Source organism: Haliotis asinina, chromosome 7 (genome assembly GCF_037392515.1).
Source record: "Haliotis asinina isolate JCU_RB_2024 chromosome 7, JCU_Hal_asi_v2, whole genome shotgun sequence".
Taxonomy (NCBI): Eukaryota; Metazoa; Mollusca; class Gastropoda; order Lepetellida; family Haliotidae; genus Haliotis; species Haliotis asinina.
The window spans coordinates 32,549,185-32,693,363 of record NC_090286.1 but is presented as its reverse complement, the minus strand read 5'-3'; the positions used below and the strand labels follow the sequence as shown (position 1 = coordinate 32,693,363).

The 144,179-nt window shown below is 39.9% G+C and overlaps 4 protein-coding genes and 1 pseudogene across 4 annotated transcripts; 2 read left to right on the top strand and 3 right to left on the bottom strand.

The window, feature by feature from the left end:
* The first annotated feature begins 74,745 nt into the window (after positions 1-74,745).
* LOC137290933 (NADH dehydrogenase [ubiquinone] 1 alpha subcomplex subunit 7-like) lies at positions 74,746-82,509 on the top strand. Its single transcript, XM_067822144.1, has 4 exons — positions 74,746-74,824; positions 77,311-77,360; positions 80,049-80,195; positions 82,299-82,509. Exons 1-4 carry the CDS (start codon positions 74,765-74,767, stop codon positions 82,378-82,380), a joined length of 339 nt encoding a protein of 112 aa, XP_067678245.1. The 5' UTR covers positions 74,746-74,764; the 3' UTR covers positions 82,381-82,509.
* A 15,613-nt stretch (positions 82,510-98,122) lies between these two features.
* On the top strand, positions 98,123-101,574 carry LOC137291956 (uncharacterized). The gene is made up of 3 exons (XM_067823510.1): positions 98,123-98,396; positions 99,910-100,167; positions 101,021-101,574. The coding sequence occupies exons 1-3, from the start codon at positions 98,123-98,125 to the stop codon at positions 101,254-101,256; spliced, it is 768 nt and encodes a 255-aa protein (XP_067679611.1). The 3' UTR covers positions 101,257-101,574.
* A 1,441-nt stretch (positions 101,575-103,015) lies between these two features.
* Positions 103,016-123,969, bottom strand: LOC137291838 (beta-1,4-galactosyltransferase galt-1-like). Its single transcript, XM_067823381.1, has 2 exons — positions 123,521-123,969; positions 103,016-104,908 (listed from the first exon to the last, which is right to left on the bottom strand). Exons 1-2 carry the CDS (start codon positions 123,940-123,942, stop codon positions 104,020-104,022), a joined length of 1,311 nt encoding a protein of 436 aa, XP_067679482.1. The 5' UTR covers positions 123,943-123,969; the 3' UTR covers positions 103,016-104,019.
* Positions 117,527-118,441, bottom strand: LOC137290415 (beta-1,4-galactosyltransferase galt-1-like; annotated as a pseudogene).
* A 5,107-nt stretch (positions 123,970-129,076) lies between the features above and the next one.
* LOC137291955 (uncharacterized) lies at positions 129,077-138,363 on the bottom strand. Its single transcript, XM_067823509.1, has 4 exons — positions 138,273-138,363; positions 134,803-135,036; positions 133,553-133,810; positions 129,077-129,312 (listed from the first exon to the last, which is right to left on the bottom strand). The coding sequence occupies exons 1-4, from the start codon at positions 138,361-138,363 to the stop codon at positions 129,077-129,079; spliced, it is 819 nt and encodes a 272-aa protein (XP_067679610.1).
* Between the last annotated feature and the right edge of the window lie 5,816 nt (positions 138,364-144,179).

Below are 144,179 nucleotides of genomic sequence, written 5' to 3'. Positions count from 1 at the left end.
CTTTCAGGAACCTTTATGGTGGTCATGTAGAGGATTTTTCCCAAGTTGATGAATCACTGACGAAAAAGGGCGTCCGATTCAATCCCTTGAGCCAGACGTTCCCGAATTACTTCAACGGAACAAGTGACTTGACTTCGCATGTGTTTGTGACGCGTGCCATCGGTGGGGCAGGATTCATGAACACCTGGTATCATCACTATTTCATAGTGATTTCTTAACACATGCACGGTCATCATATATTATGGTGACTGGATTGTCTGGTCCAGATTCGTACCGCAGTAATACTACTGAAACAAAAACATACGCGTGACATATTCACAACTGTACAATCGACTCTCTGCTGTTGGTAGAGATTTCCTGTGTGGGAAAGGTTTTGTCGCATCTGTTTAGTCCTCTTTTTAAAATATCCCTGCAACATCACAGCTGAAGACACAAGAACGAGGAGCCTTAAGTAGGTCACAGCACTTCGCCAGACTTTAGCGCTTCCGGTGACAAACAACGTTTCATACCGTTTCGAATGGTTTTATGTTGACACTAAGGGACCGATAATCCTTGCAGGAATAACAAATTTCCGATCTAATCATTCTCAAATTAGCCAACTATTACGACTGTCAACAGTTGTGACAGCCAAGCATTATTGTAAAGTTGGTTCGATCTAGTAAAGTTATATTTGGCGGTCAGTTTGGAACCAGAACTGGTTCTTGACTATACCCTTGTCACCGAAAATCTGATACCGGAAGTAAGCTGGACTCCGTCACAAGTAGCGTGAGCTACGGGAGCCGGGAAACAGATTCGAACCGGAAGTAGCGCCTCGCGAAACTTACAGGCCCTATAAGCTTCATTCATTGAGTACACTTGTTGAACATATACCTCCCTTGGCAAAAAACAAACAAACCGGACGAGTCTTTTACGAGTTATGTGAATTTCTATAAATGTGGTTTTATTCTGGTTAACCAGGTATTGACCGTTACAATGTATTACAAGTCACATGACCTAGTGACGACCATTGGACTGGTCACATTGAATACAAGCAGATTACAGCACATATAACTGACATGACGATATATATATATATCGTTATATAAGGATTCCATACTCGTTCGAATAGCATGATCTATTGTATACTCGATACGCATATCATGGGGTTCGATATGAACTCTCGTGAGATTTAAGCACAAATAATTTTTTCAAGCCACAAACATTGTATACTGCAACGGAATAAAAACAGTTTCAATTTTAAGTTTCAAATGAAAATGAAAAAGGACCTGCAATAAGGAAGAAATGAATGTGGTATTTTGGCATAATGAATTCTGCGACATATAGTGAGTGAGTACGTTTAGTCTTACGCTGCATTCAGCAATATGATGGCGGTCTGTAAATAATGGAATCCGGACCAGATTACCCAATGATCAACACCATGAACACCGATCTAGGCACCTGGGAACCGATAACATGTCAACTAAGACACCGAGCCTGACGACCCGATTCCGTTAGTCGCCTGTTACGACATGCATGCGTTAGAGAACATAAGGTCTAACCCGGAGCTTCACGGGTACGACGGGTACACTAGTTGATGAGAAACATGCGTCTGTATATACCAATACGGATCGAGTCCCCTGCCTTTGAAGACATAGTCATTAAACCTGCAAAAGAATGATGACATTCTAAGCACTTTAGAGCAGGGCCGGTGGGGTAGCCAGGTGGTAAGAGCGTTCCCTCGTCACGCCCATTGAATCCCATTTCTGATGTCCCCCGCCGTGGCATTGAGAGAATACTGCTAAAAGCGGCGTAAAACTAAACTCACTCAAAATAAAGCAGGTAACGGAGTGTGACCATTCGATCCTTTTATGACAATCAACAGAATGTTTTAATCGCCAGGGCGTATTGACATACTTAATGTTAATCCAACGTATGTGCAACAGCTACCGTCTATCTGATGCAGCCAGGCCAGCGAATTTGCATTTGGCTTCAAATAATGTGAACTTATTCTTTTATTCGCTAGCCAGAACCAAATTATTCAAAATATACCCAGATTCAAGAACAAACAGCTCTGGTGAGATTCTTTGATCCTTCGTGTTGGAGATAACGTATTGTGTTCAGATGTTGCAAAGGTGGCCATATGGGACATGCCTTCGAGGTTTGCTCACGGATAAATGGCATACTTGACCTGGAACGATCATATCAGCTACGTGCTTAGATCTACGTGTGTTCGCCTTGACAATTAACTGATGATCATTGTGAATATGTAGTCTGTCCATGATCCTTATCCCCTTTCATAAACAGACAGCTTGAAATTCAAATAACCTGTTCCGATCCAAATTCAAGTAGAATCAATGTATAGTGTCATGCTTCAATACACGTGTATTTATTATGCATGTCCTTATTATACTTTGCTGCTTATTGTGATCGGTGAAGATCCGGATTAGAACTGATCTACAACAACCCATGGCTTGTCGTAACAGGCGACTAACTGACTTTGTTGACACATGTCATCGGTTCCAAATAGTGTAGACTGATCACTGGATTGTCTGGTTCAGACTCGATTATTTACAGACCGCCGCCATGTAGCTGGAATATTGCTGATTGCCGCGTAAAACTAAACTCACTCACACACTCATCCTGTCAACCACTAGATGGTCTGGTCCAGACTCGACCAACTTCGACAAACCTTATTGGGAGGCAGTATGAACACTGTGGACGAACTGGAAACTGAAGATTGTCGTCGACCAAAACCCGTGAGAAATAACCAGACCTCCCGTTTAAAACGAATAAGAAAGGGGTTTATCAAACATTATCAACTCTCTGAGGGTTGCCTTGTGTCAAGTATTTACAACAAAACACATACACAAAGAATTTGACACAAAACATGAGGGGACAATCATCTAAATGATGAATTAAAATAGTAAAGCGTCATGCGCGTTTCCCGTCCAGTGACTTCTGGAGATTCAACGTCTGAAGCCTAAACGTCGGCATGGAGAAGATTCACACTCGTCGTAGTACCTCTTCAAAGAAAAATTGCACACACCTTCGCAGAAAGTACAATGGCAATAAATGTTCGTAGACCCAATTGTGGAGTGTCCAACAGTAGCCAAATAAAACCGTTCTCTGACTGGGTTCACCTTCAAATCGGTCAGCGAGGAAGCTCAGCTTCATCAATGGATGAAGCACACGTTGTTCGTGCAAAGTGGTTGACACTAAGGCGCAGTTTACTTGTAGGATATTTAATTTGAAAATGACTTTTTGCTGAACGTCCTTTTGGCCACGTTTGATACAAACTGTTCATTTATATCATAATAGCAGAATGTTAGTTTCATTCAACATGGTTTCTGTTCATGGAATATTTCAACTACTTTGGAGGAAACTATCAGAACGAACACCTAAGTAAATTATTATTGATCATTACAATACTGGACAAGAGTTTAGGTATATTATGACAAATTAGTGAAAGGTATGAACATGTGTACAGTCAGATCATGCCCAAACACATCCTATCCTCTCAAAGGCGTTTGGGTAGATTATCGTCTAACGCAGTCATGCAATCTGAAAATATAAGTCTGGTTCCCGGATCGGACTCATTGGGAAATCACTATAATGATATTTTACTCAGAAAGTGTAATAATAAAACATGTTTCTAATATTGATTGCTTCCTGATGTAAAAATGAGGATAGCGGTGGTAATGACAATATATTTCGCAAAGTGTTCTAATACCTACTATGCTACATAACAATATCCGTTCGCACAAATATCAGCACATCTAAGCCATGCTTCTACCAACTCCGCAGCAAGGGGATCAGATTGTTTTAAAACATTGTTCAACTTTCACCAGTGAAAGATTTGCAAACTTGTTCCAGTTGACAATAACACCATTTTGAAGCTTCAAATCAGAAGTAATAAATCACGATCCTAATTCTATGATGCCGGTATGAACTAGACTCATGATTTCCCTAAGCACAGCGTAGTTGATTCTTAAGAATACTGTGAGATCAATACTGGTTTTGAACATATTATATACCTGTAATAATGAAAGGAGACAAGAGGCTTTGCATCCATGTTGTTTCAGTGAAGGATTTGGCAAATGTAGATACATGCTAATAGGCCAGCTATCTAATAAATTTGAAATCAACAACATAAAAATAACATACTGACGTAATTATATTGTCTGTCGGCTTGATGCACTGACATTTATCGAATTCCACAAAGGTATTTTCTGAAGTCATTATGCTGAATACTTGGTGTCATTACACATTTTTATTTTCATTTTCTTGGTGACATCCTGTCTGCATCAAACAGAAGATGATAGGAAAGCTATAAAGCTACTGGATTAAACCGGGTGAGACAGCTAGCTGCTCAGACAGTTGATTGGAAGTTCTGATATTGCAAATAACACACAAAAATCTCGTCTGTTCTTCAGTCTTTAAAACTGGAGGGGAAAATTTCGAACTGTGATAATTTTTTTATCGCTCTGGCTAATTCTGCTCTGATGGTGCGATCGATTCCTCTCCGTTTTTATCAAAGAAATTCTCAGGATCCAAATAACACACTCCTCGATGTAAAAGAAATACTAAAGTAACACTGAGTTATATTGTAATGGCATCCCACCCTGTAATATGCTTGAAGATTTTAGCATACAATTTCGAACGTAAAGGACAATTAACTTCTGTTTCCATAACGATTAAAAAGGTAAAAATGTTTTTACAAAATTAGTCATTGGTGTTATAAAACAAGATTCTTTTCAACTTTTATAGTCCTATGACTCTGTATAACAACATCCTTTTCTACTTTCACCATCCTGAAAGTTTCCAAGGAGCGTAATAGCAAAGATGAGAGGAGTCTGATTTGATCCTGGGTGTGAATCACTACAGAGGAATTTGGTCTCTGGGAATGATTTGATCCTTGGAGGGGATCACTGCACAGGAATCTGATCCTGAGGTGTGATTTGATCCTAGGACGGAATCACTACAGAGTAATATAGTCCAGGCGAGTGATTTGATCATGGGACCGAACCACTACAGATTAATCCGGTCTCAGGGAGTAATTTGGTCCTGGGACGGAATCCCTACAAAGGAATCTGGTTCTAGTGAGTAATTTGATCCTGAGACGGAATCACAACAGAGGAATATGGTTCCAGGTAGTCATCTGATCCTGGGATGGAATCGCTAAAGGTGAATGTAGTTCCAAGGAATTACTTCATCTGGAAACAAAATCCAGGGAGTGCCCTGATCCCCCTATACCGGCGATATTCCGGCCAAGTTCAAGGTAGCCATAACACCATACGTGACCGTTACATCGCCTCCTCTGCTTTCAAAGAACATCATCTGTGAAATTCAAACAACAAAGTATGAATTATTGGTAAAGAAAGAGGTTTTGAGGGACAAAACAAAAACACAAAACAACAGCAACAACAAAAAAGAACAAACAAACAAAAAACAAAACAAAACAACCCCCCCCCCCCAAAAACAACAACAAAAAAAACCCCAAAAAACCCCCCAAAAGCCCCCACCCTTCCTTTAAAGATCGGTGCGAGTTCTGGATAATGAAAAGCAACAGGGAGACATTTGTCAACAGCGATCTAGACACGATGCGGTTTCTTGGTGTCATATTGCCAGAATCTGCACAAAATCCTAATGAAGCACTTACTCAATGTTATAGTTGGCATGACGGAAAAACACCACTTTGTGATGTCCATAAATAACATGCCTAGGTCTCGTGGTACATTTAACCTAAAACATGAATGACAAGGCGTATAAGAGGTACACTGACCTTGCTCAATATTGTCAAATTACGATGACAGAGGGTTTTTAACCAGTACCAGTGACTCCCCAAGACGACAAATAGTTTCCCTGTCTACATTTGTAAGAGCAACCGAAAGACTTGTACACTTCAACAGTTGACCGGGAGGGCCGCCATTTTGACTCGATTGTCTCGTGTTTTATCCGCTAACACAATTATCAACAGCAATTGCGCAAATGAATAAATGCAGTCAGAAAGAAGGTCAAGAAAAAGTTATACTAAGCGATAGAATCAATATTTGTGAGCTATTTACACGTTTTTATTGTCCGATCCATGAATATTCACGGAGTTTGGTTGAGTGCGTCTGTGGCAAGCACGAAATCACGCTGGTGGAAGATAGGGGTTGGTATAATTTGGTTACAGTGTCTCCCTCCATAAATGTTGCAGTTCTGCGAATATTGCTTAACTCTCGGGTGTTCAGCCACCTCCAGAACCAGGTGTTGATTCCACTTTTGGGCAGACGTGGGAATCACGGCCATCCTCGCAGACGATTCCAGCATGAAATTGGATCCTTGCGTATGAAACGAATTTCCCCACTCATTGCTGTTGTTAAATTGCTTTCGAGTGTGTAATATTTTATCAATTTTGTGTATTACCAAAGTTGTTTCATTCGCGACGTGAATCCCGACAGACTGATAAATGCCTGAAACATGTAAAATATGTGAAGAATCTCTTGCAATGAACCAAAAACACATAAGGAGGATATTTAATTTGTTATAATGTTTCATCAGTCAAATTTGAGTCATTCCACAAAAAGAATATGAACAGTTAAGTGACATCAGTTGACATTTCTCCGGAATATGATGTACGATCAACGTCATATGAAATGAGTAGGGTAGGAGGGGTAGCCTAGTGGTTAAGGCGTTCACTCGTCACGCCAATGACCCTGTTTCAAATCCCTACATAGATACAATGTGTGACGTCGATTTCTGGCGCCTCCGCCGTCATATTGCTAGAATATTGCTAAAAGCGGCGTAAAAATAAACTCTGAAATCATTAAATTACGATAGAAATCAGTACGATTCCGAATCCCAGCCCGTCTCTGTTGCGTTTCTGTGTTCAGCGCCATACCAGTGGTAAATGTCTGCATTACTTCGGGATTCTCTCCCATATCAAGCTAACACTGATTTAAGACTAACATTCAAAGAAACGTTAACGCCAACGTATTCACTCATCCGTTTTAATCCCATTCTTGTAAATGAGTGAGTGGACAGTGTCTTCTGCATCATTGAGATACGAAATGATTTGGATATCATCGAATCGACTAGACTTTGTGCCTCCATAGTATACAAAACACCCAAACGCTGCCTCGTTGGTATAATGGATGAAGCTTTTGTCCTGGGGCGGTAGGTCGGTGGTACGAACCCAAAAGAGTTCAAAGGTGGTACTTGTGTTTTCTCTGGCTTGCACTTAAGGCAGATGTCATAACGTTAGTACGATATGTCTATACCGGACACTTATGGTGACCTTCGCCTGAGTATATCATTTCACTTATACAGGCATGGTGAAAACTGATGCAGGCACGCACGCACACGTGCAAGCCTGTCGTAACGAACATTTAGAAACCGTGAAGGGACCTTGAACATAGATTATATACTACACGCCTACACCTCGGGCTACGTAAATACATTGGGAAAATACTATAGAGCCTAGTATAGAATTGATTGATATGTTCAATGCTAAATGAAATACCTTTAAATACAAAATATATTTCTCTTCAGTAGAAACCTAACGCGGGGTTGCCACGATGAAATATATAAACAAGACAGACAGAAGTAAATGTCGACACCAGTTTCAAGGATCTAAACAACGGTTTCAGGCAGGGATCCATTTCCATTCTCTATTTCGACAACTATTGGAAACTAGGCATGAACACATCAAATAATCTTGTTCAGATCAGGATTCCACATACTGAGTGGCCCCTTGACGGACATGCGGTGATTCCATCTGCCCATATAGGGCATGATATGCTGATATAGACATGACTACCAGTCAGAAGAGCTCTAGCCTGTACTTCCCAAGGGGCCGATGTTGCTGGTCTTTTGGTCTGATAACATCTGATGCTACCAATGAGTCGATCTTAATGCTCGCTTCAGTAGAGGTGGCCATATAGAAGGGCGCGCAGGTCATCGCTGTGGTCAGAGTGGTCAGGTGGTGGTGTTTTCAATTATTCATCAAGCAATAAATCCTTTTTACGTGTCTTCGCGAACACCATCCCTTTTTATGTTGTTTCATAAGAATACGTATATGACATGCTCGGAATCGGACAATCGGACAATCGGACAATCGGACAATAACTGCTTATGGTGGCTTTGTACGTTCTATGTCTTAAATGAGATGTAAATTGTATTTTTAGATATGTAAAGATATGGTGCTTAAACGATGACAGAAAGGCGTAACTGAATCAAACATTCCTTACTTGTCACTTATGTGTTGCAGTTGGGTTATCTCTCTACCTGTCCTTTATCGACTGTATGGCGTTGTGAATACTATGCTGTTTTGTAACTGTGTGCAATGTAGATTGATAAACGACCTTTGGCTTGGAGTATTTAACAATGACATTACTTTGTATACTTTTGAATGTGTGTCGTGATTAATGTAGTATCTATAACGAATCTACGTATGATGTTTGTGTTCTTTGAAAGCTGACTGATAGCTATAAATGTACATACATATTGCTGTTGAATTATCATGTAAGATCATCCTGTAAGTGTTGTACTACATCAAACTCCTTGTTTATTTACTCAGGCGTTGTGTTATGTTGTGTTGTGTGTGGGTTGGTATAGTCATACCCCTTGCCAAGCGAGCCAATTCCCCAAACTCGCGATTTGATATATCCATATCCTCTTCTTTATTACAAATATACACGGGGAAAAAATATTAGGTACACTTCCACTGAGCGAGATTCATTCTTTATAATATTTCATATGGTTACGTTTGTCGCATACATAGCCACTACGACACGAGTTAGATAACATTAATCTTACAATGAGCTGTTTCGTGGCATATTTAACGAGCGGAAACGTAAGCTACGTTCAGAAACGGGTTGTAAGATATGACAGGCCCGTAATCTCTTTCCTGCATAAACTCGCAGCGTTTTTGCATAGAATCGACATGTATTTTTTCTGTTCTCAAGTTTTCAAGAACACAGTGGCGTATGAATATATAACAGAACTGTCATTTGCGACGCCACCTGTTTACTACTCATACAAGTGTGACCTTCCACACAAACATTTCTTGCCTTTAGGCTATCAAGGCAAGGATGATGATAAAAACAGTCAAGGCCTACCAACATATTATAACACTCGACAACTGTGACATTTTCTCGCAGTGGGTTCGATCGAAGCAGGACTAACTTGTCAATAAAAGACAAGAAAAGTAGTCCATCATAATCTGGCCTTAGGTACTCGCATGGAGTAGCCAGTCAGGAACGTGGAATTCTATCTCACCATATGTTTGATACGTTTTATGTAACATATCTCATATTAACCATACTTTGGATCACTAGGCTAGACCAAATATTTGGTTCTGAACTGTCTGAGCTTAGCTCTCTCAAAGACACCGTTTGTTGTATATTTTTATTCCAATAAATATTTTGGCACAGCTATTAATGACTTACAGACGCGTATACGTAATTTACAGAAACGACCTGAAGCTCTGTATCAATCTGTCTGCTTATTGATGAAGTAATGCGATTGACATTGCTTGAATAAATTCTTTGGATTAGTGAGATCAAAACGGAAATATGACCATGAAGTTTAACCGAAGCTTATCGATGATCTGATAGCGTTCGATAACGGTCAAATAACCTGTGCCCTTTCAACGAATTCCGTGTAAGAAACAGACATGAAAGAGATCAGTGAAATTGCCGATCTGACTCCTATTTAGATTTGTACTTAGAGGTTCAGTGAGGAAAAACTCGTATGACAAGACGGAGGACTTCAACTTTACATTTGTCAGCTGTTGTTTCATGTCGGCGATATCCCAGCAGCCCCAGCCCTTGGTGTCTACTTTTCAAACCTTGTGAGATACAGTCGAACATGCTTTTTCAGACGATTTGTCAAAAAAAACCCTCTTGTTCAAAGGTGGTTTGATCAACTTTAAAACATCCATCGGAAAGTATCATAGTAGACATGTGAAGGACACTTCAGAATGTGGTGCCTCTGTGATCAAAATTATGTTCGGTACAAATTCTCCATTTTGCACGTGCCCTTCCGGGTTCGTGGATGTCACTTTTGCGCGCACCTTGTCACGAACATCTGACATAACCTCTATTTGAATTTTATTCGTAGACACAGGCTGACAGGTCCACTGTACCCAAGGTTATACTGGCAACGTGCAAGTTGCTAGCATCCCAACATGGAGGCAGGTAAATCGCTTGGCGATTACTTCCTTCGAATTAGCAGTAGTCCACGTGTATACGTGTATACGAGCATTTTCAAAATGATGGTAACTCAACCGACATCCAGACCTTGAGTTACCGACATCCGATTTTAAAAACGCTTATTCTTCAACACATAGAAATTAATAAGCAAATTCAGTGCTTTCGATGTATTTGCATCATCAAGGTTTATTAGTGTGTTCAGTAATTTTGATTGTATACAGGCGGAAGAATGCTAATTCGAGGGAAGTAACCGCCAAGCGATCTACCTGCCGCCATGTTTGGATGCAGGTAACGCATGTTGACAGCATCACCTTAGGTACAGTGAGGGTTAAGATTTTGTATGGCATAACACATTTTGAGGTATTCATTCTCGAAATAATTACGGATGCTTCATACTTGGCCAGGCAGGCTTACACTGATGTTTGTATCGAGCAGTGTGTCACATATGATTTTTGACATCCATAATCAAGATACAATGAAATAAAGACCTTGCATCATCATTTTACCAAATATGATGATGATGCGTATCATAATGGTGATGATCCGCGAGCCTTAGACGAATAATGATCATATCAGAAGCACAAGGTGTACTATAATACTGGAACTCTAAACAAATGACTGCAAATTGGCTCAATAATAGCTGCCAGGGTATTTTTAGGGAGACATAATGCCTGCTCCCATTACCTCGTTATTCTTACAGAGACAACGCTTTCATTTATTACCATCACAAACACTGGTGTTAATGTGTAATTTGTTCAAACATCTCTTGAAACATCCATTAAGCCAACGGAATCAGAATCCACGTCGGGGTGCGTATGACATCTCCTGAAAGTGGATGAAGTATTACTTGGAACGTCAACTATATGAATGAATTTCACCTGAAGAAATACTTTTGTTCTGGCGTCTTATGACGTACGTGCTTTTGTGTGAAATTGATATGATAAATACTTATGTGTTTTATTTTGTTATTCGCTTTTCAATATAGAGAATGCTCACATCCAAATGCTTCATCTTAACGATAGATATATAACAATGCACATTTTGATCCTTGACAGTAATCATTATCCGTGAACGACGTGGACGCGTTATGACACATTCTAATTTAATAAGATAAAACATTTCTTCATATATAGATGCGAGAAGACATGAGGGCGAGACAGAATAAATTACAATGATAGAGAGAGGATGAACAAAGTGTGTTTAGTTCCTGTTTTAAATTATGAAACTACATACAATAATCAATAATACGTGAGGTATTAATGTTGCTCACTGTCACAGACATTGTTATATTATAAGTCAGCAACGATATAGATCTAGTAAGGCGTTCTGAGCAAACGCATTGAAACTAGTGAGTGTGAGAATGAGCATTACTATGCGCCGGTGTGGGGCACAATAAACAAAATATAAAAAAATAAAAACAAACAGAGGAAGTAATCGCTCTCAACTACCGGCCCATTGTTACCCATGAAACCCTAGGTTCAATTACAAAAACAGTATTTATAAATCACCTGCATCAGCACCTCGCGTCCATACTGATTGTTAAGTTACCAACAATATAGGGCCGGTGGGCTAGTCTGGTGGTTAAAGCATTGGCTCGGCACGATGAAGGTCTGGGTTCGATTCCCCACATGGGTACAAAGTGTGAAGCCTATTTCTATAGTCCCGCAGTGATATTGCTGGAATACTGCTCAAACCAACCTAAAACCCAAGTCACTCACTCAACAATATGGGGCATTAGCGTTCTATCCTCACCCGAATCCTCACAGGGGAGATGCCAAACAAATATTTATCTTGGAACGTAGACAGTAACCGGAACTGCTCGCTGATGCTCATATTCCATGCTGAATGCTTTAGACAAGCTGTCTGTGTCATCCGATTCTTAATCCTAGAATAGGACAGCAATGCATTGATAATCGCTACATTTTTAGCAACAACCGAAACTCCATATCCCATTCTGAACTACGTAACATTAAACTTAACACATGAACTCTATGCAGAATTACGCCGTGAGAATAAACATTAAAACTACCAATAGGGACAGAAAACCCCATGTTTCACCAATTCGGGACACTAACTCCCTTGACAAATGCTTTATGGGAATCTTGGGTTGAAAAACTGGTAATCAATAAAACCCATAGTGAAAATTAACTACATTACGAATGAACAAAATCTAATTTAACATTTGATGTTGAGTTATTACAGATATACATATATTTTTTTCCAAAAAAGAGCCTAAAAGTAAGGATTGCTCTACCGTTAAGGCCAATTTGACACTGGGACAAATTGGTTTGTTAGACGTTTAAAACAGAGGTAAAGAGCTTCTCACTTATAATCTGGATCTGTTGATTCTCAACGACTCCTTTGCCAATCTATCTCTCCAGTGTGCTTTAAAGAGTCTAACGAGATTCATCCCTCAGTTCCTTAAGCCCGTGCCCAAGGCTGTATCTATCATTGTAATCTGCTAGTTGGTCGGATGAAGCAGGCAAATGTACATCTGATAAGTTAGAATTGACCTTAAAGGGATAAAGATTGAGAACAAGGAAGTAAAGTCGGTTAGCAGTTGCTACCTCGTGGCATTATATCGTACTTCACGTAGAATCAGTGGCAGAATTCCACTTGGGAAGGTAACTATATATAGCTGTTCATAATATTTTTGTTATGCATCACATAATTCTGCCAACCATTGGGGTTTGGGAGTGATTTGAAACACTCAAGTCCCTGCACAACGGAAACCTTGAATTATCACAACAGTCACATTTGTTGCAATTAAAGTTAGGATAATTATTTTCTTACGTCGTCGTAGTTCTTGATGAATATACTGTCAAAGTTGTTTCGAATAACTTATGTTTTATAAGATGAATATTAAATTCAAAATTTAAATATTTTGAATTTTAATTGTATTTCAATTTAACAACAATACTATTCTACTTCTAAATTTGCATTCAAATGATACAAAGAATGAGAGTTTTAACAGTATTGGCAATAGGACAAGTAGAAGTGGTAATAACAGTAGTAGCAACAGTAGGTAGGCTAAGGAGACTGTACAATCCTAAACGAGGTAATCCACCTAATACGTTTGAGCAATTCACCACATTATATCATTAGTTCAAAGTTTCTGGCAAAACGTTCAAAACACTCTTAGAATGAAGAAGTTTCCCATTCCAAATGCTTCTGTCCTCTCTGATCTTACACTCAAGACTTACGTTCGGAGCTTATTCTTTGGACTTACTCTGTGCTTGCAGTCTTGGCGTACGCTCTTAGCTTACAGTCTGGACTTACACTCTTTGCTTACAACCTGCACTTGCTTACAGTCTGGAGTTGCGCTCTGGCTTGCAGTCTTGACTTAACTTCTGAGCTTACTCTTTATACTTACCCTGGGCTTGCACTCAAAGCTTACGCTGTTAGCTTACAGTCTGGACTTACGGTATTAGTATTATTACTCTCGGGACACACACTCGGGACTTATGTTCTGGACTTACAACCTGGGTTTACGTTCTTAGTTTACACTCTTGGTATACGCTCTAGACATTACACAACTGTCTGTTCCAAACATGTTTTATGTCAATGAACAGACGGATCCTTCAGCTTATATAGATAGCACAACAAAGCATGTAGTGCCATGTAATATAAACTGGGGTTAATGTTTTAACGTCCAACAAACATTTACTAGTGAGAATGTGGTTTAACATTATATGCTTGTCGGACAAACGTATTCTGACATTTGTTCATGTTTCTCCCAGATAGATTAGAAATATGTAAAATGTATCTAACTTTCTAATAAATACTGATTAGAAACAGCTACCTGAATGAAAGCCATTCGTTAAATGAAAACGTATCGAAAGTAAATTATTGAAGGTCACGATGACGTATGGTGGTTGGTAGAATTCATGGCGTGTTGATAGAGGATTTAAAGATGACAAATGGTCCTTATTTCTAATACCACTGGGTTTAACAACGAGAGGAGGGATCGTCCAGTCATAAATCCTCGTGGGTAATATCGTGTATCACGAATCACGCTACCGTCTAGCAGCCCCAACAATTTCTAACTTGCACTGTGTTCGAAGTGATAGTTCCAGCAGTTACTGATCCCGGAGCGGAGTGATAAAAATCCACCAGTCGCTTTGCTGGTGAATAATTCATAGGGGTGGTATCCTCCTATCTCATTATTTCAACCTTGGGGGATACAAAGCAGTAAGTTATGGGTATCTCGCCGCTGTTTACAACGCATATTCAAGCATTAATCACGAATACCATTGGTACTGAAAACTGGCGGGCCAGATTTTCACTACGAGGGCCGAAGAGACAGTTAAACGACCAGCCACTCCTACAACCAGCACCGTGAAGTTCTTATGTGAAATATTCCAGAAAAGCACTGGGGAGGTTTTTGTTACCGACTTTAGTCGATGGGGAGGTTTTATTCACAAGTAATTACTATTCAGCAAATGGATTGGTGTGTAGGAGTAAAGTCAGTTGGTAAAGGACTAGAACTTGATGATGAAGTGAGTAATGACCCAAAGATACAATCTATTGCATCCATGCCCTACCTATGTAGTGTTAAGATGCATAGAAGTTCATTACACCAAAAGGGGGGGTGTTATGCCAGAACTGAAACACCTAATTTAACGACATCGAAGACTTGTAGATGTAAAGGTTGTATCCATCTCCAAGCGGATGTTGGAGAAGATTGGTATTCTCGTTTGTTCTCGTCCTCGAGAGATTTCCTGACCTTGCAACACTCTCAGAAGGTGAGGTCGTGAACCCATTACTTTACTAATCATTGCTATTCAGTTTTCTCAGCTTTCGACAATTAGCTTTCAAGGGTGTCCGTGTTTTACTGACTATCGAAATGATTGGGACAAAATAGATGAACACAGAGGCAGAGGAATGCCAGGGACGCTTGTCTTCTAGGCCGCCATATTTCCAACACCCACCTAACCCACTCCACCAACTGCCTTGCCCTTTATCACCTCGTACACAGACCCAGGCTGTTTTATTTCATGTTTGAAATATTACATCGCATATTCATAATCAATGTAATAAATTGGTTTTCTCATGCATATAAGCAAGCCTAATACAACGGGACTTCTGAAGCATTAACTTATCATGTGTGAAAGTTGGAAACATATTAAAGTGAAATAACTCCTGGTGTTTCCAGCAACACACGGTATCTCTTCAATAAAAAAAGTTACATCGCTTTTTCACCATTGACAGTACATGAAATATTACGAAAACACAATGTTTTCGGCCATGGGAACCGAGTAGATTTACACAAAGTCCATGGACTACGAGTTATCCTACTTTCCTTTTGTAGGAGCCTGAGGAGGTTAGACGTCTGATATTGTGTGCTGGCGATTACATGGCTGACTCTGAGGGTGTGGGTCAGAATCCCGGATGGGACCCAACACAACAAGGTCACTGGAATCTGTACTTACAGAGAAAGTGCCATACCAAATAAAACATGTGTTGCGTTAACAATACAATATTTTCCGCTTATAATCGAGACCTGTAATAACCAGGCATTGACCTTTTATATTTACAGTCAAATACACCCAACTGGGTGTTCACTTGGGGATTTGATAATCCACAGACACCACAAAACCGTGAATATCTGTAAATATGGTTTGGGCAGTGTCTGCCATATTTACTGCAAAGCGGATCTCAGTACTGGAGTGTTAAATACTTCCCGTCCACACCAGACATCATGTGAGATTAATGCTGTTTGCCTGACAACATGTTCCAGTTGTAATACATGAGTGTGTTATCACGACTCAAGCCGATCGCAATCTCCTCCGCGTCTATAGGGATATAGTTCTTAGGTAGCCATTATCTTTGCTTCCCAGGGATTTTCTCATTAATGATTAAAATGCTAATAGTAGCTCTTTTGTTGCAGGACATCATTAACAGAGATCCGTCACGTGACTGAGACTCAACGGTGACCTTTTATGACAGAGTCTGCATGGGAAGGTCGTCAAATCACTGCTTAAATGATCATGGCATATGGCCAAATTGTCATTGAAACGTACGGGCGGGCACTTTATTCGTGTTGTGTGCCATTCTGTGGAGTGGCTCATTTTGTACTGCAGGAATCCACGAGGCGCTCATGTGAACTGTCATGGTATGTCTATGCAGTATTGTGACATTGAGTGACTGGGATCTCGTATCACTGGCTTTGTCCCAATGATTGGCTCGTTTGGTTGTCATTCTTTGAATGGCGTGTGTTGACATATGCTTTCGTGTCGCTGCCATTTGTTGTGAACTGATGATATGTTTTGTTACACGATGACATTGGATTATCCTGACGGGGTAGGACTTACCAAGATAGACTGTCAAGAACTTTCCTCCATTTTGTTTCTGTATATGGTGTTCGTATTAAAATGTCTCGTTAGCTAAATCTTTTACAAAGGCAGAAACAGCATTACCTCTGTAGACATAAGTGACATTCTTATTCCAGCTCGCGTAATAAAAGTAGCAGTACCTGAACCAAACCGTCGTATTGAAACCATGTGTCAATTCTCTCCCTATCTTGTAATCAGTGCATTAGATTTTTTCCACGTATTATTCCCAAAGTCATGTGTTCACATATTACCAGTCCTACGTCAGCTATTCAGCCGCTTCTGTCTCTCCGTCCAGTTTGACTGACAGACAGATTCCTTTTTTAATTTGATATGACATTTTCTGCTTGTAAATAATAATGTAATGAATATGTTTATATATATAAACAAATATATTTGTTTCGCCTGTTTTATTCTAATATCACCACCACCAACAACAACAACAACTCATCTTGGACTTTGTAATGTAATTATAGTGCATAGTTTCAGACCTGATCTCGTCACTATATGGCTGGAATATTGCCGATGTAAAACCCAACTTAACTCAACTCAACTCGACTGACAAATGTACCATCCATTTGGACTGATAGAATGTACCATCCATTTGGACTGATGGAGTGTGACACTCATTTGGACTGACGGAGTGTGACAGCCATTTGAACTGATGGAGTGTGACACTCATTTGGACTGACGGAGTGTGACATCCATTTGAACTGATGGAGTGTGACACTCATTTGGACTGACGGAGTGTGACAGCCATTTGAACTGATGGAGTGTGACACTCATTTGGACTGACGGAGTGTGACAGCCATTTGAACTGATGGAGTGTGACACTCATTTGGACTGACGGAGTGTGACAGCCATTTGAACTGATGGAGTGTGACACTCATTTGGACTGACGGAGTGTGACAGCCATTTGAACTGATGGAGTGTGACACTCATTTGGACTGACGGAGTGTGACAGCCATTTGAACTGATGGAGTGTGACACTCATTTGGACTGATGGAGTGTGACAGCCATTTGAACTGATAAAATATGACAACCAGTTGGGCTGGTAGAATGTGACATCTGACTGGACTGATAGCATGTGACATCTGGTTGGTCTGATAGATTTTGACATCCAGCTGGACTGACACAATTTAACATTCAGTTTTATGAAATGATGAAATGCCCCAACCATATCTGCCTCTTAAAGTCTGCTGATTAAGATATGGTAGTTGATGCTTAAAGCGTTGGTTTGGTAGTCTGCGACCTGATAAGTTGGTTCTATACCTCACTTTCTTCACGTGGAGAAAAAACACTTTCATACACTCCGACTCCGTGTGCTTTAACTATTGTTAACCTAATACTACTGGCCTAATATTGTTGACCTAATTCCCTTACTCACTTTCCCAGTTATGAAAGGCACCTCGGCTTATCATATATCTAAAATGCACACATATCGATTCTATTCATATCCGTAATAAGAGGAAAGTCCATATTAGTGTCATCTTTCAGACTAATGGTGCTATCATAAGCACTGGTAGCTGAATATGTGCTTTTACCACTTCCACATCCGAGACCCTGACATTGTTTGGAGTGTGTACCACAACTAAATCCACGACTAAATTGAAAGGTGTGTATGGCCACAGTAAGATGGAGCTTTGGTTTGTAATCGGTACAGGGTTACCAAAATGCTCCGGAATATGGGATCTAGATATCCTGTATGTCGATGCGTCTCCTTGTGGGTTATACCTGACCATGAACCAGAGAAATATATACGATATTATCTTACCAGGAATGATACAATGAGAAAATAATGTATACTGAACAGCATTACTGGAATATTGCCGATGTGAAACCCTAACTCAACTCAACTCGACGGACAGAGTGTACCATTACTACAAACTAAAGCATACTGGACGTCTTGAATGTTGAATTTCAGGCCCGTGAACAAGAGACTTTCCTACCTCAGAACTGACTTTACCTTTTTAGTCAACTCAATGCCATGTTGAAATCAATTCCTACTAATATACTGAACAGCAAAAGAAACGCGGGCTTCGAAAGAATGAAATCTCATAAAACTAAACGATCATGTTTATGTCTATTTAACAACTTAATAAAAGAAAATCAACTACAAAAAGTTTCGTTTCTTTTGCTGTTCAGTATATATACGTTATCGGGTGTCAGCTATTTGATGTTTTAATGACAGGCTGATCTTGTGTCTGATTTCGTTGCCATGGTTTCTGGTACTGGTAATTCCCTCTTCACTGTCAGTAGAATCCTCGATATAGGGCGCCAATAGTGTACTCGTACAGCTGGTGTTGCGAATTAGTAAAATCAACATACTTCATAGCTGTGCGCGTTCAGATCTTGACTTTAATCAGTAACGTTGCATGAGGAAGGTGAAGATGGGAAAATATTACGACTGTAACGATGCATCGAGCAATCGATGGGTTGCAGTAGTAATGCAATAGTCGGTCGCAATAGACAATCGCTGTTGCAGTAGTTGCTTCATCCACGATAGTCACCCCGAGAAAATATGTAATATACATAGTGTGTGCCGTATATTTGCATATCGATATATCAACCTCTTTCGGATGTTGGTTGCACCTGCCTAGAATGTCATGTATGGTTTTGGTGTATTGCCGACACAACAGCAAAGTTGAGGAACAACGTCACGAATGCAGTCCGTCTGCGTGAGTGTTATGACGACCAATCAGCAATATTCAGCGTATAAACGCGATCATTATGACGTTATCATGTTAGTTGCAACACCCCAGCTATAGAGATACAAACCCTGGCTTCTCTATCCAGCTATGGTGCTGAGGACATCTTTTGACATTGGCGTCAGTGTTGGCGTTGACGTCGAGGTGGCATGAAAGTTGGCGTGACTGGTGAATAGTAAAGGATATTTTTGGACTAGCATATACTGTTAAGCACTGATTTTATCCGTAATTACCCACGGGCTTGCGAAAGTAAACAAATTGCAAATGATTGCGTTGCATTTTATTTGCAGAGAGGGCATTTTTCACGTTTAGGTTTCAATAACCTGTCAGCCACAGGTACAAATGGACTACTGTTTTGTAGCTGACAATAAAATGAGAAGGGCATGTGTTGATATTTTTCTCTGAACGACGCACTTATGTTATCTTGTCAACAGTATGATTAGTTCAGCGGTCAGTGAAGTTGATGACGTATATACTGAACAGCAAAACAAACGCAACTCTGGCTTTTCTCAAAATAGAAGACATAAACATGAACATTCATATGAGACATTTCTTTCGAAGCTTGTGTTTCTTTTGCTGTTCAGTATATTAGTAGAAATTGATTTCAACATGGCATTAAGTTGATTAAAGAAGTAAAGTCAGTTTTGAAATACGAAAGTCTCTTGTTCACGGGCCTGAAGTTCAACATTGAGGAAAAAATTGATTTTGACAGAAATGTTTGAGTAACAATTTGTGATTTATACACATATTGATTCGGCCACTTCCTGGGGAACATGTAACAGTGTACAGCTGAGATCGAATGATAATTTTACTGTGATCTGTATCGTTCCCTAAGGGCAAACTCTTTGTGAAGACCAAGTACGCCAGGAAGGTCAACCAGAGGTCCATGCATTTGTCAAGATTAAATGCTATCTCAAGGTTTTCTATGGGGCGAGAACATGAAGAGATATATCAGCGGAAACAATACAATGTGTGCTCAAGAGGTACCCTCATGATCTCTGAGATCTGAAAAAAAATGACATTGAGGTTGAAGTATAACAAGTATAACACGATATGCCGATCAGTGCAATTATTAAAAATACAGATAAACATTTCCTGCGGCGAGCCAACACAGGAAAACGAGCCATCAAAATTTACCCCTACCATCTGGGAACGTAGTGCGGTTCCTGGAACCAAATTCTATTTATAGAAAAGACAGTTTCAATATGTGAAAATATTTTTAAACCAAATATCCTCAAGATGTTTGCCTCAACGGCGAGCAATATTAGTTCAAAAGCATCCCCACAATAACATGTGACCTCATCAAATTCTCTCAAGATAATTAAAAAAACTTAGAGGTTCAACTCAAGCTCCCATTTAGCAAATGAGCGACTACCTCCCTAGGGCCTACACTATTATAAATGACGATCGCAATGCTGGCGTGGTAGTGCTAGTTGTCATGGCAACCTTTGTCTCCCGCGGTGTTACCTGTCAGAGTGCCAAATTACTATTGTTGTTTCGTTTGTCGTGAGCTTGGACATCGGAAAGTCAGCACAGTGCATGCAATAGACAGTTTCAAGTTTGAGATCCTTTTGCTGCGTTTACTTACAACTGTCTTTCAGTTGTTTGGAAATCACTGAATTCACAAGCTGTGCTAAGGCCATTTTGTAGAACAGGGAGAACGCTGCAATTGTCATCATCAATTGTTTCATATACTGTGCACAATGAAATATTAGCTTGGCAGGTGCCATCTGTTATGAGAAAGTGATTTGCAATTGAATTTTGTCGTGTCGTTATAAATAAATTCACGCGTTGAGATGCTTAAAGTGTTATTGGACATGCGCACAGTTGGAATTCTGTCGGATTAACGATATAAATGTCCATTTAAACAGTCGAATATATAGAATGTCGGAATCACAACGTAATAATACATGGTTTCTTTTTTGTAAATCTCTACAGAAACTGTCTTTAATTTTTAGCATTTGCGGTATGAAAATATGATATTAATACCACATATGCTACCATGAAGTTTGATATTCCACCTTTCTCAACATACAACAGCCATAGGGTGAGCTGGTGCTGGACTTAATGAAGAAGGCAATTACCACTTATTACCCCTACGCCCTACAAGATCAATTAAGCGCAAATTTGGTGCCACAGATTTACACCTACGAACATTTCAGTACAGTGTTAGTGAGTACAGAGCCATTACCACAGTCCGATCCACAATTGCCTGGACCAATACTAGCGCTGGTGTCGCCCAACCTGAACTACTGCCAGTACAATACGTTTACCTCTCCTGGTACCCCTGCTTGTACCTATTACAATTTTCAGAACAGCCACTGCTGGTACCACTGCTGTTAATATCAGTGCCACAAATCTAACCACTGCTATCTGCAGTGAATCAGCTAGAATATCAGCGCTAGTAGCTGCAGCGATTCCAGAATCCGTACCACTTCGTTTGCCACCATCACCCCTGTGGAATACCATTGCTATTGTTGCTATAGTGTCCAAACCACCGTTCAGTTAACGTTGGTGCTGAATCTGAAGCCAACTGACAACCGCTCGGACTCGCAGCTTTTGTTTTCTTCTGGTACTTATGTCCTTGTTGTTGGAATTTACTCATTTTGTGACTCAAATATTAGGCCATTCTGATCAAAACCCACAACTTATGTATGGCTCTGGGTCCTTATGGTCAACTTTTCATGATTAAGGGCGAACACTGGTCCAAACCAGCACCCGAGTGCCCGAGTGCCCGAGTGCCAGTGTCCACATCAGGAAACACTGGAACAGGACAAAGGAATAGCGTTCATGAAATGAATATGTAAGTTCAGCCTCAGAGAATAACTGATTATTATCTAGATTTTAACTCAGATTCAGAGGCAAAGTAGCATGGAAACGTTCTACTAAAATCAGTGACACCGGGTGTTTCAAAAAGAATAAAAATGTCTTGGCTAGCCGATATCTTATTTTTATGTGTCCAACACACAGACGTTAAACTAATTTGTAACTATTTGTGACATTACGCTGACTTATAAGCACAATAACAGTGTTAGTTTTGGAGCTCCTCCCTCCTCTCTCTCTCCTTCTCTTCCTTTCCCTCTCACTCTCTCTCGCTCTCTCTCTCTCTCTCTTTCTCGCTCTCTTCCTTTCTCTGTTTCTGTTCCTCCCCCCCTACTCTCTCTCCCTCCGTTCCTCTCTCACACCAGCCAGTCTCGGTAACTCTGTACCTTGGAGGATAAGAGGGTAACCGTTTTTCGTAATCCGTAACTGGGTTGCTTAACAATGACATCCAAAAGGGTGTATATTTCTCTTCAAAACCTAAAGCATAATTATATTTTAGAATCCCCCTTCCCCTTCCTCTTCAGAATATCAAATGCCACCTCTAAGTGGCACCGATGCCAATTTTTATGATTTTATTGATACGCGACAAAGATGACACCTCAGGAAAGGCAACCAGAACTCATGCGTACGCAGCGGTCACATGACAGAGTGTTAGATTCTGGGGCAATAGTTTTTTCTAGACTTCCTGTATCGGTTCTTTTTCTTTCTATGCATATGTCTGTCTGAAAGTTCAGGCTTCCCTTGTATAACACCCTCAGCGATATGACCTTTTTATGCTAATTTCTCCAAAGGGATACATAAATGAAGAGCAAACTTTCCATGCCCTCCGAACGGAAACAATTATTCCGGATGCAGTTCGTACATTCCGGTGTGGCGCTTTTCTATTCTTATTTCATCATCTGTTAAAAGTGGAAATGCTACATTTCACATTGGGATGATTAGTAAATGAATAATGTCGGGAGTTTAGTTCAGTCAAAAGGCACGCAAATCGCTTATGTGCTCGCACATGTAAACACACACACGCACGCACGCACGCACGCATACAAACAGACACACACACACACCATTTGGTCAGCGTTTAAATTACAACTTCTTTGAGAGGTGATGATGAAGGAAAACCAGATTCTAAGGATAATCAGCTTTTTAGTGCGGTGAGATGTTAAATGTCCATAGAACTTGGTGTTCCTTCGCGTACACAGTAATGAAGACATATTCGAGGTGAAAACAGGGATTCGTTGAAGAGTTGCGTCCATTAGCTTCCGAAGATCCGATGATCGTTGTTCAAATTCAAGATTCGCCTGGTTATAAACCCATGTTTACACCATACGGATACCCATAGGTTTCTCAATGTAACAAACTTCGACATTATGACAACAATACAGTTATAAAGGCGGTATGTCTAAAACAATGGTAATATCGTCATGTTGTGTTCAAGGTATACAAAAGCGACAAAACACTTTACAAGAAATCTATGCTAAAAGTATAGTGAGTGAGTATAATGCAAAGTAACTTGAAAGAGAGCGAAATGCAAATGTTCAGGGGCCTCTGTAAATCGTCCGAAAGGCATTTCCAAACTGTATGCATCATTGTCAAACACTGTTTCCACTTTCCTAATTTGATTTACTATACCATATGTGTCCATTTTTGTATCAGGGTAAGACTTTACTTGCCCCTGCCTTGTGTTTATGACGGATATCCCCAATGCAGCAAGATTTTCTCGAAAATCTGACATAATCACAATTTGATTTCCTAAAGCCCATGCTTACAAACCGCCCGGAATCGTACGATGCGTTATTGCCACAGCGAACACCTGTAAATATGCATCCTGAGTTTCATTTCAGAAAAGACACTTGTCTTAGCATGTGTCTCTGATGGGTTCCATGGTGGTGGAGGATGTGGCGAAAACATGGCATCGTCACAAGGTGATAGTGTTTTTACCAAAAAAAACCACATGCTTATGAATTGCTCAGAATCTGCTTTTAGCTGCGCAAACGTATGGCTGGAATATGATATGCCACTTCTGTTTGAAAACAAGTAAAGAGGATACTTTTGCAATACTTTAACTTGATGTTAAGTATACAAAGACTTAGCGGCCTGATATTTTGGGCTATGCAAATTGCCTCGAATTAGGGCCATGTCCACGGCAGATGCCCGGATGTCAATTGCTGCGTGGCTTGATAGCAGTCAGGTGTTTCATCGTCGTTGCTACAGTTTATCGCGAGAAACGTCGCTTTTTACGACTCGCGGGATGGAAATGCCGTTCGCAGCTTAAAGTGACATTGTCGGAAATGGGACGTAGGGGTATTCAGCTATTAACACTCATTAAGGCTCACACCTCGGTGTGTGGGGCTCAGGTTTAGTGCTATTACTTTAACGCGCTCGGTATATGGTAGCGTGTCGGGGTCTTAAAACGCGTCACGGAAAAACGTCACTACAATGATTTACTTATTGACCAGAATGGAAAAGGCGACCCGTTGGTGACACCATAATGAAACCCTCGTTAACTGCCACGCACGTTCAGTCATAGTGGAGGTATGATGACATCCTCGACAACTAAAATCAGCATTCGAAATTAACGTGGACCGGAAGCCCTAAGTCGACTGAAAACCACACGAACTCACAGCTTTTGTTTTCTGCATTTCCTTATGACCGACAGCTTTTTCATTCCCAATATCTAAGAGCAATGTTTTAAAATATAGGTCCAAAACATTCTGATCTGGACCTGCGGCTTTTAATGGTTCGGGTTCCTTAGGGCAAGTCCGCTTTTCAGGGTTAGGACAAACACTGATTAGCACAACAGACGCTGAGAGTGTACATATCCTGTGTTTACTCAAGCTAAGCTAGATTCAGTTCTCAGTTCTTCATTGTCTGTGAGTGAGTGAGTTTAGTTTTACGCCGTTTTAGCCATATTTCACCAATACCTGGACACCAGGAATTGGCTTCATACACTGTAACCATGTGGAGAATTGAACCCCGGTCTTCTTAGTGACGAGCGAACGCTTAACGACTAGACTAACCCACTGCTTTCGTTGCCTGCTCGTCTTGTGACAGGGTATGTTTCTATAACACGTTATCGCCTGAGATGATGCATATGACAGTACCAAAAGCACGTACCTAGGGGAATGAAATGAAATTTAAAGACTTAAGTGAAATTAAAGCATATATGAGGGGTTAGACACGCACACTAATAAATCTCATACAGTGTTAAACGAGTGTGTTAGGTTCACATTGACGGAAGCGAGCTGACACATGTTCCCCTTGTGAGATATCTTCGACACCATCAGACAAGCGAACGTTTTACTCTGAACTCCACCATATCTGAAATAATATGTTTTTAAAGGAACTGTTATCGCCATTTCAGGCTATGCTTCGCGTGCTGACGTTACACAAACGTGTCAAAACGTTATATGTTTCAGGAAATCTCTCTCGAAAGACTGTATCATAGACACGTGTTTGTGGATAACATTCAAACACTGATGGCACCAGGTGTTTTTCGAAAAGGTGAGCAAATCGTGTCCACCACTGCCACATACACACACTAAAGCAAGTCAGTCAGATGGTCACCTGAAAACTGGAAAATACAATCGAGCAGCGATTGACATCCGAGCATCTGCCGTGGCCATGAAACAAAGTCGAGATAATTAGCATAGCCCGAAACGCCAGGTCGCTAAACGCGACCACTACAAATGTGGCGGTAGAAAGTCAGAAGTCTTCAAAAGTCATAAGCAATCTCCGCAGAATGCAGAATCGATAAGATTCCGACTGAATCACAATCACGTGTTCATTTGTCACCATAGAACAGTGATGACACCAGGCCTTCACAAAACCTTGAACGTATCCGGATCACAGGTGACACAGGTCACAAACACATGCAAAGGCAAGTCAGTCGTCCCTTGAAATAACGGAGGTATCTGGGCACAATGTATCCCCCGCCTTGATATTGCTGGAATGTTGCTAAAAGCAGTGTACAACTCACTCATCACCAAGGGCTCATATTGGTCATTTAAAATATAATATGCATTTCGTTAAAGATTCATCTCAAAAGGTTGAGCTTTAAGTGGTCAAAAATATTGAATAAACATCTCTGCACTCCATATCCATTAAACCGACCGAGTGATTATGGTTTTTTATTCCAGCAATATTCCAGCAATATCACGGAGGGTGACACCAGAAATGGGCTTCAATCGGAATGTGAATCGAACCCGGATCTTCGGTGCGACGAGCGAACGCTCTAACCACTAGGCTACCCCCACCGCCCCTCATCAAACCGAAGGACATAATACATAGAAATATGCAAGAGTGTCACATGATAAATTAATCCACACGTTGCCATGCACAATATGCAATCATGCATGGGAATTAACACATTCACGTGTTTGACACAGCAAATTACATTATACAATTTAGCCAAATCCAGTGTACAATTTGGACTCGGTAAGACGATGAGCTTGACAATACAAAATACTTCCTTTCACACGTTCAGCAGCCCTCGAGGACCATGCAACCTTTCGAATCATTTTTTCACAAAGAATAGGTTTCATCAGTCCATTGTCCTCGTCCTGAATACGATCGGCAAATGAATATAACCCAGCATTACTTAGCTCGGAATGGATTTTCTGTAATGGAGTGCCAGTCTCCATTTATAAATAGGTGTCTGGCTACAGGAGTGTTCATGACCTATATATAACTATTGTATTATATTAGAAAGTTAGCTTGTGCATGAAGACGGTTAATTATAAACGCTCAATATGAACGTATGTACCTAAAATATCTTATTTAGAACGCATGCAAATGGTGGATGTTCTTTTATGTTCTGGTTGAGACTTGGTTATGCAAAACACATATTCGAGATTTGTCCGCTTCTTCTCCCTAGAGAAGACATTACCGTGCAATTCCGCGTTTAAAGAAGCGTATATTAGAGCTGTGTGTGTTGCAGTTTAGTGTATTGTATGTTGCATTCTGACTATATCCCTGTATCTGAGGCAATAAAACGATCTAGGTAAACCTACTAATTATTTCCGGAGAGTGAGCGAGAATTTGAACTTGTTTCCAGAGCATCGTCTCAAGATACTAGTACATACACGATGGAGGTGTCGGTATGCTTGATATTCTGATTTCGCGGTGTATATTTAAGTGGGTTTACACATGTGCGTACTGACCAGTTAATGTGAATCGGTTAACGCCGAATGATTGGTTTTACGTTACACAAGAACTTAGCGCCACACATTGTACTCATGTGGGAAAATCGGACTCGGCCCTTCGGCGTGACGAGCGAACACTTTAACCACTAGCCTACCCCAAAGCCCTGGTTAACGCCGAAGCCTGAAGGATAAAAGAACACACCATCTATTTGATAACGATTTGCGATGCAGAGATTTGAACCCCCGAACTTCGCTACGAAGGAAAACATTGTCCGTTAGACCACTTGGCGATCAGATTGACAAAAACTGTAAAATGATCTTAATATACAAAGGTCATCTATCCTTACAGCTACGGAAGAAGCAGTTAACTTTAAGCATATATAAACTGAAACATTGTTCATCTGCACAGGTTAGTGCAGAATTGTTCAATTTAGTATTGAGAATGTAATAACAGGATTGATTTTCAAGGCGAAACGAAAACCACAGACGTCAAAGAACAGACAAGACAATCTGGATTATTAACTTGTGGCCCTGATGTAGTCTCTGTATTGCTTAACATGTGAAGGATAGAGGAATCCATCTACTTGCATTACACAAGCGACTAGCAATAGACAGACACCGGTGGTTCATCAACAGACAGACGTCTATGGTAACGGCATGGAAACAGATGCTTGGGTTGTTGGAAGTAAATGTGAAATGTCTGTATGTGAGACACAAATGAGCAGTTAGTTGACTCTGAAGGCAGGTTTGTTTGTTCGTTTATTGAAAGCCGCACTAAACTTTGTTTCAGTTTGTTTGCTCTAGAGTCTGGACCAGATCGTCCAGTGATTGATGTAATGACCACTACTTCCTGAGTATGGGTACAACTGAATTATCACAGGACTTTGCCCCTAAGTGTGTCACCAGGGGTTTTTGAACTGATTTGTATCACTGATTTTCTGTGGGCATTTCAAAATATCATCAGTGATCAGTTCACAACATTATCAGTGGTCAGTTCATATTATTGTCAGTGGTAAGTTCAAAAGACTACCCGAAGACAGTTCATAAGATTATCAGTCATCATTTAAAATGAAAATGCGTAAAACAATCAGTGATCAGTGCAGAAGTAAATCAGGTCATATTATTTTTAGGGATAGTTGAAACTGGGTATACTTTTGTACTGACGTTCTATGTTATATGACCTCCAAAATCTTCTACAGCTATATAAGTCACCTTCAGTTTGACCACAAAGTACACCGTTATCACAAATGACTTTACAGCTACCAGGATATGGCATTGATCGTGCCATAGAGATGACATTTTGTCATGCCATAGAGATGACATTTTGTCATGCCATAGAGATGACATTTTGTCATGATATATGTAACGACTGAAGCTTCAACGTTTTCAAAAGGTTTGTGTATCTACATAAGGTCCACAAGCTGGTGATTGGTCAAGGTATCTACTATTCAGTGGTCATCAAATTTTTTTCATAGTCGTTCCATTGTGGCCATTGACTAGGGACCAAGACGCTAGCGTGTTAGGGTATATGTGTTGCTGGTTCGAACCTTCTTTCAAAACGACCCTTGAAGAAACGGCTTAGAATTGATCTTCAGTAACCCATGCTTGTAGTATGAGGCGACTAACGGGTCAGACTGGTGTGGTTAACACACGTCATCGCATCCCAAATGCGTAGATCGATACTCATACCATTGATCATAGGATTGTTTGATTCAGACTCGATCATTTACAGATCGCCGAGGTACAGCTGGATTATTGCCAAGTGCGAGGTAAAACTAAATTCAGTCACTCAGTCACTCGCTTACTCACTCAGTGGAGCAGTGGGTTAACCTAATGGGTAAAGTGTCATCTGGGACCATCTAGATTCTATTTGCCGCATGGATACAATGTATCAAACCTACTTCTGGAGTCCCCCCGTTGTGATATCCCTAAAACACTCACACTCATACATCTTACAGTATTTGACTTGTTGGAATAAAATCCTCAAGGTTCTGCGCAAGATGTGGAAACTCACAACGATTTTCCAATTTGTTATGGTTTCGATCAAAACCCCACATTTGGTTTCCTTCCCTCTCGTTAGGAATATATTTAGTTTTACATACCATACACTTTGCTCCACAACTAATAATTAAGGTTTAGCAAAGCAGCGCTTAAATCCCATTCAGTAGCTGATATGTCTCCTGCGAGCATTCTGAGGCTCTTTACTTCGAGAATTGACAAGACACAGATTCCAATGTATGCAATAATTAAAGACATCACTCTCTTGTCTTTGACCCTCTCGGTTACCGGAAGGATGATTTCTACTGTTATCTTAAATTGTTTTCGGACACAGACCAAGAAAACTTCACAAAAACGAAAGACTAACATACGGTATACACATTTGTGACCGTATTTGCTGTTTAAAAGCTGCTTTAATTTTTTTGGATGTTTAAATCATGGGTTTCAGAAGACATTCCATGAACTTGCATGTTGTGTTTGGAAAAGAACTGAAACGACAAGTGTGAGTAAATATACCTTAAAAACAATCTTTCAAAATTGAAAAAGGATTATCTACCAAAGCTGAGGGTTAGGAACGGTCCATGAATCTGCGCTGCATGTCATCGTGTTCCGATGATGTTTATCTGCCATCATTATATCAGTCACTGGATTGCAGGTGCAGAATCGATCAATTACAGACGGGTGTCATTTGAGGAGAAATATTGCTAGCGCTGTATGGCGTTAACCAACCAACAAACGGACTCTCAGCCTGGTTCCTTGGGGTTTTGCGCCTGAGCTAACGCTCCGACGCGCAGCAGAGCCCGGGAACCAGGCCGACGTACTCTCCTGATCCGAAGGTCAAGGTCACTGTTTAGAACGATGGTTTATGCCATTGTGAAATAAAATATTACGGAAAATCATTTATTTAGTTTGGTTACTTATACTGTGTCTCGCCAGTCAGTGTCAGGATCACGACACAACATTTCCATAAACAATACCATTATTACGGCTTACATACCATTAAATCATTATACAAATTCCATGACCGCTTCGTGTCCAGTGACAGTACCTAGACTCGACCTCTGTGTGTTTCAAAAGGACAGATAGCCCGCATTCAAATAGAAGTGAGTATTTTGTAGTTATCCCCCATGAACCTATCATGTAGGTAATCCTATTTCAGCCTCCTGTCTAGCCGTGTATCGAGGTGAGGCGTTGCAGACCATCACTCTGTTCAGGATCAAGGCTGAAAAAATCCAAATAAGGAATAAGAGGTCATTCCAAAAATAGATCCTGATTAGAACTAGGGTTGTGAACTCTGTTGTACAACCGGCAAAGACGGAGAATGGCAGTGGCTAGAGCAATATTGGACATTTCTGTTTAGTATTAGTTTTGATGAAAGGGAGCGCTTTGTTATTTCAAACGTCTACGTAATGATTTGTGAGCTTTAATCATGGATGTAAGTAAATCCTATGTTTTGTGCTTGTACGCGAGTGAAACATCGACCAGTCATTATGATATGATGTTGTTTTACGTTAGAGTGAGTGGAAGAGTATGGTTTAACGAAGCTTTTAGCAATATTCCAGCAATATCATGGTGGGGAACACAAGAAATTGACTTGACATACTGTACCGACGTGGGGAATCGAACCCTGGACGTAGATGCAGGAGTCTAAGCCACCTCAATCTGTGGTTGTATCAGATGTTATACCATGAGCCATATCAGTCAGAGACAACTCTTAAATCACGAGCGCGGCAAGTTGGTTCTCTGCTATTGTTTGTACGAGGAGATTTAATAGTCGCATTCAGGATTACTGCGGTTATGAAGGGACGTGCTGATGTGTGTGCACGCATGCGTGCGTGAGTGTATGTGAGTGTGCGTCTGGTTTATACGTCTAACCCACTATGGATACCAAGACGAGTTTAACAAACTTACCCCTCTCAGACACAGTAGATATTGTCCATGTACAACGCGTCAGTGACTATCCGGTAATAAATCGCCAGCCAGGGAAACAACAAGTACAAACTTCATGTATAACGGGATCGGGGATCAAACCTGCGGCATTACGGTCATTGGTGCGCGAGTTTAGTTTCACACCGCTTTTTGCAATGTTCCAGCAATAACACGGCGGAGGACACCAGAAATGGCCTCCGCACATCATACCTATGTGGTGAATCGAACCGGGGTCTTCAGTGCGATGAGCGATCGCGTTAACCACTAGGCTACACCACCGCCCATATCCCAGTCAGTCTCACTGAGGAAGAAGACGGTGGAAATGATGTGATGACTAGAATGTTAAAACTGTCAACTGTCAAGGAGAAAATATAATACACAATGAATTAATAATTCATGGTAATTACATTTCAGTTTTATCAATGTCCTAGAATTTATTAAAACTTGAGATACAGATGTTTCTGGATAAATGCAAAAAGTGTTTAACTGAGATGTTGAAGTGCCTTCAATATGAACAAAGAAGTCACTCAGCTCCAAGGAATTCATTGCAAACTATCAAAAGATAAATACGTGTTGCCTACTCCCATTAACAAATTCAGGTGTTTAAGGAATTACAATTTGTTAAACGGTCTAGCATACTCTCCCTGCTCACGCAAGGCATTACAACACGATAAATAATACATTGGCGGTTTTCACAGCATTTCATCCATTAAGTCATTCTGATGCGGGAAATATCGACACGAGCTCTGCCAAGGGAGCAACTTAGTAGGGGGTTCGCAAGCATTTCACACCGTATCAAAACTGCTGTTCATCAGCTGTCATTTAAAAACCAATCGATTGCATTTATTTCTTTCATGTTGTGCAAGTTCAACGAAGATATGACTAGTGCATTGCACAAGGGACGTGTTGGGTACTCCTTGGTCATTGAGATGCAAGTACTCTCATCATCAGAATTAACTGATTGGACTTCAATACGTGTTAAACGGGTTATAAATATTACCGGAATGTACTTTGGAATTTCAAAGGGACAAACCGTGTTTTAGATGTACGTGTGAGAATATTTTTTCGTGTCTTTCGAGGAATTACTTTTTTTAGAAATGTACATGATCTCCCTCCCAACAGCTCAAACAGATTAATACTTGGGATATAATCGGCTAAGACACACTACTGTTGAATGTAAATCCTTTAATCACATTACCCTGTGTCTTGAATAAGGTAAGATTGATTAGCAGAGGACTTGAAAGAAATTCTGGATCTTTGTTGATGGTATGTTCGGTATGCTGCCATATGGTATGGTTGCAATTCGTAAAACATGTCTTTTTCGTAATGCATTTTAATGCCCGGAGGAATCAAGTTTCTCAAGGGTCACTCTGCTATAAGACTCGGAAAGGGTGCAAGGTCAGATATGCCCATTGGACATATTTGACACTGTGTGGAAATGCAAGCTTAACAAACTGACAGATCAAATGTTCTTCTTTGACAGTCATTTCCGGAAGTTGGTGATTGAGATAAGGACAAACTTTATTGGTGAACTACTTCTTTATTTAGGCGATGTTTCGATTAAGATCTTACATTCATCCCCTCTTGGCAACGATACAAGAATCTGCATCTCAACGTCGCATCACCTGAATAAGGAAGTTGTTCGTCCATAAAGTTTGTCCTTACCTTAAATCATATGGCCATACAATATCGTGCACCTTTAAGATACCAGAATCAAAACTGAAGTCTCTTGTTCTTTGTGATGAAATAATTTTATTACAGAAAATTCATTTTGGAATTATACTATTACTCTAGCACAAAGACATCAGAATCGGAGCCTCCCGTTCTTGGTGCTCCAATAACGACATTGGAAACGATTCATTCTAGAATCTTACTATGCACCTTCAACTTGAAGACATCAAAATGGCACTTTGCTTTGCCCATAGTGCTCATAAAACAATGCATGCCAAACATTTCCTATTTATGTGATATTTCCAACAAGTGATGTTTCAGTCAACAACTCCAATGAGAATGAAACTATCTAGATATAAGTGATGCTAGCGGGTTGCAATAAAGTCCCAGGCTCTTGAGCATATCGGACGAGAACCCTTCACATTGACCAACGGCATTACAGGTTAAGCAGTCTACACATCATTACTCTACACGTTATTACAATAAGGATTTTGGGTGCGCTTCAACATGTATGCGTGAGATGTCTCCACGGAGGCAGTTGATATAGCATAAGTAAAATGTATTGCGTATACGTCAACACATATCGAAGACAGTTGTGTAACCAAACATCCCACGTGCTCTGCCCTTGATTACCTGATTAACGTGAGAATGATACGCTCACGGAATGAGCATACTAGAAAGGAATATACACAAATCTGATGCTCTCATTTCTCATAATCCCATTGGTATAATCCCCAAGCTGGAAGTATTTAGATGACGTAATTAGGGAGGTGTTATAACCCACTGCCAGAATTGGGACACACGGAACTCACACTGCCAGAACTGGGACATACGGAAATCACACTGTCAGAAATGGGACTAATTGGTCTGTGTGAAATTGAGATTATGTTAATTATAATCCTGTGTGAAAATGTAATAAGGTTAGTTAAGCCTTAATTTATCCACTGCTACCTGCCTGATCAACTGCTACTTGGCAGGTTAATCCTAATAGGATTTTGCTCGTCTAATGATTAAGATCACAGTGTGTTTGTCTTTGGGAACTTTTTTAAAGTTTGGACATGACAGGGTGTATATGGTTATGAACACATAAACCGTTTTGTAGAACACGATGTTTCGGAGTATATTGTTACTCACTCATCATTCACCTGATAAAGGAGTTACGACTATTCCCCGAAAAGAGTTCTCCGTCTTCTTCCTCAAAATATAGAAGCTGACATCCATAAATTCACGCCTTTATTTCTATCACTCCTAAAACCCGTTCAAAGGCTCAACCATCAAACTGTTCCTGTATGTTTATGCTAATACGGCGCTTCGTCTTCCTTTTTTCGACGCCTTGGAGAGCTATGCAAGGGGCTTTAAACGTGAAGGAAACGTACATCCCATATCAAATACTCCAATGCATTTGATTATGTGAGGCTGGAGACAACTGTTGCAGCACGGGCAGGAGCAAGGGAGCACCTTGTTATTAACATTGTAAACGGTTACAGCAAAAACATTAGGTTTGGAAGCGAGGAGTTAATTGCTGCCAAGTGTCTTGAAATATTGAGCTGAAGTTGGCTGTGAAAGACTGTGTAAAGAACACAGGAAAAAGAGGGAGTGAAATAGTAAATATTCCTGCTGTTCACATTCGCCGATGCTCTATTTGAAAAGCAATTATACTTTTTGTATCGTTAATTTTCCCGGCAACGCTTAAAACTCAACCATTAAACTTTTTGTTTCTTTCTCAGGTGTCAACTCGCTGCGTTCCTGCAATGACCTTGCGCAGCATCCTTCAGCCTGCAAAGAAGCAGCCTCTGAATACATTGGACAAAAGCGAAAAAAACCTCCATATTCTATTTGCCTTAAGATACCTTAAACATCAGAGTTTCATTGGGATAGTTACAGTTACATACACGCAGAGGGCACTACTGAATGACACCTTCATCTATGTATGGACCATTTACTTACGTAAATTTGAATTACTTACGTAAATTTGATTTACAAATGCTACATTTCTACAGACAGCCGTATTAAAACTCAGAACAGTTAAGACTGGTGAAAAGATTAACAAACGTGTTTTTATAATGCTTCATTTATTGCTTGAAGGGATATTTACATTAAATATCATTGAATAGAGTGTACATATATATTATTTTTCTTGTCTAGATGTGATGGGGAGAATCTAAAAGATCGTTAGAAGCATTGGTGACAGTTAACCTTTGTGATGTGCATCATGATTTGTAAAGTAGCCAAACCTTTGAAATCATGTACAATCAAGCCCAATAAAGTTTGTGATGTTGCTGGAATGTCCATCTCATAAACGTGTTGCATTAAGTTGCATTTAGATGATGTCAAACTGTGGAGCCTGACATAATAATACATGCATCTAACAGACAAGTGTCCTTATCTTACCTCACATGAATGTCGCTTTCTGATTGGCTAAGCGCTATTCTGATATTTTCAGTGTACCCCGCTTACAGGCTGGGCGATGTATTATTTTCAATGTACACCGCGGGGTATTTCGAACTCTTCTGGTGCTTCATGGTAGTACTTTTTTAATCTCGAATAACACTGAATCACGCATCAAGCACGGAAATTACCGATGATTTGCGATTGAAAATCGATGGAAGCGATGGAAGCCATTCAACAGAAGTGCTTCAAACAGTTCAAAATTAAAATTCAGGTGTTCGGTAAGATAAATGCGTTGTTCACTGTTCCCTCGGGGTCCATGCACTCATGTACCAGTGAACGATCAGTGAACAACTTATAATATAGTGTCATATGAACTGACAACGTCTCATAATCTAAACTGTTTATACGAAAACTTATTTGCGTTTCCTGTGCATAAAAAATAAACATGTCATAAACACCCGTAACCTGCTACAGTTGCCCAGGTAGGAATCAACATCCATTTTTGAGAAACCGTTTCTGTCCTCAAGACAAGAAAGTTGATCAGACCATATAGAAATGTATACAAACCACCAGAAACACCAAAAATATCATACTTGAAAAATAGAGTCAGAAATTAGAACTGTACTGCACCATAACTACATTGAATGGACTCGCCTTGAGATCATTAGGTGCTGCCTGTAACAGCGCATATACACTGCATGGTTGTCAAAGCCGATCCTTTCACAAAAGCAGACAAAAAATGTAACTAATTGGAGGGTCCAAATCAGTATCTGTCAAGTGTTGTGCGAGTGTGTGCGCCAACGAGTCGAGAACCATGGCTGTTAATTGACGAATTACGGCGAAACCTAATTAGTTGTAGAGATTGTCGACCGTTTGCATGAAACAGACACCAAAATGGACTAACGAAATAAGAATCACCAGCCAGACATGAAGAATGACTATGGTCTGCCTCGACCTTGGCGGTTGGGTTCCTCTTGCACATTTCATGGATTTAGTTTTGTGCCTGGAGATTTGCAAAATGCATATTTTTCGAAACACGCTTTGACAGATGTTTCGGAATATCACAGTCGAAATGGATGGAAAGTGGTTTGGTAACAGAATGATTATGTACACGTTTTTACACATCTTTTGAGAAAAGTGGCTATTCAAATATTTCGAAAGGTGATTAATAATCGTGAAATGGATTATACGTGTCTTTCAATAAATGAAATATATCTGGAATTCAAATTGGATTGGCTGCAAAAGCGGATATAATCAGGGTGACCCATTTCTCAATTGACGTCATAATATGGAATATTTTTTTTACAAAGATGTATTTGTAGTATAATCCACTTACATCAATTCGTTATCTTGAGAGAAATGGGGGTTTGGGCTGGAGATGCTTTCCATCTGTTTCAAAATCCAAAGAGGGAACACTGTGTTCCTGTTCACGTGATGAAATAACAATTATAGCCGAGAATGGTTTGACTGAATGAACACAACAGCCGCTTACACCGGTGCGTAATACATGGTCGTCATATGAAACTCTTTCTTTGAGACAAACAAGGAGCAGATTTAATGGTCATGATTCATGCAAATTCGCAGTCTCGGAAAGTTTGAGGTTGTATCACAAAACTGTTTAGGAATCACTATCTACAAATAATGATTGATTGAGTTTGGTTTTAAGCCACACTCGGCAATATTCCAGCTATATGGAGGCGGTCTGTAAATAATCGAGTCTGGACCAGACAATACAGTGATCAACAGCATGAGCATCGATCTGCACAACTGGGAACCGATGACATGTCGACCAAGTCAGCGAGCCTGACCACCCAATCCCGTTAGTCGCCTCTTACGACAAGAATAGTCGCCTTTCATGGCAAGCATGGGTTGCTGAAGACAAAAAATGATACTAGATATACGCGAAAAGATGTGCGGAACCTGCTCCAATGTTTACACCCCTCACAAACACATGAAACGGCAAGCCAACTGTTTACATGGAAAGTATGATACAACTCCAAATAGGAAATTGTATCGGACACTGTATTTGAGTCAGAGTTGTAAAACTGTCCCTCATAATTCTATCATAAGAGTCTTTACAGAGACTTTGCTTGCTGCAAGTCAGGTCATTTAAACGTCACGTTGCCTCTCTAATAACTCAAATTATATGATACCTGTCCATCAGGCAAGCAACTAACAAAGTCCCCAGTTTCCAAAATAACTGAGATGATGTTTCGGATCACACAGCGGAACTCTTCGGGAACATAGTCCCCTTTACATTTCAAGGCAAATGTCCAATGAAAACAGTGTCACTGTCTTTTAAGGGCGCTATACATTCAACATATCATACTTCTATTGATGAACTTTTTATACGTTTCCTTTAAACTGTGTGAACTTCGCAATATTTGCATGAAGCTTTGTTCTTTTTATTAGCTTTAGAATTTGACATTAGTTACAAAGAAAGTAAATTCCCCCAGAATGATATTGTCCTTTTTACATCTTATAGGTAATTTGTGTGTAAACTCTTCCTAATATCTGTGTCCATACAATGTCGTTTAGAATGTGTAAACCCAAATATTAAACAAGGCACATCTTCCTTGTAGAGTTATATCTGCATGGGCTTGTCCATTCAGAAACTGACAAGTAAAACTGGTTACAGACATTAACAAAAGGAAACATAACTCAAAGAATTCATCACACGTAAAGGGAGGTTTGATTATATAAGCCACATCCGGGTCATCATCCAGACTTAAGTATGACATCCGATGACGCGTGTAGAAAATGTATATACTACTTCGTGGCCTTCCATAAGTAAATTGACTGTCTGGTATTGTAAAAAATCGGCAATTTGCGTGATTTCGGAAAAAACGACATCATATACGACGATGTCTTCAAGGGGAATACGTCTGGAAAATACTAGGGAGTGTGTGGTAGCATCACCGGGCTACGGCTTGTAGAACCCCTCGTCAACCGTCGTACAGGATTCCGTCGTTTAGTTGTACAGTTATGACAAACACAATTTTCTATGCAAACTGTGTGAGTGGCTGTGGCTACAGTTGTGACAGGATAAACTGTTTCAGCGAACAACCGGTGCCAACACTTAGTGGAATATGTTAGTGTTACCTACATACCTCCCATTTGAATCTGTCTCGGCAAAACCGTAAGACCGACTAATATTTTACCTGGACGTTTTACATTTCCGTGATTGATTGTGCGTGTACTTCGTTCGAATGGGCCTGTTTTAATGAATTATACCATTGCGTGTGATTCTCCGTTAACAATACAATTTTGATATATTCTATTTAGTTATGGAAAATACTGTAGTTTCAAATGTTACTCGTGTGTATCATGATTGTTTAGGAATGTGTCTTCCGTGAGGAATAGCTAATTTCTGATCTTTAAATAATGAGCTTGCCTGTTCAGACCAATACTTTTGACTCGCCGTGATATTGCTGGGATATTGTAGGGATATTGCTAATTATTGCTGAAATATTGTGGGTTAATACGCAAAATCATTTATGACTAGAATATGTTGATGGCTCTCCAAAGACAAAACTGAATGATTTAACGAGGTAATTTAATGAAAACAAAATCATTATGTGGAAACATAACTCGTCAACACCAAAGAACATCAAATCCTGAATACCCACCGAAGCAGATGTCACGAGGCGTTAAAGAAAAAATAGCGATGAAAATCATAGAAACGGATTGCTGAAAGTTTGTGATGTCACCTTGTTCGTGCAATGAATAAAATATGTGTTGTCCTACCAGTGGTACTTGCCAGAAATATACTCTAATCAGACAAAGAGTAATACAAGTTCTATGTCCCCGATAGGATCAGTTGTCGAATCAAATCTTAAAGGTACAAATAACAATGGCATTTGATATTTGTATTTTGTAGAGCTCCGTCTGCCTTTAATATAATTTAGACTTTTTCTAACCGCCCATATCTTAATCAGTTACCGTAAAATAATATTAAATGTGATACTGTGCTTAAAAGTTTAAGTTTATGTCACTGGAAAATTGTTTAAAACGAAATACGAAAATACCGTCATCAGTGTTGAATTATGTCAACACGTTCATTTACATGGCTTAAACAGTGGAATGTTTTCCTAGGAACAGTTTTCGTACTACATGTATTTTCATTTGACAAGATAAATACTTGTCTGTTGTTTAACTTTTCAACAAAATTCCAGCTGTATGGCGACGGTATGTAAACAATCGGGTCTGGACCAGACAACCCAGTGATCAACAGTATGATCATCTGGGATACGGTGACATTTTCAACCAAGTCAGCGAGTCTGACCACCCGACCACCCTGAGTCGCCTCTTGCGACAAGCATGGGTTACTGAAGACAAATTCTAACCAGGATCATCACAAATAAACGTTGTATTTAATCTTCAGTTTTCATACATCATTCGTAAACCTTCAACGACATTTGCAAACACATGCAAAAACCCTCGTTACGCTAATGAAATACCAGAAGCATCTCAGCATATTCTTATAACAATCGTTAAACGTGGAAAGAAACATCATCCTCTTGTTCGTATTTCTGAAACATATATGTGAAACATCGATAATATACAGAATGCAATAGAAAGGTAAATACCACCTCATAATGGAGTTATGTGATAAATATTAATAATGTTATTGTTACATTAAGTGTATCGAATACCCTTAGATATCAGTCCCAAAATTGATCTCCGCGATTTGCCATCGAAGGTATCAACTACAAAAGGACAGACTATTAAGGACATCAGAAAGCACTAGCCAGTCCAAACGATTGATATTCATCACAAAGTGCGCTTGTCATACTTCTAATATGTCACTTGCAGGAACAAATCCACGACAAACGGAGTGAAGTAAACACCAGAAAGCATGGCGTTGAAGGATGATGGCTTGTCGTCGTTACATCAACCGCCCTAACCCAGTAGACAGCATCAGCCAAGGTTATAACAATCAACCATCACAGTTTCAATCTGAAATATCACATTTTCAAACGGCAATGGTCGTTTGATGTTGAGACCATGCAACGTTTATTCCGATTGCGTCCTGTAGTGTCTAAAAGGAAATTCCCTATTGGAAATTAGCCCACAATTCTGAAGAGCAATTTTCCTCTATAATTCAGCTTCGTGCTATTAGCTCGCCATTAGTAAGATGACATTAACGCTATTCCTTGCGATGAAACATCCCTGAGAATTCAACATAAACGTAGAAGTAACTTGAATCTGTATGAAATCTTAGCAAAAATAGATGCCGTTAGTTTTTAATGTAGTGTATCCGATGTGGAATTTATTTGGCGCCTTTCGGTGCCAAGGGAGTCTACTGGCGTGTATTTCTTTTCAATATTTTCTTCAAGGGGCCTAAAGTTCTCGTTAACGAGTGATTATAGATTTGCTGGTGTCACTATGAAACCATGCATAGCATTATTGCATCTCGGTGAAAAAAACGATATGATGTACACAGGTATAATGAAAGCACCTAAGCATATACTTTTTATAAACTAGTGAGTGATTTTTAATTTGACGTGACATTGAACAGTATTTTCGCTATGTTACACAACGTGTCAGACAGTTCGTAGCCTGATCTGATAATGTCATTCCTATTGTAAAACACATTCTAATAATTCCTTCATGCATATTCTTAGAACTCAAGATAAACGAAATTCATAGTTTCAGTTTGGTCGAGGTAGACCCCTCATTCCTTGCTGATCTCATACTTTCAATTAAGCAGTGTCTTGTACGGAAGAGTCAGCTGTGTCCTTTCGACTTCATCATAAGCTTGAGTTATGACTAGCATATAGTATCGCGGTGGCTGGGTGGGTTAGACGGCTGACATTATATGCTGGTGATTAGGTGCCTGACTCTGAGGGTGCGGGTTCGAATCCCGGATGGTACTGAACCCAACAAAAGTACTACAATCTGTACTTTACTAAGAAAGTGTAATTCCAAATATAACATAAGTTACTATCATTTAGTAATGATAAGAAAATGTAAAAACGCTACAAAAGCCTTTTTACGTCAATTCCAGATCCTATTTTTAAACATTGTATTGTATCACCTCTATTGTTCCTGAACTTGCCATAGTTTATGTGTAAACTAGTAATATGCTTAATCTGCATAAAACATACAGGGCATATACATAATCACTGAAATCTTTTTATGTAATTCCTGGAATGAAATTTTACCATAATTTTACCAAGTTCTTTTCCCACACTCAGTAACATATTTAACGGACAGGGATTAGTTGAAATACAGTCTTTCGAATGAAAACGTTACTTGTCACTGCATGTATTTGTGACAGTTGCCCACGTTGAGCAGGATAATGTTCACCTTGTCACAAACATGTAGCATGACTTCTCACTGACAATGATTCTCAGACCAACGCCAATGATACAGCACTCTGCTTAAAGCAGATATTTGTAGGGCTATAAAAATATTTGCTTGTATTATGATGATTAAATTAGGGTGGTCCCTTATATTTCTTAATGTGATTATTTTCTTATTCTCATCACACATATTCTCTTAAATCAAATGCTTCTGCTCTACATTTCAGCCTCACACAGTTTTGGGGATCTGGGTATTTTTAAGGTTTTAAGATTGGTGTAACACTCGACCACCAGACCCTTCTATGCCATCACAATCTCCATGGTTCCTAAGCCGCTGGTTTGGCTTTTGTTGATGGTTACTCTAAGTCTCATCTCACAATCAGTAATGGCAATTGTACTCGTATGTCCTCAGCATGCTTGCATGTCATAAGAGTAAGCGGGTGAGTCAGTCTGGTTTTACGCAGCTTTTAGCAATATTTTAGCAATATGTTAGCAATATATATCACGGCGGGGGACACCAGAGTTAGGTTCTGTTGCGTGTGACTGGACACCGACAGTGAGGATCGTTGCCTATCTTATCAATCACTGGTTTGTCTGGTCCAGACTTAACCACACGCCGCCATTATATCGCCGGAATATTTCTGCATTCAACTGCATTGCTCAGACACACCCGACAACCAAGGTTACTGTTCATTTTAAAACAGGTAATACTGTACCTGACATGGAAATATGTTTTTCATTACACATGGTCATTTTTAGCGTAATCTGTAATTAAGTTTAACTTTTTATGTCTTTCGTTGACTGAAATAGGAACTAAATATACTACATATAATCACTCATAGGGTTGAAGGATTATACATATTTCTTGGGACACCAAATTCTTTGTACCATAAATCACAGTATTCCTTACTGAAATAACAAACGTTGCACATATGTATATATGTACTTGTGGCTGCTCTCATTACTTACAACCGTGGTTGTGTACTTTAGTTTACGGTCGCAGCGTAATGACACAGACTCACATATAAATTCTGTGAGCAGTATGCCATACATCTCCATGCTTGCTAGACGACGATGATAGCCTGCTAACAATGAACAACAATCAGGTCTGGTAAACGTGCGTGCTTCACAACCATTTGTTCAGTGCACCCAGAACCGCGCTGACTCGCTCAATGCTAAAGTGTAACAGCTAGCTGTTTATACGACACAAGATCTAAAACCACTCTGATGATTTGCCATTAGTTCCAAGACTCATTTACATGGGAAACAATACGTAATAAGCAATTTCAATGACGATTCACAGAAAGGGACGTTTAATATTGAAGTGTATCCGAGATTTGATGGGCAACACTGGCGTTCTATGGCCAGCCTCTGTAATTTATTGTCTCCGACATGGAATATCTCCTACCCTGTTATCATTCATGCTCCCGATCACAGACATCCAGGATGGTTCGCATGGGCATCTGGCATTAAGGAACAGCCTCAGATTGTCCAAACACTTGCTGTGCTGTTATATGTTCTTCTCTCCATGGTTGTTAAGTATTTGAAAGGTCATTGAAGATGGTTCTGAATTCACACAAAAAACTTTGATCAATCTTGAATAGTAACAATGGTACTTATGCATACAGAAAAACACGTATTTATATTTGCTGTCCGAATCAAAGAATAAGTTAGTTAAGATTACAATCAGCCAACGGTCCATTTCGCTTTCGCAATCATAGAATGTCCCTTGTCAAATACATTTGAATTTCCATATTTACATAGAAATTCCACAAAAGGTTCCGGTAAATATCTTTGGTCTTTTGTCCTTTCTCTTAGACAGTAGAAGCCGTTAAAGACTCTGGTATGTGTCAGCAGTATTGGTTGGTGTGCATGAGTGCATGAGTGCATGAGCGCATAAGCGCAGGAGTGCATGAGTTGATTTGACGCCGAAGTCAAAGTAGATGTGTAATGTGAGTGCAGATGGTACTTATACAGTGCCTGAGTTGACTGGACATTGACATCAAAATAGATGTTTAATGTTAGTGCAATACTCATATAGTGGTTGTGCTGACTGGTCATTGACATCAAAATAGATGTTTAATGTTAGTGCAATACTCATATAGTGGTTGTGCTGACTGGTCATTGACATCAAAATAGATGTTTAATGTTAGTGCAATACTCATATAGTGGTTGTGCTGACTGGTCATTGACATCAAAATAGATGTTTAATGTTAGTGTAATACTCATATAGTGGTTGTGCTGACTGGTCATTGACATCAAAATAGATGTTTAATGTTAGTGTAATACTCATATAGTGGTTGTGCTGACTGGTCATTGACATCAAAATAGATGTTTAATGTTAGTGTAATACTCATATAGTGGTTGTGCTGACTGGTCATTGACATCAAAATAGATGTTTAATGTTAGTGTAATACTCATATAGTGGTTGTGCTGACTGGTCATTGACATCAAAATAGATGTTTAATGTTAGTGTAATACTCATATAGTGGTTGTGCTGACTGGTCATTGACATCAAAATAGATGTTTAATGTTAGTGTAATACTCATATAGTGGTTGTGCTGACTGGTCATTGACATCAAAATAGATGTTTAATGTTAGTCCATATTGTACTCATATAATGCTTGAGTTGATTGGACTCGGACGTCAAAGTAGGTGTGTAAAGTAAAAGGTGTTAATATGGTACTCGTGTAGTAGATAAGTTCATGTCTTTCGTTAACATTACTCACTGTATCCATGCATGGAATCGAACCCAGGGCCCCGTTTCACAAAACTCTCGTAAGCCTAAGGTCTCGTAACTTTTCTCGTAGCATTTGTACCTGGCATACAGTAACATAGGAGGTGCAAAGTCTACGAGACAAGTTACGAGACCTTAGACTTACGAGAGTTTTGTGAAACGGGGCCCTGGCCTTTTGTGTGATGGTCGAAAGCTTTAGTCGATGGGTTACCTCACACTACTCCATCTCGCCGACAGACATACCTATATATATTAATGATTCACTTGGAAATGGCAAATTCTGTACATATGTTGACAGTCGAAGAACATTTTTTCAAAAGGGGGTATTTGTATGACAATCACATTCTAACGCCCATCTGCAATCTAAAAAGACCAAAGTCTTAAAGACGAAACAGAATCTATAATACTTTCATAATTATTTACATAAAACGATTGACTGAAGGACACATCGCTAGTCAATCAGTGTGACATAATCTTCTTGGGTTAATTTGTAAAGATCTCTATTCATTTGACACTTTGATCAGAAATGATACCAACCAACTTTTCCATCTCTCAGATACCATGTCTCCTGGAACCATCAAGAGGACGCCTCATGTTGAACTCTTCACAATTCTACACTACAACCTTTGTCATTAATTGATGATTATGTTACAGTTATTTCGATGTTTGTTAAAATGCTATCAACGGTCGAAAGAAAAGGCGTTGGTGTGGGATATTTGAGTCCACTTGAAAAGAAGAGATTTCAACTTTGATTTGGAAGGTAATTGCCCGATTTCATTTCTACACAAAGGAGTACGACATTTCGGAAATTGTAATGGTACGGGGGGAGAGCCGAGACTTGAAGACTCAAACAGAAAGGGTAGGCTGTTGAATGTAAGGGATATGGATGAAGGGAAGCGTTTGAAATGCCAGTGTATCCTGTATTGTCATATGATATAATGCATATATGTAACTCAAACAAAGAGTGCCTGTGTCATTTATATGATCTGATTTGATAATTACTGAAAGAATGCAGTGAGAGACTAGGGTTGGGGATTGCCAAATATGTTGGCGTATTGCAATCTGTTTTATATATTGTGAAACTGTAACATGTTGTTTTAGGTAATGAAATTTCATTTCTTTTAAAACAATGCCAATGGCCACTGTAAGAAGTCAGATGTGGTTGTAAAAGAGATCACGTGAAAATGTTTCCAAATTGAGGACTTCGCTTTAACGTTTTCAACTCGATAATAGGCGTTCGTCTGCAGCGGCGTCCGCCACTTTGGTTTGTTTATCTCTACAACAAGTGCCGGTACTAATTCTATTTGTCACGCAAATGCATATACGCAGTATATGACCAATGAACATTCTCTAATCTCTTAATGTATAATAATATAAATCCAATACAAATGGTATTAGTGTTTAGCATTGTAGTATCATGAAAAAAGTACGGATCATGGTCAGGGAATTTGAAGATCGTATCGGCTGAACCGTTACGCGAGCAATGTACGCAATATATCGCATTGTTAAGTTCGAATCGTAATGTACCGGTTAAACGGTATTACTAGTATCGCCCACCCCTTTAACCACTGCATGAATTTATAACGGATTAATGATGACACGATATATTGAAGAAAATCAACTGATTTGAACGTGAAACACCTGGTTACTACGATAGGTTTACACTACTGAAACAAAGCACAGTGATAAGAACCTATGGTCGCTTACTAAAACTTCATCTCAACAGTCATATATTCGTGATCCATTGTCTGTAACCCTATCCATGCAGGTTTGTTGATTTCGTCAGTAGGCAACTTCGTCGTTTACGTATTATATGATCCATTAACCCTATCTTAAGGTTTCTTAATCTTGCAACATCACGGTAACAATAAGGTTCAAGGTCTCACTGAATCCGGCATGTTTTTTAACTGCTGACAAGTTTATGTTTTCACGTTTCTGAAATGTGATCATTTACAAATAAACGTTTTTAGCACCTATGTCACGTATGCTCCACTGGTTTCACTTCTATAACAGACACTGACTTTATTCCATCTTCCTGTTTTACCGAGCGGGCGGAGAAAGGGTTTCAACCGAAGAAAACTATTAAAGATGCATGGATGTGGATTTAATTTGTGTTTTGTTTTCCATTTTGACTTTTGGTTTGACTATGTGGCATTGTTGACTATAAGTATAAATGTTTTTATCATTTCGTTGAATTTAAAGCCTTCTGTCTTCGTACAATAACGTCGCTGCTATTGCTGATTTGTCTGCCTTTTTTCAGGTACACTTATGTATGTTTGTTGTTTAAAATGGTCTTTTTTCAGGTACACTTATGTTTATATGTTTGTTGTTTAAAATGGTCTTTTTTCAGGTACACTTATGTATGTTTGTTGTTTAAAATGGTCTTTTTTCAGGTACACTTATGTTTATATGTTTGTTGTTTAAAATGGTCTTTTTTCAGGTACACTTATGTATGTTTGTTGTTTAAAATGGTCTTTTTTCAGGTACACTTATGTATGTTTGTTGTTTAAAATGGTCTTTTTTCAGGTATACTTATGTATGTTTGTTGTTTAAAATGGTCTTTTTTCAGGTACACTTATGTTTATATGTTTGTTGTTTAAAATGGTCTTTTTTTCAGGTACACTTATGTATGTTTGTTGTTTAAAATGGTCTTTTTTCAGGTACACTTATGTTTATATGTTTGTTGTTTAAAATGGTCTTTTTTCAGGTACACTTATGTATGTTTGTTGTTTAAAATGGTCTTTTTTCAGGTACACTTATGTATGTTTGTTGTTTAAAATGGTCTTTTTTCAGGTACACTTATGTTTATATGTTTGTTGTTTAAAATGGTCTTTTTTCAGGTACACTTATGTATGTTTGTTGTTTAAAATGGTCTTTTTTCAGGTACACTTATGCATGTTTGTTGTTTAAAATGGTCTTTTTTCAGGTACACTTATGTATGTTTGTTGTTTAAAATGGTCTTTTTTCAGGTACACTTATGTATGTTTGTTGTTTAAAATGGTCTTTTTTCAGGTACACTTATGTTTATATGTTTGTTGTTTAAAATGGTCTTTTTTCAGGTACACTTATGTATGTTTGTTGTTTAAAATGGTCTTTTTTCAGGTACACTTATGCATGTTTGTTGTTTAAAATGGTCTTTTTTCAGGTACACTTATGTATGTTTGTTGTTTAAAATGGTCTTTTTTCAGGTACACTTATGTATGTTTGTTGTTTAAAATGGTCTTTTTTCAGGTACACTTATGTATGTTTGTTGTTTAAAATGGTCTTTTTTCAGGTACACTTATGTATGTTTGTTGTTTAAAATGGTATTTAACAACACTCAAGTTGTCTAAATATGTAACTGTGTCTGGACCAGATAATCCGGGGATTGACATTATAACCTTCACGTACATATGAACCAAGTTAGCGAGTACAGTGGAAGCTGTCAAAATCGGCATCTGTCCAATATGGCAAGTTGTCAGCACCGGCATGAAATCACAGTTCCATCCTCGGCTTGTACATTTGTCACCAGCTATACAATCCGGCACATTGTCTAAACTGGATTATCTATTCAGTCCAAATCAGTGCCGGTTTAGACAGCTTCCACTGTATATGTACTCTATCCCGACAGTCGTCTCTTAAGACGAACACTGGTTGCAGAAGATTTTCTCTGATCCGTTCATTTATGCACCTACCTCTGCACTAATCTCTCCGCAGTAAAGTGCCTTTTCTATGTTTCCTATCTCCCCACCACTCTGACTGTAGGTAGACCGAACTTTCCCACTTCCACGTATTACCAGGTAGCCTATATAGAGAGGGGAGTGGAAACTCCTCGAAAAACCGCTGAACGTATGTCTCGCTTTGTCACGTGACCAGTGGAGACAATATGGCGGCAGCTTAGTATTAAAGATTGAGCTCGGTTCATTTTCAACAGCTGATTACATTCGCTGAGTGTTGTGACAACTCGGATCCTACACGTAGAACATAAGTCACCTGTTCTGTTACTTCAGTTCTAGTCACATATTTGTAATTAGTGTCAGTATAAGAAAATATGTTTGTAGTAAAGTTTCAAGTCGGCATCTTGTAACTCTCTGGCTTCAATTATCGGTACACAGCGAAGATAGACTGAGTTTCGTCAATAAAAGCTTCTTTCACACATTCCTTTATGTTTTAGCAGGAAATTATACCTTTAGTTGAAAGGTATCTGCAAGCAATAGTGATAGTTTTGTGACTTAAAAACATGTTGGGGTTTAATTGGGGGATGTGAAAAATGTGGCAGATCGCCGATCTGATCTGATGCGCCATTGAAATACTACACGCCGTTGTTTGAAGTGTGTCTAGATATTGCTCAACACCGTCTTTCACATACACCTTTAATTTTTATGAGGGGAATTTACCATCAGGCGAAAGGTGTTTGCTGGTAATAGTGATAGTTTCAAAATTTAAAATAAATTGTTAGGACGTACTTGAGGTGTGTGAAATATGTGCCATCTCGCCGACCTGATCCGATCCGCCATTGAAATATTGCACGGCGTTGTTTGAGTGCTTTTGTTTCAGCTTCAAAAACTTCATTCACATACACCTTTAATTTCCATTAGGGGAACATACCATCTAGTGAAAGGTGTTTGGAAGTAATAGTGCTAATCTTATAATTTAAAAAAAATCGGTAGGGTGTTTTTGAGGTGTTGAAAAATGTGCCACCTCGCGGATCTGTTCTGATCCGCCATTGAAATAGTACAACTTTGAGTGTTTCTAGTTATTGCTCCAAAACCTCTTTCACATGCACCTTAAATATTTATGAGGGGAATATACAATGACCCGAAAGGTGTTTGCAGGTAATATTTATAATTTGATAATCTAAACATATTGTTAGGATTTATTTGAGGTGTGTGAAATCTCGCTGATCTGTTCTGATCCGCCACTGAAATACTACACAGCATTTTTTGAGTGTTTCTAGTTATTGCTCAAAAAACTTCTTTCACACACACCTTTAATTTCTGTTAGGGAAAAAAGTTCCATCTGGTGAGAGGTGTTTGGAAGTAATAGTGATGATTTTATGAATTAAAAAAATAATTGGTAGGGTGTATACATTCACAAGTATTTCATGTGTGTGAAAAATATGACATATCGTTGATCTGATCTGATCACTCATTACTACAAGCCAATGTTTGAATGTGTTTAGTCGTCCTAAAATTCATTTCTTTCAAATACACCTCTAAGTATTGAGGGGAATATTCTATCTGGTGAAAGTGTGAGGTATGACATATCTGATCTGCTCTAATCTGCCATGGATGCCTTTGATGCTTGAATGTTTTAGTTCTGAAACTATTGTTGATATTTGACAAAACTGCAAAGGACTTTTTAACGCTTTGTGATGGTTTTAAACTTTCTGTTTTTTTAGGGGGGAGTGACTGTGTCAGTTGACATTCTGTCAGTATCCATGCAATTGCGCACATGCAGGAATACATCTGGTCATCTTCATTAACTGCCCTCTTTAAAAAAATAATTTCGACTTTGCCACGACCGTCCATTTGTCCATTATAGACTGAGTGTCTGTAAGAATGAGAGTGACTGAATCTACAACTCATTAACATGTGCTTAACTTTCCAAACTGTATTCCTGAAGGAAAAAGAAATAAAAATGTGTTCCTCCCTCGTCACATTTTTTCTATCAAAAATTAAAAATCAAAGTCTTACTCGTCACTTTTGAAAAGAATGTGCCTGAGAAACATATTTTTATGCAGCCTAAGCATTCCACACAAACAGAAAACCACTGAAACATAATGAGACATTTTAATTGTGTAACAGGTCATTTCAAATACATATAATAACATAATAACCTTTAGTTTGTCATTTGGCCATCAGGGCTTGCTGCCACTTGCAGTCTTTAAAGTCTGCATACCCATTTTGTTGGAATCAAAACAATAAAAACAAAATAGTCTTCATTGTAGAGAGTTTCACAGTCCCTACAAAATCCATTAGTGAAGTGTATGGAGCACAGAGAAGTTTACAATTAGTTATAGACTGCTGACATTCCTATGCGGCACTGAATATATAATACTATGAAGTGAAACTGGAAGTTATCCTAACATGAGGGATCAAGGATAATTCCTGAACATTAATACAAATTATGGGCACGATGCTAGTTGAAAAGAAATGAGATCTAATTGACAGAAGACCACATGGGCCTGCAGATAACTGAAACTGTTGGCCTGATACATTAACAACCGACGCTGGGCCTCTGGGCTGGCGATCGTTTCGAACGCTGTATCAAAATTGTCACATAAACAGAGAGTGTTTGAACAAGGCAATGTGTAAACACATTCTCAAGTCCTCTCATTAATCCACACATGCATCATTCGGCGACAGGAAGTGTAACCAGCTTGTTGTGACAACATTCAGGGGAGCCTACTCCAATTTACCGAGTATTACTCCGGGAGATGCCGATAGTTTCCGACAGTAAACTGGTTGAAATACTGTTAAGCGCAGCCGATTTGCGCTGAGAACAAACCAAGTCGACGTGTGCAGTGGAGCATGACGAGGCACACGTTAATTAGTACAAATGGTAAGGAAAGCTAGCGAGTGACCAATCCCTGTTATAGAGTATCCCTGGTATTACGTACATACAATATAGACACAAATCCGATAACATAGTTGTTGTTTTTTCCTATTTCCGACTGTACTTCAATGCACAGTGGCAATGACGTCAAACGACGCATTTTCATGCCTGCATTAATTAATGGCATGTGCTTACAGCAATCGGAACATTCTTTAAAGTATTATCTACCGAACAGAAACTGGTGTGCCATTATCCTTGATACGACAGACCTTTCCACTGTCGAGGTTTGCAACTAATGGGAGAACGCCGCTGAGCACGAATGGTCATAGAAGGCATGTTAAACTTTGCATGAAACTTCTGGAAACATGCTTTTGTTGTTGAATGCGACGTTTATGTGATATATAACACCTAGCATGTTTTATATGAGACAGATGAATGCTACTTGTCTGCTTTGCTGTAATCAAAATCTATTTTCTGTATTTACTGATACTGGAAACAGAAGAAACTCGAGTCAACGTCAGACCGTTTAATGGATCGGTATTTCTGCTGTGACAACATACCTTATTTGTCATTGACGTTTGGAGTTAGTGAGAGGATAAGTTTTGTTTACCGCCGCCTTGGATAATGTTTCACTTGTGGTCTGTTTAATGTGGGAGGAAAACCCGAAGTGAATCATATTTTACATCTACCACTTTTGTGAGAACTGCGAGTGTGATCAGGAAGAACCGGGACATGAACCACGATCTTGGGCTTCTGGTACGCCCAAGGGACACAACTCTGCACAACGAATTGCAGCTGGTTGATTCAGAGATAATGGAATTACTGAAATAATTTGCGAGAAAAATACATGTTTTTGTTGCCTGACGCACAGCAGACTAGTCACACGATGTCGGGTTATACGACAGGCACTTCCGTTATGGGTTGGTCGCAGTTGCTGTAACACACCCCTCCGGTACTACCAGGCTATAACACACTCCACACGTTAGTCATGTTCCCTTGAAATATAGGCCATATATGGTGTTTTTGTCGATACCCTGCAAAAAGAACCCATCCTTTAAGTTACCAGACAGACTGTTTATCTGTGTAATCATTTCCCACCTTACGGGAAGCAGCTGCTACTTAGACAGTTTGCATAAAAAACGTAAGTATTTGTTTATTGTCTGGCTCCGCAGTGCAGTAGTACTTGCTCCAATGGTTTAAAACTATGAGCCAAATTGTTTCCGAGATAAAGCACACGTCATAAACTCAGAATAGGAGCTGCACATTCAAACACCGTTTTGTCGATTTTGGAAAGACCTGTGAAATTGCTTCGAGTTATCAGAAATTCGACACAAGCGAAAATGATGAATTATGAATTAATGTGCTGAGACCTAGTTTCTACCTCCAGACAATATTCGACACACCGCTATTTCACTATAAATGTTGCAGCTATATATATCGCGTTCTGTACACAGAAACTATCCCGCAAATGTCATCCGTACATGTACTTTAATAGGCAACATGGAACAAGCGGTTTTCTGTGCGTTGAACAATTTGACTCGGAAGTGCGATGCAAGACCGACAAGATGCAGACATACGAGTTGCTCCAATGCATCCTACTTCCTCCGAGATCTCCTAGGGTCACTAATTGAATTGTCTCTCACCATTGTACCAGCGTGACAGCAGACAAGGTATTCGTCTTGTGTGTGCGTGACGCTAGTCATTTACATGTGTGCCCAGTAATAGCCTTGTTAAAAAACTTTGTTATATTCAACAAGGTTGCGCTATGTTAATACCGCATGTGACAACGTCAGCTGAACTAGAATATGACCAGAAGTTGCCCCTTTTTTCTTGTCAGTAACAGTGACATTGTTGCATTGTTTAGCTAAAGCAGCATAGCTTTATCTCCCAACGCAGAGATACCAGTGTTCTTTCTGACAGATAGTGTAGACTTCGTGACTTATTGAAATGCATGCATGTAGAATGTAACTTCTTCATAAAGTGGTATTTGTTCGTATTAGGATTCAGTAGGCTTAAAAAGATACATGATAGATTTACTCGTTGTTTTCATGAACAGGCCGGCTTTTGTAGAAAGGCTGAATAACAGAGAAAAGACGGTGCGTTTGACTGTTTGGGGCATACTGAAGTTCTGAGTTAAAGGAATCTTGTTAGAACAAGTGAGTTTTTTAGAGTTAAAGATAATTTAGGAAACATGTACCACTCGGGTAAACAGATGCAACAAGATTAACAAAAGGAAATACCTGACTACTGACAGAAATTTAGGTTCTTGCATTCTTAATGAGTTTGGCGGGTTTTGTTTTCGTTAGAAGTACACGGCGTAATTTAATGCAAGGAATTAGGGTCTGATTCATTCGTTTCCTGAAAGTTAGTTGTCCTCACAGATCACTTTTATGTGAAATTGTAGATATGACATTCAGGCAGTTCCTGGGCATTCCCATGGTTAATAATTCTTTTCCGCTTGTTGTTTATCTGCAAATACAGTCACAATTTCTGGCGAAAAGATGTTCAATTCAAGATTCAGGAATGTCAGTAATCTGGTATCGTTTAATTGTTAAATACCCAATTCTCTTCCAATGGTTTATGGACAAGATACGTTAACTCTTTTGCGAATACTGGAATCATCTCTACTCCATTGTGGTTCATGAATAAATGCTTAAGATATTGTCAGCACTGCACGACTGGCACTGCTTTTAGCAAAAATATTTTATGATAACGAAAATGATTTTGTCTCTTTCATTGAAATAATGAAAAGAAAAGAAAGGAAGGAAAAAGAAAACGGCAACACGAACTCTTACTAATGGAGATTCACACAAAAGTAAACGTCTTTCTTTGTTCAATCCTCTTTGTAATCGAGTTTACACAATTTTCCTAAATACAAAAACACATTATAGCCACGCATTCAGAAAGGTCGACTGGTGGACCATATACGACGCTGTGAACTCCACACGAATCTTTTACTCTGCGCCGTGGACATACCTGTGAAAGTGTTTACCAAAGTCGTGGCTGTCACTTGGTGCTTTTGAATATTCTGTCTGTAGACAGAAGAGGCCAACAGCGAATGATAGGGTCGTCAGAGAAGAAGATACCTTTTAATGCATTCACAGTAAGGATAATACCTGTATACCATCCTAAAGTACATAACCATCATTTAGTAGCTTTAGTCCGGTCATTAGAAAATGGAAAGGAAGAAAATCATTTACGTTGGCTGTGCAACTCTCCTTCAGATGGAGACTAAATTTATGGATGTCAGGCTTTTTTTAAACATGTTCATACATCGTTGTGATGAACGTACGTTTGTCTCGAAAAAATGCTTCATCCTCCATTTAACCAGTATTTTGTGGTTGTGTCCACTCTATTCCTCGTTTTGTCATCGTATCGCCATTGTGTCTACCTCTGATAACTCGAAGTATTTACGTCGAATTAACCTTCAACACAACGATTTTTGACTGTACTTGAATAACATGTAGTCGCTCGGATGAATATATGATCTGACTGGTGTACATTTAATTGCATTGATCATTCATATGAACCTACCGACAGTTCATAATGAAATATGTCTGTAAGAAAGGGAGCGGGGTGGTAGCCTAGTGGTAAAAGCGTTCGCTCATCGCGTCGAAGACCCCGGTTGGATTCCACACATGCGTACATTGTGACATTTCCGGTGTGCCCCGCGGTGATATTGTTGGAATATTGCTAAAAGGGACGTAAAACTCAAGAGAGGAAAATACAGGAAATGGTTCTTTGTTCGTGGCATTCAGTCATCTTGTTATATATTAGTATGTATCAGTATGTATATGCTTATTTTATAGTGAGAGCGGTGGGGTAGTCTAGTGGTTAAAGCGTTCGCACGTCACGCTAAAGATCCGGGTTCAACTCCGCTGATAGATACCCTGTCAAACCCATTTCTGGTGTCTCCCCGCTGGGATATTGCAGGGATATTACTCAAAACGATGTTAAATTGAAAGCAGATTTAATTGCAGTTGTTCAGACACTACTTGGGTTATTTACTAACTAAATATGTGCTTTCGTAGTCCAACGCAAATGATTACTGTCAACTAAATAAAAGTGTCTCATGATCACACGAAATACTAAAACTGACCAAAAATGCCCATGGACTCCAAAGAGCGGAGACAGGTCCACCATTTAAAAGAATCAAGACGGGTATGATGGCATATAGTCATCAATATCATGTCCCAGATCTTTCATCTCCATTCAAGGAGGATCTTACCACAAGCTTGAGGATCTGGAAACACGTTCACCATGGCATCTCAGAAACAGAATCTGGTTATCCGATGGTACGATGAACATCTTTGCATGATGGTGACGTGTTGGGCATACGTTTTGCTGTGTTTCGGCGACTGCTTTCTGCCTAGACACGTTTCCGTAAGGTTGCTAAATCCGGTACTCAAGTGACTGGTTTCTTTAGCCCACCGGTTTACATTAGGAATATCATTGTTCATATTTTCGTCAATTACACCCAAAAACTCTCGATTGAACAAAACGGGAAACGACTTGATAGCTCATCTTCACTTGCAGACGAAACATCAAAATCAATAAATATGTAATCATCGACAAGGGTGATAAATCTCTTAACGCAATGTTCGTTAAAGGGGTGAAGCGTTTATAGTAACAACATAGCTGTAAAAGCAATTTCAGATTAAAGGAACTTTTTTTAACTATGGATCGTATCCACAGAAGGCACGTTGTTTGGTTCAAGCTATTTTCCGATCTCATAAAGTGACCTTGAACATGACCTCATTGTTGTAATGGTCGTCTGACAGGCAGACACTATATTACGGACATGCGTTATTAATTTCGCGAACTGTGCGGGCCGAATATAATTTCATCTTCGCGATCATTTGCTCTCTAATCCATAAATCACATCCCTCTGAGGGACAATCAAAATTTCACAGATGAGTGTTTGTGAGGATTTATTTCCGCGATGTGATGATATCATGTGACCTGGGTGTGAGAACATCGCGGCGCTGATCATAATGTATTGTCACAATTTCTGATTTTGAATACGAACTTTTTCTGCCATGGCATTAGTAAAATCATTATAACCAGCGTGAAGCCAGGTGGTGGTTTGTTTTGAACGAGAATTGTCAAGACAAAATCCAAAAGGCTGAAATGGAAAAACGTCACTGCATCCCTTTAATCAATGATGAGGTGACACCTGGTGTTCACATTAGAGGTAGACATATCTCTGTACCCGGTTCAGAGATTGAAAAGAAGATGTGTTAACCGTATTTACAGGCCATAGCGCAGGAGAGCATTTTAAATAGGCGGGTGGGTTAGTTTAATTTTACGCCGCTCTGAGCACTATTCCAGCAATATGGCGGCGGTCTGTGAGTGACAGTCTTGGCCAGACACTTTAAACAGCATGAGCATCAATCAACGAAATTGGGATACGATGACATGTACCAACCAGAACAGTGGGCCTGACCACCCGGTCCCTTTCCTCCAATGAAGAGCATGGGTTACTGAAGATCAGATCTAATCCGGATCTTCACGGTTTCTTACATGAGGTTGAAAAACTAGGTGTGATATTTCTACACCGAATGAACGCCATAACATGTATGTAATGACTTGTCTTTAGCCATGTGTTTCTATGGGGTTACGGGTTAGTTTAAAGTGAACAATTATCTTGCCTTTTCGTGTGTTTAGGGCGGGGGCATCGCTGGACAGGATACATTTACTTCATTGAAAAGGGCTAAAAAGTTTATATTAACTCGGAATTTGATTTTGTGAACCGATGAGCTTCTTGTAAAGAAAGCCTGTCTGTCCGTGATACTTTTACTAACCACTGAAATCTAAATAATAGACTTTTACATTTTGTCTTCAGTCAACAGGATGTTTATTGATTATGTGTGTTTTCATGTTTCATGTGGAGCTAAACGCTACAACGGAATATATCCCACATAAATACTGTACCTCTAAAATCATGCGGTAACAATTCCATGTAGCAATTCAATGTTGCAATTAATTTTGTAGGTAATTATACCTTGAGTATTCCAGGATATGTGATATTTATTATGTGTAATATTCAAAGTTGATAGTGATTTTTTTTCAATATAAAACGCGAAACGCTAGGAAACATCCAGTCTACAGAAACAGATACCACAAGAGGAAACAGGCAGATGATACCTGCACAGCATATCGTATGTGAAGACAGTAGAGAGCTACTGGGGATACTAAATACACGTATCCGGCCGGTTAGCAGCTGTTGTCAACGTCCTGGCATTGCTCGCTCCCTCCCTCCCTCCCCCACAGTTGCATGTTTCCAATATATGTGTGGATATTGTTCATACAGAGGAGAGGTGGGGTAGCTCAGTGGTTAAAGCGTTCACTCATCACGTCGTAGACCCGGGTCCGGTCCCAACATAGGTACAATGTATGAAGCCCATTTCTGGTGTCCCCTTTCGTGATATCGCAGGAACACTACTAAATGAGGCATAAACGCCTACTCACTCACTCACTGCTGACTGCGTTGACACAGATGGATACGCCCACAATGGTAACAAGAAAGCATACATCATACTCACGTGATGACGGTTCATGCATGGAACAAGATGCCGATTCTCATGGACAAATTCTCACCTATGAATTAAAATAGAATTACCTTTTTTAAAAACTGCCACTGTTCTAGGTCAAAACTGCCTCCCTTCAAATCTTTAATAATAAAAGAGAAATAAAATAGCGAAAGTTTTTTTCCCCCATGAAAGTGCTAAGGACATGTCAGATTATCTATGGTATTACGAAACAACTGGAGGTCCTTAAATGTTCGGCATCACATAATATCTCCAAATATTTCTCGACCATAATGTTACCAACCTAACAACTCAAATGAAAAAAAACTTTGCGACAATCATTTACTGAAACATCTTCACATAAACCTCGTTTTAAAGATAGTTTAAAGTACTTCAAGTTCTTTCAACATAATAACTACAAAATTTCAATTCTTCCTTGGCAATCATATGTAAGGTATAAAAGTTACAAATGGATGCTCCAGAACTCGAAGGATAATCAGGGGAAAATTACCTTTTTCTTGGAAACAAATTACTTTTAATCTGTGAAAAGATGAACATATTATTTCATTGTCTTGAAGCGCACTGGCCGTTTTGCGTAAGCAGTTCACGTTCTCGCTGACGCACGAGTATGGAAAATCTAGCCTAATGATATGAACAAAATGTTGTTTATAGCTTATTGAAATGTGACCCTTTGTCTCAATTTCAAAGAAGTCAGCGCAAGAGAGTTTTTCTCCTGGTTGGAAAACACCTGGTTTAAAAATGAAAAAAATATCTCGTAAATATCTAAACTAGGATTTGTGACGTGCATGATCACGTTGTTGAGCTCGGTTTTCTGAAGAAACGAGAAATGAAATATCCCTTTGACATTTACACAGTCGCAACACAACAACTGACCATAGGATCGCTGAAGATGAACAACGATATCTCGGATTTGTGATGCTTCTACATTAAAACAAACATCAGGTGACAAGCCATGAGGCATATACCGGAAACTTTGTTTGTCATTTTGTTTGTGTTTCGAATATTCTTCTCTTAGGCTTGAAAGGGATAAATGTTTCACGGGCTTATCTTCCTCAAACATGAAGAGTGGCAAAGTAACGTTTTGCTGGAAATTTCAGAACTGTGAAGAAAAATGTTCCACTAAAATGAATTAAGCAAACACAGTTTGGTGCACATCAAGACCATCTCTTTTATACAGCGAACGCTTTCGCGTATGGAAATATAGCATATTTCATGTGACGCACAAAATTAACAGCCAGCAGCGCTTAGAGACGAGGTGAGGACAAAGAAATATTTCCTTTTCTTAACCTCACAGACAAATAACCAGACTAAGGCATACATGTACTTACGAATATCAATAATTTCCTTGGAAGCATATTGCACACAAAATCCATTCCATTGTTTAGCATATGCATGCAGAAGAGGGGAAACTGGACTACGAATGCTAATGGTTAAAGAAAATGTGAATGGGAAAATGAAAAAAATCTAACATTAAGTCAGTCATACTTGACAAACAGATATATGAAATAAACAATAAACGTAAACAAATGATTGCTATTCATAATGTAGAAACAAAAAGGAAAGAACGCTTTCAATATTTACATGAAATCTCTGGTGAAGTTCATTTTGTGAGTCCGACATATCACAAGCATTTGTTTATAAGTTAATGGATTAGAAGCGACAGACCCTTTCCACAGTCATAAGAAATCTCTGCTGAAAGCAGGGTCAATTGTACAATTGTGACTACGCCTTGAATATATACTTCTGTCAGCATTATTTACAACTGCACGAGACCCGTGAAGGTCCCGGGGTAGAATAGACCTTCAGCAACCCATGCTTGCCATAAAAGGCGACTATGCTTGTCGTAAGAGGCGACTAACGGGATCGGGTGGTCCGGCTCGCTGACTTGGTTGATACATGTCATCGGTTCCCAATTGCGCAGATCGGTGCTCATGTTGTTGATGACTGGATTGTCTGGTCCAGACTCGATTATTTACAGACCGCTGTCCTATAGCTGGAATATTATTTAGTGCGGCGTAAACTAGACTCACTCACTTACTCACTACAGCTGCACGATATTGTTTGCAAACAAATCGAGTTTGAACAGGACAATCCAGTGACTGCCACCATGCTATACGAAGACAGAGCCACCATCAAACAGTGCTGACACCAGGTGTTCGCGGAAAGGTGCGCGTATCCTGCCCCAACGGCGCCACCCGTCATCAACATATGCAAAGACTTGTCACCTGTTTACCTGAAATGAATGTATGACAGAAGTCAAAGTACTGGATTATATCGGACATCATTTTTGTCACTGATGCAACAAATTTCATAAAACCTTCAAAACTTTACCGAGGTTTGATCCATCCACTTCAGACCAAGAGAGGCGTGATGCTCTCTGAAAGTCTGATAAACAGAGCACGCTCGTCATTACTTCAAAAACTGTGAAATGTAAACACCAATGGATTTAGCTGTTGAAATATTGCTGGTACTGCTGGATATGAAAGGTTGAAATCATCAATTTTGTCATAGAGTCTTTTTTTTATTTTTTTTTTTTTATTTTTTTTTTACTACCGATTGATAAAATGATAGATGATGGAAACATATGGTGAATTATGGTGAAGAGAAATGAATGGAAAATGAGACAATTTATTGCAACTGCATTTTACTGTTTCTCATATGAATAGGCGCTGGCTAATGGTATGCTCGAAAATGGAATATCCCCTACTTTTTAAATGGTATATTATGTTGATGTTACTCTTTCAGAAAGATTCATCAGCATCAACTTAAAGTTTTAAAAAAAAACATATCAAGGAGATGAAATAGGAACCTGGAGATTTTTTAATTATTACAAGGTTTTATATTTGACATAGAAACTTTGAACAGAAATAGGATACCATCGACCTTCTTCAAATGACAAATAAACATCATCCTGTGTCCTTGGGAAAAGGGATTTATACGCCTTCAGAAATATAATCGTTTTTGCGACAAGAAATCTATTTTCGGGTATATGGACAAACAGGGGGTCCATTAAACATGAAAAAACCTGAAAATCTAAATATTTCGTGTAATTGTAGGTTTAGGAACATTCTAGTGAAAAAAAACACAAAGACGATAATCGTCTTGTGTGGCTGTGTTTTAAAATGCAATATGCCAGCGGGGGTGGGTAGGGGAATGGGGGCACAGAAATTGGCTTGGTGGTGGTGGGGGCGGGGAGCACAGAAATGGGCGTGGCATATTGTACCCACATGGATGTTAAGAGTACTGGCCACGGTCCCTTTTCAGCTAAATTTTCATAGAAGTTGTACGTCAGTAGGTTCAGACGGAAGTGTGTTACTTAAGTTATTACGTTTCTTGAATAAGTGAGTGTGCATGGCTTTATGTCGCCCGTAGCCACATACCAGCAGCATCACTTCAGCTGACAAGAGATGTTCTATTAGGTTTTAGATGTTCTAACTAGGTAGGGAGTCTTGCCTTTGTGAGACCTGATGTCTGTGAGCGCTCGTGGTGTGTGTACGTGTGTGCATGCAAGTTTTGGTCCCTGTTTGGCTGTGTATGCTGGCTTATGCGAGTGTTTGAGGGCGCATATGTGTGAGTGCGCTCCCGTGTTGGTGCTTTTGAGAGGGTATGTTCCTGATTGTATAATATCTGTTTATAAGCGTTTGTATGTGTACTTGTGTGATATTCGCATATGTAATATATTTTCAAGTGTTGTCATGGAAACTAAACCTGATCTTACTCCACATACTGCATTCATTTAAAGTGTCTCTATTTTAGTAACTAATAGAATTTAAGAAAAGAAAAATACAAATACAAACAACATATTTCACTTAATAAAACTGTAAAAAAAGAGAAAAATCATATACAACTTATTTCACTTGTTTCCGCGTGAATTCCTTGACGCCACCTCCTCTACCGTAATTACATGCGACCTCGCGTACAGTGTTCCAAATGTGGTTGATCATTAAGCTGTGCTGTGAATTAACGATCGGACTGGGAATCCAGTTTAAACAATGCAACATGGCGGCTGCTGCTCACTGCACCAAGTGAACTGGGTTCTAGGCAACTTCAGTTCATCCTAAGTTAATGAATTTTCGTTTTGTGCCCTTTCATATACCTGTTCGGAATACCCTTTAACATAGAGCCCTCGTATCGTCAGTCGGACAACTGGTATCACGATATATAGTGTATGTTAGAGCCTCAATATATCATATATACTTGGGTAAGTAGTACTTATACAAGACTGCTCTTAGCACACAACTAGCATGCATTAGGTACTGAAATGTTGATATCCTTATTGTTATTATGTATAATTATGATGCAGATTTTAGTATATATTATTTACTAAGATATATTATTATTGCTAATAGAGAAATATCATAACATATATTGTAGTACATATTCCTGAAACAAATATTTCGAGACATTTTAATGGATATTTTTTAATATATTACGTATTGAAATATTTGTGTTTGAAAGTATTATGATATGTATTTTTGTACATATTACACAAGTTGTTGTGTATATATTAAGGTACCCTTTAGGTACATAAGTATTGCTCTACTGCTAAACTGTCATGATATATATTCATTATATATTTGTACTCTGGGCGATAGCCTAGTGGTTAAAGAGTTCGCTTGACACGCCGAAAACTCGGGTTCGACTCCCCACATTGGTACAATGTGTGAAGCTCATTTCTGGTGTTCCCCCGTCGTGATTTTGCTGTAATATTGCTAAAACCACACTCACTCACTCACTCACTCACTCACTCACTCACTCTTCGAAATTCAATGTTACATTACTAAAGTTTCCATCGTATCAGCGCCGAGATAGCGTTGTGGAACAGGGCCTACTTTCACAAAGCTATCTTAGCGTTATGTAGAAACAAACTCGGACATAGACTTGAGCTAGTTATGAAGCTGAGATTGCTTTGTGCACGTGTGTCCTGGATAGGATGAAAGGACACGACTGGAACGATCTTCTTCATGTACAGTACACAGTCAACTTCGTTTGTAACGAATCAGCGTAAAAGGAACTGACGGATGTAGCGAACCGTGACATTTTATCCTGGCGACCTGTATATTGCAATATTGACTAGCAAATATAGACAACTTGTATATTTTGGTCGAAATGCAAACATGGTTACAACGGACGAAAATAAAATTCCCTTGGTGTTTGTTAATGTGCACCCATAAATATGAAAGGCAACCCTGTAAAGCAACTGGTTTTTGTCACCTCTTACTTTTATGAGATTTAATTTTCTTTCGAACCTTGCGTTTCTTTTGTTGTTCAGTATATATGTTTATGTTGTACCGTCACTTCTGACAGCTTGATACGTTTACAATAGGGATGAGCTACAGTATTTCCGTGATTTCACTAAATATGCAGTACCAAACGTTACTAAAACTATAAAATGAATTGAGTCTGTTAGCCACGATAACTGCCAGGAATGAAAATTCATGTAAGCAAAATGTATGTTGTTCAATATCAACCATCCGTTAAAACGCAGCTTTGATAATACGGACTAAGTCTCTGAGGGATAGATCCGGAATTCGGCGGTTTGGCTGAATGCGAATGAATGAGGACCCTGCATGACAGAAAGACGGATTTTCTACAAATGAAATGCAAAGCCATAATCCTTCCTGGTCACTTGGCTTTCCATTCCAGTTTAAAGTCATTCCCGCATCTCAAGGTTCTCAGTTGAGTCTCAGCGGACGAGCGCTTAGCGCGTTGCAGTCAGTTACGAGGCATGTGCGGTCCCCCATCTGGTCCCTGACGCGGGGACCTCTCATAGTATATGCCAAGCGTCTCCGTCGGGGAAGGACTATGCTCGGCCAAAACTTACTTTAATATTCACCCCAGCTTCAAATGTCTGAAACCACTTTGCCCTACCTCTATAAATAATCCCCGAAGACTAAATAATTTCTTCACTCGCCCCAAGAAGCGATTCTATTGTGGTTGTGGGCAGATGAATGGCCATCGGCAGAGGACGATTAGGGCTTTAAAATTTAATCGTGTTTCGTGTTCTATTTAGAATTTTGGGCAAAGGTTATTAGCGAGTCGGGATTGCAGTTACACAATGGGGTTAGCGGAGGAAAGAAGCTGGAGGGTTAAGCTGGGGTTTTAAAACTCAGTTGTGGGGATTTTGTTGGTCGGCTGACGCAGTTTGTAATATGCATTGCGGTCAAATTGGCTGGTGGAAACGCCCCGTTTGTGTTGTAATATACCTTTGTGGTCTTCGTTACTTCGTTTAAAGACTTTGTGGTGGACCTTTGATTTTTATATCAAAGCTATTAGGCTTCGTTTTGTTTTTACATAATATGGCATTTGTAACTGTGTGGTGTATATGAATAACGCATTATTTAGATTTAGCAAGATTTTTATGATAGTTTGAAGTGTTTTGTTGTTTGAGGTGTAGGTGGTTGAGTGAGAGTGTTGGTGGGTGAGTGAGTGAGTGTATTAGGAGGTGAGTGAGTGGGTAGATGGGTGAGTGAGAGAGTGGGTAGGTGGGTCAGTGAGAGAGTGTTGGTGGAGGAGTGGGTGGACTGGTGGGTGAACGAGTGAGTGAGTGTGTTGGCGGGTGAGTGTATAATATACTGGATCACGATTTATTGGAATCTTGGATTCCAACTCAAGATCAGCAGTTCACTGTACAGATATGTAGCAGTAGCAGTAGCAGTAGCAGTAGCAGTAGCAGTAGCAGTAGCAGTACCTCACGTAGACGTTTCCTGTCATCAGGAGGAAGGACGGCTGTGTTCCAGTGGTTGGGAGCTGTGCCAACAGCAAGTTACTGCAGCTGCCTATATCCGTCTCACTTTCATAGATGCAATGCGAGATCTTACTTTTGTTACATAGGTGCGTTCGTGCGTGCATGCGTTACACAGGTGTGTGTGTGTGTCTGTGTATGTGTGTGTGTCTGTGTCTGTGTGTGTTACATAGGCCGTGTTGTTTCGTTCACAGTTTGATTTGTTGTTTGCTGTTACCCTGCTATATGATGGTGGTCGGAAATTACCGAGATAAACCAGTGATCGAGTTTGTTATTAACGTCGGGTATCTCTGACATTTGACGACACACATTGTACGTCAGTTGATGCTGACCATGTCGTCGCTGATGTTCATCTGTACTGGGTAAAAAACAAAGAGAAATCAAAGCTAAAAAAATAAATAAAAAACACGTGTGCCATGAAAACATGGGTCCTCATACACTCGTGAGTGAGTTTAGTATTACGCTGCCTTTAGCAATATTCCAGCAATACCTCGACAGGTGACACCAGAACATATACCCCACCGCCCCTCACTCGATAACACATGTCAGGCAAAGCAGTTTTGTAATGACAAAATGTTTGACGAGTCCACTTTCTCAAGGAGATGGTAGCCATACGACTGTCCTAGGTGTATGTTGAAGCATAGAAATTACGACTGTTTCGGCGCTACAACATATTTGCTCTTATATCGCCATTCCGCATATCCCGCACTTAGGTACAAATATATTCACGTATTCAGCGGCCACAACTCGAAAAGGAAAGCGTGCTGGCTGTTTTAGAGTGAGCGACACGAGTGAGTTTACGCAATATTCCAGAAATATCATGGCTGGGAACACCAGAAACGGGCCTGACACATTGTACCCATGCAGGGAATCGAACGCGGGTCTTCGGCGTGACGAACAAACACTTGAACCACAAGGCTACTTCACAGCCATGTGAGCAACGCTAAGCTATATCAGGCCCGCATTCTCTTCATCATTTAAGAACACGGTGCTATTGGAGGATATACGGTAAGTTGATTCATACTAGACAATCAGATAAGGAGGAGCAAAATGATTGCAGTTAACGCTACGACGCGTTATCAAGAAGGCACGCTCTGTCAGCTGCAAGGGTGAACATGCAATGATTATTTTACTTGAAACCTCAATGAAAATTCCAGGGTCCATTTTAACAAATTATGCTGACACCAAGTGTGCGTCATTAAGTTTGCGACGAAAGCTAACACTGCTCAACGTTACAATGATGGTAATATCTGAGGGAAGTATGACGAGCGCTTATGCAGTGGGACCTCCTTAAGGCAGAGCGTCTGTCCGGAAAGTGAAGAGTTGGCTGGTTCGAACCCGGTCGCGTCATACCAAAAGTTCGCTGGTCACCCCGGAAGACCCGGGTTCGATTCCACATCGCTACAATGTGTGAAGCCCATTTCTGGTGTCCCCCATTTCTGGTGTCCCCCGTCGTGATATTGCTGAAATATTCCTAAGAGCGGTGGATAACAAAACTCACCTATACTGAAAGGCCTTGAAAGCTAATGCGTACTGCTTGGCGCTCGGCATTAATTATAACGGTCTGATCTGTCAATATACTCAGTCCGACTGGTTTGAAGAGTACCTCAATGGACAGGAACACACGCACAGGCGCAAGTACGCACACACCCCTGTTCACAAGCACGTTGCTTTGTCAGTTTAATAGTCCTGAACGCGACGGTATGCCCATTTTGTTTCACGTGGTATTGTGGACGATGCCAATGATTTAGCGGGCGCTTCCTATCATTCAAAAATGACGTTCTCGATTGCACTCAAAACCCGAGGGAAATCCATTGAGATGGACACGCACGAATGCACACACATGCATTTTCTGGTCACACTACAGTTCGACTGGTACAACAAAATAAATATCTGGCGTCACTTCACGATAATCTGGAATGATGTTCCTATCTCTAAGGAACTGGCATTGCAAGCGTCTCGATGTCATCACAGAACATATTTTTCATTTCAGTGTTACTCAGGCTACATGCGGCGAACATCGAAAGTTAACTTAAATTGCATTGCAGATCAGTGGTCAGGGTATCCCAGTGCTATTAACTCGTCTCAGTGAAGGTCCGGGACGTCACATGCCCAGCACTAAGTGTGTTCTATAAATGACTACAAAATGGGGATCGGTTGGCCAGAAAGAGTAAAATGATGGAGAGGGCGTGATAAAATGACTTGAATCGTTGCTCATAATATCAACCGCTAGGTACACCAGAAATGGGCTTCACACATTATACCCACGTGGGGAATCGAACCAATGCCTTCGGCCTAACGGGTCGACGCTTTAACCATATGACTACCCCATCGTACCATGCGGACCCATCAAATCTCCCAATCAATTCGCCTGTACATCCGAAATGAGGGTGGGTATGAGAGGAATTCAGAAGGGGTGTGTGAAATAGGGGTGACAGTCGTATATGCTCCAGGTTTTCAAGCGATGTAACCTTCACGGGACATTCACTAAACATTTCCAAAATAATTCTTCTTACTCTGAAAGTGTGCAGCATGTCTACAGTGTAAGTGTTATGACACAAATTATTAGTTTCTCATTTGCGGCTGAAACTATTCAGCAGATGACAATCAGACGTCGATCACTCGGGACTCAGCGAATCAGTCAAAGGGAGATAACTGTAGATTTATTGACGTGGAGAATTCGAAGTCGGATGGGACTGGGAACACGATTCTGCAACGAACTCCACCTAACAAGACAAGAGATTTTCCGTTGGATCAGTCATACACACAAAGATCACCATATTATTAATGTCGAAAAGTCACTATTCCCAAATCTGGACCACTTACTGTTAACGAGTGTAAGGTTTGGTCTGAATAGACTGATTGAAATCTCCATTGAGGATGTGCTCAAAGCAAAAAGTAAGAACATAAAAATGACAAGTGAAACGAAAACTTTACACATTTCAAAATGGATGTTTTGCATGTCAAGTAAATATCAGGATGACCAGTCACTTCTCAGATGGCATATGCTGATTAAACTGCAATACATCAATCTGTCATTTGATAGGGGATACTTGACATCAAATTAAGAAATGACTGATACATTTACGTGGCCAGGGTTCGTCTAGTGCAACACTTAATCTTCATCAGGTTTCTGACTTTGCTTGTGAGATGTGCCATTTCATGGATTCAATCATCTTGTGACAAATGAATCAACCTTTAATACAAAATTGTAAATTCTTGTTAAGAATGAGGCAAGTCACTATTCACTTGAGAAACTCCATCGTATCCAGCTACTTAACATTGCTGTTTGACTAGCCTCTGCATAGTCTTGCTAGTAATATGTTGCCGTACTCAGCTGTTGGTCTATCTTAGAAACAGACAACGCTGTTTGCCTTGTGGTCGACTGTCCAGAAGTTACAGCCTGATTGTGTAATGTCAGTTGTTCAATCATCGGCCATGTCAGACCAAAAGACTGAACATGTTATTACCCTGGCTGGAGTTCAGCATAAACAATATCAATTTATGGATAGATTGGCCAGGTATATACTGTGTCTGTTCAAACAAGTACAAACAATACACATGCACACGTGTATGCATCATAAGCAGATTGAGGGATGTGGATGCTCTCATGAAAATGGGTAAAAATGAACTGCACACCCATTTTTTCTAAAACGGCTGTATCTGCCCATGTGCATGTATGTAGTACTGTGCAGATACAGGTAAGACTTTTTCTTATCCAGCACATTTTGTCATTAGAGGTACATCGGGCGGGTCATTCTCATTCTTTGGTAAATCAATGTTCATGATGTCAATCACTGAATTGTCTGGTCTCATCTTGATTATATACTGGTGCATACAGAGCTTGAACATTGCTGAGAGCAGCTTAACACAACAAACAAAACATGAATGCCAGTTAGAATGCGAGTCATGTGAGGGAGTTGAGTTTTACTCTGCAATCAGCAAAATGTCATCTATATGGTAGCAGTCTGCAAATAATCAAGTCAAGACGAGACAATCTGATGATCGAACAGCACGTGCTTGGGTCTATGCAATTGTGATAGGATGACGGATGCCAAAAAAGTCATCGTGTCTGACAATCCAATCCCTTTAGAAGCCTCTTACACAAACATGGGTTACTAAAGATCAATTCTAACTGAATTGTCATGGCTACAGATCTCAGAGACCAGCTGTTGGTTGCAGTAGGATGGAACTGTCAAATGTGACTGGAGCAAGACATTCAGTTAAGTAATGATCAATTGCTTGCACACTTAAATGCTATAACATTGCGGACATAAAAGACTGAGATGGATATTACTCTGATTTCCATGTTGTGATATATTGCAATGTGTATAGATGTATGCCAATGATTTTCAGATAAATGATATTAGTCTTAATGTGTAATGTTTCACTGAAGTACTGTTACAAAGTTTTGCAAACCGAATAACAAAGGTAGTAGTATACCATGATTTTTAAGTTCATTGTTGTTTGCCTGACAGAATGCACTTAGATGTGGTATGTAATTATTGTTACTGTACTTCAGTTTTTCATTCAGATTCAGCTCCAGTAGAAACATTTGTTAAACTGGACTATTCCCAAATAGGGAAGTGTGCAGTATTATAAGTAAACAGTAACATATACTAGTACTAACATTGTTATATGGTTACAAAATGAATTTAAAAAATACCCATAACATGATTTAGGTGAACTACTTTAACTGTGACCCTCAACAAGAATGTCATTATATAGTCCTACAAAATTCATCAATTTAAGAAGTCTGCCTTTAAGATAAATTGATGATGTATACCCACTATGGAACAAACAAAAGTAACAAAATAATGCGAATTGTAAAATGGTCACTCAGAGCCAGAGACTCTACAACTCTACAAGTCCAAAACTAACATTGGCCCATTGGAATCGCCTTTCTTCCTCCAAAATGGTCACATATGCAACCATTCATACACACACAACTTACAGCATTTAGTAGAACACAAGGCATTTTAGGCTCCATTTACAAAGATAGTTCCACTTAAAACTGTTCCATGAAACCGACACAAATGTAAGAATATTTGGCACTTTCAGAGCACATTTCATTGAAATGGGAATCAGGGGGGCAGATAATTCAAAGGGAGCCAACTCTGGATGAGCCAATACATTGCAGAATCTAAACCTTACCGGGATACTGGTATCATGAGATACTGTAGCAGTATATACCAGGGCTCCAGATTATTCTTCAAGCAATTGGGTATTTACTCCAATGTCTGTTTATGTATGAGTAATTGCATGTTTAGAGGAGTACCTAGCATTTTGTATACTCCCACTAGTTTAAAGAATTGAGTACTTTTACACAGTTTCTTATCCTTATTGGGTAATTAACATTATTAAATACATAAATACAAATGCTTCTCAAAAGGCCTAAGTTTTTAGAAATTCTTGTATAGCCACATTGGAGGCGTTTTTCAAACACTCACAATGGAAGTCACGTGACAACTACAGTAAACTCTGGATAGTGACAACGGCCATGACAGTATATGTGTATATAATCATCACTTCATATTTGCTAAGGTTGGACGCCACAACAAATAATCATACATAGGCCAATTTAGTTAACTGAGTGAAGAATGCAAGGTATTCTAGAGCTACTGGGTTTTAAGTGATTCTTTTTGTACTCTCGTATATGTAATTGAGTAAATGTGATGTTTATGGAGTAGCAAATATGTGCCTTACCTGGAGCTCAGTCCCAGTTAACCAGTTAATATTGCACAGGTCTATAGAAAAAAATATTCTCTCAAACTTGTTCCTATTTATTGTTTCATGCAATGCAATTAAAAGACAAGGCTGGACAGATAAGCCCTAGTCACAATTCACTTTGAAGTCATACTTTGTTCAAGAAACACTATTTCGAAAAGTGTACCACATAAAGATATCAAGACTATCAAACTGAACCACTGCATTGTTTCAGGTTTACTAAAGAACAATATAAACAATGGAAATCCCCTCAAAATTCTTTATTCATCTATTTTACAGATGACTGTACATGTCTGGTTGTATGATGCCGCTCAGATAAAGACCTGCAATAAAAAAGTTACATATCAGTGTTCCTGATTGGTGTTTCAAAGAAACAGGGCATTGGATCCTCTGAATTTCAGATGTCTGTTTGACCAAATGAAAATTCACAGGACCCACAGAATAAAATTAAACACACATTTCAGATGTAACATTTCTTACAACTTTCATTAAAATTATAAACAAACATAAATAATGCCCCATATAACAACTTCACAACTTTTGACAACAGTCAGTCATTGTGAAACAAAGTCCGATGCTGGGGTCAGCAGGCTGTTAACTTCTATTGGACAGTTGACAACTCTGACGGATTTGTCCGTGGGAAAGGACCTATTCCTGAACACTGAACAAGTTACCTGATGTAAGCAAGTGTCTATTTTTAATGTCATTAGATTCCGGCATTCAATCTACAGGACAAAGGCAAGATCAAAAGAAGTCCATGCTAATCAAACACAGGGCAAGATTTCTAAAGACATTAACAAAAAATTGCCACACTCAAGCACTTGAACATAAATAATCCTGGATTTAAATATCAGATTAAGGAAAAGCTAAACTTAAATCATGACTATTGTGACTATTCTGAATACAACTGTCTTATACAACTCCTATCGTAAGTAATTTGCAAATGTTTGTATGTAAAAGTGGCTAAGAATGCAATATTTACACCCAACAAAACCTTGAATATTGTCAACTACATGTTGACCACTCCAAATGTATTATGTTCATTGCCAATATCATGTCTTTACAAAATACTTCTACCGATTAAAAAATCCAACAAAACAAAACCAAAACAAAACATAAGAAGGAAATGAAAGATCCAATTTGATCCAGCTTTCCCAATGCCCTCCAACTTATGAAAATATCATTTAAGTTCATGATATCATAGGTTTAGAAAACTAGACAATTCCATGTGGCCACTGCAATCAAACTGCAGTAAAACACTGTATAATATCAGAAAGGCTTTAATTTTAATATTATAAAAGTATTTAGGCATTGCATTTCATGCAGTTATTAAATTTGTTTCACATCATTGTTTTCCTGATTGGCAAATTGGGTTTTACACCACTGTTAGAAATATTCTGGTAATATCACAACAGGGAGATGACAGAAATTGGCTTCACACGTTGTACCTATGTGGGGAATCGAATCCAGGGTCTTCAGTGTCATGAGTGAATGCTTTAGCCCAGGTTAGCCCAGCTGGATTGTTTTTACTTAACTTACATTTTGAAGGATGAGGCTATCTTAATCTTCTGGCCTCTCTTTCAGATTCCAGTAGCGTGAGGATATCTCCCTCTCTGACTGGGCCCTTGACATTGCGGATGATTGAACGATTGCTGTCATCCAAAAATTCAACTCTGACCTATAATCAAATTATAAAAAATCTTACCAAAAACAAACATTTTATTTATAAATAATTTATGACAGAGAACCTAACTTAATTTCCAGTCTAAGTAAACTTAGTCTCAGTGTATTTCATTACACTCCACCACTGAGTCTAACAAAACCTAGTAGGAGGTCGCGTCAGGTAACCTTTGAGCAACCAATGACGGTCCAATCAAATGCGAGACGGTGAAATAGATTTAGCCCCTCAGACAACGGCTACTATTTCGGGATCGGAGGGACTTTCAAAATATTCAGGTCACTGACACAGATCTCCCCACAAACAAATCTGCATATAACACAATTATTTGACCTGCAGTATATACGCTTTGGGGTTTCCGCAAGATGACATCCTTGAATATTGCCAAAAACACCATTTTCAGTGACCGCTGTCAGGGTTGTATGTATGCCGTGTGAATCACCTGGAAGCGAGCGTAAGCTAAATAGCATTCGGAATCGTTCGGGTATGAACCTTTTCGAGATAAAAAGATCAAAAGGTATGTGTGAATGTGCACTTTCGCGATTTGGCAAGCTGTGTTCTGATTGGTCAATCTCAAAGGTTACCTGACGCAATCTCCCGAATCCCATAAGGCTTTGTTAGACTCAGTGGTGGAGTGTAACGAAAAGTACTGAGACTAAGTTTACTTAGACTGACTCAATTTCCAACAATGCAGATGAGTCATTACGTTATTCAGGACTGAAACATAACATAGTTCAGCCTAAATAGAGTTAAGTGTAATTCAGTGAGTGAGTGAGTTTAGTTTTACGATGCGCTCAGCAATATTCCTGCTATATGGCGGCGGTTTGTAAATAATCAAGTCTGGACCAGACAATCTAGTGATCAACTGCATGAGCATCAATCTGTGCAACTGGGAACCGATGACATGTGTCAACCACACCTGATCCCGTTAATCGCCTCTTACGACAAGCTTAGTCGCCTTTCATGGCAAGCATGGGATGCTGAAGGCCTACTCTAGCTCACACCTTCATGGGTCTAAGAGTAATTCAGACAGTTCAAACAGGTGAGGATGACTTTGGACAAAAGTAGGGCTGCAAAAAATATAGTATGAGGCAAATATGATATGTATCATGAATACTGAGAAACAAATGTGAATAATTATTCACCAATACAATACTGTAGTTCAGTGATCAATGCACAATATGGAATGCCCATGTTGACAGTGTTAATTTGTAACAGCAACAACCAGTGATCTCATGACTTATCCTTGGCCTGTACTCGTTATCATGGTTGTACTCGACAGTACCAAAATGTGGCCTTGTCAAACTAACATGACTGACGTACACTACTGCAAAGCTAGTACACATTCCATTTTTGCATCTCCCTTTGAAAAGAGACATATGAGTTTAAGTAAGACATCCTCCATTAAACAAATTGTAAATATTTGCTAATATTTGGTTCTGGAGACCACAAATAATGAAGTAAATCCATGAAGGGCTAAGGTTTGATTCACTAAATATGCGAGTGAATCATAACAGCCTTAGTAAAAATCATTTTAGCATTTATTTTATCATGTTATTTGTTTTCTCAAGAACAATGAGGGTAACAAGACATTGATCTATGGGATGACTGACATAAAATGCATCAACTTAAGTGTATCTCCGTACATGAATGTAGAAACTTGAGGAAAATCTCCCTTGGGCTGTTTCTGAGGCTTAACTAAACACCATCCACATGAATCACAATTGTCACATTGTATTAAACACAGAATCATATCATTGTAAAGATCAGATGATGAAGACTGGTATGTTATACTCAAACAGAAAAAGAAAGAAAAACATGAGTCCTTAAAGCAGCAAACACAGGAGAGTTGAATGCGAGTTCACATGTACATCACAGCCTATGAATATGATTTGATAATCACTGATATGTGTATGTACCTGTGTACATTGTCCTTGTGATCCGGTTCGGCCGAGGACTTTCGTCACCTAGAATGATACACACACAGATATAATATACACTGTGATTTCAAGATCAGTAAAGAATCATGTGCTGACCTCAAACAAGTACAGCTTCAAACAAACAGGTGTCCAAAATGCCATCACCCGATGCCCAGGACAAGCCGATGAGCGAATCATTATTCCCTGCAACCCCATTCCCACTAAAACAATGAAAGGAACTGGATAGTCATACATCGTAATGTTTTGTGTATATTTGGTCCAGTGGTAAACACTACTGACCAAGACTGCCTATTTCAGACTCTTAACAAGTAAAAAAAAAACCCTGACTAATAATCCATGCAATTCTAACCATGAAAAAACAAACAAACTTTGACAAATGTGATCAGATACAGAGAATGTGAAGTGCGGACAAAATATCAGAAATGTTTTGAACCATGATCTCATATCTCTGAGCATTACTAAGTTATTTCCTTTACATTTTGAGACACAAACTCACTATTCAATACTATCTCACAATATTAGTTAGATCCCAATATTAGTTAGATCAAGATGTTCACCATAACCTTTCCCTGCACCCTCTCAGATTCTATGAATTCAGAGATGCAAAACCTTTAGTGCTGCAACTAGCAGTATATGTTCTTGTCTATATACCCAATTTTCAGGATTGTTTTTTCATATTTCATAGAATTTCTTGGGTGATCGAAAACCGGACAATTACGCACTCGTCGTTGATTATATTAAACGACAAAGTTACACTTCCAAGTAACAGTATCAAAAGCAAAAATGTACCCCAGCTTGGTTAATGTTTAATATTTCTTACTTCAGTGAACTCGATAACTGTCAAGCAACATTTTGTCATCGTCCTACATTTGGTTTGGAACAATAATACATGAGGTCAATACAGACTAAACATATTTGCAAAGAAATCAAGTTGAGCAATCATTTCATTCTCTCTCTCACTAGTCTCAGATCTTAGTAAACTGCTCTCCGGTCGCCTGGATTCACGTATTAGCTGAGTCAGTTGCCCAAGCGACTTAAAAACGTCATAATGTTACTGCCATTTGAATATTAACCATTTCTGAGCATTCAGACTTAACAACAGATGAAATATTTATCTTACACGAGCGAGCTTAATTGGCATCAACTTGTCCATGTTGCTTTTTCAGCGGAAGAGGGAGCGGAAGGGGTTTACACATGCTATTTCACGGAGGACAAAGCAGTTCCGCAACAACCACGTTCAGTGTTGAATATTCACTAATTAATTTTGTGACATTTTGACATGATACGCATATTCACATTATGTATCTAGTATTGTTATCAATATTCTATCTTTGTATTCCGATATTTTAATTTCATTGGTGCGGAGCTTAAAAATGGCGACCCCCAGAAACGTAACCCCTCTGGTTGCTCGATTGAGGGATTTGTTCCTACAAGTAATGTTATTTTGTTTTAACATAAATGTAGAAATTAGTAATTGACTGGGTTAGGACCGTTCCCCTTTTGTAGGAACATTTCTATTTTTGAGATTATGAGAATATATGTTACCTGTTAATTTTACGTTGACCTTGTCAAGTCCGCGATCTTGTGTGTTAGCGAATAGGTTCAGCTGGCAACAGATATAGATAACATTGTTATGGACCGGCCACAATTCTTATGGAGAAATATGTACAATGTGAATGAACCCCTGTAAGATTTAGGTCCAAAGTAAGTCCCCACCCTTACCCCCATCCCGACGACTTTGCATAACTAGTGCATCTCATGGATTTGAACTGCAACAGGCCATCTCAACAGGCCTCGTTGTATCGCGGTACTTAGCATATCCGTAATCGTCAATAGAATTTGGAACTTATATGGCCTGTTTCATTATGAAATCCGATTACCATGACATTTAATCAGCACATTTGTGTAGAAAATATTATTTTAACTTTGATAGTGTTTCAGCGAGAGCCATTAGACGAAAGAGATGACTCCATCGTATCGCGGTAAACACTAAAACTCGGATTGCAAAAGGAAATAGGGAAAGAAAATGAAATTTCTTTACTCCCCTCAATGTGAAAAAGGTTGAGATATTTTTTGGCTATCCAAATTGCACAAAACTGTGTCTGTAATGAGTGAGTGAGTTTAGTTTTACGCCGCACTCAGCAGTATTCCAGCTATATGGCGGCAGTCTGTAAATAATCGAGTCTGGACCAGACAATCCAGTGATCAACAACATGAGCACCGATCTGCGCACTTGGGAACCGATGACGTGTCAACCAAGTCAGCGAGGCTGACCACCCGATCCCGTTAGTCGCCTCTTACGACAAGCATAGTCACCTTTTATGGCAAGCATGGGTTGCTGAAGGCCTATTCTACCCCGGGACCTTCACGGGTCATGTCTGTAATGAAACATTTTCCCGCGAAATCACCAGGCTTCCAAACATAGAATGCACAAATGTTCAATCAAATTAGTTTCACAGTCATTTAGAGAATTTATTCACAATGTGAACAGAGAAATTCACTGTGACGCCTAAGACACAAGTGATGTCAGTGCAAAATGACAAATGGGTCCAGTGCTGACACTTGTCACACTGAGCCCACTTCACTATGACAAGATAGGGGTGGCAGCAAATGCTTGTCACAAGCTAACAGGATCATACTGTCGTCTTGCCTTAGCAGAAAAATTGAGTTTTCTCTTAGCTTTGCAACAATCCTGAATAAATATGATTTTTAAATTGAAATTATATTTTCAAAAATGATTTCTTTTTAAGAATATTTTAATAAAAAAGAGAAAAGAATATTTCAGAGAATGTAATATCTTAAAATATTTCATTTTCATTGTAATGTTCTATATTATTTCATATATTGTTTGATTTTATACTTTAGGCATGATTTCAACCATATTTCAATGCAAAATATGATGTTAAATCATGAGAGAATATGAATAAGTAATTATGTGTACAGGAGTACAATAAAATTCTTTCTCAATTTCTATTTTGTTTGAGTGTGCAAATTTGCTTTCATTGATCAGGGATCATATTACATTTTCTTTCCTTATTTGTATTACAAATTTTGCCATCCACCGATAGATTAATATAGCTCCTAATGTCACTTCCGTTACCTTATATGGCATCAATAAGATGCAGGCGACCTAGTTCAGATCAAGTGGGAGTTGTAGTAAACGACACGTAAATATTATTGCAATTATTTCATGGATGGGGTTGAAACTGATTCCAAAAGATTCCAGAATTTAATGTTAACAATTCTCCTGGATAATACTTATAAAGATTTGATACATCATGCTTGTTTTCCAAAATGTAAACAAGTGACTGACGTCTGACTGCCGATTTACATATGCAAATGATCTCTAGGAGGCGTGTCTCGATCGGAAAACCTGAAATACTGTTTGCCGCGATACCATGAATGCCGCGATACAACGAGGTCCGAGTATATATGTTACCAGAGACCATATACCGATATATGGTCTCTGATGTTTCATTGAATTGTACATATGATATAAGAAACTGAAATAAGTTACTACAAAATACATCTGGGATGACTGTGTTTGTATGGTTGCTTTACTTAAGATTGCTGCTGCATTTAAACAGAATGGATTGTGTGGTCATCACTTCAGTCATGCTAATGATATGTTACATAATGTATCCTGCCATGATCAGAGATGAGAAACAGTTCTGGTTCCTCTTCATTATCATGTTTATGTACAAAATATTGTTTTGGTTTCTCACGTAGGGTTTCACTCATTGACTTTTTGAGTATATAGTCCATTAATTACGAAACCTAACCTGCCACTGTGCTGCAGTCCTGAGAATAGGTAGCACTTCATTTTAAGAGGGTAGCAAAAATAATGATGTAATGTGAATAGTATAGCTCACGAAGTAGCAGATGATCATGAACTTAATGGACACTGTTTACATTTCAGCGTAAATACAACAACTCACTTCGTTTTGAGGGAGTGAATACTTCAAAAAGGTAAGCTTCAAGGAAATCATTTGTTTTTGTTTTTGTTTTTTTCAGTGAGCTCATGTTGTGGCACATTGTCTATTAACATGATCAAAAGAAAATGTTTACATTTCATTTTGATCCCCAAGATCTGTTTTACATCCCTTAATAGACACAAGATAAAACAAAGCTGATCTCCACCGTGGTTATACTAAATTGGTTACAGATTTAAAACTGGATTTTCAAAATCCCATTGTAGCAATAGTATCAGCAATGTCAATTCTAAGTGTTACTCTGCCAGGAGCATGGGGTTGTATTCCCCACATGGGTGCAGTGTATGAAGCCCATTTCTGGTGTTCAGCTTGTTACTAAACAAAACTCACTCTCTCACTATTACACCATCCTATAGGATAGTTAAGATTTTAAAAAATTATGTTATAATATCTTATGTATTGAGCCATTCCAACAAGTATTGTTCCAATATTTTCATAGTAATAAATATCGGGTATACCTATGGCAGTTTTTGGACACATGTTCTTCATGGCTGTGTTGAATTATGCCTTATTTGATAGCTCAACCTTTCAATCATCACTGATAATACATACATTCTAGTGTAATGAACATGAAATTAAGATGTTCCTTGTATAGACACCTTGTTTCTCATGTTTATCCTTGACATGACATTTTACCCATGTGGTAAGGGAATTGGCCCTGGGTCTACAGCATGACAGGCTTGCTTTAACGACTGTTCCAAGAGAAATAAAGATGAAGTGTGTGAGCAGTAATATCATGTGTATCGTCACATCTTTCCATCAGTGGTTACAAAGATGTTACATTCAGCAATGGTCTAGGTTTGTCTATGTCATAGGCAGGTTTATGATCTTTGACCAGGCATGTGAACGTCTCATCCTCGATAACTCCAGGGTATATGTTCAATGGATCTCCACTATACCCTTGATGCATCTTGGGGTTGGCCCAGTAAATTAATTACCTCCCTTGGGTGGCTTTTTATCCAACTACTTGTCTATGCTGAGAAGTTGAGCGAGGTTCTCTACAAGAGGTAGGAGTTCTTGCATATATTTTCATCCCCCCGGCATGTAATGTGGGGGGATATAGTCGATGCCTCATCCGTCTGTCCGTAATCATTTTGTTTCCGGAGCATAACTCAGAAACCGTTCGTAATTTTTATAAGTTGAAATCTTCAAAAATCTCAACCTGTTGTTCTGCCTTTTGCTATTTACACATTTCTGGCATTTTTATTATCCCCCCAGCATATCATGTGGGGTGATATACATGATGTAGTCAATGCCTCGTCAGGTTGTCCATCCGTCCGTCCATAATCATTTTGTTTTGTCAGAACCTAAAGTGGTGCCTTTTGCTATTTACAGGATTTTGTGATTTATTATTTTCTCTGTTTCCATGGAAATGCTTTGGACTTAGTCTCAAATTGAGGGATGGGCTTCATTTCCAGAGCAGAAGTCAAAAACTGCTTAATATTTGTTAGCAACACTTGGTAGATATGTGTGGCAGACCCCAAAGTGGTGCCTTTTGCTATTTACAGGTTTTGTGATTTATTATTTTCTCGGGTTCCATGGACACGTTTCGGACTTTGTCTCAAAATGGAGGCATGGGCTTCGTTTCCAGAGCAGAACTAAGAAACAGATCAATATTTTTCTGCGAAACTTTGTAGATATATCAGTCAGAACTTAAAGTGATGCCTTTTGCTATTTACAGGTCTTGGTGATGTATCATTTTCTCGATTTTCATGGAAACGTTTCATGCTTAGTCTCAAAATGGAAGGATGGGGTTCGTTCCCAGAGCACAACTCAAAAAACCTTTCAGCAGATATTTGAGGCAGACCACTTCAAGATCCTCCATTTTCAGACGAAGTCCGAATTGCTTCCATGGAAAGCAAGAACATCATAAATCCTTTTTCTATTAACAAATTTTTGCCATTTTTATTTTTTTCCAGTTTCCATGGAAACAATTTGCATTGTGAATTTTTATTTTATCGGTTTTCATGCAAACATTTCGTGCTCAGTCTGAAAATGGAGGGATGGACTTCGTTTCTGGAGCACAGCTCAAAAGCCATTTCATATCTTTCAACAGATCTTGACATATATATGAGACAGATCTTACAGTGGTGCCTTTTGCCGTTTACAGATATATGACATTTATATTTTTCATGATTTCCATGGACATGATTCAAACTTAGTCTAAACATACATCAAGTAACCTTCAGATGATTTGTCGTTTCAACTACTAGTATATGGGGGCCGGGGGGGATATGTCATCTTCTGATGACTCTTGTTTAAATTTTCTGACCTATCAGTTGTCTCTATGATTTCCAAAAAAATCTGAGTCGTACTGCGAACAAACCTTCAAAGCTGCAACCTCTACCTTTGTGGACACTTGCAAGCTTGGTTGTAACGGCGACTAAGCTGATTGGCTACTGTGAGAATGCGGAGCCAGCAAAGTGGGGTAATAAATTTTTATGGTTGATCCGTAGATGCATTCAGGGTATAGTGGAGATTTTTCGGAATGTATACCCAGGAGATATCACAGATGTGAATGTCTCAGACTAGCATGACTTTGTGCCGTGTTGAACCCAATTCCGTCTTTCTCCAGAAATGATTTAAGTGGGTGTTGATGCTATCAGTCACATCTTTATCTTGACCTGACTGGTTCATTACTCATTGGATCCCTCTTGTGTTCCAGGACACAGCCACCTCCAAATCTGCCTGATGGGCCGTCTCATAAGTTGTCATCAAACTACTACTTCACTCGGGATGGTAGGAACGAGATGTTGCCCCCGAAGAAGGTGTATGAGGCCAACCAGCAGCTGCTGACAGAAGGATCCTCAGGGTGACAATTTACTGATCTCTATGACATCAAGCAATGTTTGTTAGCTATTGCTCTCATGACTTACATCAGAATTATATCTAATTCTTTAGGCCACAATTTCAGTTAACACATGCACACTTTTTAAAAAACAGAAACAGTGTTTCCATTGTATATCTGGACTGTTTTGAATCCTTGCCATTAGTTTCATTCAAAATTTCATTTGACTCAGCAGCTATTGGCTGTGCATCAACTCACCATTATTTACGGCAACCACAGTCAGACTTCAAGTGTACATAGTTATTACGTGTTAGGTTATGACACACACAGATTTTCAGACAGATGTGTTCTCACTCCCAGGATATCCTTTTCAACTTGTTCCCAGGGGTTAAAAAATCCCATTGCCCGACACCTGGGACAAGTCAGTTTTCATTTTGGGCAGTCAAATAACAGTATCTTACTTGTCCATGGACTACTAGATAATTTCCACTTATGGTTTCAAACTGCAAATAAACTTGAATTTCATTTCATATCTGCTCATAATGTAGCTATTACATTTCGCAGTAATAGTAATTTAGAACTATCATTCTTTGAAATTTATCACTCTTCGATAAATAGTCCAGTAAACATTAATATCAAACATTGTGTCATAAAATCAGGGCAAGGGGAAAATTAGAACAAGTTACTTTCGTGAAGTCACTTTTAAAAACAAATTTGAACCCCTGATTCCTAGATCAACTAAATCAGTCAAATGAACAGCTGTATGCAGTGAGATGATAATGAAGTCAGAATTATGACCATACCATATGTTCAGAAAGTGGTGGATCTGGAATTCCATCCTGTTATCAGTTGACCTGTTTATAGTTAAGGGATGTCAAGTTGAAGTAAATTGCATCTGCAACTTATTTTATGGATAAATCAGCATCAAACAATATTTTTTATGCTCCATAACATGCAGCAATATGATTTTTCTGCAGAGATGTTAACCTTCAAGACTTTATGATTGAAAATATAATCACAGGGGAAGATCCATTTAATCCACGGTTGGGTCAAGGCTGAAAGGATGACCAGGAGCAGAGAACGTCCCTTTTGGAAAATCGTGTGTGACATAACCAGCAAATAATGCCGTTGTGCAACATGTTTTTCAGGCAATCTAATATGAGCTCTGGGGTGTGTGCTTCCTTCTTACTGACAAACTACCATCAGTACTTCACTGTGTTTCGTTATCACCTATGAATTTTTTTGTGTCAAAACAAGCACTTTAAAGTGCAACATGCAAGTTACATTCCATATATATGAAACAGGGGTTCTACTCTGTGCATGAGTGTTTTTCAAATCCCATCTTTGCCTGACATGGAAGCAGTGTGTGAAAGGAACTGCCAGAATGATGTGGCACATGTTGATCAACACATTTTACTGTTGTTTGTTTTCAACACTGCACCTTGGTGTCTGTAAATAATCATGTCTAAACCAGAAAGTCCAGTGATAGCAAGTTAGTGAGTTTAGTTTTACGCAGCACTCAGCAATACTCCATGTACATGGCGGTGGTCTGTAAATAATTGAATCTGGACCAGACAGTCCAGTGAACAACAGCATCCCAGTGATAGACCCTATGGGGATTGTTTTATTCAACTCTGCTTCCAAGTCAGCAAACTTGACCACTGGCTCCCGTTAGTCACCTCTTGTGACAAGCTTTGGTAGCTGAAGACCTAGCTCAGATCTCCATGAAGTAGGCCATTGGCTTATATTTCAGCTGCACTGCTGAGCAGTTTATGTCTTTGGAGACAAGTACAAACAGACTATTCAAAATGTGAAAAAGTATTGAATGTCTACTAATTGTGGATGACATTCCGGATCTTCAGCAACCTATGGTTGTTGTAAGAAGTGATTTACAAAGGGATGTTCAGGATTACTAGCTTGATTGAGACATTGCATTATATGCCAGGTACGCAAATCAGTTGCTTTTGATGTCAGCCACTGTATTGTCTCTCCTAACTCAATTATTTGGAGATTTCCATCATATAGTTGAAAGCGTTGGTGCAGTATTAACCGACAAAACCCACTAATGCTTAGTGTGGAAATAATATTCCATATGCGCTTCTACTAATTTGCTTTATTTACTTTCAGAGAGAAGGCTATATCATCAGGAAAGGCCCCAGTTCGTGCGGGATTTGGTTATGACTGGGATACAGGTCGAGCTCAGTACTGAATGACATTTATGTGTTCCTACCTATATAAGGGTTCTGCCAACAAGGACAGAAATTAGTTACACATGTTTGTGGATGAATGCTTGTACATATTAGAGGATGTTTATTGAATAAAGTGTGTCAGAAAGTTGTATTGTGTAATTGTGTAATTTTACTGTGTACTGTGTGATTTTAACATCTGGTAAGACAACAATGGGAGCAGACCCATAGACATTTACTTTGAATATTTTATTAAATACAGACATTATTGTTTTTATCATTCATACCTGGTATCCAGATGAGACATCATATGAGTGCGATCAAAGCTTATTTTTTTAATAGTGGTTACAGCGTTCGCTCATCATGCTGAAGACATAGGTTCGATCTCCCACATTGGTACAATGTGTAAAGCCCATTTCTGCTCTCCCCTTCTGTGGAATATTGATAAAAGCTGCATAAGACCTTACTCTTTCACTCACCCCATGCCAAATGTTTGACATGATCTGGACAACCTTATGAGTTATAATATGTTGTACTGGGATTACAATTTCTTAGTATTTATGACCGTTTTTTAATTTTTTGATGTGATGATGTATGATTTGGCAGGGCAGGGATGTTTAGAATCAGGAGAGCGGGTTGTACTTGTACTTTTTTGAGAAATACATAGTAATGATAAATGTTCTTCACTTCTTCCTTGTAATGTTGCAGCTATAGTATGGGTGTCGTCCAATGATCTTGGATTGAAAAATAAACTTTGCAAGGCTAGTGGTATTGATTTGTCTGCACTAGAGTATTGTTCATGGGTATCGCAGGTGATTGCTTGGCCTTGTCTTGGGTCATTCTCTTCTCACTGTGGTTACTTGTCACATTTTCCTATGTAGGAAGATACGACAAGTAACCGCTGTGGGAAGAGAATGCTCTTGGGTAAGATCTGTGAAGACCTGTGAAGATCCGTGTTAGAGCTGGTCTTCAGCAACCCATGCTGGTTTAACTTACAGTAAGAGGCAGCCGACGGGATCGGGTGGTTAGACTCGGAGACACGCAATCATATCTCAGTTGCGTTGATCAGATATATTTCTTTATTGAAATATTGATTAAAGGACGATGGTGTGCAAAGTATTGGTGTCAGTGATGTCAGTATTTTGGAGTTTTCATCTTGTTTTCTAAGAATACTTTTACGTAAACATTTGTGCGACCTAAAACTCCTAAACTGCCGGAAGGGTTCTTTTCAAATAGTGAACTGGAAGGAAAGCATCAAGGGGGACGTTCTAAACCATTTCATGACGAACTGTAATTGCTTGAAAATCCCCGTCGAAACCCGGAAATCGCTTGCCTCAGACCGCTCATCATTGCTGAGCCTGATAAAGAAAGCACTGACATAGTTTAACAACATAATCGATGGAGTGGGAGTTTGAAGAAAAGCTGGTAGTGTTGGCCATAAGCCACAACAAACCCATCTGTCAACAGAGTCAAAATCAAACTTGTTACCATGGTTACTGGAAAAGTATCAGTAGACACGAGGCGTTAACCTGGTCAATGTGTGTGTGAACAGTTTTGTGAATGAATACTAATTAGCTTTTGAGACATGCTCCGGACAAGGCCACTACTGTGAACAGTCAAGTCAAACTTGTTGCCATGGAAACGAAAAGAATAAAAAAGAATGATAATCCCCAAATAGTAAAAGGCACCAGTTGACAACCCGTTCAGTATGAGTTCCTGTCGTGTTAAAGATATGGGTCGGACAGCATGTTTTTCACAGACGGACGGACAAATAAACTGATTACTGACATCTAAAAACTGTCACTCATGGTATTAGAAGTCTTGCTTCTAGCCTACTTGGCAAACGTTGCTGATGAGTGTTTCTCAAACATCCAATATGGAAGACGCTTTGTCACTCTCAAGAAATACTTAGGACATTCACTGATGAGGGCTGCTCAAACACCCCATAAGCAGGTTACTGTTATACTCTTGCAAAGTAACCAGAAGGCACTCACCCACGAGGGATTCTCAAACATCTGCGAGTAGTACATGGATATGGATAACAGCCTCTTTATTTCGTGAGTGCGACGTTCCGATTCCGATTCGTGGACTTTAGTCAAGCAGGAATGTTACATGAAGTGGGGGCGAAGCATATATACTGAGTGTAATAAATGGAAAAAGAAAGAAAAATAGAAACAACATAATTATCATAGCTGGTTTGGCAGAAAGTTGATAAGGCTTGTGAGTTGGCAAATGAAAGCGGTAATTAAAAAGGGTGTTGATGTTTATACTCTTTATTTGGCTTGGAGAAGCGGATGGAATGAAATATCATTGAATGGCTTCTATGAAATTGCGTGTGGCGAATCCGTTTGGTTGTTGTTGGCAAGAATGTTCATGGCAGCGCAGTTTTTGTGGTGATTAGGGTTAGACTGGATGTGCTCAGAGATGGCTGACCTGCTCCCGGAATTTCACTAGGGTGTTGTTGGTCGAGAAATTTCAAAATCGACAATGTACATGGAATGAAGAATGTGTCTTACGACAAGCGTTAGTTACAGAAGACCAATTCTAACCCTGAATGTTCACGGGCCCTCTAGATCTGGCCGAGGGAATCCGATCTCTGTGAGTGAGTTTAGTTTTACGCCGCACTCAGCAATATTGCAGCTATATGGCGGCGGTCTGTAAATAATCGAGTCTGGACCAGACAATCCAGTGACCAAGAACATGAGCATCGATCTGGCAATTTGGAACGGATGACATGTGTCAACCAAGTCAGCGAGCCTGACCACCTGATCCCGTTAGTCGCCTCTTACGACAAGCATAGTCGCCTTTTATGGTAAGCATGGGTTGCTGAAGGCCTGTTCTACCCTGGAACCTTCACGGGTCCCGATCTCGGTACTCAACAGATGTTAATTTGTCAAACTGAACAGCCACTAAGTCCCATTTATCCCACCCCGATTCATATCGCATTCACCGTGACGTATTGTGTAATCTATACGTGATGTCCGATAGCAAACAGCAAAGTTGTTTAATCTTAACGAGGCTCTTTTCTCAACTATACCTGACACAAGCAATGTCGAGTAGCGTTGGTTGTGTAACCTTTTGTTATTGGTGAAAACTTTCCGCATTTTCTACCTTACTATACCACTTGAAATGGAACCTTCAGTAATGTCATCGATTATTGTTTTACATACAACCTTTGGTTGTGTAACTATTTGCTATTGAGGAAAATACTCAACAGCATGTGTCCCTTGACATGGAGTCTTCAGCAAAATAATAAATTATTGTTTTATATACAGCCTTTGCCCCTTTAGAGTGTATTGTTTCCTTACAGTCACTGCGTGAACATGCAGATTCCCAACACAATCCATAAACATATTATCCTTTTCTTTCGCTGCATTGCTTGAGCTGCCCTATTGCCTGTGTGAAAATAACGAGCTTCCTTTTCAGTTAATCTTCATCAGACACGCTGAAATGACGTATGTAACGAACTGTTCTTCGAGTACGTTTTTTGTTTTGGTTTGACAGTCACTTGCCATATACATAGTAGGAATGCGTGTAACGAATTACGGTTGTTGCGACCTGAAATTGTTGGTCATTATCAGTTCGTAACAGCTTTAGTTTATTGAAAATATACGGGTCGGTGTGGTGGCCTAGTGGTTAAAGCGTTCTTTCGTCACGCCGAAGACCCGGGTTCAATTCCCTACATGGACACAATGCATAATGCCCATTTCTGGTGTCCCCCTCCGTGATATTGCAGGAATATTGTTAAAAGCGGCGTAAAACGTAACTCATTCACATTGTAAACATACACAGTTTACTAAATTAAGGTTTCCAAACCCAAACCCCCCCACCCCCTCTCGCCCAACCAACACCCCCTGTATGTTTGCAATGATTTTCAACATGTACATAAAACGTATCTTGGTGACTACGTTTGATCGTTTGACTAAAAAAACCGACAAATTGATTGATAGCCATGTTCAATTTATAATGATAATTTCTCATTTAAAAAAAATGTATATGTATAGCCATGGGATGCTTAATTCAGAATGTATTGTTGAATATGAACATTAAGAATGTCATTTTGAGTACCTTACACGATGCGAAGCGTGACCTCCATGTGACTGCACATGTATGACACCCAGTACTCTCCTCCTCATACCCCCAGTCAGCCCCTGATCCTCTGAAGGGGTAGTCTTCGCCTTTTGTCGTGTGAAACATCTTCCAACTGGACCAAGTTCTGTACAGGATGATCCCATTTTTGCACACGACGACCAATCATGTTTCACATATGCTCCAAAGGGTTAAGATCGGCCATGTGATCGGCCTCGAGAGATATGTCAGGGGATGCTTAACTCAGTTTTATGTGTATATATAACTGTCTTCAACTGCCCGTTAAGCCTTTCACCAATACCTTTCTGCATATGTTGAAAGAAACATGTTTCAAGTACCTGTAGCGCGACATTAATCGTTAAGCCACCAAGCAACAATTCCCAGCTGATCACCAACTTATGCTCACATTGTCGTCAAGAGACGCTCATACACTCACCTGTCAGACACAGACGGCAAAGGTCTTGTTTGCCATTCCTTCTGACTCCATGTGATGGCTGAAATCAGAAAGCATAACCTGTGGATATATTTGTTGACTTGGGAATGTTTGGTTTCTGCAGGTAAGTTTCGATAGATTGTAAACGTATTTGTGATCGGGTAGTTTATTCGATATATAGCTGTAATGTTGCTTAGAACAGCGGCGTTTAATAACCAACCAACCAAACAACGTTCTTCACGGTTCGTTTGGTAGCGAGCTATACCTTAGTTAGCTCTATAACTATATAAACCATTTGGATTCTTCTTGTCCAGTTTCGATGTTTCTCACATCACTTAAGTACTGAAAATGAAAGGTATGTTGATGTTGAAAGAAAGACATGATGGTGTTGTGTATGCGACAAAGAACATTTGGAAGACAAATATTGCAGTATATTTTAATCTGACCCTGTCCTAGCCAGGTACTGGAAAATCGTATATTCACATAATGCTATTTACATCCCACACAGCGAGAGTCGTATCTGTTCCAATAACATGCTGTCCATCCATACAAGGTGTTCCTTTTAACTGAGCTGAAATCATGTATGTATGACCACTTTCCGACTATAAGTCCGCACCTATTTCCATAAGAAGTTGACGACCGAAACAAAGTATTCCTCATTACTTAGCTGATAGAAATCTAATATTAATGGCCACTTTCCGACTTTAAGTTGAAACATTTCAGAAGTGATCTATTCTGGTGTGCATGGATGCTATGTCAAACATTACGACAAGAACATGTACATGTAGGTACTTAACTCTGGCCCAACGTAGTTTCAGCTGACGATGTCTATCTAATAGTAACGTTCCACTGTAAGGTCGATAACATCTGATACCGTGGGCACGAAGTCTCTATTTTACTCTCCCTCGACTTACGTGGTGACCTACTGCCGTTGCCGTGGATGCAGTCACCTTTAGGTAGCGGTTCTGTAAGTGCAGTGTGTTCCGCTGCCGCCATTACCCGAGGTCTGCCTGTCCGTGACCTGCCCGACCAGTATGACCAGTCAGCGTTGGCGAAGGTTCCTGACAGGATCTATAGGTAGCGGTTCTGTAAGTGCAGTGTGTTCCGCTGCCGCTATTACCCGAGGTCTGCCTGTCCGTGACCTGCCCGACCAGTATGACCAGTCAGAGTTGGCGAAGGTTCCTGGCAGTAACTATAGAGCAACTAAACGTTGTAGCAACTTGACCAGTTGTTATTCCAAACTGTAGCATTCCTATGTCCTTCTCTCGCTCTGCTCAACTTAAAAGTGCATTTTCTTTTGTGGTGTTTTGCCATGTCACATGACGCATGCAATGGTTTTATACTTTCTGCATGTGCATTTTGCCTTTATTGCACAACGCGTAATTTTTGCAAATCCACTTGTAGCAGCTGACTTTTGGTGCGATTGGTCGCACTCGTTCCCAAAATGCAAACTTCTGTTTCGGCAAGTATACATGCACCTGATTATTTACCGATTGTGTTAAAAATATGTCTAGTTTGATAAGAGAATGTTTCTTTTGCACGTCAGTATAGAACGCGTACGCTGCTTTCTACACATGGTTAGCCCTTTAGGCATTTTGACAATTACTTTCTGGTTAGTGTGAAAGAATGTATACCCAGACTATCTGCAGCGCAATATAAATTGTTAAAGCAAACAAACAATAAGCATTCCCAACTGATCATCAACTCATGCACGCATTGAGCTTGTAGTCAAGAGCCGTTCTTGCATTCATCTCTCACACACGGACGGCGACGGTCTTGGCTGCCACTCTCTCTGGCCGCGGCTGTGTTATGGCTCAGAGATTCCTTTATGTCATGGCAGATAACAGAAAACATGACTTGTGGGTGTATTTGCTGACTTTGGAATGTCTGGTTTGTGCAGGTGAGGTTCTAATTGACTATATACATATTTACGATCACGTAGATCTATCAGATATACATACAGGAAAAGCTTTTGAAAACTGACAAGGGACTTTGTGGCAAGCTTTTGTTTAAGAGAAATCAAGACAGTGTTCTGACATGAATTCATGGTAGAATGAATGAATGAACATGTCGTATAGATCCACCGGGTTTTCAGAATTGTGTTCCATTAAACACAAGGTGACGCAGAGAATGTTGGTTCTCTATCGAATAAGAACCACTGGTCTAATTGAGAAATCAAGTAATATTTCCTGTCCAAAGACGTGATTTTTCTTCATCGTCTTCATTCGAGCCCGTAAGATTTTGTAAATTTGACATGTGGTGTTGAGCACAGATTATGCAACATCTTACTTCAATGTCCTAATGGGTGTTAAACAGGATTGCTTAATGCATGACCCCAGGCCACCTTAATGTTGAGCACGTTCTTAAAGTTTACCTTTCGAGAGCACAAACATCAGCCACAGGGGTGGCACAGTCATACACGGTGTCTTAATTCCCTGTTTTGAGTTCTGTATGCATGCCACAAAATTACGATCGTTTGTTCGAATCCCGGTACTGATGTACCTATTTCTAATGTTCGTAGGTTCACCAAAGTGGGATTCGTCTGACACCTGAACCACTTGGGTTTTCCTTGCCACATTAAATTGACTAGCTGAAAGCAGCGTTAAACCAAACTCACTCACTCATTCACACTCGGTTATTTACAGACCACCGTCATTCAGTTGGAATATTACAGACTACGGCGTAAAGCTCACTCAGTCATTCATTCACTCACTCACTCACATACTGGGTTGTCTTTCGTACCGATTATCGTGTAGCACTCGAAGTATCTCCTCTGTAAAACATGGTACGGCCAAGCCAATATGCAGAATGTATTGTTATATATGTATAGACACTGGGATTGTGTGTTGTATGGGGTCTCGAATAGTCCAAAATTCCACCATGTTGGTTCTGACGTCATCAAACACCTGCTTGACCTCATTTTGCGGAAGTCAAATACCGCGTACCCCCGTGGGAATCGGTATGACACATCACATCATCACATCACGCCATTCATTTGGACCAATCACCGTACAGTATCGAACTCACTCAGGAGCTGCAATGACCTAATTAAACACCTGGCTCACTTCCCCCGTGGGAACCGGTATGACACATCACGCCATGGCATCACTCCATTGATTTGGTCAAGTCAGCAAGTATCAATACTTACTGGTTTACAAAGCATTTTCATCCGGTTTTCATTTGAACTCCACTGACAATAATCACCTGACATGTCTTTACACCATGTTTACATGTTTCCATACTCAATCACCTTTTCTGTCGCATATCTCAAAGTGCGCGACGTTGAGGCATGGTGCACTCTCAGCCTGCGGCCGAGAGAGCTCACTCAGCCAAGCGGTCATATGACATCTCCTCAAATTGTTCTCTCCCATGTTATATTTTCTGCCTGTTGTGGTTTGTTTGGATCCATACACATTCAGAGATGAAACATTCACATATGTAAATAGTTCGCCGGCTTAAGGACACATTTGCCATACTCCATACGAATCAAAATGACTTACCGTCATGCCATGGTTACGTTCCGTATCCTTATGGTATCCTGCCGGTGAATGCCAACATGTTTGTTTCATACTAAACCAAGTGTATCCAATGTGGGAGGTGAGGATGATATTGACATGTAAAACCCAAACCTCATATGTTCGCCAAAGTCATGATGGGTTGTTGATCAATAGGATTATTGAACAGAAGTAGATAATGACAGTTCCTTCGTTGTGTGGGATCCTTACTGTAATACAGGTTTTGGTTCAAAACAATTACTGAGAGATTCCGAAGATGACTTTCTTCAAACAGATCTGTAATACGTGGATCTTTGCTGACTGTTGACATTAAGTCATCAAGCACAACGGCATTCAACACCTGGGGGTCCAGAAATGCATCCTTTTCCAGGTCAGAAGGAATGCCTTGATGGAATTCAACGTAGGGATAAACACAAGTTTGAATGGCGTTATACAAGGGTTGCCATCGTTTGTAGAGCCATAAAATACGTTCAGGATAAGGTTTAATGTTCATACGTTCAAGAAGCTGCTTCACTAAGTAGGTTTTTCCACAGGAGGTCTGCCAAGAGACAATCATGGTAAATGGGTGTCGCAACCTAAAATCATCACCCACATGTAGCTCTTGCTTCTTCTGCTCTTGGTGCTGCTGGTCTTGCTGCTGCTACTTGAGATCCTGTCCTGAATGTTTTGTTCGAATATGACGGGACAAGTCATGAGCCCAAACATATTGTTTGGAACATACAGAACAGGAATACATGTTCACGCGGATACAGTCCTACTACAAACGACACATTTAGCCTTTTGTCTCTATTAAAAAATCTGTTTTCATTCGTTTTGTGGGCACTACTTCCATGGTGTTTTCCCTATGGACAACACTTTTTTCCTTCAACTTGAGTTTCGCCTGTTGAACAACTTGCTGGGTGGGAGATGTGAGAGCAAACTTTTCTCTAGAAGTAGGTAAGTCCATCTTGACACCTTGTTTCTCGTAATAGATCACATAATCGTCTACATTCGTAAAGGATTGGGATAGCCTTTGGCCTGCAAATAGTAATATTTGGTCCATTTCTTAGGATCGTCCAGATAGGGTCTCCAGTATCTTCCGTTCATTTTTTCTGGTAGCAGTTGAATACTGGCAGATGAAGTGTCACCATCACGGGTCCACGGCTAAATGAAGCTAGATTGCCCTTGTAATCCTTTATATAGCACTCCCCTCGTGTTCAAAAAAGAGCAGAGCATGGTTTCGATCCACGGTCCTCTGGGTTATGAGTCCAGTGCATTTACACTGCGCCTCTCTGCTGTACTTGCATCTGCTTTTTTGTTATCACATTTATATCAACCAATGACAACCAAATAGTCACAAATACATTCAGTCGATCTCTTAAACATCTCTTTCTAAGGTACTCCTACCAGGGCCAAGTACGGACAGTTTGGAGACCATTTTTCATGTTCACTCCAAGGATTATCCTCGACGTCCCAGTACTTGAGAATGACACCACATTGAACACACACTTGCAAGCGTCTCCTCTGAGCAAGTACACAAATCCTGCCCGTGCCATTTGACTAGGACTATGTTTCATCTGCACAGGCCAAGACTGAAAGGAATTCAGCCGTTCTTGAAACTGTGTTAGAGGTTTGAGAGGGATGCTGTCCGTACATAGGTAACGACCATCATCATATTCGGTCTTGTCTGTCTCTAGTCCCAGCAATGCCATGGCCTGTATCTCTCCGCATTCCTCCAGGGCTTTGCAGAACAGGGTGTATGCTTGCGGGCTTCATCTAGGTAATATGGACAGGAGTTCTCTGACCCGATCAAAAGACGTCTGTGGTTTCTCAGTAATCTCTGCTTTCATGAAGATGGTAAGCACTCCAAACTGCACCAGTCTGTCGACCACCTCTTCTACTCTCTGTATCGTTTGCACGAGGCCAGAATAATTCTTCCTCAGATTATCATGGTGAAGGGCTTCCATCTTCAAGAGGGAGAGAGAGAGAGAGCCCTGGTTGTGATGTGTATTCAGGAATGAAACTGATGCATGATCCAAAATGAAAGGGGTCAAAACATGAAACCAGATAAAACCGGTTCATCTGTCTGTATGGTTGCTAGGCGTCTCACCTAGAAATACACCCATGACCGTGAGGACCGCTCAAGGTCATTAACCCCCACCCTCTGTGAAATGAAGTCAACAACAAAGTGTTTTCCAAGGTCATTGACTTCCGCGAAATGAGGTCACGCAGGTGTTTGATGACGTCAGAACCAACATGGTGGAATTTTGGACTATTCGAGCCCCCATACAACAACAATTGTGTAATCAACCAGAGAGCAGGAATTCTATCAAGTATAAAAGTTGAAGGCTTGCATATGACAGAATTATATGTTCTGGTAAAAAGTATTATGTATTATTATTATTATGTCAGACAATCCCAACCCAAACACGTCCTGTGATATGTCACTGCAGGCAGAACGTTTTGGTAAATAAGAGTGTAATCCTTCACTGTAAGCAGCACGTAGCCCATCTTAAATGTTTCACATGTATATTCGTACCTCGTCTCAAATGCATTCGTGAACAAGGCTTGACTTAAAAAGGGTGACAGCACTCAGCCTTGTTCAAGGACTGGCCTTCAGCAACGACATCGGGTGGTTATGTTCCCAGACTTGGTCGGCACATGTCATCGTATCCCAGTTGCGTCTATCGACGTCCTTGCTATTGATCACTGGATAGTCTGGCCCAGACACTATTATTTACAGACCGCTGCCATATACTGTAATATTGCTGTTATTCAGTTAATATTGCCGTTATCCAATGTATATATGTATATATTAAGAAGTTGTCACATATTGGTGTATAAAATATATAAAATGCTCGACTATAGGTTTGTACATAAATGTTATAAGATGTTACTTCTAGACTCCGTAAATGATAAAACAAACTGGGCATAAAAAATTCAGAGTATTGTTTACTGTTTTTGGATTTGGCTTTACGTGGGAACAGCGACAAATTTTATGTAATGTTGATCTATTCATACCAGGATTCATTTTTAGACTAACTTTGTTGTTTTAAGATCTCATTTGATGTTGAATTTTACATAGAAGATTTATCAATTTCCAAATTCCGATCGGCCCTTGCTTTCTTCAGATATTCTTCACACCGTCTCCAAATTGAGACCGGTCGATATATTAACCAACCCAGATCGAAAGATTATGTTTAGTATACAAAGATAACTTTATTGAAAACGATTTTCATTTTCTTTTAGTATGTAAATGTTATTGAAATCTGAGATGCTTCTACTTACAAGATAAATTCTACTCAAATCATCTGGCTAAGCATAAGTTTAATCTGCTTATGTCAGCTGGCAATCCAGATATTCTAAAAAAAACCTATTTACATACCATTTATCATTGAAACGAAGATATTCACTCATATGCCAATAATATCAGATTTCCTTTTGTACATTGTATAAACTATCCTATTGTCTTTTAAACTATATATGCACATATGCACCGCTCTGAAATCCTGAAATGTAGCCTGGACCTAAGGTCTCTACTAGAAAGAAATGAAGATTGATTGAACAGTGGGGGGTGCAACGGAGTTAAACAACCAGCCAACCAACGTTCTTCAAGGTTTGTTTGGTACAGAGCTATACTTTAGTTGTGTAACTATATAAACAACTGGGGTTCCTTTTGTCCCATTTCCATGCTTCACATCAGTGAAGTGCTGAAACCGACAGGTATGTTGATAATGAAAGAAAGAGATGACCATGTTATGTATACCACAAAGGATATGTGGACGATAAGTATCTTATATATTAATCTGATGGAGAGCGGAAGGTCATTCCCAAAAACGTTATGACATGGTTCTTGTTGGGTATAACGAGAACTTGTCCACTCGGTGTCAGTTTCATGTGTCTGAGTTGAGTATTCGTGCTTGACAGCGGAATGATATGTCAGCACTATAAAACCAGTTTACGTTTGGTCTAATACAAGCAGCCACGCATGTGCATCGTCATCTAAGGAAAATATTCTGAAGTTAAGTTAACTATGGTTGTGCTCAGCCATGACTGTACCCTAATTAAGAACAGTCGTCATGCAGTGTCATAATAGAACATTACCATGAATGTCAATACTTCACCAAATATTCTTCTACTGTAAAAGTCTATGTCCATGACATATGTGTGCACGCATGTTATTTTAAGCCAGAGGCCTACACCAACGAAATAGAGAATAGAAATGAATAGACATTGCCTTTCAGAAGATCGGGAAATGTGACATAAGTTATATCGGGGATTACTTTCTTCGTGAGACAGTCAGGATTTTTTAATGACATTGTCCACCAATTTGAATACATTTTTCATTGAGCTTCTTTAAGTTGTATTTAGAAGCTAGAGTGATGAGGAAGAGCAATTTGTTGTTGACAGACAACTTCTTTACTGCATTGCGTGTCGGTGTAGATCCTGACACTGTTATCAAGCAGTTTTGCATCTATTACAATACGAAGTTGTCCATTCATACAATGTGTTCCTTTTTACTGAGCTAATTGAAATCTAATATTAATGACCACTTTCCGACTATAAATTGAAACATTTCAGAAGTGGCCTGTACTGATGTGCATGGATGTTATGAACAGGTACAGCTATGTACTAGACCAAATACACAAACAGATCAAAGTAAACCAATAAATGATTTATTCTTAGAAAAATAATGATTGATCAGTGCGAGAAATAGAACGAGTATTATACATTGTAAACCTAAAGGATTCTCATCTTAACCTCATAATGAGTTAATTATCATTAATATTTTATAATCTTTATAATGATTATACTTTATAATGATTATATATGAGCTTTCACTTCTGGATGAAAAAATGTTTACTGGATTTCATGATATTGTTTACAAAACCCATAACTGACTTCCGGATAGAGATCTGTTATCTATGATATAAGTTCACGCTTTATTCATAGTGTGTACATACACTCTTCAAAAATCGAAAATTGGAGAATATTGGACCCGTGTAGCTGTGGCAAAAAACATATATACTGTTTCTTCTTAAACGTCATCTTTGTGTGTTTGAAACAATTGTATGTTTTCCTCGTGTTTTAGAGGTGTTATACGCCAAAACGCTGTCTCCAAGGAAACATGCAAAACAAAGTGCACGTGCAAGTAAGCGTAAAGGCATACGGTATCAATCACTATTAAAAGACAAACATTGTGTATAATTTCATCATTCGTTTGCCTCGACTGAGTGCCGTCAAGGGAAATATCGCCATAGGCAACCTTGAAGCTTGGGAGTAGCATTTCAACGTCCATGAGAACACCATACCTTGCCTTTCGGATTGTTTCCTGTAGACCACTTCCGCTCATGATAGCCCGAGAAGCGACCGTCGAAGAGTTACCACCCAAGTCTAGGACCGTTTGATTCAAGCTGCTCACTTTCGTCATCGTCATGCCACAGCCGGGGAGACTGCAGAACGCATCCCTGGTTTGAGGCAAACTTCCGACCAAAGTTACAGGTATCGATTGCGTAAACCAATGACCAAGAAGGCCAGCTGTCACCCCTGTTTTGACAGACTTCCATTGCGGTGGTGACGTAGATTCCGGAAGCGGAACCATAGAAACTGGAGTCTGGTTCTCTGGTGAGTCACGATTTCTTGTTTACCGAGATGGAGGACAGAGTGTTTACCCCCGGCAAAATGAACGTTTTGTCCCTAATTGCATTCGACAAGTCCACAGATTTCTTGGGACAGTGTCATGATGTGGGATGAGATATCCACCACGCAACCTGGTGGTTCAGGGGAATTTGCCAGTATACAGGTACCTCAACGAAGTTCTCGCACGCCACATGCTTCCGATTATGGACCGATGTACATAGGGAGTTGTCCCTAAACGACAACGCTACTTTACATACAGCACGCGTCGCGGTCCTCTATCTTGCCAATTCTAACGTCAACATCTTGCCACAGTGTTCTCTCGGTAAAGCCAATTGCCGCTAAAGCCACGTTTCAAATACAAAGCTCAGTGCCTCGAATCGTCTTGAAAGCCACAAAGAGTAAGGGAATCAAGACCCTTTCTTCAAATTAGAGACACCAATTGATCAAAATGGATAGAAATTGTTTTAGTGACTTGTCCTCTTTAATATACTTCACACACATGTCTTCCGCTACAGAAAAAAACCACTAAAACTATAAAACCAAGCTCCGTTTCTCTCATGTGACGATGCAGTTTTTGTGGGGTCAGTAAGGACGGGTATCAAGTAAGGCAATAATTATTATAACTGAGAAAGAAACGACAGATCAAAGTGAATTGATGTATTGTATGACAGTCGAGGTTATACACATGCTATATACACATTTACTATTCCTTTGTAGGACAAATGGAACAATCACAATATCCAAATGAATATGCTTGCTGAAGACATGTGGAGTAACCCACAAGAATGACTAATGCTTCTAGGTAGGGCAAACATACTCAAGTAGGCACTTTGTGAGGCAATATAATTATCAGAAAGCACAAAGAACATTCTGTTTTCAATTTTCTGTTCATGAATATTCCAAAGTCACGTTTCAACAGTTCGTTTAACCCTTCAGTGCCGTGCTATCAGATGTAGTCAGCTCAGATGACGTTTATGTCAACGTCAAAACACGCGTCAGACACTTCCACAACTAGCCATGGCATTACAGGAAGCGTGGGGAAGAATTCCACAAGAGCAACTTCGGCGACTTATCTATTATCTGTGCCTAGACGGTGCTTAGCAGTAATGGCTGGCAATGGTGGCCATACATACTACTAGGCTGACGCCATCTTGTGGAGTCAAGTAAACAGAAACACATCAATAAAGGCTGCTGTTGTGTTGGCGAACGCTTTGTGTGTAGACGTTTCACCTTTTCACCACTGAACTTATTTGAAATACTTGCTCTTTAATTGTTCTATAAATGGCTAATGTATTTCTTTTTCAAGAGTGTATTTGGACGAAGGATATCGAGTGAGTGAGTTTAGTTTTACGCCGCATTCTGCACTATTCCTATAAGGCGTCGGTCTGCAAATAATCGAGTCTGGACCAGACAATCCAGTGATCAACAGCAGGAGCATCGATTTGCGCAATTGGGAACCGATGACATGTGTCAACCACGTCAGCGAGTCTAAGCACCTGATCCCGTTCGTCGCCTCTTACAAGCACAGTCGCCATGGGCTACTGAAGGCCTATCCTACCCCTGAACTTCGCAAGTTGATATCGAGTAAGGTGTATGCATGTTTTAAATACATAAATGTCCTACTACGCACATAGGTACACTTACTTTATAGGATCCTCGGACGTCCAAGGGGAGACACCTGCCGAATGACGTCAATCACCTGCAAGTTACGATTAAACACAGGCAACTCACCAAGATTGTCTTCTTGGTCCAAGCCGCTTCAAACAACAAGCAGTGAAGACTTGGGGTCAGTTCAAACGGGGATTTCCAATACTGCCTTCAGCCTATAAACAGCCATGGAATATCAGACGTTTTACTGTCTATCTGATGGATATGTGTGCCTGTAAAGAACCCGACTGGAAAAGGTCTTCATATGCTCCTAATATCCAACTCGAGATGTCGGTGATGAGGCTCGCTGGACTTCCTTCATGCGTGTCATCGTGTCCCAGTTACATAGATCGATACTCACGATGGCAGTCACCAAATTGTCTGGTCTAGGCTATTATTTATAGGCCGTCGTCATGAAGCTAAGCGTGGCGTTAAACACCAACCATACAAACTGATGTAAATATGGCACATGACATTGTCTGTTCTTTTATTTATCTTGAAGTGGCCGCAGCGAGTGAAAACATTGCCCTGTCGAAGCCAGTATCATCAAGTCACAACAGCTATGGTGGTGTACCTGAACGAGGCAATGACGGCAATGACAATGCAGTATACAGTGGCAACTCGTGTGTGTTGGGGCAGACAACTCCAGCAGACCCCCTTCCATGGTGGCAAATTAACCTCCAAGCGCAGTATTGTGTCGAGGTTGTCGCTGTTACTAATCGGGTGGATGCTTTTCGTAAGTAGCTGTTACTGGTGAGTGATTACCATTTTACGCCGCTTGTAACATTATCCCAGCAGCGGGGGCGCCATTAATGGGCCTAAAACATTGTACCCATGTGTTGACAAAATAAAGTGAACACTCTTATTAATGATCGATAAAATCAAAGCAAAACATACAATGTTTTCAAGTTATAGTACATTTAAAGAAGCCAGCATTTAGGACAATGTACCAACAATGTCTATGAGAAACTCATCACAGATGAAGAGCACATGTCATGTAATGGACAGAAAGGTAGGAAATACCACAGTTCACAGGTACAACAAGAGTTAGTCATGGAATGTCTTTTTAAGTCTCTGGTCACGCATACATATTCTTAATAACGAGTGTGATCACCTCTAGCTGTAATACACGCCCAGACTAGCCGTCTCATCAGTGTAGTCAGGCATCGAATGACGTCTTTCGGAATCCTATTCCACTCGTTCCTGAGAGCGTCTGCAAGTTCCTGTCGCCTCGCTGGGGTCGTGATCGTCACCTGGCGATACAGGTGATCCCACAGGTGCTCTATGGGGTTTAAGTCTGGCGAACGTGCCCGTCACGGAAGAACTTGGATGTTCAGGGCGTCCAAGAAGTTCTCGATAATTCGCGCTGTCCAGAACCTGGCATTGACGTGCTGCAGAAGTGTCCCCTGTTGTTGCTGGCGAAGAAATAGTATTGCCACGGGTTCAAGAATGTCATTTCTGTCTCTCTGAGCGTTTACGTTTCCTCGTATTACCACCACTCGTGTACGTTGATTCCCACAAATTCCTCTCCGCACAATCACAAAGCCTCCAAAAGGATGCACTTCTTGGACGAAGATTAGCGCTAGACTTCCGCTGCGCCGGTATACTCGCATCCAGCCATCGGTAAAACATGCTAAATCGACTTTCGTCTGTAAAAAAATCGTACCAGCCAGCGACGTGCAGTTCATGCCCACTGTAACCTACGGCGTCAGTGTTCCTGGGTCAATGCCATTTCATGCAAAGGACGTCGAGCTCTAATATCTGCTGCACGTAGACGTCGTAACACATTATGACGTTTTGATCTCGACATGCAGTTTGCAAAATCTCCGAGATTCTCGCAAATTCACGTGGCAACATGCTGCTTTGGGGCGTATGATTAGTGAGTGGGCGAACCGTTTCGGCCCAAAAGGAGTTTACAAACTAGAACAGCTTTGCCAAACAAAATCAAAACAAAGAGTGTTCACTTTCTTTTGCCCATGAGTTTGTTGTCAGGCTAAATCGTTTTAACGTCTTACATGTGTCAGACCGAGAAAACGTTTTATGGAAATAAAATTGTTTAATTCATATGTGCCATGTTCAGCGTTGAGGTACGATTCCGTGTCTGAGGGCGAAGGTGGGATTTGAACCCGACATCACAGATGCCTGTCACGCCCAAAGGACACACAGCCAATATATATGACTATAATGTAAACAGGGACGCATTGTGGCCGAGCTATGACTTTATATTAATATGTGTTTGTTCCTTTCAGAATGGAGACTTCATAATTTCACAATCAGTGTTTACAATGAGGACCCAACTACCACCCCAACAGCCGTGGCCAAGGTGTGCGCTGTGTACCCCGGAACGGTCGGGTCGGGGGTCCGGGAGGTGCTGCCCTGTGGGTCCGGAGTCAGAGGACAGTACCTTAGGATACATAAGAATGAGATGCTCTATGATGATGCCCTGCAGTTCTGTGAACTGGAGATATATGGCACTGTGTCGTCGCTTGATTTCGACACAAGTCAGTGTAAATCTCAGTTGGGCCGACCTTCACAAACATTTATTATCACTACTTCCTTAGTGCAGTTAAACACTGTTGTGTCAAATTCCGTTTGTCTCGAAGTAAAAACTTAGTCTTCTTCGGTCATCATTTTGCGGGATTACGGACGTCACCTCCCCTTTGATATAACGGTTCTGGGCTGTATAATAACATGAATACATGACACGTTTGGTTGAGAGGGGGGTGGTGTAGGGGGTGGTGGAGGTCGCAACTTATTTTTATTCATTACACGTCAGTGCACTGGGTGGATATATGAAGATAAAACATATTCACACAGCGTCAGGTGTGTGACTGAACGAAGATAGCAATATGACCCCGAAAAATAATTGGATTCGATAAATGTGCAAAGATAGCAGTATATTATAATGGCAACGCCAAGAGTAGGGGTGTAGGGTGTTAATGTACAAAGACAACATAACACGAACCCAGTTAGATAGTATTAGTGTACAAAGATAACGGAAGACGAACCCGATGATATATCACAATGGAATTTACACTGGGGAGGTAAATGCCTTGGCCTCAGTTAACGGCTGACTCCTTTCTTTGTATTTGCAATGCTATCTTGCTGTTTCCTTGATGCCGCACGGCCTCCAGGATAAAGGAAAATGAAGCATCTGAAGAAACATCTGACATGAAATCTGCCCTTTCTTAACACCTCACCAAAAATCCCTACCACCATATCCCTAAGAAACCAAAATTCTACAACCAGCATCTGCTGCTATAAAAAGAGGAAACTTCAAGAAGGGTATACATGTATTCTTTCTAGTGTCATTCATTAGTAGATAGCTAATAAATACTGGTATACCTTCTGTTTTTGCAGGCACCGGATCTTCCTTTTCAGGGAATCCCTCTCACCGTCTTGAAGGAATGTCACTTAGTGAACATGTCGGGTCACGGATACAATGCGGGAGTCTGTGTGACCAGAATCCCAGTTGCTTTGGATTTAACTTTAACGCAGGAATAGATCGTTCCAACGGACACTGTAAACTCATGCCAAATCCCGGCACAGATCCGGTTCCCGATCCCATCTGGGCCTGGTACGAAAAGAGGTGCTGAACGTCTGCGTTGTTTTCTGTTGAGTGTGTCCAGGTCTTAGTTGGATACAATTTGTGTACGACATTTGTCTTTTAATCACATGGAATGATTTCTGTGGCTTGGTATTGGACACGACGTCTTCGATAGTTGGAGATTCAAAAACACAACCACCGATAAAAGCCTTTTCGAACGGACAATGGTGTAATCAATCAAAGTAAAAACTTTAATTTCCCATCGCCATGGAACAACAATTCTTAAATGATAATTGCAGTGTTCCTCGCGAGGCCATTATCTGCTGAACATTGAACAAACAGTTGTCAATAAAGAAATCAATTTATTGCAGGGGCAAGTTTTAGATTCCTTGCCTTCACGGGTCTTTAACACAATGTTGGTTGGCACCAAACATGTGGCACGGGATAGTAAGGATCTATAACGTTTCAACTGCTATATTCAAAGACAGTATTTGGCAAAAGTGCAATTTCTGTCAAGTGAATATAACAGAATATGAGAAGGATTTGATTTAAAATTCTGCAACTGTTGTTTCTATTCCATACATCATTCCAATGCTCGGTCAAAGCAATCAAGACAAAAATATTGTTTGGTTCAGCAAAATCGAGAGGGAGAGAGACAGGGAGGGAGAGAGAGACAGAGCGAGAAATTCATCAAAAGCAGAAAAAAAGCAAGATGAATTCAAAACATTTTATTTCCAACTTTGAACAACCGCCATTCTTTGATCCATGGTTCATTGTGCTACTAACGTGGTGATAAATAGACCCCATTTTGTAACGTTTATAACACTCAACAACGACATTCGTATCTGCTGGGGCCCTGCAAGGTTATGTTCTTTCCCCGGATTTTATTTACTTTATACACCAGTGACCAGTAGTTTGGCACAATCTTTAAATGGATTCACGAAACACTCGGGGAATGACTATCGCTCTGAAATCACAAAATTTCGTGACTGGGGTAATATCTATTTCATTAAATTTTCATTACAGGAAAACAAAAGATCTGAATGTTGATTTTCGGAAAAGTAAATCTGAGTTGTCTCCAATTATCATTAATAACGAAACCATGGGTAGAGATGAGGAATATCAGTATCTTAGCATAGTGTTAGATTTTAAGCTCACCCGGAACTGCAGTACTCATCACTGATACAAGAAAGGACTAAAGCGGTTATACTTTTTACGTCGCCTTCGTTATTTTAAGATTGACACAACCATGTTGTCATTATTCTATAACTCTTTTATCCAAAGTATTTAGGTTTTCAATGTTCATTGCTAGCTGTTCAAAATCGATTTGAACTATCCAAAATTGTCAAACCAGCAAGTAAAATTTCTGGACTTAAAATGCAAGATATCGGCACTATTTACAAGCAGCAAATTGAAAAAAAAGCACGTAAAATTTCAATGGTGTTGCTGGGGGCTATTCTCAGGACGTCGACTCTCAGTAGGTCCTTCGGTCTTACTATGTGCTATACTATTGTTTACAATATTGAATCATCATTAGAGCATGCCAGGAACCACTATTTTTATGGAAATCTGCTTATCCAAACCATAGTTATTAAATTAAATTACCCAGTTGAAATATTACCATACCATTGAATTTATGACTGGGAGCAGAGCAATGCCCATTCTAGGATTCCATTGTCGATCGTGCCACTGTTTTATCCCGACGTAATGAAACGTATCAGATATGTAATCAAACGAGAAGTGATACTTGACCTAGACAGTAATACAAGATTGAGATATCTACAAGCCACAATCACACAATGAGACACTGGCATAAAACGTTTATTTACGTTTGGATTCACTCTTATTTGGAGAATCTAAAAGAACAATCTGTAAAGTTGACAAAACGTTTAATTTTATTTCATCAGCATATCAAATAGTATCATTATCTTACTTTATGATTCCGTTTAAGACAATCGTACGAAATCAGGCTCAGGGAACATAAACCAACATCGAAGGTACCTCAACCCATGATCCTGTCCCTCCCTACCTCACCCCCACTTTGTGACCAGTCGTGAACAACAATGCTTAGTATATCAATGTAGCATTTGACCACTTTATTCCATCAGGTAGTCTCGAATCTTCCCAACAGTTTCATACACGGGAAAAGTTCCTTTTAGGTCTGTAAGTTTTCTTATTAGGTCTATTGCATGTTCATTGTCGTGTTTGTTACAGTGGTAACAAAGTCTTGCCTGGACCCCTGGAAATAACGAACATGCATACATGAAATAATTTGGATAGCACATTTCAAGGCAATCTCTTGCACCTCCACCAAGAAAAGGGTGAATGAACAAGAGTGAGGGAGTGGGGTTTTACGCCACTTTTAGCAATGTTCCCGTAGGATCACGAAGGGGACAGCTGGAATGAGATTCACACATTTGTTCACTGGTCAGTTAGTGGGTGTGGCAGCCTATATGTGGAACTGTGTAGGGCTGACATACATTGTACCTTCATTGAAGTAGCCAGTGTGAGCGACTTTAGTTTTACGCTGCTGGGGGATACCAGACGCTTCACATGTTGTATCCACCTGCGGAACTGAACGGACAGAAAGCAGCAAGAAGAGACCTCGTTACAAGAAGCTGTTATCCATCAACAAGTGCAGAAACGGTAACGTTCTGAATGCATCGTGAACTGGTGTGATGGGGTAGCCCAGTGGTTAAAGCGTTTGCTCGTCACGCCGAAGGTAATGTTTGGATTCCGGCGTGGGTGTCCCCAATCCTAATATTGCTGGAATTGTGCTAAAGGCGACATTAGTCAAGAAATGTGCGGATGTTCAGATGCCCGTTGTGTTACTCAATCCAATCAATGAGAGTGTTCTGTTAACGTTCTGTATCAGACGATCAGCATATTTTCGCATAAATCCGTCCTTAACCTTAGTTTTGGTTTTCCACTTTCGGTAATGGTGTAGAAACGCAACGTTGGGTTCAATGGTGACTTCTTTGAATCCTTGGACTGACTTCCAGATAAAATGAATCCCTAATATTTCAACTCTGTCAGGAAGAACGATCATCTTGCTTCTCTGTCTGGCGGGAAGAAATGACTTGTCACGCCACACATATAGCATACTTACCAGATGCAGCAATTGAGAGTCTGACTTTCTCTCGTATCCGTTTACGTCTACACCAAAGTCAAGGTTAAAGAAGGCATTCCGAAAAAGGTAAGCACTGGCGTTAGTGTGTTTGCTGTCATTTACACTCTGCAAGAGCTCATGCCAGTTCTCATGTTTGTGTGGAACAACAAATTCGTCTAAATCTTTCAAAATGAGAAATTTGCTTTTCCCTTTATTGGCATAAAGGCAATCTTGTATTGAAGCTAACTGCCCATGATAGTGGATATTACGTACAGGTAAATTCCACGGTATGATTTTCACAATTCCCTTTTTCGTGTAGTGTTCTAAGACAGTATTTACCAAAGGGGTGATAGATTCATTGTAAAATACAAATCTGTCTGCCCCAAGTAGCAGATCCAGCTCCACCATTTCAATAATGGACTTTGGGTTTTTGAAAGGACCGAATAAAGCCGGAACACACACGGAAAAGTTGTATCTTTCTGAAGAAGCGTAAGTTATATTCAGAGACGCTGTCGCATTTCTAACAGTTACATTGACTGTAACTGGCCAAATGTGCTCAGGGACCGGACATCGGATGACCATAGCGCTATACCTGAAAATCAAAACAGAAAATGTTTACTGTGATGGGTTGACCCAAAAAATAGACACAACGACGTATGTGAGATTTGTGATTGTTATTTAACACAAAGAAAACTAATCATTTTCCATTAATTTTCCTGAAAATATTACGCTGGTCTTGTATTTGTCGCATTTCATGAAGAAAGAGTCAAAGGGTCAAAATTAAAAATTACACAAATCAGTGTCCATTCAAGAAGTGCATAATGAGTCAGATGATAAGACAGGAGTCAAGGAAGACGTCATCAGTAGCGAGGTTGATCACCCTGACCATGATACATGCCAGTCGGTAGATGACGTCATCAGGAATCCTGGTCCATAAGTCCAGGAAAGTCTGTTCAGGTTTCTGTCGGAGATGGTACACGTTGTCTCAGCTGAAGATCAAAATTATCCTAGGGATGTTCAGTGGTTTGCATGTCTGGAGAAAGCGCTGGTCAAGGCAAAATGTTGATGACACACTGTGTAGTTTTTCTGGAACACACCTGGTGGTGTGAGGATTTGTGTTGCAAAATTTCTCATCGTAAAGACTGTCGGGTTAAGGCATCACAAAATGTCTCAAGACACTATCTCTGTATCGCTGGGCATTCAGATTTCCTCGGATGATACCCAGTCTTGTTGATCTCTTGTCACAAATGCCACCCGATACCATGACGCCTTCTTCATCGAACGGATGAGCTTCTCAACACAGTCGTCCTCCTCTATGTCAGAAACCTCGTACTGCGCCATCGTTTCTGACCAGACTGATGTTTTTCCTTAGTTTGAGAGTGCATCAAACCGGAACTGTTGCCGACTGCCCAAGACCGTCATCTTCGGTACAGATTAGTAGGGAGATGTTTGTTAGAAGGAGTGAGTGAGTTTAGCTTTACGCAACACCCAGCAATATTTCAGCTATGTGAAGGCGGTCTGTAAATAATCGAGTCTGGACCAGACAATCCAGTGATCAACAACATGAACATCGACAATTTGGGAACCGATGACATGTGTGAACCAAGTCAGCAAGTCTGGTCACCCGATCCCTTTAGTCGCCTCTTATGACAAACATAGTCGTCTTTTATGGCAAACTTGGGTTGCTGACGGCCCATTCTTTCAGGGACGTTCAGGGGGCTTGGTGGAAGGAAGCCTGCACAAACTGTTAGAAATTGCTTGCATTTGCGACCGCAGACCCCCAAATGGAAGAATTTGAACCTCTCTTCATAGCTGCAATCGACAGGTGTGGGCCACAGGACACATATCTGGTTGTCTTTAGCGATGATCAAAGACACTGGAATCTGGTTTTCTTTAGTGATGGCAATCGATTCACACTGAGATTTGACGACGGCACGGCCTGAGCGTAAAGCAGGCGAGGTGAAAGTCACGGTCAAGTCTGCGTCCGTGAACTGGACAAATTTGGTGTCGGCAGATCACCTACGTCACCCTGTTGAGCAATGTCGGCGACTTCCTCGGGGTGTGTTACTAATGTTCTGAGACCCACTAGGAGATGTTGTGTGGCTGTAAGAGATCTATGAGGACACCACCCTTAGTGAAGACTTCAATGGAATTGTTCTACACGCTGTGTGCATCATTTCTGTGATTTCTGGAGTCGAGAATAACATTTAACAATAACAGGACGCATTTTGTTTCCGGTTTGTCTCCCAAAGTCTATGTGCAATTTCAATCCTGCACTCTGCGTCGTCGCTACCATGTTCTAGCTGCACAAATGTGACGATAAGGGCCATGGTATCTTCATCTTTCTCCTAGGGAATCCTGTGAACCTAATCGTTGTGTTACGAGTATTATGATTTAAGATTAAAAATACAGCAGGAAAGGTTCGGGTGATCCTTGTACAGTCAGGCTGTTAAAGCTCATCATCAGCTCAAGGCCCTTGTCCCAATCTACATGTGGCCCAGACAGCGAATAGGACTTCTCCCGAGAAACGTTGCACAGACGAACCGAACAAGAAAATTCAATGACGTACATGATATCATTGGCTTTATCAAAGAGGTGTGGAATTCGTCTCAGACGGTGTATGGGAGTATTTTAAAGACGTTTAAGAGCATCAGTTTTATTAAAACGATGGTCGATCAACTCGGTCTGTTTTCTTAGATCATAAAACATCAAATCCTTTGAGATTTTTAAACAATCGACATGGTATTAATTCCGTTTGTCTCAAATACTTTCTGGGAATCTAGAAATAAAAAAACTTTCCTTGATATTAATATTAAGGATAATTTTTGAGATGGGAGTTTGTGGTACATTTGCTGGGCTCAGCGACATATCTCTCTTCGTATGGGGTTTTGTGAGTCATCCAGTACAAAAGAGGATTGGACATCCGTCTTTAGGGAGTCCAGGCAAACATGGATAGCACCGATGAATGGCTAGACAGATTTTCTTCCTCGGTTAACACATTGTTTCTACATGTGGCATTATTTTATATTTTAAATATTCGAAGTTTCTTGATCAGACACTTTATGTAATGATGTTACTGGTAAACACATATAAGATGATCCACGACCTGACAAATGACCCCAATTTGCATACTTGGGAACGCCCCACAGAACGATCCACTTGAAACAAGAGGGAGACAGGTTGTCTGATAAGTTCATTTCCTCCGTGCGTTTCACGCATGAATTGTTATAGCACACTCGATTTGGGAACAGGTACAATCCCAACGAATTGAATCAACACAATATGCTGAGCAAATATGTTTAGGACCACCGATCCATTTCACGAAGCAAATGACATTTTTGGGGGTTTTTTTTAACAAAATTGTTGAATATCTAAATTGCTTGTCAATGCCCCAATCATCTATTTGTCTTCGTCTTAACTAAAAGTTAGCGTGGAATATCAGTATCTTATGCCTGAAATTGCAGTCTTATCATTCGAAGGAATATGCGGTGTTGTTATAATGGGTAAAGTTGACTTTTCGTCTGCTAAATATTAAATAGATAATAACTACATATAGTTAACTGTGTTTCATTTAACTTTTTCATATGTTAAAAGTTATCTGTTACTGAATGGTGGTGGCTAAATCAGAGTAGCAAGGGGGAAATGTTTTCATCCCATAATTTTGTTCCTATTTCTCTGTACGGGCTGATTTTCGTCCATAATTCCGCTGGTGATCGACCGGGAATACATGTCTTGGAAATTGATATAACCGGTTCCAGAGAAATGGTTAGTATTCAAACAATATTTCCAAATTTCTGTCATATTTTTATTATGGTCACCAAAATTGTGTACAGAAAACTGAAAATACCTGTTGACATTGATAAGTCAGTGAGAAATATCTTTGTACACAAATTTGTCGGTTTGGGGATTACTCAGTACCAGACTCATGCAACGTGACTCTAGATAACATCTGGCTGGGACAGAATGGGTTTATTCCGGACTAACCAGATCTGGAGGACATTCTAAAGGATCCATTTGAGGCATTTGATTCGACAGAATCCATAATTATTATGAAGTTGTTGTTGGCTGCTCACGATATGTTTTAATAGTTGGAGAAGGTTGTTATTGCCAGCAATGGAACAGCCACCTCTATTACATGCCTTGTGGATATGTATCAAAACCTTGAGTCTTGGCACTACATGAGGTGGAATTTACATCGTGATCGGTTCAGATTCTGCCACATACTCCTATAACTGAACAACATGTTCATATAGGAAAATTATATTGTTGGCACATTATGGGACATTGACTTTTTTTCTGAGAATATTACCAAAATTTACGGCATCAATTCACATGTTGCAAATTTCAAGTTCAAGAACACGTGGCCTTTGTCTGATAAGGCAGGGTCTGCTTCTGGTTTGGCCATATCTTTCGAAGTAATATCAAGAACTATACACCCCTAGTCGTTTCTGTGGACCTTTGCTGCCAGTAGATCCACCCAATCAGCAAGAGCTGTTGGAGACGTTTAAATTCTTTAATAGTCCAGAATTGTTTATTGTTTTTCCCTTCGTGAAGTCCAAATGGGTTCTGCAGAGTCCGGAACTGGAACCTCACAACAACTCCATGCTACAATCGAGCATGTTCTTACAACTCTTGCTGAGAACTTGTTCAGCCAAGGCTATAACGTTCAAGGCCTCGGTAAAGACGTCAAGGTATGGAGGCAATTTCAAAATCTGATGAATCGATGACAAAAAGTATGTCCGATGCAATTTCTTATTTTGACCTGTACCACACGTTCCCGAGTTCTATCAGGTTGCATATGTTGATGACGTGACGACGTGGGGAAGAATGCGCCTGTCTCATCGCGAACGCCGGGTATCATCGTTTTTTCCATAATGATTCATAAACGCTGTAATTATTGTTGGACGGCGTCAAACACATATTCATGATATGTAGTCACAATTATACGATCGGATCTGCTTTTAGAGGAGATTACAACGATGTTTTGATATCTATACAATTTTCGTTCCTCCGTGGCTTCATTTGCATTTTATCAGTGCAATGTAATAAATGCAATAGCCCATACTTTTATAACGTTATTTATTACTCGCCCGTTGAAGACACTGCAGTGCAATATTTTTACGGCAATATTACACTAGTGTAATACCGCTTGACGTATGACGTCAAAATGGGTCAAAGTTGTGACGTCACAATGGTAATGCCGATGTCGCAATTTTACTAACCCTTGCTTGACTCGGAAAGCTGAGAGTGGTCACCGTGTAGGGAATTTCGCGGCAATTTCTGTCAATTTATGTTGGCGAGTAATAAACAGAATACTAAACTCCCTTCCGTGAAATATTATTTTTATTAAACTCGTTAAAGATTTAGTATCAAACTCGCTTTCGCTCGTTTGATACCAAATAATTAACTCGTTTAATAAAAATGGTATTACACGGAAGGTCGTTTAGTATCCACAATATACGTGACACAGCATATCGCATATGCTTTGAGTTGTAGACGTTTGCAATACACTAGCATTGGACATACTTTGATATTGGCGATGTTTGTAAGTTGATGTACGACAAGATGTGTACACTGAGTAATTATGATGAAGTGTAATGAGCGTAATGACCAGTTGCCTTGTTCTGAATCCAGTATATGTGCCTTTTAGGTCTTATATGTGTTGAACGAAATTGTTTAACTCTGCTAATAACATTAGTGATATTAGTCTGAGTATTATTAGGACTGACAAAATCATGAAATAAGATTTACTCCACAACCAGAATTCATTACATCATGTTAATTTTTGATAGGGCTGAAATGTCTGTAATGTCTTTGTCATGTTGTGTAGATCGATGCTCATGCTGTTGACCACTGGGATGTCTGGTCCAGTGTCGATTATATTCAGTCCATATAGCTGGAATATTGCTGAGTGCGACGTTATACAACAAACAATAATTGCCAAAAATCAGGACTGATTGTGTCTGATTTGTCCTCCATCAACGTTTACGCAATGAAAGGTCATTTTATATTTCTTTAGAATTAATGTCATGGTGGCGAAGACCCTGTCAGTCACGAGTTTCTTTGTCTCACCGCCCTGTTTTGTGCGTGCTGGGAAGTCTTCTCATTTGCTGTGAGTGACGGAATATTAATTCGTAATGACCGAAGTTCGTTAAACGCATTTGTATTCAAATAAAATGGAAGTAAGAATATAAATTCAAGATTTTCACCATAGATTAAAAAATAGCCCTCCCATGGATACCTTTGTTAGAATCGACAAGTAGTGACAGAAGTGTGTTGTTATGTACAGCAAAGGTCTTGTATGAAGAATTCCTGAAGATAAGAGACATATGAGCTGAAATATTGAATCTGGTAAATTTACAAGAGGAAGGATACGACCAACATTAACGAACTTATCAAAATGTTGTAATATGAACCTTGGCCTAAATGTATGACTAAAAAGTGTTTGTCTGTCCGCCTGAAATGCTGTTTTCACGTTCAAATTTGGAGATGGCAGGTGCACGTGGCATGTGAATTTTCTAACACTTGTGGATTGATATTATATTGAACCAGTATTGAAAACAAAGGCGATCCAATCATGGTCTAATCATTACATGGTAATCTGATCATTACAAATGTTTTATGTAAAGTACAGATACATGAACGCTTTCAATTCTACTATATGAATAGTTTTCATTACTACTATATCAATAGATGTGCAATATCCTGGTGGGTACACCAGAAATGAACTTCATGCATTGAAATGACATCATGTCAGTGTATCTGTATCTCACGGTAACACAAATTTCAGTAATCTGTCTGACTGAACATTTTGTTCAAACAAATTATGGCTCAAGTGTAATAACAAATATCCCCAGTAGGTCAATTCCCACTGTGGCTAATCTTACGTCATTTCCCCACCCGTTCAAAACTCCAGCCACATGCATATCTGGCCAGTCAGAGGCGACTAACGGGTTCGGATGGTCAAGCTCGCTGACTTGGTTGACACATGTCATTGCTTGCCAGTTGCACAGATCGATGCTCATGCTGTTGATCACTGGATTGTGTCGTCCAGACTCGATTATTTATAGACCGCCTCCATATAGATGGAATATTGCTGAGTACGGCGTGAAACTAAAGACACACACTTTTGGCGGTCATTTCCACACCTTCCTGTTTTGTGGTTGTTATTTGACACAGAATGAATGAAGTGGCTTCAGACGAAATGTTTACGACGTGGACAGAATACGGGCAACGCGCCAAGGCTGCTCACAGATGACGGGGCCATGAGACCATCCCTCAAATTACGACCGTGTCTCCTATCGGGAATAATGTCACTGGTACGTGCACATCAAGTGTGAAAAATGGCATTATCTCTCTCCGGCATTCCAGCAAAACCCATAACGTCATAACAGTATTCTGCTGACAGAGAGTATCCATTAATATTGTATGCCTTTATTGAAGGTCTCGGTTTCGTTTAGTTCCCACTGAGCTGAATGCTCGAGAGGGCACTACGTGTTGTGGGACCCTTACACAACAATAGCGTTGATGGTAGAATCATTCTGAGTCCTCTTGCAAGAGGGATACGTCTCCGTTGATGTTGTGTGGCTGGCAGTCACCGTGGAACAGTGTTGCATTTCTGTATCATTGTTTAGGTTAAGAGTCAGTAGAGGGCATTGGTGGGCTAGTTACTATATTTAGACTCGGATTGGGAGTTGTCTATGAGCTTCTAGAGCAGAGGAAATGCTCTCACGACTAGTCACAGAATGCTCCAGAATAGCAACTCCTGGAAGTCATTCATATAGACATCTTTTATCTCACCTTGCTTCTCATACTATATATCACATAAAACCCTGTAGCTAAGTAAGGACATTCACCACCCATGGTTCTAAGGTTGGACCTACATTGAAAGCATGGCCACTTGGTGGATTATATCATCGTGGCCTTTATTACTATCATCAATGTATGTATATAACACTCTTTGTACTGTCATTACATTTGTACTGTCACTCAATTTTGCGCTGCCATTAAAGCCACTCTATTCTGCACTGCAGTTAAAGCCGCTCTGTTCCGCACTACCATTAAAACCACTCTATTCTGCACTGCCATTAAAGCTACTCTGTTCTGCACTGCCATTAAAGCCGCTCTGTTCCGCACAGCCATTAAAGCCACTCTATTCCGCACTGCCATTAAAACCACTCTTTTCTGCACTGCCATTCAAGCCTCTCTATTCTGCACCGCCATTCAAGCCTCTCTATTCTGCACTGCCATTAAAGCTACCCTGTTCTGCACTGCCATTAAATCCGCTCTATTCCGCACTGCCATTAAAGCCACTCTATTCCGCACTGCCATTAAAACCACTCTTTTCTGCACTGCCATTCAAGCCTCTCTATTCTGCACTGCCATTAAAGCTACCCTGTTCTGCACTGCCATTAAATCCGCTCTATTCCGCACTGCCATTAAAGCCACTCTATTCCGCACTGCCATTAAAACCACTCTTTTCTGCACTGCCATTAAAGCCTCTCTATTCTGCACTGCCATTCAAGCCTCTCTATTCTGCACTGCCATTAAAGCTACCCTGTTCTGCACTGCCATGTATTCGTTTTATTTTGATAAATCTAGAATCATTAATAAAATACTTTAACACGACTCTAAAAGAGTAGTAAAAAAATTCAATGAGTAGAAAAAAAATGACAGAATTTGTATTCAGGCACTAGTATTTATAGTGATAGTTGGATAAAGCTGTCGTTACATCGTTATTTCTTAGTGTTGTAAGGACGAGAGAAATATTTCGGCTGCGTCGCGACCTCGGTAGCGTTCGTTAGTCCGCTGGATTCCAAGATGCTTAACATATTCTTTGAATATTCAGTGAGTGTACCATTTATTAGTATCTGTTTATTCATATCTCTTTTTGTACTGCTGAAAACTAACATTTGTGGCTTGCTTCATGTTATCCAGGGTAAATGCGTCAAACAAAAATGCAAAATTGGTGGTTGAAGGTTAATAATACTGTCGTCGGCCTATAAAGAAGCACGAATAAAACTATGGACATATTTAATAGTCAGTCGAGTGACTTAAGAAAGACTGAGGCAATTTTGAGAAATTAAAAACCATTCCAAATCGTTCAAAACCGGTCAGAATAGCACTGGGGAGAGCTTTTCTCCATGGCGGACACCAATAAAACTGGGAAAGTGCTGAGTAAGTACCATTTGAACACACACATGAATGGCTGCCACTGTATGTGTTAACAACAATTCTAATTTACCTGCCATCAAAACCTTATGCTAGTGACTTTCCATAAACCAATGCGTCCAGCATCATCAAAAGCTTTCTCGAAATCAAAATAGTCAGTGGCCTGCTCCACACACGGGAATATATATCTCGTGAGAATGACCTCTCCGACAGGGAACTTTACAGCAATGCGACATCACTTTCTTGTGTGATATTAACTGACTCGCCATTTGAGTTTATGGATCGTCAGTTAAAACAGGACAGTCAACACCTACTTCCCAAGAGGCACGGAGATACAACATATATGTATGCCATACTAGACGAACCCACTCACCTGTATTATCCGGTCATATTCTCTACACGATAAACGCAATGTTTCCGCTCATGTCCCACAGAATATATAATTTGATATGTCACCGTTTATTATCGTACACTTTTGCGTCAGTGAAAGAAAACTGGACAACTTTAACGTTTATGTATGGCCTTATTACAGCAAAGGTTGTGCGGATGGAGAAATAGCAGTGTTCAGACATGGTGAGGGGGAAGGGTCACATGCAGCACATGTCACGGTGAGAGGGAAGGGTCACATGCAGTACATGTCACGGTGAGAGGGAAGGGTCACATGCAGCACATGTCACGGTGAGAGGGATGGGTCACATGCAGTACATCTTTTATCAGAAAAAAATTACAATACTGACGCGCGAGCTGAACAGACTTAAACGTCACATGCAACTTTGCAGATTCTGATACCAGCGCTGGGGAAAAGGTGGTTTCAACAGCTATGATGCGCTGCGCTCATAACGCGTGCGTAGCGTGGTTTGCAGAGCTTGAAACAGTATGCCTGCACGGAGTATGAGGTCGTGAACAATAGTCCAATCTTGGTTGTGTACACAAACAAGTAAATTACCTACTCGTTACATAAAAAAATATGTTGATTGTTATAAGCAGACAGAGAGTCTGTCACAGAGAAAAGTCTGGTTTATTGACACCTACATGTCTGCCACGACAACATGCAGTGCATAACGTCAATCATCGACCACATGCAATTTGAAATTAACACCTAACGGGTTTATAAGCTATAAAGAAGACCCGGCTAAGCATATCGGCAATTGAAAGACTGGCTTGAGTGCATTCCCAACGGCTCTGACTGGGTTCAGTATCGCGTCTGCTTCGTTTCGAGGGAAGTAAAATCCAAGTACAGAATATTGCACTTTTAATTGGCGATTACACGTTTATAATATTGTTAATTTGTTTTTTTCACAATCAGCAATGCATTTTACATATTATGAATAAGTGATAACTGTGTTTTAATTATGATTGATGTTTGGGTTGCATGCGTCCTTTAAGGAATTACGAATTGGTTAGTGTGTTGTAATTGGCTGTCCTCCAATAGAGGATCCCTCACAGGGTCCACCTCACAAGAGTTGCCAACACCACAAACAATGCGGACCTCATAGTGGTAACGTGAGCGAACTTAATGACGCGTGTCAGCGTACATACAGGTTGTTCAGCTAGACCTGACCAAGTGGATGCTATTATATTGCGTGATCGCGTGACAGCTGGTTGGGTGTGTTATTGTGAAGGTGTGCACCTTTGTCAGTTGAGTGTCAGCATGACCCAACAGTCTGGACATGGTCGCCGATTGACATCACAGAGTCGAGGAAAACAATCGTCAGCCATGTCCTAACTTTCTGTAAGAAAGAAACTACAGATGGTACAGAGTGATCACAAGAGTGAATCGGATTGTGAATCCCAAATCCATGCTATTGTTTTGATAACCCAATAACTACTCTTGTCTACAGATGGACATATTAGACAGATATTCACTCACCAAGTTGGACATTCAGTAACGGGCTTGTTCTAACAGCTAATGCATAATGTGTTAGATTAGGTCCAGGTCCAGGTTCAGGTCCAGGTCCAGGTTCAGGTCCAGGTCCAGGTTCAGGTTCAGGTTCAGGTTCAGGTTCAGGTCCAGGTCCAGGTCCAGGTTCAGGTCCAGGTTCAGGTCCAGGTCCAGGTTCAGGTCCAGGTTCAGGTCCAGGTCTAGGTTCAGGTTCAGGTCCAGGTTCAGGTCTAGATTCAGGTCCAGGTTCAGGTCCAGGTCTAGGTTCAGGTCTAGGTTCAGGTCCAGGTTCAGGTCCAGGTCTAGGTTCAGGTCCAGGTCCAGGTTCAGGTCCAGGTCCAGGTCTAGGTTCAGGTCCAGGTCTAGGTTCAGGTCCAGGTTCAGGTCCAGGTCCAGGTCTAGGTTCAGGTCCAGGTTCAGGTCCAGGTTCAGGTCCAGGTCCAGGTCCAGGTCCAGGTCTAGGTCCAGGTCCAGGTCCAGGTCCAGGTCCAGGTCCAGGTTCAGGTCCAGGTTCAGGTTCAGGTTCAGGTCCAGGTCCAGGTTCAGGTCCAGGTCCAGGTTCAGGTCCAGGTCTAGGTTCAGGTCCAGGTTCAGGTCCAGGTCTAGGTTCAGGTCCAGGTCCAGGTCTAGGTCCAGGTTCAGGTTCAGGTCCAGGTCTAGGTTCAGGTCCAGGTTCAGGTCCAGGTCTAGGTTCAGGTCCAGGTCTAGGTTCAGGTCCAGGTTCAGGTCTAGGTTCAGGTCCAGGTTCAGGTCCAGGTCTAGGTTCAGGTTCAGGTCCAGGTTCAGGTCCAGGTCCAGGTCTAGGTTCAGGTCCAGGTCCAGGTTCAGGTTCAGGTCCAGGTCCAGGTCCAGGTCCAGGTCTAGGTTCAGGTCCAGGTCCAGGTTCAGGTCCAGGTCTAGGTTCAGGTCCAGGTTCAGGTCCAGGTTCAGGTCTAGGTTCAGGTCCAGGTTCAGGTCCAGGTTCAGGTCCAGGTTCAGGTCCAGGTCTAGGTGAAGGTCCAGGTGCCATCGGGCCTGTCCTCACAGCTGCTCGACACGTACAGTGCAGCAGCATTAAACTCCAGTGGACAATATTTCTTTTAACTATCGTTAGATATGCATCATAACACATTACATTGATTTACAAGCCACTTGATATATCAATGTAATGATTCCTTCCATAGCGTAACACTTCTGTTTGTTTACATTCACAGTACCGCTGGAGACATGCATTGAGTTTTGTATCCGTTTGCTGACATTCCAAACAATGCTGAACGATTTCCGAAGATTGTACAATTCTAGGGCATCCTCTAACCCTATAGTATTGATACATGACAGCTGTCGTGCTAGTCTGTCTCATAGTCCCGAACCGCATCACTATCCCTTCTGGTTATCCCTTCTGCACTTGTAAAGCTCTAAATGAGTGAGTGAGTGAGTGAGTTTGGTTTTACGCCGCTTTTAGCAATATTCCAGCAATATCACGGCGGGAGATACCAGAAAATCGGCTTCACACACTGTACCCATGTGGAGAATCGAACCTGGGTCTTCGGCGTGACGAGCGAACGCTTTAACCACTAGGCTACCCCACCGCCCTCTCTAAATGGAGTAAGTCTAGACTCTCTCATGGCAATGCAGAGTGGTCTTGTTCTCTTCGCTGTGCAGTTCACACATTTACGTCAAATTTAACAGATTTGAACTGATATTTCAGAGGTTATTTATTTCCGTGATGCCTTTGGCCTCCAATTCATTCATTTTGATTACATATATAACAATATTGTAAGTCTGAATATAATGGGTCTCCAATTCATTCATTTTGATTATTTAAATTTTACTTTATTATTTTCATTTTTTATAACAAACTATACCACTACTTCAACACACGAATCAAAAGATCCACAACTTTTCCGTGATGTGAGAACCTCATAGACATATCCCAGACATACAAAAATCAAGCTCAAGCATATAAGGTGGAGCATGTAGTTAATGATGACAATCAAACAATATTCAAACAATATCACTCAAGGGCAAGATCTTGGAATCAGTAATCGTCAGCTCCTGATACATGTAAGGGACACAACTTGTTACAGATGGATCTTGCACGTCAGGACAGCGGTCAAGTGTAACCCCTCTCTTGATGGACCTGGCGTAAAACCCAACTCACTCACTACTGGTATGAATCTATGACAGCCCTATGCAGTTCCACACAGAGGCTGCCATAGCCACTAATCGATCAGTGAACCTTCTCACGGACGTGTCCTTAACTCGCTGAGCAGTGTCTGGTGATGTTACCCGATAATGATGTAGAAGTCCGTGGGACTGATTGACTAGCGTGTCTTGAAACCCAGGTTCATGCACCGGAACATGGTGTATCCCAAGAATCCTCACCCTGCTTGGAAGGACAATAAATTTTGACCTCTTGTTCCATCCCATGATTTCAGCGTGTCGCACGACCTTTGTCAATACGTATAGTTTATGTTCTTTTATACTTTTATCGTCAGAAGAATTCAAAAACGTGTCAGGCCAATAACGGGGGAAAAAGGTGTGCCTGAAAATGAACGTCCCTGTCAGAGGATGGTCCCTAACCAATGTCCTCATCATCGAGTTCCACCCCATAGATTGCTTTGGGATAATATACTCATCAAGGTCCTGGAAGATGATGTACTTAGATGTGTATCTGTGCCTGTAGAAACAGTCGTGGATAGCGGCGAGCTGTGCAATGTAGTGGATTTGGGATACAGGGACTCTCCATTGGATCACCTCAAGGACGTGGCTCTGGACAAAGAAGTTGATGGCCCTCTGTAAGGTGGGTGAGATAGAGTGATTGTAGAGAACGAACAGTTCGGCTCCCAGGATTCTGTTCAAGGATATGGTCTGCACAAGTTCCTCTTTGTTCATATAATTTGAGTGAACTGCGGGGAAACATATGGTGAACTGGACCTTCTCTCTGGAAGGGTAGTTGACGGCCAATGTTGTATTCCTTCCAAGATTGTTTTGAAATCGCAAAGTTACTGTTTGTGGATGAGATGCATTGCCCACTGAACAGGTTATGATAGAAGCTGAGTACCTGGATCAAAGCAATAAAACCCAGGTCATTCGGGTCATTTATGGAAAACGGGTTCGAAAGAAAACCTACAAAAATGTAGGACTGTAATAGTGATTTTAATAACACCAGATGAGCATAAATACAACACCCGAGTATGTTAAAGACACGATACTACTGTCTTGAGATTCTTCTGGGTACTTCTGGTATTGCACAGAAATATATAATCATTTAACGAACTAGCACCAAAAACAGGGTAATCCAAATTATTCCTTTTGGGTGTAATAAAAATGCCAGAACAGATTTATATATTCAACTGCATCAGACATATTTATAGCAGAATATTAGAACACCATTATATGGAGGCAAAAGTTGAAATGTGCTGGAAAAGAAGTTGAGGCGAAAAGACAAACTGGATCATCAACAAAGTACGTTAGTGCTGTTAGTATTACTAGAATTATAACAGACCCTTTGATAGTGAACAATTTCCAAAGGCAAAAGACGTCCATGCTTTCTGTATCACATTTGAAGAAAAATATCATATACCTGACCTCAGAATGCTCATTTAGAGTACCTGCCTTTGTTGCTGTCGGATCACGATCGCGTCGGTGAGACTGAATATGATCTCATCTATGGGAGATGCACATCCACGCAAACCTCTGTACATGATAAATAGGTTAGTACATGCTAGTTTTCATACAGTATGCAACATGGATACACCACTCAGACACAATATGTTGTTACAAGCATAACACGGATGCACCACTCAGACACAACAGACTGACACCGAGTTTACAAGTATAGCATGGATACCCCACACTGACACAGTATACTGTCACCGAGCTGGCAAACATGACTACCCCACTCAGACAGCATACTGACTCCGAGCTGACAAATGCAACACGAATACCTCACTCAGACACAGTATACTGACTCCGAGTTGGCAAATGTAACATGAAACTCCACTCAGACACAGTATACTGACTCCGAGCTGACAAAAGTAACATGGATACCCTACTCAGACACAGTATACTGACACCGAGCTGGCCAGTGACGCGTGGATACTAAAATCAGTTGTACTCATCCAAATATAATTAAATTTTTATTGTGTTCATTAAAATTGTGGCAATCTGATTGGTTAACTGGGAACATTTCTTTTGAGTTCATTTCCCAATGAATCTGAAAAAAATAAGCCACGCCCACCGAACCGGACTACTTTCGGACCTGAGGAATGTCGGGGAATACCTTTACACAGCGAGGGAATTCCCTTGCACTCGGGTACCTTAATGACCGTTGGGTAAACATTGAAGTGATACATTGTGATTAACATAAACAAACAACTCAAAATTATCCGTGAACGTTAATAACGTTGCAACGCCTCGACAGGAGCATGCGCACGTTGGAACATCAGTTCATGGCATCGCAATCCCAGTCACATCACACCCTCTTTCTACTTGCGCAAATACTACAATCTAAGTTCCACTAACTTCATATCATCGGGCTTCATTTCCAATTCTCAATTTTCCTACTGTCTCTTTCAGTTCGCAGGTAGTAATTCAAACATTTGAACTTAAAACTTTGCCGATACCGGGACGCGTTGTTCCACCCTGATTCGCCGACCGATGTTAGCTTAGTTGACTGACGGCGGTTTGGGGGTGCTGTATGCTGATTGGCTAATGGTTTGGTTGGCGTGTCATTTTATGTAAATGAGTCACCTGATTCATATCACGCCATTACCGAATTCTTACACCGAAAATGTTAATCGGTGGTAACAATGACATCTGTTTCGATGAATGTGATTATGTTTAAAGAAAATATTGTTGAAAGGGTATAGTATTTGTTGCTGAATTTAATTATAAGGATTGACTGTGTATTTCTTTCGTTGCATTGAAGTACACAGTCAATCCTTAAAATCATCTATAACTAAAGTTATAACTATAGTTTGTAATAATGGCTAGTCAGAATATCAACACACCGCAGGCAAAATGTTTTTGTAATAAACACAGAATCTGTAATTAGTGAGTGAGTGAGTTTAGTTTTACGCCTCAATCAGCAATTTTCCGGACGGATTATATTGCGACGGCCTGTAAATAATCGAGTCTGAACCAGACAATCCAATGATCAACAGCCGGAACATCAGTTTACACAATTAGGATGCGGGTCACGGGCTCATCTGTACTATAGGAAGGCAGAATGTTGGGGATGAAGTGGACGTGGAGTTAGGGAGTATGCATAATAGTAAAGATTTCCACCATTAATCGAGACGACCGATGCTCAACCAACTTGTGACGAAGTGTTTTGAGTGAACAAAACAACCAGATGGTAAAGTTACCTTCTGTGACGTTGAATGTGTAGATGTTACTTGCAAGATATGGGGAAATACGGCAGATGGCGGAATTTATGCTCCTCGTAAACGCGACAGTAATACCTGCGTCAACTGTATAAACAACTATTGTGTTTTCATTATCAGAAGAAGTTGTTATGGTGTCCATGACAATGATGGTAGCGTATCGATACGGGCGTGGTCTTAATACGAGACGGCGGATGCTGTATACCGGTGTTGTTAGAATATCCCGACGAAAAACTATTTCAGAAGCTCAATTTACAGGTCTCAAACGAAATTTTGAAACCAGTGAATAGTTCCCTGACTGCACTCAGCACCATTCCAGCGGGGGTCTGTAAATAATATATAGCACCTGGCGGAATTTTGCCATATGTATGCAGAATGAATGCCAGATATGACTTTTCCATATCTGCATGCACTGTAGTCCAGCGGATAAGTGACGAACTGTGCACTTTGTGTTACAAGAATGAAATTTAGCATGATTGTGGCTCATATCCTTATCAAACAAAGATCGAGAGACCTCGCTCATGTTTCTGTCATGTTTGGGGGCGAGTGGGGTTAGGTGGGGGGTGGATGGGGTTAAATCCTCCAATTCTCATTAATCATTACATCAAATGGTGTGAAATTCATAGCTGATAATTTTCCATCGATACATGTCTGGTCTGCCTTTAATGGTTAGGCCTACGGAAGTCAATTGACATAATGACACAAGGAAAATGGCCGCCATATAGATCACATTAGTAAAATAAGTATGGGATCATTCATGATCTGACATTTTTTATCATTTTTTTGCAAATTCAAAACGGGAAGCCTTGAAGATTTTGGGCATTATTTATTTTGGGAGGAAAAATGAATTTTGGAAAACTATTGTCTTATCTCTTTTTCAAGGCCTAATAAATTTTGTTTAAAGATTATTGCGAGAACAGATAGACGTTTATTTGAAGGAATCTATCAGCAGGTTACTTACAAATATAATGTAGGGAAAAAAACATAAAAAAATCAAACATGTTTGCGTTGATTTGCGTTTGATCAATGTCAAAGACGTTATTTCATCAATCTGGACATGTTGCAGGTTACTTAGTCATGTCTTGGGACTTATCGTGCCTAGTTTGACTGAATGGAAATGATTTGATTGACTAGAATAGTGCACGCCCTTTACAAAACCGAAAATAGATGTAACAACCTTTCTCTTGTGAGGGCGACAAGCCGACAATGTCCCTTTTATCATCCAATAGTAACCTCATTATTCGATGATTTAAATAATTATGTCTGTATCAAATTATTGTAAATATGACATACTATTTGATGGTTATTAAATTTTATCAGACGTGATGGTGTTTACAAATCGAAACATCAGTCTCATTAACCATATTTCAGACAATAATCTGATTTTCAGCAGATCCCAATTTTCTCGTATGAAAGTGAAAAGAGACCCTATAAACAACTCTGGTTATAATGTTTCTTGTTTCATAAGGAAATGGTATTACAAGTAAAATTTTGATTTTAATTTTAATTTTAAACTTTGATAAAATCATATTTACATATTTTATGTCGAGTCTTATGCAGCATGTCGTTAACTAAGACGTCTCAGACTGCCACTGTTGGAAGACATCGTACAATGATGCATAATTCATCTGGCTAGCTGGTCAAACCTGATATGTGTTCTTCGTGCATATTAAGTGTATTTATGTAACGTACAGTTTGATTGATCAAATATCAAATCCGTACCAGACCGTCAAACATTTCTAGCGGCCGAGCCTAATTTTGATATTTCCACGATTTCCAGAACTCCGTTTGTCAGAGCACGCCTCAAAATAGAGCACGCTGCAGGACATCTTTGCAAGGATAAGAAGGAGTGTAGTGTTGCAATATTCAACTGATTAGATTATATTAATGTATACATTTTGACTAATATTTATGTATTCAGTTGAATGAGTTGGTATAAAAAATCTGGACTGTTATTATATCAAGTTGTTCCAGTCAGCAGAAAGCGTGACACCTGTATGATCGATGTTCTGATATGGGTTGCACATGATACTGTAATCATGAAATAGATATGTAAAGACATGTTTTGGCTGACTTGATCTCGTCGCACTCGCCCACTTCACCAGTCAACAAGAGGGGTCAATTACGCAGTATGCACCTTAACTGATAGCATTTAACAACAAAGCCAAACAAGATACAGAATATTTGGAAACTCTCATCCAACTACAGTCATTAATGGGTTAGAATGTGTTACTAGTGTCCCGTTCACTACTTTATAAGAGGACCATGTGTTCTAATAATTTTCTATCAGAATGAACACTGAGATATGCACACCGTCACCGGAGATTGGAAAGGTTAAGGAAAGGATGACTTGAGTTATTCCGTTCACCTCAGATAGGGTTATAGCCCCAGAATATTTTTCAAGGAAATACGGGATAAAACAATTATTAAAGACAATCGCGTCATAAGGGATGATAACAACAGCCAGGTCCTTTTGCCCAAAGCCATGTTAGGGCTGATGTGATCGCAACGTCGTACCATTGGGGCCGATTTGTGAAACGGTGCACATACTATCTTTTGAACAATCGTTTTCTTGTGCAGCAGGAGGGCGACATCTTTTGTTTACAGAAACAAACTTTTTCAATAACACAAGTTCTGTTTTGATTATGCAAACCAAATGGTCCCAATCATGTTTTTTTCCTTTTCTGCATAAAAGCGACAACTAACAAACTCCATATTCTTGCAACTAGGGGTAAATGAGCGAGAATGTATACACAGATACAAAATACAAATGATTGTTTACCTTCTAGAGTGGTGTTCAGGTACTATTTCCAGCAGACCTTGCACTGGTTTTCTATCTTCATCTGCTGCTGTTGCTGACGTTGTGAAGGTGCAAATACAGTCCACCTTTACATTAAGAAGGGCTATCCCAACGATCTGCACGGCCTTCTTTTCTTTGTTGAAATATGCTGAAAAAACGAAGACGTCGCTCCTATTTCCAACTGGCTGCCAACTTTGAGTAACCGACTGTATTCGTGGAGAAGGTGCATTTGCACATGTTTCAAATGTGGTTTTGTTGTCACGTGCGAAACGGAGATATTTCGAGACGACGTCCGCAATTTTGATATCTTCTTGGAAGAAATAGAGAACGTTCATGATTATACTGATAGAAAGAATTATAGCAAAGCAAACCCAAATTGATTTAAACGGTGAACAAAAAGCCATAGTGGCTGAGCCTTTGTCAAATACTCCTGAAGTGTCGAACCTTGGAACGCAGTACTACAATATTCAGTGGGCGGAGCTATAACTTTGAGGGGTGTTTTATATTGTCACTGGAAACACTGGAGATCTTCTGGGTTTAACTCTCATGGTGATTCAGAGCCGACCTTGACATGCACACACGTACCTATACCCCGTTGTCGGACACGGAGACAGATTCTTCCAACTTCTTCCAGATCTGTGAAATGTAGACAGTGTCTTGATTAATCTGTGAAATGTAAGCAGTGTCTTGACGAATCTGTAAAATGTAGACAGTGGTTTGATTAATCTATGAAGTGTAGAAAGTGTCTTGATTTACCTGTGAAATGTAGAGTGTTTTGATCAATCTGTGAAATATAGACAGTGTCTTGATTAATTTGTGAAATGTAGACTGTGTCTTGGGGAATCAGTGAACTGTAGACAGTGTCTTGATTAATCTGTTAAATGTTTACTGTGTCCTTATTAATCTGTGGAATGCAGAAAGTGTCTTGATTAATCTGTGAAATGTAGACAGTGTCTTGATTTATCTATGAAATATAGACTGTGTGGGACACAAAGACTGATTGAATATTTGCTTATTCAGAAGTACATACGGCCATCGGCCCACTTTGCATATACAAGCAATATAGCAATAGCGTCATTTTATGGAGCACCAGTATGTATGTATGTATGTATGTATGTATGTATGTATGTATGTATGTATGTATGTATGTATGTATGTATGTATGTATGTATGTATGTATGTATGTATGTATGTATGTATGTATGTACATGTTGTCATTATAGTAACTTCAGAAACGTAGCACGTCTTCTCATGGTAGGAAAACATACTTCGCAAGACAGTTACTTATCAGATTTACAAAGCAAATGCATTCTTCCAGAGGCGGCGAAGTACAACAGTACATTTGTTGGATGATTTGTGTATGTATCCTTACCAAATTCCGTATAGTACATGTAGATGACTACAGCGTTGAGACATTTATCCACTGTTTGTGAAAAGGAAACATACGCCAGCAATGTGTATCATGTTTACATGCACAGTTTTCATATTTATATTCAATTTTATTTTCTTCCTTATTATGGGCAAACACATTTTCGAAATGGATTAAACACTTTTGGGGGACAATGCAAAGCATTCAGTCACAGTGAGTGATATAGATGGAGATCATTTTTTAATGTTTAATGCAAAATTAGTGCATTTGTTCTCGTTACGGACATTGAAACATAAATAGTCACATGAAAATGTTCGCATATCGATGTACACTTCCCGATAGCACAACAAAATAAGCCCGACACTAATCAAAAACCACGGGACTGAAATAACCCAGGTGAAACAAAAGCGGTAACAACCGTGCAAGGTCTCGATATCAGTGAGAAATATCGCTGCATTTCTGTTGTTGCCCAGTCCTGTTATGCACCTGAAATTGTACTCTCGTAAATAGCGAGGTAGTTTAAGAGGAAGAATGCATTGTTCTATTACAGGTATTATACATAAGGCGTCAGTCTCCCAAGCTGCCCGTCAGTCTCCTTATCTGCACATCTAACCGTCAGGCTCCCTACCCGTACATCTACCCGCCAGTCTCCCTACCTGCACATCTACCTGACAGTCCTCCTATGTGTACGTGTAAATCTACCCGTCAGTCTCCATACCTACACATCTACTCGAAAGTCTCCCTCACACATCTACTCACCACGTCTACCTGTACATCTACCCATCAGTCTCGCTACTTTCATATCTACCCGTCAGTTCTCCTGCGTGTACGTCTACCCGTCAGTGTCCTTACCTGCACATCTACAAGTCAGTCTGCTAGCCTTCACATCTACTCGTAAGTCTCGCTACTTACACATCTACCCATCAGTCCTTCTACGTGTACATCTACGTGTCAGTCTCCCTACCTACATATCTACCCTTCAGTCGGCACATCTACCAGTCAAGGAAATGTGACTATATATGGTACATGTCAGATGTTACAAGTACAGTCATGAGAGAGATCACTTGTGATACGGCTGGTTCCAGGCATTCATTTCCACTCGCTCATTTCCGTAACTTCCAAGAAGTCTCGTCTCATGTCGAAACATGTTATGTGCGAATCAACGACAAACCAATCAGCACACACGTAATGATTGCGGTGCTTTGATAAAAATATTTCCTAGTATGGCATTCCACAAGGTTCAGTACTCGGTCCTTTCTTGTTCATTGTTTACGTCAATGAAAAAGCTGATAAATTCTATTGTCTAACCAGACATTTTGCTGATGATAGGCGCTTGGAGCTATTTCAAAAGAAAAACATCCAATGGAAAAAAAGGACATGAATGATAATTTGACCTTATTGAGTAGTTGGGCGAAGGAATGGCTGATTAAATATGACCCCGACAAAATTGAAAAATGATATTTTCGTTACAACATAGTGGCCAACCTACTAAATTACATCTTGATGGAGGTATAGCTACTGTAGACTTTCACAAACATTTGGGATTGACTTCTTCTTCAAATGGCAGTTGGTCTTACTACATCGAAAATATTGTGGAACAAACCTCTAAAATGATTGGTGCCTTAAGAAAATTTAAATACATATTGAATAGGAAAACGTTGTGAAGAATTTGCACGGTGTTTATAAGACCATATTTTGAGTAAACTATGCATTTTAGGTATGACATGGATGTCTGACTGAAGATTCGAACAAGTCAGAAAGACTACAGCTTGAGGCAGCGCGTATAGTAACCGGCCTACCCAAATACACACCGAGTAGAGTTACTATGAGACTGGATGGGACTTGTTATCAGAGAGAAGAAAGAAGCGTAAATTTAGCTTGTTTTATAAGATTAAACGTAATATCGCCCCGTCCTTCTTAAATGAATTGTTACCACTTGTAGGAAAAAGAACTCATTATGACTTACCTAATACTGAAAATTTTACTGTGCCCGATACAAGACTAAAATATTCAACCTCTTCATTTTTTCCGTCAACTATGAAACAATCTCCAGTCAACTTCTGAAACTGTGATTCCATTTCGTCATTTAAAAGAAATCTTAACACAATTTGCAATAGTGCGTATCATACTTTTCATGTGGTGTAAACTAAATATTTTACACACAAGGTTAAGATACAATGTAAGTACGCTCAACTGCGACTTGTATAGAATTATGGCATTATCTGTAAACATTATTACACTTCCATCATGTTATTGTGGGTGTATGTGTGAATATGTATATCATTATTTCTTGGATTGTTCCCGTTATGAAACAAAAAGAGAAACTTAGCTAACAAAACTGATATTTTACTAAACAGATGTTTACTAAATATATGCCTTATATTACATGACAATTCAGACGTCTCAACTGAAGAAAATTTTAATATCTTCAAACATTTTCATCATTACATCAATCAACGAGTCCCCTGTTCATCCTAATCAGTTATTTTCTCAAACACAAGACCTCGCATGCATATCTTCTCTCTTTCTCATGTAAATACATTTGTTGTAAATATTGGAAGATTACGTCATTAAGTTGGACAACTTGTGCACAATCCTTTCCTTCAAATAATAAAATATGTGTAAATCAATGATTGCGGTGCTTTCATAAGAATAATCCCTTGTATGGCATTATGTCATTGTTAAAAATCATGAAATACGTACTATATATCGTCCTATTTAAAGACGTAGCTAACAGAACTGTGTTGCTTCGTGTGTAGCTTTGAGTGAATATAATGTCATGGAGAGATTCAAATATGCACGTGCGTTTGTTTACATAGCGGGTGTCACCGAGTTCAAATGAGCGTATTTACTGACGAACTTGCGGGCTTGTTTTGGAGATTGTACGTGCGCAGCCCAACATTTTAGGTAACATATTCATAAATCGCCACGAGTTTTAAAGCAATAATAACTAATTAACTTTATTTTTTTAGCTTTGGGGTTATATTTCACAGGGGATAATTTATTCTGACATTTTGGGGATCATGTACATATGTAGCGTATTCATTTTAAAATTTCACCATGAGTATAACAGCACGGGTATACAAATGTTCCGGACCGTTTTAACAATATTTCAAAGGTAATTTTGATTGCCTGCTTTGTGACTTAATGTAGGTGAAATGAGTATATTTTGTTTGCATAGTCAATGAAACAAATCCCATTTGTCATTCTTACTTTGAGAGAGACGGAGAGAGAGGAAGGGAGAGGGGGATAGACAGACAGAGACAGAGAAACTTTATTTGGCAATGGAAGCCGCATGGCCCAGATTTCAAGTAAAAAGTAATTCATGCCCATTCAAAAGTATGGATCTAAATGTACATTTGGTGTGGAAAACAACAATAAATGGCAGAATCATTTATTAAGCTTTCATCTGGGCAAAACGTTCAACAAACTTTTGATGTGATGGATAATGACGAAAAACATCTGGCATCAGGTTTGTTCGACTTTCCTTAAAGAAAGGACAAACAAGAACCAAATGGAACTCGTCTTCAATAGATCTAAACTACTGCACCCACATAATAAATCAGAATGAGCATTGTAATTATTAAAACGCCTAAACCTAAACTTTACGGGTGTTTTAGTCATATCTCCATCATTATCAGAACTTAGATACTTTCCTTGTTCAAAAACAGTTTTTATAAGAAGAGTACGCTTTGAGGAATGAATATGACTCCACTTTCCCATACCAACATACTCTTTTTAGAAACATACATTTGGAAATGCACTGTATGAGGATTAGCTAGTTATAATTACGCCAGAGTACGTCTATAACAAATATCTATTTCTCCTTCTTTTAATTTTATCACTCTTTGAGATAACTTACACAATAAACAAAACAGCAACACAACGTATATGTGTACTTCGGTGATATTAAGGAACATTTGAATCAAACAGAGATGGAGTTATCGTTCTTGATTAAAGTGGTTCTAATGTTCCTGTGCGATATGATATTCTTCCAGCGTCGGCTTGTTCCGGAACAACACGAGTTGGTTACGAATGCTTACCAATATCACCTCGTATACTATTTCCATACTGACGGAACAGTACAAACCAACATCCTGGAGAAAACTATTGTTTTTGTATTGAACAAAGCCCTGGACACACCCAGCAGTTAAAAAAACCCCACACATTCAACACCTCCTGTGGTACCAGGTCCAGCTGGGATCGGAAACTGGATCCGAGCCGGGATTTGACATGATTTTACAATTTCCCTTGGAACTATCTGTTCCTGCTTGGAAGTTGAATCCAAAGCAACTGGGATTTTGGTGACACAGACTTCCGCATTGTACCGGTGTTTCAACATGGTCACTGAGCGGCGTCCCTTCAAGGCGGCGAGAGGGATTCTTCGCGAAGAAAGACACGGTACCTGTGAAAACAGAAGATATACCATTGTTTATTAACTGGCTGATAATAAGTGCCGTTGGAATAAAAAGACATAATTCCTAATATGTTCATATAACCCAAACCCCGATTCGTGATAGTTATTTGCTTTTTTGTTCACAGTATACCGTGGCCGTAGTCACAGTCGAGGTCGCGGTCGCGGTCGCAGTCGTAGTCGTAGTCGTAGTCGTAGTCGTAGTCGTAGTCGTAGTCGCAGCTGCCTGGTTCCCTGGGTCTGATGCGCCTGCGCTAACGCTCCAACACTGACCCAGGCAACCACTGCCGCATGGCGGCGTTCACTGCAGGGAGACGCGCCATGCATTTACTATAGAAAAATCCGAGGACGGGTGGTTAGAAGTTTTTCATAGCATTTTCATCGATACAGTGGCAAAGTGTATGCCACCAGAACAACGGCCATCGTTGTTTTCAGTGTTGGAAAACGTTATTTAAGCAGTTTCGAGACATGAAAATCGTCGTTACATAGGCTATATGTAAACAATGTCACCGACATGTGCTTTGATATTTCGTGACAGCTCGCTATTACCACGAAATCGTACATACAAAACATAGATCTGAACGACCACACTGATTGGAAATAGTTAGCCTCTTCATTTTGGCACATTTGATGACGAAAATCTCGCCCATTACGTCCCGTGTCATCCATCGCGTCAGGGTAGGTTTAGCGGATATATTTTTCGACGGCCTTGTGAAATTACAAGGTAAAGCGCTTAGATTGATATGAATGAGGTTTATGACAGCTAGGGTTTGGCATTCTGATATTTAGCCTCTACAAAAGAAACTGAAACAGTTGACGTATATGCCAGTATCATTCAGAAATGTTTATTATTATAATAAACATAATGAATCTAATTATCAATCTACAAAAAATACACACACATCCACAGCTCAAAAAATGAATTAGGTAGATCTACCTTATATTCCTAAACTGAATACACAAAATTAATGGTATGATTAGTATGTTAATAAATTGGCATACACATAAGGGAAGAATAAGATAGAAAAACATTCCAATGTTTCTGAACTGTTGAATTAAGGGTGATTTTTACCCATGAAACCTGTCATGGGAACTGTATTTTTTGTGGCTTGAAGCCAGTATCAGTGTACTGTACTTTGATTACTTTGAGCATGATAACCCTGGTGTTCTTACAGTACATCTGATACAAATCATCTGACATCAGCAGTTATTCAGAGAGATATCAGTTAATAAACAAAATAAAAAAGTTAAAGACTGTTCTGGACTTTTTGCTTTACGTTATTATACATTACATCAGTGCATACATAAATTAACTCACCATCAGTGGTTTTGCTTTTGAATTTTGAGTATTTTGCTCAGTACTTGTTGACCAGTACATTATTGTGATTTTATTTTTTTTTTCATCTTAAGTTTATGGTGTGTATCTAAAAAATATGTCTTGATATAGATACTGGGTAGTATGTTAACACCTAAACTTATTTGTACTAAAGCACTAACTACTCTTGGTGTATACAGTAAAAAGGATGTTATGGCATTGTACTCATGTCAAAAGAAAGTTGAAAATAAAATAACCACAAGATTAATATGATATTTAATGCTATGATTGTTCCTATGGTGTGTAAGTGTGCAGAAGTATAGGGGACCTCATGCTGTGAAATTATTGAAGATGTACAGCAACAATGTGTGAAAGGTTTCTCAAAACTGCAAAGAATGCTATTGTTTGAGGAGAATGTGGCAGAACCCCTCTTCAAGATAAAAAGCTTGTGCACACCACAAGGGCTATAAGCTGTTGGTGCAGACTGCTGTAACTGGATGAACGCAAACTGTATCGCCAGGATGGGCTGCTCATTAAAATATTCTGTTCAGATTTGAATTTGAACATATGTGATTAGCACAAGGTGTGGAGATAATTATTCACTCTTTGAAACAAAGATCATTTTAAAACCTACAACAACAATGATGTAGTTCTATCTATAGTTTGTCTGATTCCTTCTATTAACAGCATATTAAATCAGTGTTAAATGTGGAAAAGAATCTTACATTCCCTATCCCTATACACTTTAGACCACCCACGGTTCGTTTCAGGTGTAGTGGGTTTAAACTTCCCCTCTCCAACCCCAGATATAGCTACAGTGTTTTTATGTAAAAGGAATGGACACATTATGAAATAGCAATGACCGTTTTTTTACTTAACATGTCTTCAACAAACATGAGCCCCATCTTGGAGTGTTGTGTATCAGTGTCTTTTAGACAAGCACTCTTTCCTTTTATGAATGGGCTCTTTCAAAACTAGCAAATACACACACAGTTATGAATATTTCATGATGTATCTGTTTTCCTATTGTATACAAAACTGTAGCTATATATGGGTTGGGGAATTGAGTATATTCAGTGTCATATATAATGCTCCAATATGTAATCATGAGTACTGTTAAACTTTTGAAGATCAATGCCACTATGATGTGGTCCAGTGTTATATTGAAATGATATATACCAAATGAATACCAATAATATACCAAATGAATACAAATAATAAATGCAAAAACATTGTTGAGTGAATCATTTATGTGTTTCAAAAGTGTTACATCTAATTATTATTACTTATAATAATGTAACGTAAAAACCATTTTCTAGTTACAATGATTGGGCTTTCAGTTTGTTTCCAACACACACAACAGGAGAAAATAGGACCAAATCAACGAATTACACGTCATCAAATTCCCCCAAAATGAAGATGCTAACTATTTCCAATCAGTGTGTGGTCATTTAGATCTATGTTTTATGTGTACGATTTCGTGGTAACAGCGAGCTGTCACGAAATATCAAAGCACATGTCGGTGATGAAAGTAGGAGGTGTGTCATTGTTTACATATCGCCTATGTAACGACGATTTTCATGTCTCGAAACTGCTTAAATAACGTTTTCCAACACTGAAAACAACGATGGCCGTTGTTCTGGTGGCATACACTTTGCCACTGTATCGATGAAAATGCTATGAAAAACTTCTAACCACCCGTCCTCGGATTTTTCTATAGTAAATGCATGGCGCATCTCCCTGCAGTGAACGCCGCCATGCGACAGTGGTTGCCTGGGTCAGTGTTGGAGCGTTAGCGCAGGCGCATCAGACCCAGGGAACCAGGCTGTAGTCGCAGTCGCAGTCGCAGTCGCAGTCGTAGTCGTAGTGGCAGTCGCAGTCGTAGTCGTAGTGGGAGTCGAAGTCGTAGTGGCAGTCGTGGTGACAGTCGCAGTCGTAGTGGCAGTCGTAGTGGCAGTCGCAGTCGTAGTGGCAGTCGTAGTCACGGTCGCAGTCGCAGTCGTAGTCGTAGTCGTAGTGGCAATCGTAGTGGCAGTCGCAGTCGTAGTGGCAGTCGTAGTCACGGTCGCAGTCGCAGTCGCAGTCGTTGTCGTAGTCGTAGTGGCAGTCGTAGTCACGGTCGCGGTCGCAGTCGTAGTCGTAGTGGCAGTCGCAGTCGCAGTCGCAGTCGCAGTCGTAGTGGCAGTCGTAGTCGCAGTCGTAGTTGCCGTCGTAGATACATATCAGGTTCTGGTTCTGGCCATCAGTTCTGGTTCTCCCAACACATTAGGCAAGCCGTAATTATACAGCTACTTAAACATTCTTCAAAGTTGGGAAAAAGTCACGAAATTCGGTTACTTGCATGTACATATCGGAATTTCTCATATTGCCGTTTGTGCTCTATATTGTACACATCGACCATACGCGTACTTTGTAAAGTTTTTCGAGTTATCTTATCAGCATAACCTATAAACGATAATTATAGAAGGAAGATACTGGTGCCAAGCTTTCCCTTAGTGAAGCTGGAACTTGGACGTTCGACACATAAAAAGTTCGACACAACTCTGTTGTTTTGAAGGAACTTGTGATATTTGATTATACGTAACCGGTATGCACGTTTATGAACGCCGACCCAGCTGAGACTGTGGATATCATGCGACAACTCAGTGGCAAAGGTCGGCTGTATAGATGCCGCTTGTAAAGCGAGAGGGACATTTGCAGTCAAACACCGTTTTGTCGCAGTAGAATTAACGCACGTATTACTTCGAGTTATCCGAAGTTCGAAAACAAACTCAAAATGATGACTAATGAAGGGTTAGTTTTCACTTTGAGAGAACCGGAAGTTCGACACAGATACGTTCGACACAACTGTTTTGGGCTGTATTAGGGAAGTGATGATAATAAACACATACGAATATCGGCCCACATGAGACTTACACTGACTTGTGTCGAAATCAAGCGACGACACAGTGCCATATATCTCCAGTTCACAGAACTGCAGGGCATCATAATAGAGTATCTCATTCTTCTGAAACCTGAGGTACTGTCCTCTGACTCGGGACCCACAGGGCACCACCTCCCGGACCCCCGACCCGACCGTTCCGGGGTACACAGCGCACACCTTAGCCACGGCTGTTGGGGTGGTAGTTGGGTCCTCAGTGTAAACACTGATTGTGAAATTATGAAGTCTCCATTCTGAAATGAATTAAGAAGAAAACATATTGATATCAGGTCATAACATGGCCACACCATCACATGGGAAGCCACCAAGGCCCTATCCGTCAACAACAGCAACTGGCGGGAAAATCATAGCTATCAGAAGACGCCGACCAGCTATCAAGCGTGACCAAGGAACACATCTCCCTAGCCCTCGGGACTTATTAATATTGGAATAATCCATTATCATAGCTGCCCACTTCATCCTTGTACATACTACAAATAAGGCCCACTCCCACTTGTCTCTTACTACTTGTTACATGCCGCCACTGTTACCACATCACCCACGCCTGGATTAACACTCCCTGGCTTCCCTTGTCCATTATACCCCACCCCACCTGGCTTCCTGTTGCTTGTCTTACCAAATGACGCCTGGGTTAACAACCCCCTGGCTTCCACTCCTGTCCATCCACCAATTAACTACTGGCTTCTTTTGTCATACTGTTGTTGTTTGTACATGTACATAAATAGCTCGTTATACTCCATTGCTTTAATCACCTGATGAAGAAGTAAGAATATACTTCGAAACGTCGTGACTCTTCACAATAAAGAAGTTGACATCCATAAAAACTCGTGTCTTGTCATGAAATTGATTTTACGCGCGCTTCAGTTATTGTAATGTATCTTCATTAAGTGACTGTAATTACCCATGATTGACGGTATATATGTTAGAGAAAACACTTCTCCTCAGTTTCGGTAGACAATGTAAAACCATCAGGGTCGGCAAGATTTCCCCACCCCCTGGTTTTACATTGTCTACCAAAACCTCGGGGGCGTGTATTTTTCCTATACTTAATAAAAGGTGTTTGCTATAGTTTGGTTTTACACCGCTTTTAGCAACATTCCAACAATATTACGGCGGGAGACACCAGAAATGGGTTTAACACATTGTACCCATGTGGGAATTGAACCCGGATCTTCGGCATGACGAGCCGAATATTCACTAGACTATCCTACCGCCCCTTACTCACGATAGGCATCAGCACGGTTAGTAACTGCGACAACCTCTACACAATACAGCCCTTGGAGGTTGATTTGCCACCATGGAAGGGGGTCTGCTGGAGTTCTCTCCCCATACACGCATGAATTTCCACTGTACAACGGATTGTCGTTGCCGTCATTGCCTCGTTCAGGTACACCTCCATAGCCGCTGTGACTTGATGATACTGGCTTCGATAGGGCAATGTTTTCACTCGCTGCTGCCACTGCAAGATAAGAACAATAGCAGACGATGTACTACGCCGTATTTACAGCAGTTTGTATGTTTGTTGTTTAACGATATTCCAGCTTTACGACGGTGGTCTGTAAATAAACTATTCTAGACCAGACAATCCTGTGATTAACATCACGAGAAAACATCTACGAAGTCAGAGAGCCTGACCACCCGATCCCTTGAGTCGCCTTTTACGACAAGCCTGAAGACCAGCTCTAACCCGGCTCTCCATCAGATAGACAGTAAACCTGGTTGATATTCAATAGCTGTATACTGACAACTTGTAGTACAGTTAGAACTGGACCTAAGTCTTCACTGCTTAGGCTGCATAAAAACTTAAACGTTTCTCGGGCACATTTTGTTTTCAAACGTGAAGACGGTTGGACCTTTTTTATTTTTATTTTTTTAATCTTTATTTTATTTTATTTTTGAGATAGCAATAAAAAAAATGTTACGCGCACAGATAAAAGTGACGCGCGTATACCCGAGAAACATTTCACTTATTTATCCTTAGGATCAAGCAAATAATCTTGGTAAGCCGCTTGGCTGTGTGTCATCGTAGCCCGAAGGTTTTGCACGTCACTCAGTAGATGTCCCACCTTGGTCGGTGTAAGTACTATAGGTGACCATGTATCTTCAGTTTCACACCCTCCAGTTGAAGAACCTGAAAAGTTTAATGTCCTCAGCAGACTTAGAAAAACGACCTGAACGAGGCAATGACGGCAACGCAATCCCAGTTCAACAAATATATGAAGATGAAGTTGGAGAGTTAGATGCCCAAGCGGCTGCAGCCATCCCAGCATTTGTCACCATGAAATCTGCACTATACAGACAACGAAGGGAGACTCTGCTCCTACTGCCACAGACTCTATCCGACGTCACATTGGATGGAAATTAGACACAGACAAACGATGATCGTCAGCTTTTCCAGATGCAGATATGCGAGGGTGCTTTTTCCACTACAGCCAAGCAATCCAGAGGCGAGCAGCAGAGGAGGATTTATCCAGAGACTACCAGAATTGGATTGAGATCATGGACGACGGTCCAGCAACAGAGAGAATCCAGGCTTTTGATGGCTATGTGACAAGAACTTGGTTAGACTATGACGCTGTGTTTAAGGTACCAATTTGGAATCACTATGGAACTGTTGGTCCCTGAACAAATAACCATTTGGAAGGCTTCCATAACATGTTAAAATTACGTGTAGGAAAACCACCTGATATAATTGTTACAATCATGCAACATCTCTGGCTGTATGCGGTGTACATAAAATCCTGGAATATCCCCAGTTGCTGCATGCAATGTCTACAAAATTCATCACGCAATAAACTCAGGTTCATAAACGCACATTTTGTTTTCTATTCTAAATCTAGTATTCCTAGTTTGTCTTTATAGTTAACAGTTATTGGACTAGTCCATTTATGAGTACAGGGTAATCAGGCGGCAATTTATGTCTTGTGTTGGCGAAATTGCACTGTAGACAAAATGCAACTGTGGGCGAAAGGGTACGAATCCGTCTACCCAGGGTGCTATACAATAAGTGTACCCGTGTGTGTAGTGGGATATTTCAAACAAATATATGTACTCCTTACTGAATCCAAATGTACACTCTATCCATAAATCGTGAATATATAATTTAGATAACAGATCTCCGACAAAAGAACAAAAAAAATCGGGAATCCTACAAAACGATGAAAGCTGACTTTGAAGGATGAAAAGTGTAAATATTAATGATGATTAAACTTCACCAAGAGATAAAGCTATAACTTTAATTATTTTTTTAAATGTATATAAGTCAATATACTTGGTCTATTTCTCAGAAAAATATACTCACGGATTTTTAGAATAAAATATTTATTGATTTTAGTTCAGACAATGATTTGTTTGTATAGTTGGTTTAGTCCGTTGATGTACCCGTCTTTCTCTTAATGCTTAACATTAAATCACCCATGATGGCTCACACACAAATTATACAGCATTGAAGCTTGTGTGTCAGTTTATGGTGGGGAACCGATGGTTAATATTCGATGGGTATAGTCGTCAATAACCTGATGAAAACACTTATTGACCGTTTTGTTGTGTAACGCCTCACTCAACAATATCCGAACTATGCGGTAACCCCATGTCATGCATAATGCTGAAAAAAACATAAGGGCAATCTTGTATAACGTTACATTATACATTGTGTTCTGTTCTCGAGGGTAATACAGTAGGATGTAGGCCTTTTTGCAGCAGTGCCACACGCCATGTACAAATATATCATTTTATGTTGAAGATCGATAACGTTTCTTTCGTCTATATGACAAGTATGGCGTGTGCCTCTCGGTTGGGTTTATAAAATCAGTGAAACATATTCTCACAAGCTTTAAGCTGTTCTAATCATGGTCAGTTATGTTCAAGTTAAGTGTGCAAACGAATCAGTGTATAAAATAGTTTAACAACGTGAAAGCAGTGAAAGTCGAAAGTCCCAGTTAACACCCTTGTTACAGCATCACTGACCAATGAAATGGACATGAAGGTAAGATAAAATCCGTTTTAACTGCTGCCCCCAGTCTTTACCCCAAATCTAAACAATCTACAAATATAATAGGGACAAACCGGAATTCGGATATATGATCTTAAGTATCTGGTATAGACACAGAAGACAATGCTACACATATGAATATGTTCTCAAACTGTCCTCTAATTGAGAGTTATGGCCGAGATATTCCCCACATGAACGGGCTCACTGGTAGCGGGTCATGCAATACAATCTTGTTAAACACACCGCGAGAATGTCCCTTTCAGTATTCCATACATTAGAGACCTGTGAGACGTTACATATTTCGTCCTAACGTCTTCCCCCAATCTACACTTCAGCAACCCATGTCAACACTACACAATCAAATGATGACAATGGAGAAGATCCTTTTCTTCGGACATGAAAGATCACTTGATTCTCACTTAGGCCAATGGTTCTTATTGGACAGGGACCCAATACTCAACACCCACGTCATTGTGTGTTATATGGAACATAATTATGAAATGGCCAAAATGATGGTTACCAACCTATAAAGCAAACCATTCCATCAAAAAACATTCCCGAATTCAAAGCAGAAAAGTGCCTTGAGTTCTGTTAAATAACAGCTGCCCACAAGTCAGGTCGCCATTTTTTCAATAGACTTTGTGGCCGTTATATCGAATAGATCTACCTGAATGTAAATGTTTTATCGTCTATAATAACCTTACCTGCAGAAACCACGTATTTCAAAGTCAGCAAATATATCCAAATGTCCTGTTTTCTGTTTCCTGCCCTGACATAGGTGAAGATAAATGCCATAACGAGATGCAATGCCATAACTAGATCTGCCACTAGATGCAATGCACAAACAAGCGTGTTGCTGTCCGTGCCTTGTGGATGAATGCCCGATGATCTCTTGGGGACAAAGTCAACAGTTCTAGCTCCCTTGAGAATCGTTGGTTGGTGTCTCTATCGATTTATGACATGTTGCGGACAATAAAAACAAGTTTCTTTCAACGGAACTAGAAAATGACTGGCAAAAGACTAACATACAATCGCTTCCAGTTAGCTAAGGTAAACTAAAGTCCGTTTGGCTAACTCGAAAACGTTTTCTTTTCTTTTTTTACACCATTCACACTCTCATTCGTACCCATACACCTTCTACTACGTTAGTCAGATGTAGTTTTTTGATACACTGCCCATTTTCTATCAAATTCTTTAAACCAAATACCAAATATTTCTCCAAGATAATAATACTGTAATTCCTTCTTAAATTGCAATAATGTAGGTTTTGTCTTTCCCAACTTACATTTATACATGAGGTATTTAGTTAAAAGTAAGATCAAGTAAAAAATTTCATCGGAATGAAAAGTTGGTTTACACCGAAAAAAGATCAATTCACGTTAAAGATTTAAATCACCTGTGTGTACACAGTTTACGCTAGACGGTGTGAAAACTTTTGCCAGACGTTCTTGGCAACTCTGCAGTTCCAGAAAAGATCGACTCGAAAACTAATAACCATATAATACTCAACGAAACGCTGACCCTAATGAGACCAACACTTTTTTCAGAATTTAACTCCAAAATACAGAAATGTCGTTAAAGAAACCACCATTAAACGTTTAGCACAATATGATTACGCATACATCCGAAGTATACACATCTCAACTGTGTTTTGGGCTTACTCAGTTGATCAAGGGATGGGTAAGGGTGACAACACACCCGTCTCAAGTGTGATAACGATGTACACTTGTGGTTGCCGTAAACATTGATGCTTCATACAATGTCGATAGCTGCTGAGGTACGTCGCACATTTAATGTACGCAGTGTGAAATGGATATTGAATGTGTATGTGGAAATGATTCAAAACAGAAGTCCATATATACACCGTGTTTTTTGTTTTCAAAAGCATGCATTTGGTAATTTCAGTTTCTTTGAGGCTGTTCCTGCAACTGTACTGCTGTTACTTCACCCCTGTAAAACTTCCCACAAAATGATGATTGTTTGCTAAGTAATATTTCGTTTTGGAGATAGGAGATAAACGTTATGAAACCTTTTGCCAGAGTTGGTCTGTTTTTTTTCCATTACATTACATTTGGAGTTAGACCTTGAATTCAAAACCAGAATCATGCATTACCAGCATATATGGGGGATGCAACTCTTGCAAAGGAAATCCCGGTACCGTCTATGTCACAACGAGGGAAAGATGCGACAATACACATGATATTACTGGTCACACACTTCTTCTATTCTTACGGAGGGCGGTGGAGTAGCCTAGTGGGTAAGGCATTTGTTCATCACGCCCATGACCAAGGATCGATTCCCCACACAGGTATAATGTGTGAAGTCTATTTCTGGTGTGATATTGGTGGAATATTGATAAAAGAGGCGTAAAAAGTTCACTCACTCAGTATCTGGTCAAGTGTTTAAATTGCAAACAAATAACTGCAACAATTATCAAACACAGTGAACCATGCTGATCTGGCGATTTGTTTTACACACTGCTTCGATATCAAGCAAATAGGGAGTTTGAAAAACGCCCATAAACGGAGTACAATCCCACTGAAAATAGAACTAGGACAGTAAAGTGTTTGTTTTCACAAATCATATTTGTGTGTTGAACCTACAGTTTTTGTCAGTCTGATAGACACCACAAACATTCATTTCCTATTTCAGTTAGCTCTTACAACACCAACGTCTTGTCATGTCAGTGAAAACAGGATATAGGCCTACCAGAGAACAAAAGATTTCTATGCAACTATTATTTTAACTTCCTGTTTAGAATATTAGATTTATACATAACCGAAATGTAAAGGATCACGTTACGGACAGTCGAGTTTTATGAACAGTTCTTTAGCTGCATTAGGTAAATTACAAACCCTGGCGGACATAGTGGGTGCGTTTGTGTCGCACTATCATGTCATCGATCCACGCTTTAGCTCATTAAATCAACTCTTCTTCTGTTTGCAATCCGTATTGATTCCGGTATTCCCATAGGGTATTATACCATCACAATCCAGATGAAACGTACAAAGGACCTTTGTTGTACACGTATAGAGCGTTCGTCTTCACTTTTAATTGAGGCAGTATTGTTCGATGTGGTGCAGTGTTTAAATTTGTATTACGTTGTTTCTGTCACAATTCATCTTCACTTCAGATTGACATGAGGCACTATTGTTCGATGTGGTGCAGTGTTTAAATATGCATTATTTTTTTCTGTCACGATTCAGTAAAGAACTGGTTGCTATGTTGAGACTAGGAGACAACACTAGTCAGGATATATCTTGGTCATGTCATGTTTTACTCTCATGCTATTAATATTTCAGCTTCTGGGAGGGCATCAGGAGGGGTGTGTCTCTGTGTTCGGCGGGGAATAGCTAATTATTGTAAGAGGATTCAAACTGACATAGATAATTATATATGTATCAGAGTTGGAAAACAATATTTCAAACAGATGATAATATACTGATGTCTATATACGTGCCTCCTACGGACAATACAATGTCCACATTTAAGTGCCATATTAATGTTTTGGAGCAATTCGTGAGTGATAATTTCAACAGTATTAGCCGCGGTAAAGTAATTATTTGTCGTGATTTGAACGCCCGGACAGGATACGGAAATAACCCAGCGAACGAGGACCCGGATGATGCTACCCACACTGGTTATGTAGACATAGACAATGTGCCTATAGAAAACAGGTCGTCGCAAGATCATGATGTCAACAGGTTTGGGAATATTCCTCTGCAACTTTGTTATGTGTACAAGTTGATCATACTCAACGGAAGAGTGACCGGTGATATGAATGATGAATTTACGTACGTTATAGGAGAAAATGGTTCCAGCGTTGTAGACTTCTTTATAACGTCGCCTACCGTTTTTGGCTTAATTGACTCTTTGACTGTTGGAGATCGCACAGACTCGGATCACTCTCCACTAGAACTGACGTGTTCCAATAGAGGCAAGAAGAGTATCCACTGATGCCGTCAGACTTGATGGTGCTACTTGTTCTGACGTCATAGTCTGGGACAGCTCGAAAGAAGCCACGTGTATTGCCTACTTCAAACAAGCATTCAGCATGTACAAGGATAGCCTATACAATACCATTGAGTTGAATGTTAATGCAGAAATTAACTCATTTGTGCATATAATGGTATAAGCATCGGTTTGTATGAAAAGACAACACAGTAATGACAAACCACGATTGAGTCGCGAGTGTACACTGACGAGAAGAGAAGCCCCGAAAGCCCTACGTAATTTTAGACGTCAACGTACTGAGTGTAATAGGAAACAATATTGTAGATTGCGAAATACCTACAAATCGGCATGCAGGAAATTCAAACTGGATTGCCAAAGCAGAACATATATTATCTTTGCAGTTCTCTGACCAACTCCTCACAATTTTGGAAGACGTGCACTGCAAGTAAACAGACCTTCAACGCATAATATAACGGAAACGCAATGGCTGACTCATTTTCAAGCATTATCCTCTACTGACAATGCACCAAATCTCTATGAATGTACTAGTACCGATGAGGATGACACAGCAGGTGATTACTGAGACGATGTGGACGACATAGTATTGGAATCCCCTATAAAAGGGAACGAAAGAATCAGCTGACAATCTTAGCTAAATATTCAGATGAATGGAAGCTTAATGTTAATGTGGACAAGACAAACATTGTCATATTCAGGAAAGGTTGTCGAGTCGCAGCTAAAGAGAGATGGACATACACAGGTGACATAGTCAAAGTTGTAAAACAGTACAAGTATCTATGCATCTTGTTTAATCAAACTTTGAACATGAATAAAACTGTACAAGAACAAGCAGCCAGGGCGCAGAAAGCATTCTGCCAGCTACATTCAGTCCTAAATAAAGTTGATGCTATAACACCCCAGACATTCCTTAAACTGTTTGACGCCCAAATACTACCTATTTCACTTTACGGCTCCGAAATTTGGGGACGTCAAATATTTCATTCTATGGAAAAGGTGCACCTGTTTGCATGCAAGAAATTGTTAAATGCTGAACTTTCAACTCCTAACAGCATGGTGTACTGAGAGTGTGGGCGCTATCGATCTGTATATTTATTCTCTCATCCGATGCTTCCGCTACTCGCTTAAACTTATTTACATGCCTGCTCACTGCTTACCAAAGAAAGCGTATGACATGATTTACCACTTTAACGAAATCGGCAAACACACTTGGACCTCTTCAATAAAAAACGTATCATTCACTTATGGATTCGGCTTCGTGTGAACTTCACAAGCAGTGGGCGATTGTACCTCATTTCTCAAGATGTTTCGAACTCGTGCTGTAGACATGTGTAAGCAGGATTGGCATTCAGGTCTGGAGGAAAGTTCAAGACACATATCGCACTATCAAATCCGACTTTGAAACAGAGACGTACCTTCACAACCTTAAATCTAAACTCCTTAGAAACTGCCTCATTCGATTCCGACTAGGTCTCAACGATCTGGAGGTCAACAAAGGAAGGCACTACAACATCGATAAAACAAACAGACGCTGTAAAATATGTAATAACGGAATCGAAGACGAATATCATTTTATTTATCTTTGCCCAGTCTATGATGAACTCAGAATTAAATATTTACTTTCATCTAATTCTATATCCAAACAGGACTTTAAGAAGCTTTTATCTTGCAGAAATCCTACTACCCAGTTTCACATTGCCTTATATATACACCATGCTTTGATATTACGCCAAACTTTGTTTTGTTAATTGAATACATTTCCGTTCAACCCATGCATGTCTCTATACTGACTTATACATTAACTCTTTTGTATATGGGTCTATGGCCTCTTGTGTAATAAATCATTGATTGATTGATTGATTGATTGACTGGTCGATTCCAGTATTTTACAGTGTTTTGTCTGACCCAGAGAATGGAAGCTGTTTTGGAAGTCAGGATCTCACACTGCACGTGAACGGATGGGTGTCTGAAGATCACCGCTTACCCTGCATACTAAGCCAGGGTGCCGTTGTACAAAAGAATATTTGCGTTAAGACTACCTCAAGTCTATGTTAAGGTATGGGAGTTATGGCCACCTTAGCGCTAAGATCATTTTGTACAGCGGCGCCCAGGGCCTATTATAGAAGCCTGAGCACTGATGCAGTAACCACACTTATGATTAAGTGTTTAATTTTATGAACTAGGCTCTTAACTATGCAAAGGTCACACAAGATTACTGATTTCCTTACCTTGTCCTATGAAACTGCCCTATAATGCATTTATTGGTTCGTTTACTAACGCCACAATTTTCCAGTTATATGAGGGCTGTCTGTAAATAATCAGGTTCGTAACTAGACAATACTAATGATTAATATCATGAGCAAAACATCCCAAGTGGACCTTACTACCATAATTAAAACCATATTGATTTGTTTATAACATTAAGGTGATAAAATCGCATCTAAAGATCATACAAGAGAATCCTTTAAAGACATGTATGAAATGATAGGAGTACGTTCAATTGTTAGGAATCAAAAAGTACTGACACCATACACTGACCTACTTTACTTACTTACAACCCCACAACCGAGTCTAAGCCTTGGTTAAACACATTTATAACCGCATACATAACGGTAAACGGAACAAGCGCATAGTGATAG

Coding starts and splice junctions, on each gene's coding strand:
- LOC137291838 (XM_067823381.1), bottom strand. CDS start 123,942: ATGGCTTTTTGTTCACCGTTTAAATCAATTTGGGTTTGCTTTGCTATA. Junction 104,909..123,520: donor CCTGAACACCACTCTAGAAG/GTAAACAATCAT, acceptor TTTGATTTTCAG/GTATAGCGCTATGGTCATCC.
- LOC137291955 (XM_067823509.1), bottom strand. CDS start 138,363: ATGGCATTTATCTTCACCTATGTCAGGGCAGGAAACAGAAAACAGGAC. Junction 135,037..138,272: donor GAAATACGTGGTTTCTGCAG/GTAAGGTTATTA, acceptor CTTATCTTGCAG/TGGCAGCAGCGAGTGAAAAC. Junction 129,313..133,552: donor TGATTTCGACACAAGTCAGT/GTAAGTCTCATG, acceptor CTGTTTTCACAG/GTACCGTGTCTTTCTTCGCG.
- LOC137290933 (XM_067822144.1), top strand. CDS start 74,765: ATGGCGACCCCCAGAAACGTAACCCCTCTGGTTGCTCGATTGAGGGAT. Junction 74,825..77,310: donor TGAGGGATTTGTTCCTACAA/GTAATGTTATTT, acceptor TTTACATTTCAG/CGTAAATACAACAACTCACT. Junction 77,361..80,048: donor GGAGTGAATACTTCAAAAAG/GTAAGCTTCAAG, acceptor CTTGTGTTCCAG/GACACAGCCACCTCCAAATC.
- LOC137291956 (XM_067823510.1), top strand. CDS start 98,123: ATGGCACATGACATTGTCTGTTCTTTTATTTATCTTGAAGTGGCCGCA. Junction 98,397..99,909: donor TAATCGGGTGGATGCTTTTC/GTAAGTAGCTGT, acceptor TGTTCCTTTCAG/AATGGAGACTTCATAATTTC. Junction 100,168..101,020: donor TGATTTCGACACAAGTCAGT/GTAAATCTCAGT, acceptor CTGTTTTTGCAG/GCACCGGATCTTCCTTTTCA.